Here is a 144179-nt window from a genome sequence, read left to right as displayed (position 1 = left end):
TGCCTTTTTCCGCTAGGATCCGGCGTTCAACCACCATGCCGTCAAACGCAGCCGCGGTAAGTCTTGGAACAGACAGGGTCCCTGTTGCAACAGGTCCTGTCTGAGAGGCAGAGGCCATGGGTCCTCTGTGAGCATTTCTTGCAGTTCCGCGTACCAAGTCCTTCTTGGCCAATCCGGAACAATGAGTATTGTTCTCATTCCTCTTTTTCTTACAATTCTCAGCACCTTGGGTATGAGAGGAAGAGGAGGAAACACATAGACCGACTGGAACACCCACGGTGTCACCAGGGCGTCCACAGCTATCGCCTGAGGGTCTCTTGACCTGGCGCAATACCGTTGTAGCTTTTTGTTAAGACGGGACGCCATCATGTCTACCTGTGGCAGTTCCCATCGATTTGTAATCTGAATGAAGACTTCGTGATGAAGTCCCCACTCTCCCGGGTGAAGGTCGTGCCTGCTGAGGAAGTCTGCTTTCCAGTTGTCCACCCCCGGAATGAACACTGCTGACAGTGCTTGCACGTGATTCTCCGCCCACCGAAGAATCCTGGTGGCTTCTGCCATCGCGACTCTGCTTCTTGTGCCGCCCTGGCGGTTTACATGAGCCACCGCGGTGATGTTGTCTGACTGAATCAGCACCGGTTGGTTGCGAAGCAGGGGCTCCGCTTGACTCAGGGCGTTGAATATGGCCCTTAGTTCCAGGATATTTATGTGCAGACAAGCCTCCTGACTTGACCACAACCCTTGGAAGTTTCTTCCCTGAGTGACTGCCCCCCACCCTCGGAGGCTCGCATCCGTGGTCACCAGGACCCAGTCCTGTATGCCGAACCTGCGGCCCTCGAGAAGTTGAGCACTCTGTAGCCACCACAGAAGAGACACCCTGGCCCTGGGGGACAGGGCGATCAGCCGATGCATCTGAAGATGCGATCCGGACCATTTGTCCAACAGATCCCATTGAAAGATCCTCGCATGGAACCTGCCGAAGGGAATGGCTTCGTACGATGCAACCATCTTTCCCAGGACTCGCGTGCAGTGATGCACCGACACCTGTTTCGGTTTTAAGAGGTCTCTGACTAGAGTCACAAGCTCTTGAGCCTTCTCCGTCGGGAGAAACACCTTCTTCTGGTCTGTGTCCAGAATCATGCCCAGAAAGGGCAGACGCGTCGTAGGAATCAGCTGCGACTTTGGGATATTCAGAATCCAGCCATGTTGTTGCAACACTTCCTGAGAGTGCGCTACGCTGATCTGCAACTGCTCCCTTGACCTCGCCTTTATGAGGAGATCGTCCAAGTATGGGATAACTGACTCATTGCTTTCTCAGGATCACCATCATTTCTGCCATTACCTTGGTAAATATTCTCGGTGCCGTGGAGAGCCCAAACAGCAACGTCTGGAATTGGTAATGACAGTCCTGTACCACAAATCTGAGGTACTCCTGATGATGCGGATAAATGGGGACATGCAAGTAAGCATCCTTGATGTCCAGAGACACCATAAAATCCCCCTCTTCCAGGCTTGCAATGACCGCTCTGAGCGATTCCATTTTGAACTTGAATCTTTTCAGATAAATGTTCAGGGACTTTAAATTTAATATAGGTCTAACCGAACCGTCCGGTTTCGGTACCACAAACATTGTGGAATAGTATCCCTTTCCCTGTTGAAGAAGGGGAACCTTTACCACCACCTGCTGGAGAAATAGCTTGTGAATTGCCGCTACCACTACTTCCCTTTCTATGGGGGAAGGTGGCAGGGCCGATTTTAGGTAACGTTGAGGGGGCATCACCTCGAATTCCAGCTTGTATCCCTGAGACACAATCTGTATAGCCCAGGGATCCACCTGTGAGCGAACCCACTGGTGGCTGAAATGTCGGAGACGCGCCCCCACCGCTCCTGGCTCCACCCGTGGAGCCCCAGCGTCATGCGGTGGATTTAGTGGAAGCCGGGGAGGACTTCTGTTCCTGGGAACTAGCTGTAAGGTGCAGCTTTTTTCCTCTACCCCTGCCTCTAGCAAGAAAAGAAGCACCTCTGACCTTCTTGCTTCTTTGTGCGTGAAAGGACTGCATTTGGTAATACGGTGCTTTCTTAGGTTGTGAGGGAATATATGGCAAAAAGTTTGACTTCCCAGCAGTAGCTGTGGAAACCAGGTCCGAGAGACCGTCCCCAAACAATTCCTCACCCTTGTAAGGTAACACCTCCATGTGTTTTTTGGAGTCGGCATCACCTGTCCACTGCCGAGTCCACAGGACCCTCCTGGCAGAAATTGACATTGCATTAATTCTAGAGCCCAGTAGGCAAATGTCCCTCTGGGCATCCCTCATATATAGGACAGTGTCTTTTATATGCCCCGGGGTCAGCATAATGGTATCCCTGTCCAAGGTATCCATTTCCTCTGACAGATTATCTGTCCACGCTGCTACAGCACTACACATCCACGCCGACGCAATTGCCGGCCTCAGTAGAGTCCCTGAATGTGTATAAACAGATTTCAGGATACTTTCCTGCTTTCTATCTGCAGGATCCTTTAGGGTGGCCGTATCCTGCGACGGCAGGGCCACCTTCTTAGATAAGCGTGTGAGAGCTTTATCTACCCTAGGAGAGGATTCCCAGCGCACCCTGTCCTCTGGCGGGAAAGGGTACGCCATAAGTAACCGTTTGGAAATCAGGACTTTCTTATCTGGGGAATCCCACGCTCTTTCACATAACTCATTTAACTCATGTGAAGGGGGAAAGTCACCTCTTGCTTTTTCTCCCCATACATATAAACCCTCTTGTCAGGGACAGGGTTTACCTCTGATATGTGTAAAACATCCTTCATCGCTATAATCATGTAGCGTATAGCTTTTGTCATTTTCGGTTGCAATTTTGCATCATCGTCGTCGACACTGGAGTCAGAATCCGTGTCGACATCTGTGTCAACCATTTTGGATAGTGGACGCTTTTGAGACCCTGAGGGCCTCTGCGCTGTAGGATCAGGCATGGGTTGAGACCCTGACTGGCCCGAGGTATCAGCATTATCCAACCTTTTATGTAAGGAGTTTACATTATCATTTAACACCTTCCACATATCCATCCAATCAGGTGTCGGCACCGTCGGCGGCGACACGTCAATCAACTGCACTTGCTCTGCCTCCACATAGCCCTCTTCGTCAAACATGTCGACACACGCGTACCGACACACCACACACACAGGAGAAGCTCTAAATGAGGACAGGACCCCCACAAGGCCTTTTGGAGAGACAGAGAGAGAGTATGCCAGCACACACCCCAGCGCTATATAACCCAGGGATTACACAGTACTTTAGTGTTTACCCAGTAGCTGCTGTATTATGAATAATGCGCCTAAATTTATGTGCCCCCCCCCTCTCTTTTTCACCCTTCTACCGTGATTCTGCAGGGGAGAGCCTGGGGAGCTTCCTCTCAGCGGAGCTGTGGCAGGAAAATGGCGCTGGTGAGTGCTGAGGACGAAGGCCCCGCCCCCTCAGCGGCGGGCTTCTGTCCCGCGATTTTCTGTAAAATAAATGGCGGGGGCTCATACATATATCAGTGTCCCACTGTCTATATGCAGTTTTCGCCAGGAGGTATCAATTGCTGCCCAGGGCGCCCCCCCCTGCACCCTGCAGTGACCGGAGTGTGTGGGTTAGTGTGGGCGCAATGGCGCACAGATCAGTGCTGTGCGCTACCTCATGTGAAGACAGGAGTCTTCTGCCGCCGATTGCAATGTCATCTCCGCTTCTGTCTTCTGGCTCTGCGAGGGGGACGGCGGCGCGGCTTCGGGAACGGACGACAAGGTCAGGTCCTGTGTTCGATCCCTCTGGAGCTAATGGTGTCCAGTAGCCTAAGAAGCGCAACCTAGCCGCAGTTAGTAGGTTTGCTTCTCTCCCCTCAGTCCCACGTAGCAGAGAGTCTGTTGCCAGCAGAAGCTCTCTGAAAATAAAAAAACCTAACTAAAATACTTTCTTATTAGCAAGCTCAGGAGAGCTCACTAAAAGCACCCAGCTCTGTCCGGGCACAGATTCTAACTGAGGTCTGGAGGAGGGGCATAGAGGGAGGAGCCAGTGCACACCAGATAGTACTAAATCTTTCTTTAGAGTGCCCAGTCTCCTGCGGAGCCCGCTATTCCCCATGGTCCTTACGGAGTTCCCAGCATCCACTAGGACGTTAGAGAAAGGGGTGCTACTACTGTGGGCATTATGTATATGCGGCACTACTACTGGGGGCATTATGTGTATAAGCAGCACTACTATTTGGAACATTATGTAAAAAAGCGGCACTACTACTGGGGGCATTATATACAAGGGGTGCTACTACTGTGGGCATTATGTAAAAAAGGCTCTATACTGTGGGTATTGTGTATAAGCGGTACTAATACTGGGGGCATTATGTGTATAAGTGGCACTACTATTATGGGCATTATGTATAGGTGGCACTACTAGGGGCATTACGTGCATAAGCGGCACTACTACTGTTGGCATTATGTGTATAAGGGGCACTACTACCATGGGCATTATGTGTATAAGTGGAGCTATACTGGTGGCATTGTGTGTGTAAGTGACACTACTACCGGTGAAATTGTGTATAAGCGCCACTACAGCTGTTGGCATTATGTGTATAAGGGGTGCTACTATTGAGGGCATTATGTTTATAAGCAGCGCCACTACTGTGGGCATTATGTGTACAAGCAGCACTACTACTGTGGGCATTATGTATTAGCGGCGCTTCTACTGTGGGCATTATGTATTAGCGGTGCTGCTTCTGGGGGCATTATGTATAAGGGGAGCTACTACTGTGAGCACTAAGTGTATAAGTGGCACTACTGTGGGTATTATGTGTATAAGCAGTACTACTGTGGGCAATATGAGTATAAGCGGCACTACTACTGTGGACATTATGTGTATAAGGGCCACTACTGTCAATGGCATTATGTGAATAAGCGGCGCTATACTGGGGGCAGTATGTGTATAAGTGACACTACTACTGGTGGCATTATGTGTATAAGCGCCGCTACAGCTGTGGGCATTATGTGTATAAGGGGCACTACTATTGTGGGCATTGTTTATAAGCAGCGCTACTACTGTGGGCATTATGGGGGTAATTCTGAGTTGATCGTAGCAGGATTTTTGTTAGCAGTTGGGCAAAACCATGTGCACTGCAGGGGGGGGGGGCAGATATAACATGTGCAGAGAGAGTTAGATTTGGGTGTGGTGTGTTCAATCTGCAATCTAAATTGCAGTGTAAAAATAAAGCAGCCAGTATTTACCCTGCACAAAAACAAAATAACCCACCCAAATCTAACTCTCTCTGCACATGTTATATCTGCCTCCCCTGCAGTGCACATGGTTTTGCCCAACTGCTAACAAAAATCCTGCTGCGATCAACTCAGAATTACCCCCTATGTGTATAAGCAGCACTACTACTGTACGCATTGTGTATAAGGGGCGCTACTACTGTGGGCATTATGTGTATAAGCGCTGCTACAGCAGTGTGCGTTATGTGTATAAGGGGCACTACTATGGGGGCATTATGTTTACAAGCGGCACTACTACTGTGGGAATTATGTGTATAAGGGGCACTACTACTGGGGGCATTATATTTATAAGCGGCACTACTACTGTGGCCATTATGTGTATAAGCAGCACTACTATTGTGGGCATTTTGTATAAGCAGCGCTACTACTGGGGGCATTATGTACTGTATAAGGAGATCTACTACTGTGAGCATTAATTGTATTAGCGGTACTGTGGATATTATGTGTATAAGCAGCAGTACTACTGTGGGCAATAGGAGTATAAGCGGCACTACTAGTGTGGGCATTGTGATAAGTGGCACTATTTCTGGAGGCATTGTGTATAAGTGGCATTACTGCTGGGGGCATTATGTGTATAAGCAGTGCTACTACGTGAGGTGCAATGTGAATACGATTTGTGCTATGGTGTGGCATAATTTGAAATGGGGGTACTATTGTGTGGTCACGCCCTTTCCTTGTAAGGCCATACACTTTTTTTCCGCGCCTGTTCCTTTGTAAAGTATGGTAGGGTGCAAATTTATAGTTTACAGGGAGGTGCAGAACACTCTAGCACCAGCCCTGCCAGGCTGTTATATTATTGTGTATAGCATGTTTGGCAGTGTGTCTGAAAGTATACAACTGACATTGATGCATATAGTACAGTAGTTGCTAGTATTTCCAAAATTCCAGGAATAGTCACGGTTTTGAAAGATTTAATACTTGGTTTCTGAAAACACCAATATTTGTTTATTTATCTTAGTAACATCAAGTTATAAAACAACAGACTAGGAGGGCAAGGGCAAGAGTAGGACAACTCACTGTATCCTGACCGTTGGAGGTCAATCACATAGAAGGGAAGGAAGTGCAGCACTAGCTGAGCCTGTACCCAACCTATGGGCGAGCATGCAGTTTCAGAATCGCTGAATAGGATATGGAGAGAACATGATGAAGGAAATCCCTGCCCATGACAGCTTGCATACTACAGCATTAACCCTTTGACATCATAGAAAACAGTAAAAAAAATAAAAAAATCAACAAAAACATTTTATTAAATTATATAAATCAATAAACCACATATTTAAAAGAAAAAAAAAAGATTGATATAATAGTTTCTCTGATATAAAATGATTCTAAGTGAACACAAGAGACAATGGGGGAGATGTGTCAAGCAGTGCACTGAGTGGAAAACTGACAAGTGGAAAAGTTTCCCCTTGCAACCAATCAGCTCCTACCTATCACACATGTGAGGGTATACCTGTAACACACATCTAAGACACCAAAGGACATGGGGGTTGAAATTATTTTCCAAAGCAAACATACGCCTGACAAAGGTATGGAGCAAATGTCCTTATGTGATGGGTCCATTCTTGATGACAGAGAACACAATGTTTTTCTTCCTTTGTATTCAATATATCTTGTGAGATCTACAACAGCTGGAAATCCAGTAGACAATCAACTGCTGAGCATATTGGACCTAATTCAGATGCCGGAGGAGCAGCAGTATCCCCTCCACTTCCATCCCTCCAATTTTGTATAACGGGAGTAGTGCCTCTTCAAGTGAGCGTGGATGGATGGTAAGCTGACTGCATCTCCTGGTGCCCCCTCCCTTCATTACAGGCAGCTAGGCTTTGGGGTACTGGGGATCGGGAAAAAGCGGAGCCCCCAAGACAATGCACAGTGCAGACCAAGCAGCGCTCTCCCTCCAGCCGGGCACCCCAAGCAGCAGCTGCATCCAGGTGCCTGGATCAACTCCACACACAGCAGTCAGAAAGAAGTGGCTGGGTAGGCAGACAAACATCCCAAGGTGTACTGTGGACAGCTGAACAGGACCTCACCATCACCTGCACGGGTATGGGTCATTAGGTCGACCACAATTGGTCGACATGCAGTATGTCGACATGGTCAATAGGTCGACATGTACTAGGTCAACATGGAAAAAGGTCGACATGAGGTTTTTTGACTGTTTTTGGTGTAGTTTTCTTCGTAAAGTGACGGGGAACCCCAATTAGTGCACCGTGTCCCCTCGCATGGCTCGCTTTGCTTGGTTAGGCAGGTTACCATCCCAATTGTAGTTCACGTGGATCGTAAAGTATGAAAAAGTAATTTTCTTTTGAAAAACTCACGTCAGCCTTTTTCCATGTCGACCTATTGACCATGTTGACATAATGCATGTCGACCAATAGTGGTCTCCTAATGACTGTCGCCCTAATGACCGTAACCCACCCACACATAGGAGCTACTTCCTGTGGATAAACCCACGTAGTCCTTCACAGACATAACTGCTGCACTCACGGACAAATGATCTACAACACAGGTTCTCAAACTCGGTCCTCAGGACCCCACACAGTGCATGTTTTGCAGGTCTCCTCACAGAATCACAAGTGAAATAATTAGTTCCACCTGTGGACCTTTTAAAACGTGTCAGTGAGTAATTAATACACCTGTGCATCTGCTGGGTTAACTGCAAAACATGTACTGTGTGGGGTCCTGAGGACGAAGTTTGAGAACCTGTGATCTACAGAAATATCACCGGGCGATATATCTATCAGTGTGAACCCAGCGGAACTCATCTGTGCATGGTTAAAGAAAACACATGGCTTGTTGAGGACTGGAGTTGAGAACCCCTGCCATAGTGCTTCTAGCCCAGGACTGTTATTTTCTAGTTGGAACAGCCCATAATTCTTTTGCAGCCCTATCTCCCTATAGAATAAAGCTTGCACTACAAGTTTCCCTGATATATTAGCACCAGAGCTGGCTGACATAGCCTTATAGTGGTGCTAAGATTTTCTGGGGAGAGCCAACATCTAGCTTATTAAGGCACAACAGAAAGATGCACACAGGGCATATCTACTTATCCATGTAATCTTTCCGATTGAGATGAAGGCATCATATTTCCAATTAAAGTGTCTGTGCACACTTGTGACTAACGTGCCATTTAATTGAAAAAACTTGCACGGTCATTTCTGCTGTTAATTGCCACGTTATGTTGGAAAATGGGGAAATCAGTCCCTTAAAAAAACATAAATATTGGATAACATTATAGCTCTCTATTGCTGTGTAAAGACCAGTACTCACGGCCCGATGCGGGAGAGATGTGTGCTGAGCGAACCTCTCAGCACACATCTCTCCCGGCGCTCAGCACAGCGCGATCTGTGCTGAGCGTGCGGGGGGAGACGGGGGGCTGCTCATTTCACCCAGCGGGTGAAGTGAGCAACCCTCTAGATTGGCCTGCATGCAGGCCAATCTAGCACCAGCGATAGCGATGCGTGGGGCTTCACATCGCTACCGCTGTTAGGGCTACACACGGAGCGATCTTGCTGAAAATCTAAGCAATCTAGTCAGATTGCTTAGATTATCGCTCCGTGTGTACCCCCCTTAAGGCCCATTGTGGTACACAGTAATTTTCACTATATAGTGTCTGCTTTTTTTGCAAAGTTAACTTTATACGCTATGAGAAGCAAATTTTTAGGATTTTTTTTTGGAGGCACCGATCCCCACCCAGACTAATATTATATTTAAGAAAAAGTGGCCACTCATACAGGCAGAGGTACAATAACACAACATTACTGACCCCGTATAGCTATGGGCCTAATTCATACCTGATCGTAGCAGCAAATTTGTTAGCAGATGGGCAAAACTATGGGGGTCATTCCTAGTTGATCGCTCACTACCGTTTTTCGCAGCGCAGCGTTCAGGTCACTACTGCGCATGCACCGCAATGCGCACGCGCATTGTACGGGTACAAAGTGGATCGTAGCTGTGCAATGGATTTAACAAAGAATCCATTCGCACAGTCGATCGCAAGGAGATTGACAGGAAGAGGGCGTTTGTCAGTGTCAACTGACCGTTTTCTGGGAGTGTTTGGAAAAACGCAAGCATGTCCAAGCGTTTGCAGGACAGGTGTCGGACGTCAATTCCGGGTCCAAAAAGACTGAAGTGATCGCAAGGGCTGAGTAAGTCCAGAGCTACTCAGAAACGGCAAAAAACGTTTTCATCCCGCTCGTCTGCACAACAAGCGTTCGCACACTTGCAAAGCGAAAATACACTCCCCTATAGGCGGCGACTATCTGATCGTAGCACTGCAAAAAATAGCTAACGAGCGATCAACTCGGAATGAGGGCCCATGTGCACAGCAAGGGGGGGGGGGGCAAATATATCATGTGCAGAGAGTTAGATTTTGGTGGAGTGTGTTCACACTTAAATCTAAATTGCGGGGGGCGTGGCCACGGCAGCAAGACACGTTCTTCTGGAGGTCCCCAGTACCTTATCCTAACTGCCCATCCTGCTTTGTGTCCAGGCTCACATTTGGGCCATATACATCGCCTGTGTCCCTGTGAAGCTGCTGGTGTGCTGTGGGACCGCCGAGTCCCTCCTGCCTGGTGTTACAGCTGCGCTTTGTGGATTGCAGCTTGCGCACTCCGGGAGCCTCAGGAGCTGGGTGGATTTCGCACTGCCTGCGCCCTGCACTTAGCCGTGTGGATTGGGGAGGAGAGGCCTGTGTGTCCGGCAGCCATCTTGAGGGAGTGTGCGTCTCCCTGTCTGCACACCCGGTCTACTACCCTGCTGTGGCTCTCCTGGGGATACAGAGATCCTTGAAGCTCCTATCCGGTATTGTGCTGTACAATCTCAGTGAGTAACCGCTTATTTCTGCCTCCATTCCGGCCCATCTACTATTTTATACTATTCCCTGCCATTGCTGGACTGGTGGACTGTTGCCCTGATTGTAACATCATATTGCTGCACCTTCTTTTGGGAATACCCACATTATTGACCTGGGATTCTACCTGCAAATCTCTGCTATTGGTTAGATTACTTTATTTATGCACTATGGTGAAAGGAGGCTCTGCTGCGGCTAAACTGGAGAAATTTGCCAGACAATCTGCACCTCAGGCTACTGCCTCCCCACCCATACCTGATCAGTCTGCTCATCCTGACCCCCCTCCTGCTGCGGGCCCCAGCTCCTCATCTCTGCCGTCTATCCAACAGGTGCTTGAGGCTATTGCGGGCAGTGAGAAGCGTCTGTCTGACAAAATGGAGAAAGTACAGTGTGATCTCTCCTTACTACGGCAGGATGTGCAACGTATCCAAGAACGAGTTGGGGAGGTCGAGACCCATGTTTCCACACTGGAGGTTATGAGTGGTCCACTAAAACAAAATGTTTCCTCCTTGACTCAGCAAGTTTCCTCAATCCAAACTAAGCTACTGGACATGGAGGGGCGTCTGCGTAGGAATAATGGGGGTCATTCCGAGCTGATCGCTCGCTAGCTAGTTTTAGCAGCTGAGCAAACGCTATGCCGCCGCCCACTGGGGAGTGTATTTTAGCTTAGCAGAAGTGCGAACGCATGTGCAGCCGAGCTCTACAAGAACAGTTTGTGCAGTTTCAGAGTAGCTCTGAACCTACTCAGTGCTTGCGATCACTTCAGCCTATTCGTGTCCGGATTTGACGTCATACACCTGTCCAGCGAATGCCCAGCCACGCCTGCGTTTTTCCAAACATTCTCTGAAAACGGTCAGTTGACACCCAGAAATGCCCCCTTCCTGTCAATCTTTTTGCGGCCGTCAGTGCGACTGAAAACTTCGCTAGAACCTGTGCACAACCACAACGGGCTTTGTACCCGTACGACGAGTGTGCGCATTGAGGCACATACGCATGCGCAGAAATGCCGATTTTTAGCCTGATCGCTGCGCTATGAACGGCAGCTAGCGATCAACTTGGAATGACCCCCAATGTCAGGTTCACTGGCCTACCAGAGAAGGAAGAGGGTTCGCACCCTGAGGAGTTTCTGGAAACCTGGCTTAAATAATTATATAGTGCAGCCTCCTTCACTCCTCAATTTGCAGTTGAACGTGCTCACAGGATCCCTTTCAGGCCTTTACCACCTGGTGCACCTCCGCCCACCTTCATCGCAAAGTTTTTGCATTATAAGGATGGAGACGCAGTCCTTTGCCTTGGGCGTACTAAGGGCCCACTCACCAAGAATGGTGTAAAGATATCCGCATTTCCTGATTTTGCCGGAGATGTCCAAAAACATCGGGCTCAATTCATGCCTATCAAGAGACGCCTTCGAGACCTTAACCTCTCTTACTCCATGCTGTTTCCTTCCAGACTCAGAGTTGTGGCGGAGGGGGAATCTAGGTTCTTTACCACTCCTCGAGAGGCAGCTACTTGGCTTGACCGCTATGCACCGGGTGACCGACAAGTGGCTCTGGGCTGAATATTTGTGTCACATAATTGGTGATCTGTCCTGGACCTATACATATTGATCTGGGGAGCCACCTTGCGTTGGTGGTATTAGTGTTATTGCTTCACTATTTTCAGATATACATTGAATTTCTACTGCTTGCTGTGATTATTTAGCATATACTTCACTTTTTGTATCTTAGATTTGATTTAGGGATTAAAGTATGCCATTGTTCGGGGAGGTATACGGGGTGGGGGGTAGTTGGGTTCTGGGTTTGTTTTTTCATTTATTTTTTTGCTGACTCTCCGCTTGTTCACTGCAAATATATATCTGCCCTGTATTATGATGGAGAGTCTGTGTGTGCTCAACGTACCTTTTTATTTTTTTGAGTTATTGATATCCTTACCCTGTATTTTGCCCTGTGTGCTTCATGTCTGTTTTACAACTTCTAGCATGGAATGGCCGGGGACTAAAAGATAGAGTGATGCGCACCCTAGTCCTCAAAATGGTTAAGAAGTATGACCCGGACATTGCATTCCTTAGTGAGACATATTTAGAGGGTAGCAGTCTGTTATCACTTCGTAGACCTTGGGTTGGGTGGGCGTACCACACCTTGCATTCTTCCTTCTCAAGGGGAGTATCTGTTTCAATAAAAATAAAAAAAACAGTACAATTTGAATTGTTATCCCTACAGACAGATCCTCATGGTAGATTTGTTTTTATAGATTGTAAACTGTACTCGCAACCGACTTTTATAATGGCTGTTTATGTTCCCCCCCCCCCCCCCCCCCCCCTTTTTCATACGTTTTACAAAAGGCAGCCACCTTTATAGCTTCCCTCTCCGTGTACTCCTGTTATCTGCTTGGGTGACTTTAATAACCTCTTAGACTTTTCCCTTGACAAATGGAGATTACCCCCCACCTCTATGACTGGCAGTGACCCCTCAAAATTTGCAGGATATATCGACAGTTTAGGCTGGGTAGACGCACGGAGAACTTGTAACCCGCTGTTACAGCAATTTTCTTGTTTTTCTAGGACGCATTGCTCTTCCTCCAGAATCGACCTGGCCTTAGTATCCCCTTTGATTCTTCCCAGAATTACTGATATCCACTATGAGGCTAGGGGAGTCTCTGACCATTCACCTTTATTGCTGCCACTCAATGTTGAATGCCAAAGGGGTCACTCTTACTGGAAACAACATCCGCCTTGGTTGGCTCAGATAGGTGTTAATGCTGATTTGATGGAATAGTGGGAGGGGTATTTTAACACTAACATTGGTTCTGCCCATGTGACTGTTTGGGATTCATTTAAAGCCTTCTTACGAAGCACGTTTATTAAAAGTATTGCTGCCATTAAATCATCCTGACGGCGCACTGAGAAAGATCTAGAGTCTTGCTTTCGGAAGATGGAGGTGCAGTACCTGAGGAATGGTTCTCCCATTACCAAGGCTCGCTGGCAGTTGGCTCAATTGGCTTGGTTGGCCCACCTGGCAGATAAAAATTCCCGAAGCCTTATGTTCCGTGCAAATTCCATATACATGCATGCTGACAGGCCTAATAGCCCACTTAGTTCATTATGACCGTCCTGGAACTGTTACACAACTGATTGACCCTGCTGGTATTACTCTTACTACAACGCCTGATATTGCCATTTTTTTGTCTTTTTATAAGGAGTATATAGATCCAGGCTGTGTTGCTATGACCAGGAGCTGTCCCAATATCTGGCGACAGTTCCTCTTCCTAAATTGTCAGCTGATGCTTGTGCCTTTCTGGATGTTCCTATCACTATTGAGATTTTTGCTGCCATCAGAGCTATTCCCAATGGCAAAGCTCCAGGCAGTGATATAAGCACTATATGGATATATCTGTCCCAAAACATCATGCTTTATATTTGGAGTTCTTTGCAACAAATAGACTTTCTGCTTCTATGGCGGAGGCCATCATAATAGTACTCCCAAAGCCTGGGAAAGACCCCACATATCCAGATTCCTATAGACCAATTTTCCTTATTCCCCCAGACGCCAAGATCCTGGCAAAGGTTTTAGCGATCAGACTAAATACAGTTATATCTACCATCACACATCCGGACCAATCTGGTTTTATGCCTGGCATGTCTACCTCCATTAATTTTATCCGTATGTATACCTTACTTCAGTTCCCACATGAGTACCCTTCTGACTCAGTACTGGTCTCCCTCGATGCGGCCAAGGCCTTAGATAGTGTGGAGTGGCTGTATCTGCGGGAGGTCATGAGAGCCATGGGTTTTGATCCTAAGTATATTCAATGGATCCAATTGTTATATCAACAACCTAGCGCCAGGATCTCGGTGAACGGGTTTGTTTCACACCAATTTACACTATCTCGTGGCACCAGACAGGGGTGTCTTTTCTCCTACATTGTTTGCGTTGGCCATTGAGCCACTTGCCTGTATGCTTAGGTCTCATCCAGATATAATGGGACTGAGTACAGGTACCAGAACTGACAAGATGGCTCTTTATGCAGACGATCTCCTTTTGTTCTTGCATGACTACGTGCTATCTACGGCCTTGGTTTTGCAAGTTATTGATAACTTTGGTAAATACTCGGGTCTCTGCATAAACAGGAACAAGTCTTATATTATGCCTGTGGTGGGTCCTCGTCCCGCAGGTTTCATTACCTTTGTGCTGGACTAATCAATTTAAATACCTAGGTAGTCAGGTTACAAATAACCCTTCTGAGTTTGTGCCTTTGAACTTAGATCCATTAATGCAAAACATTATACATAAAACTAAGGTTTGGTGTAAATTCCCTTTGACGGTAACCGGCAGGGTCAATCTGGTTAAAATGATACTGTTACCCAAAATTTTGTATATTCTTTTACAGTCTCCAGTATATGTATTTCCTTCCTTTTTTTAGGAAGTTGGGCAGTGTACACTCCTCCTTGGTATGGGCCAATAAAAGACCTAAAATCCAATTGGCTACTCTCACTAGGTCCAGGCTAGATGGGGGATTGGTACTCCCCGGATTTCAATTATTCTATTATGCCGCTCAAATGTCGCATATACGGACATGGTTACAAGATGTTGATGTTCGCTCTTTACTTTATGTGTTTAACCACTGTTATTACCCTGAACTCACTTCACTGCAGGTTTTACTGAGTGGGAATATGTCTACATATTCTCCCCCCATTGTTTTCCAATCTGTGAAAATCTGGCAGGCACTCAGAAAATGTTAAGTTTGCAGATTTAGACCCAGATACCCCACTTTGGCTTTCCCGTGGGCTTCCTGAATTGAACTCTTTTGATGGGTAGGCAGCATGGGCCCCTAAAGCGGTCATAGCCTTCTCTCAGGTGTACTGTAATGGTGTATTGAAATCGTTTCAACAACTTTTTTTTAATCGATACCTCCAACTCAGGCATGCACTACAAATGCAATTTAGGGACTCCCCGCCCCCAATTAGTGTATTTCCTACTAAGACCTTTATTCTCAGCCTTGGGCGTACTAAGACCGTCTCTCTGGCTTATTCCTTTCTTCTTGCTCAGTTTCCCATTAATCCTTTCTCCCATCTCAGAGCGAGCTGGGAGATTGACTTGGGTGTTATGGACGATGAGGAGTGGGATCTCGCTAGAGAATACCCACGTACAGCTACAAAGTCTCTCAGATTTCTGCAGATCCAGTTTTACAAACTTCACAGAACCTACAGTATATGACCCCTGGGAGACTGAGCAGGATTGGAATTGGTCACTCCACATTATACCCTAAATGTAACACTTCCGAGGGAACTTTTTGGCATTTGGTATGGAAATGTAGCGTATTATAAGTATTCTGAATGGGGTCAGGTCGATTCTGGAAAAAGACATGGGTATCCCTTCAGTAGTGCTTACTCCAAAGTTGTGTGTCCTTGGAACGGGTGTCTCTGACTCCCTCTCTATATGGGAGGGATTGTATCTACATAATGTGTGGCTTAGCAAAAGTGTGTATTGCCTGGATGTGGATGGCACATACTGGGTCCACATTATCCACCTTTAAAACGTTGGTTAACGATACTGTATTTAAGGAATGCTATGTTTATATGCAAAATAATGCTAGCACTAGGTATGGGAAAATTTGGTCTTTGTGGCTTGACTCTACACACTCTGCACCAGATTTTCCTCCAGAATTTTATTTTCATAATGTATAGGGATGCTGAATACTATTGTTTGAAGATATGGACAGTTCAGAGCAGTGTTTTTCAACCACTGTGCTGTGGCACACTAGTGTGCCCGGAGCAGGCTCCAGGTATGCCGCCATAGAAGCAGAGCCAGGCACATCAGTGTTTTGCCGCTACTGAGGCCTTAGAACGATCAGTACTGGTGGGTTTAGCGGCTGCAGAGCCAGTTCTAGTGTTGGACTTTTCTGGCTTCTCAGATGTGGCTCAGGCGTTATCTATGGAGAAGCTGCAACATGACATCCTAGGACACATCTGCTAACAAATTTGCTATGATCAGGTCTGAATTAGACTCTAAGACCAGTGCACACATGAAAGGTCTCTCTTGCTCTTTGAGGTGAAACGACATCTAAAAATAAGACATTAATGGGACAGATCTTGAACAGATTTTTTATCAAACATTGGGAAATCTTAAGGATATGCTGACACTAATATTTCTACTGTATTAGTTTACCCTGACAGGGGTAAGCACTTGCTCATTGGTTGTTGTTTTGCTACTGTGGTGGGTGATTACCACACGAGAACTAATCCTAGATTGAAGTGCAGGAGATAAATATTTTCTATGTTAGCAAGTTCCAAGCTGGGCTGCCTCAATTGCAGACCAGACTCTTTCTGATGCTCCATTTAACCAGGCCACTGACTATTATAGTCTGAAATTGGGAAAGCCCAAACCCCCACCCTGCAACCCAACACCTCTGAAGAAATCATGAGACACATGATAAAATGCAAGTTTCTGTATCACACAGTAGTGTGCCAGCTACTACACACTGCAGCTCAGATAGGGGGGAAAGTACGAAGTGTCAGGGAGTAATAAAGTGGAGGCAGATAAAAGAGTAGATGGATGACCAAGCATTATGGGGTAAAGTGACAACAGCACACGTTATGTGCGCTGATACTGCTTCTCCCCCATATATATTACTATGGTGATGTATTATCCGCGATATCTTTAAAGATAGCGTGCCAATATATAAATGGTCAGTGCCAGCTATAGCTATTGTTTCTACAGCTGTCGTTATCCCATTCACAGCCACAGTTTATATATTGCTACTGGTTAAGGAACAAGGTTTTAATATGGGTACACACCAGGACGATTTCGTTCCGATGGTCCCAATTTCGATGTGTCATGCGAGCGCTTGGATGGGAATCTTTGCAGAAATGTACCTTTTCTGCTAACGACTCTGATGCGCGTACCCGCCGCTCACACGTTGGATCAGAGACCTTGACTGCTGCAGTTAAGATCACCCGATCCGATGCATGGTGAATACATGTTACCATGCATTGGTTCGGTATCGGAGTACCCACTCTCTGCTTCCCGTGCACATCGGCAGCGCATCGGGAAGCAGGGAGCTGGCAGGAGGATCGGACCATGCTCAGCTAGTTTGTAGGCACCCTTAAACATGTAAAGGCCCATACACACTGGCCGATATATCGGCCGTTCTCTTGAACGGCCGATATATCGCAGGTCCTTTGGTCAGTGTGTACGGGCGATATGTCTGTGAACTCTGTCGTTCACAGACGTATCGCGTCGGCCCCGCAGCACAGCCGACGGCCAATATATCTACCGATATATTGGCGCGTCGCTGTGTGTACAGGCGGTCGACTGCGACGGCCGGCAGTGATTGACAGCTGAACTGAGCGGGCATGTGTACACGCCCGCCCAGTTCATGACGTCAGTCCCCGACGGATCGGCCAGTGTGTATGCTCAACACACTGCCCGATCCGTCCATAGATATATCTGCCGATCAATTGATCAGCAGATATATCTTCAAGTGTGTACCCACCTTAACAGGGTGTGTGTGCTCCTCTGAAGGAGATATGAAAAGCAGTGTGGACCTACAGCAGATTCATTTCTAGTTTGCCTTATTGGTGCATATAAGAATTGTACCCTGTGTTGTTTAGCAAGCTTGACCCTATTACATGTCTAGGACCTCTGTTCCTCAACAAGCAGAATTAAAGCACTGTACCCTATTCAGTTATATGCATGTTACTATATGTTTATTTTGGTAAAGTCAGTGCACACCCCCTGGAGGGACATTCATCAGTGATTGTGTGGAAAACATCACATATTAATATCTTTAATTACGTTATTACTCTGTCGTCTCTCCAATTACTGATACAATTATATTAGTGACAGAATATTAGGCCTTCAATATTTTCACCATCAGACTCTGAGGGGAAGATGTACTAAGCCTTACACAGCCTGTGACATGGCAGTTAGGAGCTGATTGGCTAGTAGTTTATCACTCTCCCCTTTATCACTTTTTAAGGCTTAGTACATTTGGCCTTTACACTGTCTGCTATATTTTCACCAGGACAAATATGTCTGGTTCTATTAGATTTAGAGGGTATGACAAATGATGACAATTACTGTAGGTCGGTTTCTTTCGCCTAGGCGAAAAAAACTGGACTTTTCGCTATTTTAGGGCAAATGGGGATTCATCCTATTTAATAGCAGGGCCGTTTTTTCGCCTAGGCAAAAAACTCAGCAGGAGCGAAAAACATGTGGATTGGCAAATCCACATGTTTTCTCACCTGCGCCAGAAAAAACGCAGGCCATTTTCGCCGATTGAGGCATTTTTCGCCAATGCCTTTTCACTAATAATAATAATAAAAAAAGGTGAAAATTTCCCTCAACAAATTGGTGAAAAACAGGCCTCAATTGAATAGGCACGGTGGCGAATTCAATAGCTCCGGGATTACTGGAGCTAATTGAATTCCCCCCCAAAGTCTATGACACCCTGCTATTTTAATGAATGTGAAATAAAGAATAGGTTTTAGTGTTACACTCCTTACTTTTAACTGATAATTTTTAAGAGTGCCCAATAAAGGATTTTCTTTCTTGATTAACCACTGCTAATTTAGTTTTTTACCCTCAGACTTCTATACATGCCCACAATCTAATCCATTGTGGCATTGTATTCTGATCATCAATACCAGGAACCTTGTATTTTGCAACTACTGTAAATCACCCATTACCCATTTAGACTTGAAGCTAGTCAGATGTACAGTGCATCCAGAAAGTATTCACAGCACTTCTTTTTCCACATTTTGTTGTTAGACTTATTCCAAAATGAAATAAATTCATTTCCCCCTCAAAATTCTATACACAATACCCCATAATGACAATGTGAAAAAAGTTTTTTTTTACAATTTTTGCTAATTTATTAAAAATTAAAACTAAGAATTCACATGTACATAAGTATTCACAGCCTTTGCCATGAAGCTCAAAATTGAGCTCAGGTGCATCCTGTTTCCACTGATCATCCTTGAACTGTTCCTACAGCTTAATTGGAGTCCACCTGTGTTAAATTCAGTTGATTGGACATGATTTGGAAAGGCACACACCTGTCTATACAAGGTCCCACACTTGACAGGGCATGTCTGAGCACAAACCATGCAAGAAGTCAAAGGAATTATCTGTAGACCTCCTAGACAGGATTGTATCTCGAGGCACAATTTTTGGGAAGGGTACAGAAAATTATCTGCTGCTTTGAAGGTCCCAATGAGCACAGTGACCTCCATCATTCAGAAATGGATGAAGTTTGGAACCACCAGGACTCTTCCTAGAGCTGGCTGGCTGTCTAAACTGAGCGATCGAGGGAGAAGGGCCCTAGTCAGGGAGGTGACCAAGAACCCAATGGTCACTCTCAGAGCTAAAGCTTTCCTCCATGGAGAGAGGAGAAACTTCCAGAAGGACAACATTCTCTGCAGCAATCCACCAAACAGGCCTGTATGATAGAGTGGCCAGACGGAAGCCACTCCTTAGTAAAAAGCACATGGCAGTCCGCCTGGAGTTTGACCAAATGCACCTGAAGGACTCCTAGACCATGAGAAACAAAATTTTCTGAACTCTTTGGCGTGAATGCCAGGCGCATTTGGAGGAAACCAGGCACCGCTCATCACTAGGCCAATACCATTCCTACAGTGAAGCATGGTGGTGGCAGCATCATGTTGTGGGGATGTTTTTCAGTGGCAGGAACTGGGAAACTAGTCAGGATAGAGGGAAAGATGAATGCAGCAATGTACAGAGACATCCTGGATGAAAACATTCTCCAGAGCGCTCTTGACCTCAGACTGGGGCAGCAGTTCATCTTTCAGCAGGACAACGACCCTAAGCACACAGCCAAGATATCCAAGGAGTGGCTTCAGGACAACTCTTTGAATGTCTTTGAGTGGGCCTGCCAGAGCCCAGACTTGAATCCGATTGAACATCTCTGGAGAGATCTGAAAATGGCTGTGCACCGACACTTCCCATCGAACCTGATGGAGCTTGAGAGGTGCTGCAAAGAGGAATGGCCGAAACATAGGTGTGCCAATATTGTGGCATCATATTCAAAAAGACTTGAGGCTGTAATTGCTGCCAAAGGTGCATCAAAGTATTGAGCAAAGGCTGTGAATACTTATGTACATGTGATTTCTTAGTTTTTATTTGTAAGAAATTTGCAAAAATCTGAAAAAAAAACAACTTTTTTTCACATTGTCATTATGGGGTATTGTGTATAGAATTTTGAGGGAAAAAAATAAGAATTTACTTACCGATAATTCTATTTCTCATAGCCCGTAGTGTATGCTGGGAACTCCGTAAGGACCATGGGGAATAGCGGCTCCGCAGGAGACTGGGCACAAATAGAAAGCTTTAGTACTACCTGGTGTGCACTGGCTCCTCCCCCTATGACCCTCCTCCAAGCCTCAGTTAGGATACTGTGCCCGGACGAGCGTACACAATAAAGGAAGGATTTTGAATCCCGGGTAAGACTCATACCAGCCACACCAATCACACCGTATAACTTGTGATCTGAACCCAGTTTACAGTATGATAAACAGAGGAGCCTCTAGAAAAGATGGCTCACTACAACAATAACCCGATTTAGTTAACAATAACTATGTACAAGTATTGCAGACAATCCGCACTTGGGATGGGCGCCCAGCATCCACTACGGACAATGAGAAATAGAATTATCGGTAAGTAAATTCTTATTTTCTCTGACGTCCTAGTGGATGCTGGGAACTCCGTAAGGACCATGGGGATTATACCAGTGGCGGATTTAGGGGGGGGGCACCAAGGCACGTGCCCCCCCTGTCATTTTTAGTGCAGACTGACATGCGGACTAGCGTCCGCATGTCAGTCTGCGGTCTCGTTTCGTCCCCTGCTGTTAGGAGGGACACGGAGGGCACAGTGCGCGCCTCTCCTGTGTCCCTCCTGTGTCTCCGGTGGCCGCTGGTCTCATAAAGGAAGTGCCGTTCGTGAGCACTTCCTTTATTACAGTGACCCGCGGCCGCCGGAGACACATGAGGGACACAGGAGAGGCGCGCACTGTGCCCTCCGTGTCCCTCCCAACAGCAGGGGAGCGGGGGGGGCGGCGGCGGAGGAAGGGACGCACTGGGGGGTTATATCTGGCACTGGGGGCATATTTGGCAGGGAGGGGGGAGGGGGGGGGTGGGAGAACATCTGGCACTGGGGACATATATGGCACTGGGGGGAATATCTGACACTGGGGGCATATCTGGCACTGGGGGCATATCTGGCACTGGGGGGGGGGGGATATCTGGCACTGGGGGCATATTTGGCAGGGGGGGGGGAGAATATCTGGCACTGGGGGCATATCTGGCACGGGGGGGGGATATCTGGCACTGGGGGCATATGTGGCACTGGGGGGGGGGGATATGTGGCACTGGGGGGAATAACTGGCAGGGGAGGGATATCTGGCACTGGGGGCATATGTGGCACTGGGGGGGGGGATATCTGGCACTGGGGCATATGTGGCACTGGGGGCATATAAAGCACTGGGGGGGGGAAGATATCTGGCACTGGGGGCATATGTGGCACTGTCTGGGAATATCTGGCACTGGGGGTATATGTGTACCTGGCACATGGGGGGGGCTATATTTGGCACTGGGGGCATGTGAGTACCTGGCACCGTGGGGGAATATCTGGCACTGGGGACATATGTGGCACTGGGAGCACAGCCTTAGCAACAAGGACTACCTCCTAGCAACGAGCATGACACCCAGTGCATGAAACCCCTGGCAACGAGCATGACACCCAGTGCATGAAACCCCTGGCAACGAGCATGACACCCAGTGCATGAAACCCCTGGCAACGAGCATGACACCCTGAGCATGAAAACCCCTGGCACCGTGCATGGAACCAAGAGCATGAAACCCCTGGCAACGAGCATGACACCCAGTGCATGAAACCCCTGACAACGAGCAGGTATTTGAAAAGTAATTAGAAGCCTTACTGTAGGACTTAATGTGTAATGGGCATTACGGTGTGTGGCATAATGTATCACGGACATTGCGGTGTGTGTCATAATGTGTCACAGGCATTACGGTGTATGGTATACTATATCGCTGGCATTGTGATATGTGGTATAATGTCTCAGGGTCATTGCAGTGTGTGGCATAATGTATCACGGACATTGCGGTGTGTCTCATAATGTGTCAGGCATTACGGTGTGTGGTATACTATATCACGGTCATTGTGGTATGTGGTATAATGTCTCAGGGTCATTGCAGTGTGGCATAATATATAACGGGCATTACGGTGTGTGGCATAGGGTATAACGGGCATTGCGGTATGTGTCACAGGCATTACGGTGTATGGTATACTATATCACGGGCATTGTGGTATAATGTCTCAAGGTCATTGCAGTGTGTGGCATAATGTGTCACAGACATTGTATGTGCTATAATGTATCAGGGGCAGTGCAGTGTGTAGCATAATGTATAACGGGCATTGCGATTCCTGTCATAATGTGTCACAGGCATTACGGTGTGTGGCATAATGTGTCTGGGGCATTACAGTGTGTGCATATTGTGTCATGTGCATTATTGTGTGTGGAATAATGTCTAAGGGCCATTGCAGTATGTGGCATAATGTATACTGGGCATTACTGTAAGGAGGAAAAATGACAAATAATGTAAGGGGCATGAATCAGGATTATTTTTCTTTCCTGTGGTGGCCAACGTCTGGGCGTGCAGGTTGCAAAACTGGGGTATAAGGTAGTCTTTTCCTGCAATACCACGCCCATTCCAACGAAGCCACGCCCATTCCAACGAAGCCACGTCCCTAATGGTGCCCCCCCTGTAATTTTTTTCTGGATCCGCCCCTGGATTATACCAAAGCTCCCAAACGGGCGGGAGAGTGCGGATGACTCTGCAGCACCGAATAAGAGAACTCCAGGTCCTCCTCAGCTAGGGTATCAAATTTGTAGAATTTAGCAAACGTGTTTGCCCCTGACCAAGTAGCTGCTCGGCAAAGTTGTAAAGCCGAGACACCTCGGGCGGCCGCCCAAGATGAGCCCACTTTCCGTGTGGAATGGGCTTTTACAGATTTTGGCTGTGGCAAGCCTGCCACAGAATGTGCAAGCTGAATTGTACTACAAATCCAACGAGCAATAGTCTGCTTAGAAGCAGGAGCACCCAGCTTGTTGGGTGCATACAGGATAAACAGCGAGTCAGATTTTCTGACTCCAGCCGTCCTGGAAACGTATATTTTCAGGGCCCTGACTACGTCCAGCAACTTGGAGTCCTCCAAGTCCCTAGTAGCCGCAGGTACCACAATAGGCTGATTCAGGTGAAACGCTGAAACCACCTTAGGGAGAAACTGAGGACGAGTCCTCAATTCTGCCCTATCCGTATGAAAAATTAGGTAAGGGCTTTTATAGGATAAAGCCGCCAATTCTGACACGCGCCTGGCTGAAGCCAGGGCCAATAGCATTACCACTTTCCATGTGAGATATTTTAAGTCCACAGTGGTGAGTGGTTCAAACCAATGTGATTTTAGGAACCCCAAAACCACATTGAGATCCCAAGGTGCCACTGGAGGCACAAAAGGAGGCTGTATATGCAGCACCCCTTTGACAAACGTCTGAACTTCAGGAACTGAAGCCAGTTCTTTTTGGAAGAAGATCGACAGGGCCGAAATTTGAACCTTAATGGACCCTAATTTTAGGCCCATAGACAGTCCTGTTTGCAGGAAATGCAGGAAACGACCCAGTTGAAATTCCTCTGTAAGGGCCTTCCTGGCCTCGCACCACGCAACATATTTACGCCAAATACGGTGATAATGCTGCACGGTTACATCCTTCCTGGCTTTGATCAGGGTAGGGATGACTTCATCCGGAATGCCTTTTTCCTTCAGGATCCGGCGTTCAACCGCCATGCCGTCAAACGCAGCCGCGGTAAGTCTTGGAACAGACAGGGTCCCTGCTGGAGCAGGTCCCTTCGTAGAGGTAGAGGCCACGGGTCCTCCGTGAGCATCTCTTGAAGTTCCGGGTACCAAGTCCTTCTTGGCCAATCCGGAGCCACGAGTATAGTCCTTACTCCTCTCCTTCTTATGATTCTCAGTACCTTGGGTATGAGAGGCAGAGGAGGGAACACATACACTGACTGGTACACCCACGGTGTTACCAGCGCGTCCACAGCTATTGCCTGAGGGTCCCGTGACCTGGCGCAATACCTGTCTAGTTTTTTGTTGAGGCGTGACGCCATCATGTCCACCTTTGGTTTTTCCCAACGGTTCACAATCATGTGGAAGACTTCTGGGTGAAGTCCCCACTCTCCCGGGTGGAGGTCGTGCCTGCTGAGGAAGTCTGCTTCCCAGTTGTCCACTCCCGGAATGAACACTGCTGACAGTGCTATCACATGATTTTCCGCCCAGCGAAGAATCCTTGCAACTTCTGCCATTGCCCTCCTGCTTCTTGTGCCGCCCTGTCTGTTTACGTGGGCGACTGCCATGATGTTGTCTGACTGAATCAGCACCGGCTGACCTTGAAGCAGAGGTCGTGCTAGGCTTAGAGCATTGTAGATGGCCCTTAGCTCCAGGATATTTATGTGAAGTGATGTCTCCAGGCTTGACCACTTGCTTGACCACAAGCCCTGGAAATTTCTTCCTTGTGTGACTGCTCCCCAGCCTCTCAGGCTGGCATCCGTGGTCACCAGGACCCAGTCCTGAATGCCGAATCTGCGGCCCTCTAGAAGATGAGCACTCTGCAACCACCACAGAAGAGACACCCTTGTCCTTGGGGACAGGGTTATCCGTTGAAGCATCTGAAGATGCGATCCGGACCATTTGTCCAGCAGATCCCACTGGAACGTTCTTGCGTGGAATCTGCCGAATGGAATCGCTTCGTAGGAAGCTACCATCTTTCCCAAGACTCTTGTGCATTGATGCACTGAGACTTGCCCTGGTTTCAGGAGGTTTCTGACCAGTTCGGATAACTCCCTGGCTTTCTCCTCCGGAAGGAACACCTTTTTCTGGACTGTGTCCAGAATCATCCCTAGGAACAGAAGACGTGTTGTCGGAATCAGCTGCGATTTTGGGATATTTAGAATCCAGCCGTGCTGCCGTAGCACTACTTGAGATAGGGCTACTCCGACTACTAACTGTTCTCTGGATCTTGCTCTTATCAGGAGATCGTCCAAGTAAGGGATAATTAAAACGCCTTTTCTTCGAAGAAGAATCATCATTTCGGCCATTACCTTGGTAAAGACCCGAGGTGCCGTGGATAATCCAAACGGCAGCGTCTGAAATTGATAGTGACAGTTTTGTACCACAAACCTGAGGTACCCTTGATGAGAAGGGTAAATGGGGACATGGAGGTAGGCATCTTTGATGTCCAGAGACACCATATAGTCCCCCTCTTCCAGGTTCGCGATCACTGCCCTGAGTGACTCCATCTTGAATTTGAACCTCTGTATGTAAGTGTTCAAAGACTTCAGATTTAAAATTGGTCTCACCGAGCCGTCCGGCTTCGGTACCACAAACAGCGTGGAATAATACCCCTTCCCTTGTTGCAGGAGGGGTACCTTGATTATCACCTGCTGGGAATACAGCTTGTGAACTGCCTCCAATACTGCCTCCCTGTCGGAGGGAGACGTTGGTAAAGCAGACTTCAGGAACCGGCGAGGGGGAGACGTCTCGAACTCCAATTTGTACCCCTGAGATACTACTTGCAGGATCCAGGGGTCCACTTGCGAGTGAGCCCACTGCGCGCTGAAATTCTTGAGACGGGCCCCCACCGTGCCTGAGTCCGCTTGTAAGGCCCCAGCGTCATGCTGAGGACTTGGCAGAAGCGGGGGAGGGCTTTTGTTCCTGGGAAGTGGCTGTCTGTTGCAGTCTTTTTCCCCTTCCTCTGCCCCGGGGCAGAAAAGAGGAACCTTTTGCCCGCTTGCCCTTATGGGGACGAAAGGACTGAGCCGGATAAGACGGCGTCTTTTTATGTTGAGAGGCTACCTGGGGTAACAATGTGGATTTCCCAGCAGTTGCCGTGGCCACCAGGTCCGATAGACCGACCCCAAATAACTCCTCCCCTTTATAAGGCAATATTTCCATATGCCGTTTAGAGTCCGCATCACCTGACCACTGTCGCGTCCATAATCCTCTTCTGACAGAAATGGACAGCGCACTCACTCTTGAAGCCAGAGTGGAAATATCCCTCTGTGCATCTCACATATATAGAAATGCATCTTTTAAATGCTCTATAGTCAACAATATACTGTCCCTATCCAGGGTATCAATATTTTCAGTCAGGGAATCCGACCAAGCCACCCCAGCGCTGCACATCCAGGCTGAGGCGATTGCTGGTCGCAGTATAACACCAGTATGTGTGTATATACTTTTAAGGATATTCTCCAGTTTTCTGTCACCTGGTTCCTTGAGGGCGGCCGTATCAGGAGACGGTAACGCCACTTGTTTTGATAAGCGTGTGAGCGCTTTATCCACTCTAGGGGGTGTTTCCCAACGCGCCCTAACCTCTGGCGGGAAAGGGTATAATGCCAATAACTTTTTAGAAATTATCAGTTTATCGGGGGAAACCCACGCTTCATCACACACCTCATTTAATTCGTCTGATTCAGGAAAAACTACAGGTAGTTTTTTCACACCCCACATAATACCCTTTTTAGTGGTACTTGCAGTATCAGAAATGTTTAACACCTCTCTCATTGCCGTGATCATGTAACGTGTGGCCCTACTGGAAGTCACGTTTGTCTCCTCACCGTCGACACTGGAGTCAGTATCCGTGTCGACGTCAGTATCCACCACCTGAGGTAACGGCCTTTTTAGAGACCCTGATGGTTTTTGAGACGCCTGGACAGGGACTAGCTGATTAGTCGGCTGTCTCATGTCATCAACCGTCTTTTGTGAGGAGCTGACATTGTCACGTAAATCCTTCCATAAAGCCATCCACTCAGGTGTCGACTCCTTAGGGGGTGACATCTCTATTATAGGCAATTGCCCCGCCTCCACATCATTTTCCTCCTCATACATGTCGACACAAACGTACCGACACACAGCACACGCACAGGGAATGCTCTGATAGAGGACAGGACCTCACTAGCCCTTTGGGGAGACAGAGAGAGATTATGCCAGCACACACCAGAGCGCTATATATAGATATAGGGACAACCTTATATAAGTGTTTCTCCCTTATAGCTGCTGTATTGTTAATAACCCGCCAATTAGTGCCCCCCTCTCTTTTTTACCCTGTTTCTGTAGTGCAGGACTGCAGGGGAGAGTCAGGGAGACGTCCTTCCAGCGGAGCTGTGAGGGAAAATGGCGCCTGTGTGCTGAGGAGATAGGCTCCGCCCCCTTCTCGGCGGCCTTTCTCCCGCTTTTTGTGAAAATCTGGCAGGGGTTAAAATTCATCCATATAGCCCAGGAGCTATATGTGATGTATTTTTAGCCAGCCAAGGTGTTTCTATTGCTGCTCAGGGTGCCCCCCCCTAGTGCCCTGCACCCTCAGTGACCGGAGTGTGAAGTGTGCTGAGAAGCAATGGCGCACAGCTGCAGTGCTGTGCGCTACCTTGTGGAAGACAGGATGTCTTCTGCCGCCGATTTGCCGGACTCTTCTTGCTTCTGGCTCTGTAAGGGGGCCGGCGGCGCGGCTCTGGGACCGAGCTCCAAGGCTGGGCCTGTGAGCGGTCCCTCTGGAGCTAATGGTGTCCAGTAGCCAAGAAGCCCAATCCACTCTGCACGCAGGTGAGTTCGCTTCTTCTCCCCTTAGTCCCTCGATGCAGTGAGCCTGTTGCCAGCAGGTCTCACTGAAAATAAAAAACCTAAACTAAAACTTTCACTAAGAAGCTCAGGAGAGCCCCTAGTGTGCACCCTTCTCTCGTTCGGGCACAAAAATCTAACTGAGGCTTGGAGGAGGGTCATAGGGGGAGGAGCCAGTGCACACCAGGTAGTACTAAAGCTTTCTATTTGTGCCCAGTCTCCTGCGGAGCCGCTATTCCCCATGGTCCTTACGGAGTTCCCAGCATCCACTAGGACGTCAGAGAAAATGAATTTATTCCATTCTGGAATAAGGCTGTAACATAACAAAATATGGAATAAGTGAAGTGCTGGAACACTTTCCGGATGCACTGCACCTCCATCGTAATAGTTTTCCTGTTTACTTGTTACTGCTAATTTGTATTGTTTCTTGTGATTGTATTACAGTATGTGCTGAAGGCATTGAATGGCACTATATAGAAGTAGTACATATATAAATCAATGCACTCCTAACTGAACTATAAACACATATGATATCCATATAGTGTGCTGCAATATTAGAAGCAAAATCTGCAAAGGGCTTCTTTGAAATTTTAATAAACTGATTTGCTATGCACAAGAAAATGTAAATGAATTTAGACATGTTAGAGCCTAACAAAAGACTCATACGCTCACTTAAATAGAAGTATGTTAATGCTAGAATTAAAGTTTTTTAGCTTTAAAAATGAGTTTTCCAACTATAGAATAAAAATAGGATTTTAATTACCTACCGGTAAATCCTTTTCTCGTAGTCCATAAGGGATATTGGGGAATCTAGTACGATGGGGTATAGACAGGATCCAAAGGAGCCAGTGCACTTTAAATTTCTTCACTGGGTGTGCTGGCTCCTCCCCTCTATGCCCCCTCCCACAGACAGTTATAGGTAAAAACGTGCCCGAAAGAGAAAGGACATATATGAGAGAAGGAAATAGGATAACAAAGAGTAGTGAGATTTACATACCAGCACACCACTAACATATAACAACCAGCAATGGCTGATGATAACAGCTGAACAGGTAACCACATAGCAAGAACCTGCAGAAAATTCAATGCACTGAGGCGGGTGCCCAATATCCCTTATGGACTATGAGAAAAGGATTTACCGGTAGGTAATTAAAATCCTATTTTCTCTAGCATCCATAAGGGATATTGGGGAATCTAGTACGATCGGGATGTCCCAAAGTTTCCAGAACAGGTGGGAACGTGAGGATGCTGCTGCAGCACCGCCTGCCCAAACTGAGTATCCTCTTTGGCCAGGCTATCAAACTTGTAGAACTTCACAAAAGTGTCCTTCCCCGACCAGGTAGCAGCTTGGCAAAGTTGTAAGGCCGAGACTCCACGGGCTGCCGACCAGGAAGAACCCACTGATCTCGTAGAGTGGGCCTTCAGAGACTTAGGAACAGGTAAGGCTGCCAACACATAGGCCTGTTGAATAGTAAGCCTAATCCAACGAGCAATGGACTGCTTTGAAGCAGGACAACCCTTTTTCTGTGCATCATAGAGCACGAACAAAGAATCCGTCTTTCTGAGCCGAGCCGTTCTCTTGACATAGGTCTTCAAGGCTCGCACAGCATACAATGCCTCCGGAGGAGCAGAAGCGCCAGAACCGTACGGAATCACAATAGGCTGATTCAAGTGAAACGCAGAGACAACCAACGGTAGGAACTGCTGCCTAGTCCGGAGCTCTGCTCTGTCCTCGTAAAAGACCAAGTACGGACTTTTACAGAGACACGACGAGCAGAAGCCAGGGCCAGTAACATCACAGTTTTCCACGTGAGGTACTTGTCTTCTACCGTCATCAGAGGATCAAACCAGGACGACTGTAGAAAATCCAACACTACATTCAGATCCCAAGGTGCCGTAGGCGACACAAAAGGAGGTTGAATGTGGAGTACCCCTTTCAAGAATGTCTGAACTTCTGGCAACACTGCCAATTTCTTTTGGAAGAAAATAGAGAGGGCTGAAATCTGGACCTTAATGAACCCAGACGTAAGCCTTTATCCACACCAGCCTGCAGGAAACCTAAGAAACGTCCCAAGTGAAACTCAGCAGGCAGATACGTGCGCTTCTCGCACCAAGAGACATATCTCCTCGAGATATGATAGTGTTTTGACATCACCGGTTTTCTTGCCTGAACCATGGTAGCAATAACCTTTTTGGAAAGGCCCTTGTGAGCTAGGATATTCTGCTCAACCTCCATACCATCAAATAAAGTCGCTGTAAGATCGCTTGTTAGTGGCAGAGGCCAAGGGTCTTCGACGGACATGTCCAGAAGATCCGTGTACCACGCCCTCCGAGGCCAAGCCGGGGCAATCAGAATTGCCTGGACTCTTGGATTCCTGATTCGCTTTAGTACCCTTGGGAGCAATGAAATCGGAGGAAACAGGTAGACCAGTCGGTAAGGCCAAGGCTATGCCAGTGCATCCACTGCCCTCGCCCGAGGGTCCCTGGTTCGCAAGCAATACCAGGGAAGTTTCTTGTTGAGACGAGAAGCCATCATGTCTATCTGCGGCCAGCCCCACCAGTTGATGACCTGCTGGAACACCTGCTGGTGGAGACCCCACTCCCCCGGGTGGAGATCGTGACAACTCAGGAAGTCCGCTTCCCAGTTATCCACACCCTGAATGAAGATTGCTGACATGGCTCTTGCATTCCTTTCTGCCCAGAGGAGTATCTTGGACACCTCTCGCATGCAGGCTCTGCTTTTTGTCCCTCCTTGTTGATTGATATACGCCACCGCTGTGGCGTTGTCCGACTGTATCTGGATTGCGTGATCCATGAGCAGAGGAGAGGCCTGAAGCAGAGCATTGTAGATCGCCCGAAGTTCCAGAATGTTAATCAAAAGGACGCTTTCATGGGTTGACCACCTGCCCTGGAACAGCGCCCCTTGGGTGACAGCTCCCCATCCCCTTAGATTCGCATCCGTCGTGAGGAGGGTCCAATCCTGAATCCCGAAACTCCGGCCTTCCGGGACATTGGAGGCCTGGGACACAGTATCCAGCACCATCCCCAGTAACAGGAGCCTCTGAGTTGGCTCCAGGTGGGACTTCCGTAAGTTAAGAATCCACCCATGGTGTGACAGAAGTTGGATAGTACAGTCGATATGGAGCAATAAAAGCTCTTCGGATCTTGCTTTTATCAGAAGATCGTCCAGGTAAAGGACAACATTGACCCACTGGACCAGGAGATGGAACATCATCTCTGCCATCACCTTCGTGAATACCACAGGGCTGTAGAAAGGCTGAAGGGCAGTGCCTGGAATTGGAAGGGATTGTCCAGCAGGGCAAACCGCAGGTACGCCTTATGAGGCAGCCAAATCGGAATATGGAGGTAGGCGTCCTTGACATCCAAGGAGACCATGAATTCCTGTTCTTCCAGGCCCCCAATCACTGCTCGCAGGGATTCCATTTTGAACGTTAACACCTTCAAATAAGGATTCAATGATTTCAGAATCAAAATGGGTCTTACCGAACCGTTCAGTTTTGGCAACACAAATAGGTTGGAGTAAAACGCCTTGCCACGTTGCGGTATTGGTACTGGCAGAATGACGTGGGACTGGACCAACTTGTAGATGGCCTGTTGCAATGTAACTTGCATACCCTCCAAAGCTGGTAAGCTTGATTTGAAAAACCGTTGGGGAGGAGAACTGTCGAACTCCAGCTTGTAGCCTTGAGAAAATAGATTTTTGACCCAGGTATCCTTGCAGGAAGTCTCCCAGATGCGACTGAAGCGACGCAGTCAAGCTCCCCTCATGGTGGGTGGGCACCATCATGCTGAGGCCTTAGCTGAAGCAGAAGTGGTGGTCTGTTCCTGAGAGACGGTGCTGGCAGGCTTTCTGGACTTACCCCTGGTGCCTCTAGTCGCATTGGAGGCACCTCTGGCCTTAGATCAAAATATGTGATACCAAAAGGACTGGACAGACAGCCCCGGGTAGGAGCATCTCGCCGGCGGGGCCCCAGAGGGAAAAACGTGGATTTCACAGCCGTAACTTTGGAAATCCAGGTATTCCAATTCAACCCCAAAGAGCCCTTCCCCAGAAAAGGGGAGGGATTCCACACTACGTTTGGATTCTGTGTCCGCAATCCACTGACGCAACCACAAGGCCCTACGCGCCGACACTGCCATGGCAGAAATCCTAGCATTAATGTTCCCCATCTCCTTGAGCGAATCACAGAGGACACGTGTATGTGTTTTAGGAGAGTCACCATAGTGACCAAGGGCATATCCCCCGAGAGGCCCCTCTGAATTTGAGTGGCATGGGTCATCCAGCAACCCGCAATGACCGGCCTTTGTGATACACCGCTGCCATGTAAATGGATTTGAGAGTAGTCTATCTTCCTATCCCCAGGATCCTTCATGGTAAAGGGGCCCGGGGCAGGCAGCACCGCCTTTTTGGGCAGGCGAGAGACAAATACATCAACCCCAAGGGGGTTCTCCTCCCAAAATTTCCTACCTTCAGGAGCAAATGGGAAAGTGCACAAATTTTTTTTTTGCCACTTGGAATTTCTTGTCTGGATTTTTCCAGTCCAGCTTGAATAGGTCATCTTACTCTGTAGAGTCAGGGAAAGTGACATTAGGCTTGTTTTGTGTAAAGAAAAACGACTGCTGTGACGCAGCGTCCTCTAGAAGTAGCTTTAACACATCCCGCATAGCCAGAATTAGGGGTTCAATACCCTGAGCAGAATCGGGTTCCTCACTAACGGGATCCAAGTCATCCCCATCCTCCTATATATATACTCATCTGTATCAGAGAGTAGAGCAGGTAACCCACGCTTCTGTGGACCTGCATGAGAGAGGGGGGCTGTGCTGTATCTGCCCTAGCAGCTAAATCTGCAACAGCTTGTTGTTGTAGCAGAGCCTTCTATAGTTTTAAGAGACCCTAGCCAGTGGGGCTCTGGACCCTCTCTCCCAGCCCCTTCACTGATTTGTGACGATTGGCTGCATTGGTCACAGGAAACAGAATCAGTAGATAATGGAGAGAATCTGGTGTGGTATACACTGCACAGCTTGTGTTTACCCATGTTTCACAGTAAGCACAATAACATACACAGTTATATTGCAAGCCTGCCCTACTGTATGTGAGAGGAGCCACATAGAGAGGAGGACACCAGCACACCCGTAGCTGTACAGCCCCAGTGAGGCTGTCAGCTTACTATATTACAGTAAACACTAACAAATCCTGTCCTAAAGAGGACCCAGACAGTGTACACAAGCGGTTCTCCCCCTTTGCTACATCCTGTACCAGATATCCAGCGTGGCTGATTAATCAGGGAGCGCTGTGTGTGCTGAGACTGGCTGCAGTAAGCAGAGGAAGGTGCCATAATGCCTTCGGTCCCGCTCTGATGTAGCTCTGCCTCCTCCAATTGCGCCGGAGTTACAGAGGTATATTATACTGGCAAAGTCTCCATATAAGTTAAAAACATCACAAGTAGTGCTAGTCAAAGTGTTTTTGTGCCATTCTACATGGGGGATCATGTACGCCGCACTCGTGGTCAGCCGCACAGTGTACCGGGGGACCCCCCTAGCAGGGCCCCCGGTGTGTACTCCCCACCGATGTCACCTTCAGGCAGCGTTAGGGGTGTGCCTCGTGCTGTGGCTGTGACAGCCAAGGCGCAATGCCCTACTGAACAACAACCCCTCAGGTGGTCCTGCAGCGGGGAAGCGGCTCTGCACCTCGGAAGGTCGGTGACCGCCCCCCCTAACTCCCAAGGTGCAGGTATGCTGTTGCCCAAACAGCATACCGAAAATAACAAACATAAAAAAGAAATTGAAGAGAACTCTCTGGAGCTCAGAGATGTGCATCCTCTCCTGAGGGCACTTTTTTCTAAACTGCCGTGGGAGGGGGCATAGAGGGGAGGAGCCAGCACATCCAAATGAAGAAATGGAATGTGCACTGGCTCCTTTGATCCCCCGTCTATACCCCATCGTACTAGATTCCCCAATATCCCTTATGGATACTTGAGAAACAACATTTTTAATGGATTTCTAAAATTAAGTATAATGACTGTTTAATTTTGATTATAACAGTTTATTGCCAGGACTCCAGGAGTAATAAAAGCTTCAGTAAAGCTGTGATACAATTGTACACAAAATAGTTTGTATGTGAAACTGAACAAATCCAAACAACTTGACTCAAAAATGACATACTGTAGGGCAGAATTCAATTAGCCGCGGTGCTATCCAATTAGCCCCCAAGCAAGGAGTTATCAGGGATTATTTATTTTCACCTGCCTCAGCAGGTTGGGGAAAAAAAGCCACGATAACTGGGGGGTTAATGGGTGCCGCGACCCTGTTAACGCACAAATCCGTGAACTTTTAACAAGCTACTTGTGGTTAACCACACGGAGGAAATCGGGAGTGCAACTGAATAGCCTCGAGTGTTAAAGCCTGAGGCTACCTCCCATTTTCACCCACATGATTGAATACCCCCCATCTGCACTAAACTTGTAACATAAGAGTGCCCAACTTCCTTTTATTGTAAACATGACAAATGTTTTAGTGTGTTATAAACAACGTTGTATGTGTGCATTAAAGGAAAAGTATTACAATTTGTTTTTTTAGTAATATAGAATATATGAAAGTAATATCTTTACCTGGTTAATTAATGCAATCATTTGGTGTTGTTTATGCGTTTGTCATTAATGGAAAGATCAATGCATCCAAGAAACACAATGTATAGTTAAATTATTATTATGTTCAGTAGGAAGTGCCAGGCAATTTTCTAAAATATACAAAAACAAAAAAACCCACCTCTCCTTTGCAGCAAACACAAGATTTAACAGTAACAGCAAATCAGTAAATCAGTTTTATAATCAGATTCACATTTTTGCTGACTGTCTCTGTATCCTCAATCATAAAATACAGGTAATTCGGTTACTAAGTGCATAGTACAGCTGGACAATGTTCTAGAAGGGACAACAGGACCAGCCACGTTGGCAATACATCAATGTTCCAGATGAGTCCTCCATCTTGCAGAATGTATTCTTGCTTTATTCAAACACCAAAAAAATCAGTGGCATCCATTTGCAACTTAATATTCATGAGATTATTTCAGTATCATGGCGAGCAAGTGCAGGAGGCAATGTCGTTCCACAAGGTCCCTGGAAATGAAAACTAAACAGATAAAAAAAGAATTAAAAGAGATATTATTTTTCTTCTGTAACTACACCATTATTGACATTTATAACATTTGGATAAGCCCATCTGCATCTTGCGTTTGCTTTATGCTATACATAATGTGTTGCAGTGTGTCATATGTAGATTTGTATGCAATTTATAGGCGTTTCATTTAGAATACATTTCATACATAACATAATAACAAAAACTATTTATTTTCGACTGTGGCATAATAGGAATAACTTAATTTTACAAATATCTTTTAAACTGTTCTTACGTAAATCCCATCGTTGCCGGCGTGCTTTCCATGTTGAACTCCGCAACAGGCACACCTCTAGCAGCTACTTGTGGTGCAAACATGGCAGCAGGATAGACAACAGAAGAAGTCCCAACCTGCGCAGGAATACATATAATGGTCAGTGGAGTACAGATAATGAACAGCAGAGACATAGCACGTTCTACTTGCCATTCTATATAATGAATGGGCATATTCAGTCTGGCACTTCGGACTGTATCTTATGCTGCATCTAAACATACTCCATCTTATATAACTACAAGAACAGTGGGCCCGATTCAGACCTGATCGCTGCTGTGCGTTTTTGTATGGCGATTATCGATAGACTGCGCATGCGTATGCATGCTATGCGCACTCACATCACCAAACAACAGGCATCGGCGAACAGTGACAGGCTGGTGCGGAAATTTCGATCACACAGGCGTTCGCAAGGTGATTATTGACAGGAAGAGGCCATTTGTGGGTGGTAACTGACCGTTTACTGGGTGTGTCCGGAAAAACGCGGGTGTTCACACGCATTTTCAGGGAGGGTGTGTGATGTCAGCTTCGGACCCGATCAGCCTGTTCTTATTGCATTGTAGGAGTAAGTCCTGGGCTGCGCACAGACTGCACACAGTGGTAAAATCATTCGATGGCGAGTGTGGTGCAATCGCACAGTTGAATTTACACTCCCCTTGGGCGGTGACTATCTGAACGCAGGGCAACAAAATTAGCACAGCCATCAGGTCTGAATTACCCCCAATATCAGCATACCTTGGAGAAAATGGATCTATGTAGAAGAAACACCATGCTCAACTAACTAAATAGATGTTATGCAAGCACATATAAATGATGAAGATAAGTGATGTGTGAATACTTTATGTGCCGTAGACACATCTTTGCACGTTGGCAGTTGTGTTTCCAGCATAACACAGCCTCTATTAGATATCCCCACTCACCACCAAACATAGGTCACATATTTCCAATTCTTTTTCCACTTCTGCTAGGAGATTGGAGTCCAAGGTCTCTCCAAACCAGACAACATTAGGTCGGAGGAGACCATTGCAGCCATTTTCTTCACACCTGTGCATAAATACAAGACTGTCTTAGCTTCTAGCATGCACATACAATGGCAAAGTAGGAAACAGTTCTGTATTTCTCCCACTCCTGATCTCTAGACTTTGCACTTACAAAGAGTTTATAGCTATAGATGGTCAATAGCCAGTCTTCTTTTATTACTGTTTGTGCTCAACTGCAAAGTGCTGTGGAGTATACTGGCTCTACCTAAGTAAATGTTCATAGTGATAATGTATCTGGGTAAATGTCACAGAAAAAGTAAACCCTACACAGGAGAATGGAGAGGAGTGACAAGGACAGTAATTTGGAAACCCATGCCTTCCCAAAATACTCACCGCGGAAGGTCTTCTACTGGGATTGCAGCTTCTTGTGCCTCAGGCTCAGGGGCACTAATGAAAACAAAAATGTACTTTATAAATATTTAAAACATCTTTAGCTGGCTAATCTAAATGCAGACATGACCATATTAGAAGAGGTTCAGCAAGTGCCCAGATCACTTCCAGCATGAGCAAGGACTATCACAGTAGTTGGAAGATGACCACTTGCTCTCCCAGGCTGACAGAAATCATCTTTTCACCATCGCCAGACAACTGGGTATGTGTTTCCAGAACAAGAGCTGCGATATCAGGCCAATCTCCCTACTACACGTGGACAGCCATAATGGTGATGACTAGCCAATGCCGTAACATTAAACATAATCCATGCTCAGATACCACATCGGAGAAAACACACAAACCAAACACTGTAAGCAGCTCAGACAAAGAAATGCAATGCAGTTGTGACTAGTGTACATGTTACCCCTTTCCTTCAAGAGCAGGGCAAACTGGGCTCTTGTAGTTTTCTTTTACACTGCCACAAGCTGTACATCGGGTCTTAAACAGGCTACCTAAATAAATAAAAAAAACACGTCCTTAACAAATACAGATTTCATTTATATGGTGTCCACATAGCTTCTAATGCAGTGTGATGTTTGAAATAAGAATATGGACAGTTTTATTGATGAATTAAAAGAAGTTTTAAAGTCGCTAACAAGCCATACCGTATTAGAGTTATACAGGTATACACATATACACACAAAATACCTCCAGTCATTAATGGGTTAAACACAAATGCTTACCATGGATTTCAAACAGATTGCGTGTGCCTGCCTTACGATGCAGCTCATCAATGTTCTGCGTGATCACCACCACTTTTCTCCCCTGTTTACGAAGCCGAGACTCACACTCCGCAATGGCCAAGTGTGCTGGGTTTGGACTTTTTGTTAGCATCACTTCTCTCCGGTAATGATAGAATTCCCACACACGAGAAGGATTCCTGGAAAATGCCTCAGGTGTTGCCAAGTGCTGTATTAAGACACAATGCAAGCGGTGTCATTACTGCTATAGCCGTAAGAAAACATTATCTAAACCACTAGTTTTCAAAAGGCACATGTAAATAACTTCTGTGTATGTATGTCCTGGCGTACTGCCTAGAAGTGTATGGATACTGCAATAAGCAGAAACACTAGCATCAGCCACTAGCCGTACCAGCTACCTTCAAAGGCATCATTGCTTATCAGCATTTACATAATCATCTACTGCAACATTAAAGTAACACGCAAATATTATAAGTTCCTAAAATTATGATTACCACTATGGAGAGCCCTACATACTACATAACCACTCTAGTCATATGTATAATTGCAGCAACTATTACTAATGTATTGGTTCTTACCAACAGAAAACCTTTAAAGTAATGTGGCCATTTCCATGCCTATAGTCAAAACAGTAATTGTATGTTACTGTATATCAGCTTTGCTCATCTCCTATCCATAGCCAGGATGTAGTGCTGTACATGTAATTACCAACTACCTGAATCTAGGACCTAATATTGTACCTGTAATTACCTAGTGTTGGGACCCAGCACTCCAATAACAAACTGTACGTCCTTTAGAATGTAAGCTCTCACGAGCAGGGTCCTCTTCCCTCATGTGCTTTTACGTCTCTTACTTAACTTATCGTCTTTTCAATACTCTCTTTGATGGGACCAAATCTTTCCATTTTCTGCCACCCTGATACTTATTTCAGTGCTGTTTACGGACACAGCTATGTTTATACACCCTGTACTTGTCCTATATTGTATTGAACTGTAAGTCACTGTCTTCATGTTTTGCTTATTTGTTTACTCTGTAATTGGGCGCTGCGGATCGTATGTGGCGCCATATAAATAAAGAATAATAATAATAATAATATTAAGTAGCCAGGACTTAGCACTGTACCTAGACCTAGAACTATAGCCATCAACTGCCTGGAGCCCAAAATTTGCAGAGTGATGTCAAGGAAGAATTTTCTCATCTCGTTGGGCACAGGGTCATCATTACCTTCATTTTCATGTCATTGTAAGTTATATTTGTATCAGGATACTCTAAATAAACAGTAATAATACTAGTACAAGTATTCTGTGTGCAGCAGCAGTGTGAGGCTGCAATGTCAGACACCAGGGGTGGGATGCATCAACCACTGCATCTTGAATATGATACAACCTGCCATTTAGTAATGCAGTATGCTTGCACAATTCTGATTAAAATTGCAAAGGACAACTGTTCCGATAAGAGATGTCCTTTGCAATAAGGAGATTTATGGTAAGAACTTACATATGTTAAATCTCTTTCTGCGAGGTACACTGGATTCCACAGGGAATTACATTGGGGTGTAGAGTTGGATCTTGAGCCGAGGCACCAACAGGCTAAAAGCTTTGACTGTTCCCAGGATGCATAGCGCCGCCTCCTCTATATCCCCGACTCCAGGCACTGGAGCTCAGTTTTGTTAACCAGTGCAATGCAGTAGAAGGTAAGAGAGATGACAATAGTTAGTTGCCACAGACAACCACATTCTCACAACAGGAGACGGTACCAGCGGATAATGCCATACAAACCCAAAGAAGCTAAGTGCATCAGGGTGGGCACCCTGTGGAATCCAGTGTACCTCACAGAAAGATTTAACAACAATAAGTTCTTACCATAAATCTCCTTTTCTGCAGCGGTGTACACTGTGATTCCACATGGAATTACATTGGGGGATGTCCTAAAGCAGTTCCTCATGGGAGGGGACGCACTGTAGTGGGCACAAGAACCCGGCATCCAAAGGAAGCATCCTGGGAGGTGGAAGTATCAAAAGGCATAGAACCTGATGAACATGTTCACTGAGGACCACGTAGTCACCTTGCACAATTGTTCTAGGGACGTGCCACGGCGGGCCGCCCAAGCAGGTCCAACAGACAGAGTAGAATGGGCTTTGATAGTAGCAGGAGCTGGAAGTCCAGCCTGTACATAAGCTTGTGCAATCACCAATCTAATCCATCTGGCAGAGGTCTGCTTATTCGCAGGTCAGCCACGTTTGTGAAAACCAAAAAGGACAAAGGGAGAATCAGATCTCCTAAGAGAGACAGTTCTCTTCACATATATACGGAGAGCCCGTACCACATCCAAAGAGCGTTCTTTGGAGGACAAACCAGGAGATATAAAGGCCGGAACCACAATCTCTTGGTTAAAGTGGAAAGACGACACCACCTTAGGCAGATAACCAGGGCGAGTTCTAAGAACCACACGGTCACGGTGAAAAATCAGAAAAGGTAACAGATAGGATAAGGCACCCAAGTCTGAAACCCTTCTAGCAGAGGCAATAGCCAGCATAAATAAGACCTTAAGTGTAAACCATTTAAGATCCACAGACTGAAGAGGTTCAAACGGAGACTCTTGTAGCGTATCCAGAACAACCGACAAATTCCAAGAAGCCACAGGAGGGACATAGGGAGGTTGAATCCGTAAAACACCCTGAGTGAAAGTATGAACGTCAGGCAGAGTTGCAATTTTTACTGTGAAATCATACCGACAATACTGAAATATGAACCTTGAGGGAGGCCAGACGAAGGCCCAAGTCCAGGCCCTGTTGCAGAAAAGCCAAAAGTTTGGCAGTACTGAACTTGTACGCATCATAATTCTTAGCTGCATACCAGGTGAAATAAGAATTCCAGACCCTATAATAAACCAGAGCCGAAGCCAGTTTACAGGCCTTCAACATCGTTTGAATGACCGCCTCAGAAAATCCCTTGGCCCTCAGAACTGAAGCTTCAAGGGCCACGCCATCAAAGCAAGTCGGGCCAGATCCTGGTATACACAAGGGCCCTGAATGAGGAGGTCTGGGCGTTGCGGAGGTAGAAGAGAACGCTCTATCGAGAGACCCTGCAAGTCTGAGAACCAATGCCGTCTGGGCCACGCTGGAGCGATTAGAAGTCGTAATCCGCCTTCTTGCTTCAACTTCCTTATTACCCTGGGCAGAGTGACACTGGAGGGAACATGTATGGCAGCCGAAAGTTCCATGGAATTGCCAGTGCGTCCATAAACGCTGCTTGAGGATCTTTTGTCCTTGCGCCGAAGACCGGAACCTTGTGATTGTGTCGAGACGCCATCAGGTCTACATCTGGTAGGACCCACTTGTCCACTAGGAGTTGAAAGACTTCCAGATGAAGGATTCACTCTCCGGCGTGTACGTCCCGACGACTGAGGAAGTCCGCTTCCCAGTTGATGACCCCCAGAATGAACACTGCCGATATGGCTGGCAGATGGGGTTCCACCCACAGAAGAATCTTTGACACTTCCCGCATCGCCATGCGGCTTCGAGTGCCGCCTTGATTTATGTATGCAACCGTGATGGCGTTGTCCAACTGTACTTTAACAGGCCTGTTCTGTACCAGAGGCAGGGCCAGTTTCAGAGCATTGAACACTGCCTGCAACTCCAGAATGTTTATCGGGAGGAGAGATTCCTTCCCGGTCCACCGACCTTGAAGACAGTGTTGCTCCAACACCGAGCCCCAACCCCGCAGACTGGCATCCATCTTTAAGAGGACCCAGTTGAAGATCCAGAAGGGACGACCCCCGCTCAATCGTTGGTCCTGTAGCCACCAGCCCATTGACATGCAAACCTCTGGAGTCAAGGAGATCATGCGAGTCTTGATCGGGTGATGCAGGCCGTCCCACTTAAAAAGGATTAACCTCTGCAGAGGGCGGGAATGAAATTGAGCGTACTCTACCATGTCGAAAGCCGCCACCATGAGGCCTAGTACTTGCATTGCAGAGTGTTTCGACACACGTGGGCAATTTAGGAAGCACTTTATCTTGTCCTGAAGTTTCAGGACCTTCTCCGGAGACGAGAACAACCGTTGGTTGTGAGTGTCCAGTAATGCCCCCAGGTGCACCATGCTCTGAGCAGGGACCAGCGAGGATTTCTTCCAGTTGATGAGCCACCCGTGGTCTTGTAGGAATTGGACAGTCAGTTCCAGATGACGGAGCAGAACCTCTGGGGAGTTCGCCAGGATCAACAAGTCATCCAGATACGGCAGGATCCTGATACCCTGACAGCAGTACAGAGCAGTCATGACCTTGGTGAAGATTCTCAGAGCTGTGGTCAGACCAAAAAGTAAGGCCTGGAATTGATAATGTAGGTTGCCAATAGCAAACCGCAGGTATTGCTGATGCGACATAGCAATAGGTATATGTAGCTAAGCATCCTGTATGTCCAGGGATACGATATAGTCCATGGGCTCCAAGGCCAGAACAATAGAGCGAAGAGTTTCCATACGGAATTTGGACACCTTCACAAAATTTGTTCAAAGACCTGAGGTTGAGAATGGGCCAGGAGGAACCATTCGGTTCGGAACTAGGAGCAACGTGGAATAGTACCCTCTGCCTCTCTGAGCCAGAGGCACCGGCACTATCACTCCTGTGTCCAGGAGGGATTGCACCACCAAATGGAGAGTTTTTGCTTTTACCGGATCCGAAGGGATGTTTGTCGAGCAAAACTGTCGAGGGGGACGTTCCTTGAAAGAGATGGCGTATCCGTGAGTGACGACTTCCCTTGCCTAGGCGTCTGAAGTGGTCTGTAACCTACGGTTTGCCCAGGTATGAAGTCGGCCTCCCACCCTGGGGTCCCCCAGGGGGAGGCCCGCCCCGTCATGCAGCAGGCTTGTCTGGTGTGGAAGCAGGCTAACGGGCAGCCCAAGGAACGTTTAGGTTTGGGCTTAGAGATTTTGGAAGTGCGAGCCTGTTTCGGGTACGCCTAACCCTTTGCTTTACTTGGAGGTCGAAAGGTGGTACTCTTTGCCTTCATAGCCGAAGGATTAATACTCGGCAGACATGCAGTTTTAGCAGATGCTAAGTCAGCAACAATCTTGTTCAGATCTTCCCCAAAAAGGATATCTCCCTTAAAGGGGGATCACCTCCAAGGTCTTTTTAAAGTCCAGATCCACAGACTAGGACCGCAACCACAGAATCCAGCGAGCCAGAATGGACGTAGCAGACGCTTTGGCTGCCAAGACACCGGCATCAGAGGCTGCCTCCTGAATGTAATGAGAGACTGTGGTAATATATCAAAGACACTGGGTGTCATTCCGAGTTAATCGCACGCAGCTGATTTTCGCAGTGATCAGGTGAAAAAACGGCAAAACTGCGCATATGTATGCACCGCAATGCGCACGCGCGCCGTACAGGTACAAAAAGCATCATTGCTGTGCAATGCTTCTAGCGACGAATCCATTCGCATAGCCGAATGCAAGGAGATTGACAGGAAGAGAGCGTTTATAGGTGTCAACTGACCATTTTCTGGGAGTGGTAGGGAACGCAGGCGTGACCAGGCATTTGCAGGGCGGGTATCTGACGTCAATTCCGGGACCTCCGACGCTAGAATCATCGCACAGGATAAGTAACTACAGGGCTGGTCTTGTTTTGCACAAAATGTTTTTGTACCGCTCGGCTGCACATGCGATCGCACACTTGCAAAGCGAAAATACACTCCCCCGTGGGCGGCAACTATGCGTTTTCACGGCTGCTAAAAGTAGCTAGCGAGCTATCAACTTGGAATGAGGGCCACTGTCTGGCATTATCGGAAAAATTAGAAGATAGCTCCGTTTCCACTTCTTGAACCCAGGCTTCAATAGCTTTTGCAGCCCAAGAAGCTGCTATAGTAGGTCTATGCACAGCACCCGCAAGAGTGTAAATAGACTTCAAGCAACCCTCCACATGCTTATCCGTCGGTTCCTTCAGAGAGGTGACGGTAGTAACAGGCAGAGTAGATGACACCACCAGACGTGCGAGTCCACCGGCGGTGGTGTTTCCCAAATTTTACTTAACTCTGCAGCAAGAGGATAGCGAGCTAGCATCCTTTTAGACAGGGAGAATTTCTTTCCTGGAGACTCCCAGGATTCCTGACGTATGTCAACTAAATGGTCAGAATGTGGCAAAACGAATTTAGTGACCTTCTGACGCTTGAACTTATCGGGTTTCTTAGACGTATCTGGAGGTTCAGAATCATCATCAAACTGGAGAATCAGTTTGATAGCCTCCAAGAGGTCAGGAACATCCACCTTGTGTAATAGATTCCCCATCAGACGCATCTGCATCAGTGTCTGAGGGGTCAGTATATACGCCATCTTCATCGGATGAAGTATCCGAAATATGCGTGGATTGTGAGGAAGTAATGGCCCGCTTAGATGACCCCTTGGTCCTAAGAGGGCGAGGTATAGGTTTTTGTTTAACCAAAAACTGATTTAATTGCTGCAGCTGAGTGGACAGTGTATCTGCCCATACCGGATTAACTGCAGGGACAATATGTGGCTGCAATGACACAGGAGGTCCCACAGGAGGAGTAAGTCTCATTACTAACGTAGTCAGTAGATTAGAAAAAGCAGCCCAAGGTGGGTCTTGGTGTGCCACAGGTGCTGCAGAATGACTGAGGGGTACAGAACCCCCGGTACCTGGACCCTCAGCTGGAATATTCTCCTCAGATAAATCCGTGGCGTCAGTACTGCATGAGGCAGGATCAGCCACAGATCTCCCGCAGACATTATTTGGAACCATAGCCTTAGGGCGTAACAGTACAATATAGCCAAACAAATCACCTGACAAAAAACCCCTGTGGAGTGTGACTGTAAATGCAGAGCACAAACAGAGGAATTAAGTGGTATATGGTGACTGAAATACACAGAGAAAAATACCAAAGTAGTATATCCTTAGAACCCTGACACACTTGCCCCCTTCAGGGTGCAGAATATAGGGACAACAATATGTGTGAGATACACGAAATAGGAACCACACAGCAGCTATTGGCACACACAGTCACATGTACAATGCAGAAATTATTAGAAATTATTACAAACAATAAAACTGCACTGGACTCGCAATACTAAGTAAATCAATGTATGTATACAGATATAACAATGCACAGTAAATACTGGATGCATATCACAGGATACTTGTACTAAATATACCTGTAGTTATGCACTTTTTCTTAACTAACACTGTCTAAATGACATGTAGAATACTTAAGTGTCCTGTAAATGCACAGCGCTGATGAGGCAGGCGGCTTTACAGAGGAGACTTTGCTCAGCAGTCCCAGGATCAGGCAGCTCTGTGTAATGGCGCCCAAACGCTGACAGGGAGTGAGGGACAGAGATGCAGCTCCAGGGCGGGAACATCTGTTGTAGCTGGCACCTGGGGCTGGGGGAGGGACCACAGGTCAGAGCCTTATCCCCTCTGCTGGACTTCACCACCGGGTACTGCGGGGCCTATATCAAATGGATTTTTAGAACTCCGACCTGTGCCGCTTGCCCTGGTGGCCTAGTGGGATCCCTGCACGGCCACAGTATCCACGCCAGCGGCACGGTCCGTCTCCGGAGACCGCTCCGGATCGCGATTTCAGCGGGTCCCACCTGGGGAACCCTCTTACCTCCTCCCTATGATGCGACCAGGAGAGCAGCGGCGGTGAGTGTGCCTGATGGAACTGGATCGCCTCCGCTGTAAGTACCCGGCAACCAGGGAGCGGGAGTATGCAGCGCCCCTGGGGGAGGTGAGGGAGCCGCAGCACAATATGTCAGACTGACAAAAGCACTTTTAAGTGCCTGTGCTGCGGCCCTTGAAGTCTTCTTTCTACAAAAAAAAAAAAAAATAAGAATTTACTTACCGATAATTCTATTTCTCGTAGTCCGTAGTGGATGCTGGGGACTCCGTCAGGACCATGGGGATTAGCGGCTCCGCAGGAGACAGGGCACAAAAATAAAGCTTTAGTATCAGGTGGTGTGTACTGGCTCCTCCCCCTATGACCCTCCGCCAAGCCTCAGTTAGGATACTGTGCCCGGACGAGCGTACACAATAAGGAAGGATATTGAACCCCGGGTAAGACTCATACCAGCCACACCAATCACACCGTATAACTTGTGATCTGAACCCAGTTAACAGTATGACAAACGTAGGAGCCTCTGAACAGACGGCTCACAACAAATAACAACCCGATTTTTTTGTAACAATAACTATGTACAAGTATTGCAGACAATCCGCACTTGGGATGGGCGCCCAGCATCCACTACGGACTACGAGAAATAGAATTATCGGTAAGTAAATTCTTATTTTCTCTAACGTCCTAAGTGGATGCTGGGGACTCCGTCAGGACCATGGGGATTATACCAAAGCTCCCAAACGGGCGGGAGAGTGCGGATGACTCTGCAGCACCGAATGAGAGAACTCAAGGTCCTCCTCAGCCAGGGTATCAAATTTGTAGAATTTTGCAAACGTATTTGCCCCTGACCAAGTAGCAGCTCGGCAGAGTTGTAATGCCGAGACTCCCCGGGCAGCCGCCCAGGATGAGCCCACTTTCCTTGTGGAATGGGCCTTGACAGATTTAGGTTGTGGCAAGCCTGCCACAGAATGTGCAAGTTGAATTGTGCTACAAATCCAACGAGCAATCGTCTGCTTAGAAGCAGGAGCACCCATCTTGTTGGGTGCATACAATATAAGCAGTGAGTCAGACTTTCTGACTCCCGCCGTTCTTGAAATATATATTTTCAATGCCCGGACCACGTCCAACAACTTGGAATCCTCCAACTCGTTAGTAGCCGCAGGCACCACAATAGGCTGGTTCAGGTGAAACGCTGACACCACCTTAGGCAGAAAATGAGGACGCGTCCGCAGTTCTGCCCTGTCCGTATGGAAAATCAGATATGGGCTCTTATATGATAAAGCCGCCAATTCTGATACTCTCCTGGCTGAAGCCAGGGCCAGTAGCATGGTTACTTTCCATGTGAGATACTTCAGCTCCACCGATTTGAGCGGCTCAAACCAATGGGATTTGAGAAAATCCAAGACTACATTAAGATCCCACGGTGCCACTGGGGGCACAACCGGGGGCTGTATATGTAGTACTTTTTTTACAAAAGTCTGGACTTCAGGAACTGAAGCCAATTCTTTCTGGAAGAAAATCGACAGGGCCGAAATTTGAACCTTAATGGACCCCAATTTGAGGCCCATAGACAATCCTGTTTGCAGGAAATGTAGGAATCGACCCAGTTGAAATTCCTCCGTGGGGGCCTTCCTGGCCTCACACCACGCAACATATTTTCTCCAAATGCGGTGATAATGTTGTGCAGTCACCTCCTTCCTGGCTTTTACCAGTGTAGGAATGACCTCTTCCGGAATGCCTTTTTCCTTTAGAATTCGGCGTTCAACCGCCATGCCGTCAAACGCAGCCGCGGTAAGTCTTGGAATAGACACGGTCCCTGCTGAAGCAGGTCCCGTCTTAGAGGTAGAGGCCACGGATCCTCCGTGAGCATCTCTTGAAGTTCCGGGTACCAAGTTCTTCTTGGCCAATCCGGAGCCACTAGTATCGTTCTTACTCCCTTCTGCCGTATAATTCTCAGTACTTTTGGTATGAGAGGCAGAGGAGGGAACACATACACTGACTGGAACACCCACGGTGTTACCAGAGCGTCCACAGCTATTGCCTGAGGATCTCTTGACCTGGCGCAATCAGTGTGAAGACTTCTGGATGAAGTCCCCACTCTCCCGGGTGTAGATCGTGTCTGCTGAGGAAGTCTGCTTCCCAGTTGTCCACTCCCGGAATGAATACTGCTGACAGTGCTATCACATGATCTTCCGCCCAGCGAAGAATCCTTTCAGCTTCTGCCATTGCTGTCCTGCTTCTTGTGCCGCCCTGTCTGTTTACGTGGGCGACTGCCGTGATGTTGTCCGACTGGATCAACACCGGCTGACCCTGAAGCAGGGGTTTTGCCAGACTTAGAGCATTGTAAATCGCTCTTAGCTCCAGTATATTTATGTGAAGAGACATCTCCAGGCTTGACCATACTCCCTGGAAGTTTCTTCCTTGTGTGACCGCTCCCCAGCCTCTCAGACTGGCATCCGTGGTCACCAGGACCCAGTCCTGTATGCCGAATCTGCGGCCCTCTAACAGATGAGCACTCTGCAACCACCACAGAAGAGACACCCTTGTCCGTGGCGATAAGGTTATCCGCTGATGCATCTGCAGATGCGATCCGGACCATTTGTCCAGCAGATCCCACTGAAAAGTTCGTGCGTGGAATCTGCCGAATGGAATCGCTTCGTAAGAAGCCACCATCTTTCCCAGGACTCTTGTGCATTGATGTACAGACACTGTCCCTGGTTTTAGGAGGTTCCTGACAAGTTCGGATAACTCCCTGGCTTTCTCCTCCGGAAGAAACACCTTTTTCTGAACCGTGTCCAGAATCATTCCCAGGAACAGCAGACGTGTTGTCGGGTTCAACTGAGATTTTGGAAAATTCAGAATCCACCCGTGTTGTTGCAGCACTACTTGGGTTAGTGCTACTCCGTCCTCCAGCTGTTCTCTGGACCTTGCCCTTATCAGGAGATCGTCCAAGTAAGGGATAATTAATACGCCTCTTCTTCGCAGAAGAATCATCATTTCGGCCATTACCTTGGTAAAGACCCGAGGTGCCGTGGACAATCCAAACGGCAGCGTCTGAAACTGATAATGACAGTTTTGCACCACGAACCTGAGGTACCCTTGATGTGAAGGGCAAATTGGGACATGCAGGTAAGCATCCTTTATGTCCAGGGACACCATAAAGTCCCCTTCTTCCAGATTCGCTATCACTGCTCTGAGTGACTCCATCTTGAACTTGAATTTTTGTATGTACAGGTTCAAAGATTTCAGATTTAGAATAGGTCTTACCGAGCCGTCCGGCTTCGGTACCACAAATAGCGTGGAGTAATACCCCTTTCCCTGTTGTAGGAGGGGTACCTTGACTATCACCTGCTGAGCAAACAGCTTGTGAATGGCTTCCAATACCGTCTCCCTGTCTGAGGGAGGCGTTGGCAAAGCAGACTTTAGGAACCGGCGAGGGGGAGACTTCTCGAATTCCAACCTGTAACCCTGAGATACTACCTGCAGAATCCAGGGGTCCACCTGTGAGCAAGCCCACTGTGCGCTGAAATTCTTGAGTCGACCCCCCACCGTTCCTGAGTCCGCTTGTAAGGCCCCAGCGTCATGCTGAGGGCTTTGCAGAACCCTGGGAGGGCTTCTGTTCCTGGGCAGGGGCTGCTTGCTGCCCTCTCTTACCCCTTCCTCTGCCCCTAGGCAGATATGACTGTCCTTTTGTCCGCTTGTTCTTATAGGACCGAAAGGACTGCGGCTGAAAAGACGGTGTCTTTTTCTGTTGGGAGGGGGTCTGAGGTAAAAAGGTGGATTTTCCGGCAGTTGCCGTGGCCACCAGATCCGATAGACCGACGCCAAATAATTCCTCCCCTTTTGTCAAAGTCAGAAAAATATCTCTAGGCACACTACCATATTTGCACCTCACACAGGTCCGTGCTGCGCATGCGTACGCTCTCCCGTACGTGCGCATACTCACAGTCGCGGGCACCCGCAGGCGCATGGTATGCGTATTTACGGTAGAGTTTATGTGGTTGTAGCATGCGACTCAATCGTAACATATTTTCAGTAATAATGTATTTTGTAGATCATGGTCCCTTTGATAGATTCTGAAAGTTTGGTTAATATAGAATGTTTATGAACAGAGGAATCCCTCTTTGTTTGATACGAAGGGTCAGACAGGAGTAATACAGTGGTGTTTAGTATCCATCGGAAGAATATTTAATTAGAAATATTCCGGTGTTGGTTTGAAGCATATCAATCGCTCGTGCGAATAGTTATGGACATAAGAAGTTTATGAACATTTACTTTATTTGCACTTTATTACCCATGCGGCGGGAAACCCAGTTTCCCTCCCACCTGAGCAGTTGGAAATAGTCACAGCCCACCTGTATGAATCAACCTATGACCTTTTGTTATAATGCAGAGCCGAATTCCTGTGTCCAATGAACAATGAGATTGTAGGGACCATTGAATTGTATTGTGTGTGGGGCATAAATAGCGGGCCGACCATATCCAACTTCACTCTCTTCAACGGTTCTCATTGCTGATAATCGGGAGCTGGATATCGAGGCGCATGCGATCGTTTCCCCTTGTGCGTAAGTTCTCTCCGTAATCATATTGTCTTACTGTGAGCCATTTCTCTCTCTCCCTCTCTTCTCTTTCTCTCGTATTTTCCCTTGATTAGACTTAATTGTATTGTATTGTATTTCCTGTATAGTTATCTGGTTAGTTGGTTTATGTTATATTGTAGTGTATGCTTTGTACTGTGATTCTTTTTTTGCAAGTATAATAGTCAAAATACATATAATAGGTTTCGGACCCTAAGCCCAGGTATCTGTGTATTCTTTTTAGTGTTAAGTATTCCCTGAGCGTCGGTGACGCTCAAGCAGCTTTGTAGTTAATCAGGTTACACAAGGTTGCACTTACACTTTGTCTCTACACTTAGGTTTGCTGTGTATTTCATTGCCAAAGGTATAGATATAAAGGTTTAACGTTGTGAGCGTCTGCATCGCTGGTGATCTCCTCGTGGTCCCGAGCGCCGCTACGCTATAGCGAATCATTACGATAGTCAACAGCCAATAGCGTGCCTGCCTGTGATCACTTGGCCGTGAGTGAACGTGACGCCTGAGCGTCTCGATCACGGCTAAGCGATCGATACGCAACTTGCGTACCCTTACGGTACTTCTTACGTAGATAGCGTACAGTGTTCTAAGACCTCATATTGGGTTATATATATGATAAATATTTAGCTTTATCAATTGGCGGCTCGTCCTGTCCTTCACATATCTGCACTAGGTAGATCAGCAGAAATTATCCCTCAGCAAAGGGCGGGAGGTTGTCTCGTAGTGCTGACGGGATAAGCGTCTGCTTCGCTTAGATAAAAGAGTGCTGAAGGAATCCGGGAACCGGAGGTAAGAACAAAACGCTAGTGTCTTTTAAAACTGTTTATTTTTTTCTGTCTTGCGTACACACGCACGCACATATATATATATCTGCATTTCTTTTTCTTTTTTTCATTTTCGTATATCACTCTCCTGTCTGCCAGTTTTTATAGTTGATAGAAGTGATAAAAGAGATTTGCCGTTATTTCATAGTTTAAGAGTAATATAGTTAAAAGATAGACAAACACACAGTTTTGCCTGGGAGATAAGGCGAAGTCAGTGTGTTTGTGTGGTAGATGATCAAGGATCATCTACATTGATAAAAGTATAAATTGTGTTACGGTGGATCTTTGCTTTGCGTATACGTGTCTCTAACAAAGACTTGCGTACGCAATCCAAAGGCCGACGCACGCAGCGTACATTACGCAACGGAGCGTCCGGTTACGCCCACGTAGCTCAAGTCACGATAAGTTGATTTTTTAACGCAACTCGATAAGTAACGCAAAGCGGTAAATAGCGCCACAGGCGATAAATAACGCAAGTCTATTTTTGGAAATCTGAAATTTAAATTAACAGATCCTGCTTCTAATTGGTAACACAGCTGGGCTAAAGAAAAATTTCTGCGCAGAAATAGAAATAGAAGCAAAAGTGTACATGTGATGAGTGAGTGTTTTTGTATTACATAAGTTTATATAACTTAGAGGTTGAACCAAAAAGAAAAGTCGAGTACTCGTGAGAGACATACGTGTAAGTGACGTGCACGGTGGCTAGGGAGGCATCTCTGGTTAAATATACAATTTTGAGCATTAGAGTATAGCGGACCAGTATAGAACAAGACCAGGAGGTCAGACCAGGAGGTCGTACAGAACAAGACCAGGAGGTCATAGTAGACCAGCAGGTCCAGGTACAGTAAACAGGGAAGTCCGCTATACAGTTCAGAGGCACAACACCAAAGGAAGGGTTGGTGCAAGACCCATATAGGCCGTACAAGCTCTGGCTGAAGGAATTCGCAGTCGTAAGTTTCGATTCCATTGGTCTTTCCGTACATAAGCTTAGTTGTTTGTGTACTGAACGACTGGACCGCACGTAATTGTGTACAGTAGTTAGTAATCTGACCTAGTACCATTAGAGTAAAGGGGTCACAAACGCTATTTGTACATTCTGACGTGATTTGTGTAATTTTTTATTTTTTCAAGAAGGGAAGTTCGCTGGTCACTCAGGAACTATCTGACAACCTCACCTTTACTGGAAAGAGTAAGTGTTCTGCGGATAACCCTCGCATGTTCCAGTAAACAAAGGTTTTTATAGGTGCCCTGGGTCGAGTGCGCCAGCACCATATCGGTGTGATCAGGTCGCATTGGTCGGCGTGGGCGAGTGAGTGGGGTACTCGGTAAACCGCCACCGTCAGCCTATTGTGAACAATCTGGTTTTCTGTAAGGGTTCGCTGAAGACCTTGATATAGAGATCAGAGGTAGAGCAAGCAACGCCTGCAGAGTTACGGGGGCCAGTTGTTCAGGTAGGGGGCGATCAACCTCGGTTCGGGTTGATCCTGTAAACCGTCCAGTAGGATCGGCCAGGTACGTAATGTGTGAGAAATATGGAAGTCACACAGAGGTTTTATGTGATGAATGGGAGAGAATGACGGTACAAGACCGGGAGAAATTCCCAAGAATAGGTAGCTTCAGCCCAGAGGTGTTACAAAATTTAAGGAGGAGGATATGTCTCATAAAATCAACAAAGAGACGAATCCAGCATTATGATTATTTACAGTTGTGGCAACAGGAAGGTGAGATACAGAGAGGTTTGGCTCAGGCGGCGGGATCTGGCTCTAACAGAAAACTGATTGCCACGGCCCCGCCGCCACCATACATATCAGGAGAGAAGTTGATTGCGGAGAAAGACGCACTAAGGTGTAACACAAAATCACTTAGTAACTGTGTAAATGTTAATGATAATGTTAACCCATTAACCCATGCAAGTATTAACCCGTGCAAGTTGTACCCTGTTTTGAACTTTCCTCAGGAGTGTGATCAAGAGGACGAATCGGCAACGATTTCAGCGCTCTCTCTAGCAGCCACCATAGCAGAGACCACAGTAGGCACAGCTCCACCCACGAGATTAGTAAAGGCCCCTAGCGGAGGGATAGGTGAGGTCGTATCAACTGGTAAGTACGGCACCATGCATTATGCTGAAACTATTTCACCACAGCCTGTAGAATCTACACAGAATGAGGTTGTTAGAATCACACCTGTTAGAGTAATAGCAGTGCCAAATGGGAAAACAGACGCATCAGGAGCCACTCCCATAAGGAACATTGCCATGTACAGCCCATTTTCCCGAATGGAATTAAGGACCATAGTGTCTGAATTCCCTGACCCTAGAAAAGATTTAGTTGCCAGCCAAAAATACATCACAGACTTAGGAAACACTTTAGAGCCCAATAATAAAGATTGGCAGATATTGCTAAGAGCTTGTTTACCCTCCAATGTCGACTCAGCTCAATTTTTAGCTGATTGTGGACTAGATCTGGATGTACCTCTTACAGATGTGTACAACAAAGATAACGTAAAAAGAATAAACTTACAGTTAAAGGAGCATTTCCCAGCAGTTGTTAAATGGAACAAAATATTTTCCATTAAACAAAAAGAGTCAGAAACAGTTGCAGAATATTTTCACCGGGCACTATTAGAAATGGCAAAGTACACTGGTATAGAGGACATTAGGACAAATCCAAACCATCAAGAAGTAGCAGTATCTGTACTAATGGATGGTTTGAAGGAAACATTAAAGGCAAGGGTACAGACCACGCAACCATGTTGGCGAGGTCTGTCAGTGTCCACTTTGAGAGAGGCTGCTATTGATCACGACCGAAACATCACCAGACACAGGGAGTCGCAGAGTGATAAGCTAATGTCGGTAAGTATACAGGCCTTGACCACAAAGCAGCCTGCGTATGTACCACCAAACCCTGTGGGTAAGTCAACTATGGTAACATGTTATTCTTGTCAAAGACAGGGACACTATGCACGAGATTGTAGAGTAAAGAATCCACGAAACTCATACCAAACCCCTAGACAACGACACGACACACGACATTGGGAGCAAGGTCCGCAGAAACGGAGTTATGAGCCACATACAGGGGAAACAAAAAGATATCCCCCAAACAGAGACTGGCATGCCTCTGGTAGTTCCCAACTATCTCCCTCACAAGTAGTTGCTGCCAGCGGGATTCAGGGAGGTCACCATACCCAATAGGGGTGTGGCCATACCTGTAATCTGCAGCCAGTAAAATTAATTGCCAATCTTGGAAGTGAACCCGAGATCGCAATTAATGTAGCTGGTAAAACTTTAAACTTTCTTGTAGACACAGGGGCGGCCAAGTCAGTGATAAATTCGACAGTGGGCATGAGAACCACTGGTAGGACAATTCCAGCCATGGGAGTAACAGGAGTAGTCCAGCACTACCCTGTTAGCAAACCAGCCGAGATTACAATAGGACCTTTGCATACCAAGCATTCCTTTTTGCTGGCTGCATCGGTACCAACCAATCTCCTGGGAAGAGACTTACTGTGTAAAATGGGGTGCGTCATTTATTGTACTCCTGAAGGTGTATTCTTGGACATACCTGAGAAACACGCTCAGGAAGTGCGAGACATGTTAGACTCCCCATCAAAATTAATGTCACATACCATTATGACAAATAGGAATCCATCCCAAATAGAAGAGATGACATCTCAGATACCAGAGTCACTTTGGACAAAAGACGGACAGGACACTGGATTAATGGCAAACGTAGCTCCAGTAGTTGTACAAGTAAAAGATGGTAGGATAGCTCCAAAAATCCCACAGTATCCTCTGAAGCCAGAGGTGGAGTTAGGAGTTTACCCAGTAATAGAGCGCTTGCTACAACAGGGCATTCTGGTAAGAACGTCCAGCACTGCCAATAGTCCCATCTTCCCTGTTAAAAAGAGTGGGGGGAGGGGTTACAGACTAGTGCAGGATCTAAGGGGGATTAACAAAATAGTTGAGAGTCAGTTCCCCGTAGTGCCAAATCCAGCTGTCATCCTAATGCAAATCCCTCCCACTGCCAAATTTTTCACTGTTATTGACCTCTGCTCCGCTTTCTTTTCGGTACCTCTGCACCCTGACAGCCAATATTTGTTTGCATTCACATACAGAGGAGTCCAATACACGTGGACTCGATTACCCCAAGGTTTCATAGATAGTCCAAGTATATTTTCCCAGGCTTTGCATGATTGTTTACAGTCTTTCCAACCAGACAGTGGATCAGTATTGATACAGTATGTGGACGATTTATTACTGTGTTCAGATTCACTGGAAGCATCTCTGAAGGATACGAAACAGCTCCTGTTTCATCTTTCAGACACCGGACACAAGTTGCAATTATGCCAAACTAAGGTAAAATATTTGGGACACTGTCTAACACAAGGACTGAGACACCTGACCGCTGATAGAATCCAAGCAATTAGAGACATGACTCTGCCACAAACCCAGCAACAGATCAGAACGTTTTTAGGAATGTGTGGGTATTGCCGTAATTGGATCCCAGGGTTTTCCATTTTAGCGTTACCTTTGCAGGAAATGGTCTCCTCAAACAAACCTGATAGGATTTCGCATACAGACGAGTCCGAAACAGCATTTGAGAGACTCAAACAGTGCCTAACGCAGGCACCAGCACTAGGTATGCCAGACTATGGGAAACCCTTTGAACTATACGGAACAGAAAATGCTGGTTGCGCGGCAGGAGTACTAACCCAAAAACACGGTGATGCCAGCAGGCCAGTTGCATACTACAGCGCTCAGCTAGACACGGTAGCGCGATCCCTCCCCACATGCTTGCGAAGCGTTGCTGCGATAGCATTGCTAGTGACAAAAAGCGAAGATGTCGTGCTAGGCCACAACCTCACAATCCATACGCCACATGCAGTGTCAGCCTTATTGAATTCTGCCCAAACCAGACACGTCTCATCAGCGAGATTTACAAGATGGGAATTGGCACTAATGGCCCCCGTAAACATCACCATAAGGAGATGCAGTGCATTAAATCCTGCAACATATCTCACAGGTGTGCCTGGTCAGGCACAAAGGGTGGAAGGTGAGAGTGATGGGGAAGGAGGATTTAATACAAAGGAAGATACACATGATTGTATGGAATATTTGACCCAAAATTTTACCGCAAGGCCTGACATCAGTGACAACCCACTGGAAGATGCAGAACTCACGTTCTACACGGACGGTAGTTGTCATAGACAGTCAGACTCGGGAGACTTGTGTACTGGATACGCAGTCGTAGATGACCAAGACACCATAGAAGCGGAACCGCTAGGCCCACCTCACTCCGCCCAGGTTGCTGAACTGGTCGCCCTAACCAGAGCATGTGAATTGGCTAAGGGTAAGTCAGCCAATATCTACACCGATTCTAGATACGCATTCGGGGTAGTCCATGATTTCGGAGCCCTATGGCGTCTCAGAAATTTCATGACGGCAGCTGGTACACCGGTAGCACATGCAGCTCACATAAAAAGGCTTCTAACAGCGATACAGGAACCCGACAGAGTGGCTGTTATCAAATGTAAAGCACACACATATAGCCAAGACCCGGTATCACTTGGTAACAGCCGAGCAGACGAAGCTGCTAAGTTAGCAGCTGCTACCCCCATACAGACAGACACCACACAATTGATGGTATTTAATACCATTAACACACAGAAGTTGTGTGAAATGCAAAATTTGTGTTCCACACAGGAAAAGGCAGTCTGGAAGGCAAAGGGATGTGGCCAGGAGTCCTCAGGACTCTGGACGGATGGACATGGTAAACCAGTGGCCCCCAGAGCATATCTTCCATGTCTGGCTGAAGCAGCTCACGGGCTGACTCATCTAGGCAAGGAGGGAATGTGCAAATTGGTAAGAGCCTACTGGTGCGCCCCAGGATTCTCCTCTCATGCAGGTAAAAGAGCAATGTCATGCCTTACCTGTTTGAGAAAGAATATTGGAAAGGCAATACCTACAGAACCATCCCATATCCCACCTGCCGGCGGCCCTTTCCAGGTAATACAAATTGATTTTATACAATTACCCCCTTGTCGGAATTTGAAATATGTACTTGTTTGTATAGATGTTTTCTCGAATTGGGTCGAAGCATTTCCTGCAGCTACAAATACCGCTATGTTTACAGCTAAGAAAATTGTGCAGGAATTTGTATGTAGATATGGTATCCCTAGAATAATCGAAAGTGATAGGGGTACCCATTTTACAGGTGATGTCTTTCAAGGAATGTGTAAGTTGATGGGAATTGATAGCAAGCTGCACACTCCGTACCGTCCACAGGCGAGTGCGAAGGTCGAAAGAGTGAACAGCACTATTAAAAATAAATTGAGTAAAGTGATGGCAGAGACAGGATTGACATGGCCAGAAGCTTTACCCATTGTACTGTACAGTATCAGAACCACTCCCAGGTCCCCTCTTAATCTGTCCCCCTTTGAAATCTTATTTGGTCGACAACCGCATGTCATGATTAACCCTCAGGATGATTTGAAATGTAACAATGAAGTAACTGTAAAGTACTTGATTAACATGAGTAAACAGTTAAGGAATCAAAATGATAATCTAAAGTTGGTGATTCCTGATCTACCTGATAGTAATTGTCATGACATTAAACCTGGGGATTATGTAATGATACGGAATTTTCTACGCTCAGGTTGCCTTATTGACAGATGGGAAGGACCATACCAGGTCTTATTGACTAGCACTACGGCATTGAAGGTTGCTGAGAGAGAGACTTGGGTCCATTCATCCCACTGCAAGAAGGTTGCTGATCCAGAGAAGTCCCGTGATAAGGAACAGACGGTAGAGGTTGTATCACTGGAGTGTCTGTTCCAGGAGGACTGAGGCGGCACCTGAGCCTTGAAGACCGAAAGCTGTTGTCAACTCCCCACTCCCTTTTATTGTTTTCTCCACTTCCCATCCCCTCTCCCTCAAATTTATTTTTCCTCCTTCTCATTCTTCTCCGTTTCCTCCTATAAGATGGACTTGCCCCAAGAGACTGTGATCCGAATTTTCCTGTTGACCATGATGTTGACCAGAACAGTCTGTTCCGGCGAGAGTACCATGGAGGTCGATAGAGGTTCTGGAATGGGTTCTGATGATAAAGATGGAGGCGTAGTTTTCCAAGATCAACCTAACCAACAAGCAAAGGCGAGTATCAGAAAACGATCCGATAGCATTGATCATAGAAGAAATTGTGACGGATTGTTAGCTGAAGAAAACTGTATCTGTAGGCTCTGTAACAATGTCATTGAGGATGGGTGCATAAAGAAATGCCAATCCAGTTTTAATATCCATATGGACCGGCATCCATTGAGTGATTATCACTCCTTAGTGGGTAATGTATTAAACAAAACAGATTGTTGGGTATGCTCTCAAGTACCTCAAGGTCATAGCAAATCAGGGCTAGTGCCATTTCCTTTAACGATAGGGGAGGTACTTGAGTTAAATGGTGGGAGACCGGTGGACAGGAGGTTTAATATCTCCAGCCCTCCTAGTTTGAAGCTCCACCAATACCACGTGGATAGGTCCCTATTATGTTTTAACATCTCCAATCCCAGAAAGCCGGGAAATTGGGAAGTGTCATGGAGTAACCACACCATGACCTTTTCACATAGAGCAGATAGAATGCCTACAGATACAGAGCTTGTACGCCACATAGCCAGTAGAGGAAAATCTTTCCGGTATAGATACACCTTAGGAAATAGGATTACTAGAGTTGGAGAAGTATCACCAGGATACTGTGCACATATCGTACAACCTGATACGTGCATTAAGCAGATGGAAGAATTAGGGTTAGGAGATTTCACCTGGAAGGTGTGTAATATGGTTATGTCCTTCTCCGTCCCATATGTTCTCCCCGATGATGCATATTTCATATGCGGGAGAAAGGCGTACAAGTGGCTTGCCCCAAACTCTGAAGGATTGTGTTATATTGGAAAAGTATTGCCTGAAGTAATGACTGTAACACATGACAAAATGAAAGACATACACCGTGGTGCCCAAGCTCCTTATACTCACACCCATTACGAGCACGTTGTTAAAAGGCACCTGATAGAGAAGACAGAGCATCCGGCCTCTGATCTGATAAGTGAATCCACCGGGATTCAATTATTAATCGCGTTAGATTTCACCCGCACCGCTAGAGGAGTGCTAAATTATAAATACATATCGGCGCTCGCAAATTTGTTAGATAATATCACTGAAATGTATGATGACACGTTTAGATATACGGGAAGGGAACTTCAAGCTTATAAAACAGAACTGGTGCAGCATAGAATGGTTCTTAATTACCTCACAGCAGTGACAGGCGGATATTGTGTTACATTAGCAACACAGTACGGCGTGAAGTGTTGCACGTATATCACGAATAGCACCGAGGATCCGGTCGAGGTCATAGACCAAAAGATGGACGATATTCTCCAATTGAAGTGGGAATTTCGCCGAAAACACAATCTCACTCTTGCTGCTGTAGGTAATGAGCTGACTGGTTGGGTGTCATGGTTGAACCCGCGAAATTGGTTCTCCGGTTTGGGAGACTGGGCTCAAGGAGTCATAATGGATGTTGGGAAGTTTCTACTATGTATCTTAGGTGTCGTTATATCGATTGGATTGATATTTAGATGCGGGCAGGCTTTAATGAGGTGCAAACAAAGTACCAGAGTGATGAGTTTGAGGAGTGAGGAAACTGTAATTAACCTGGATTTGATTTATGACCCAATGATAGAAACAATGATGTGATGAAAATGCGATTTCTACGGTCCGTTTCTTTCACCTGTTTTTCTGCTTTTCTCCAAGATAAAAAGACCCCCTTGGACGAGGAAGTCGACGAGACGCTATACAGACAACAGATAGACCAAAGAAGAAGTTTTGACCACTTGAGATATGGACACTTGATGAACTTTGCCATGGATCCCCAGTTTCCCTAGAATTCTTAAACTTACGCTAGCCCAACATTTTTTGTAAATCTTATGGCATTGACAAAGCTTATTGCTCACGCCTAATGAGCAAAACAGCGCAAAGAAGACGACTTTCAACTGATACCGAACAAAACTTCAACCGACAGATGTACATTAACCTGACATAGAATACCACCGCATTTACCGTAATTATGTCTTTTCTTCATTTCTACAACCCTCAGGTAATGACACACATAGTATAGGGAATACAGGCACAGATATCAGCAATCACATATTCCCCCATTCATGTATCATCAACTAAAATGTGCTCCCCATTTTGTTCAAAATCCGAAAAGAGCTCGGTAAAGTTTGACAGCCCATCCACAGACCCGTACCACGGGATAAGAAGGAATTCAAATGTATACTTCGCAATACCTCGAAGCTTGATTTACAACACGTACGGCACGATGATACATGACCCCCCAAACACGGATTCATACACACATGCTTCTGCTATCTCACTAGGTCATACCCTCTTCACACCTACTCCTCTCTCCTCCCTTACCCAACCATGGAAATGAATTAACCCCTAACATATATTTTTTCTCCTTTTGAAATGTTTTCAGGAAGTGGCAGTTATTATTGACTGCCAAAGGGTGGACTGTCAAAGTCCGAAAAATATCTCTAGGCACACTACCATATTTGCACCTCACACAGGTCCGTGCTGCGCATGCGTACGCTCTCCCGTACGTGCGCATACTCACAGTCGCGGGCACCCGCAGGCGCATGGTATGCGTATTTACGGTAGAGTTTATGTGGTTGTAGCATGCGACTCAATCGTAACATATTTTCAGTAATAATGTATTTTGTAGATCATGGTCCCTTTGATAGATTCTGAAAGTTTGGTTAATATAGAATGTTTATGAACAGAGGAATCCCTCTTTGTTTGATACGAAGGGTCAGACAGGAGTAATACAGTGGTGTTTAGTATCCATCGGAAGAATATTTAATTAGAAATATTCCGGTGTTGGTTTGAAGCAGATCAATCGCTCGTGCGAATAGTTATGGACATAAGAAGTTTATGAACATTTACTTTATTTGCACTTTATTACCCATGCGGCGGGAAACCCAGTTTCCCTCCCACCTGAGCAGTTGGAAATAGTCACAGCCCACCTGTATGAATCAACCTATGACCTTTTGTTATAATGCAGAGCCGAATTCCTGTGTCCAATGAACAATGAGATTGTAGGGACCATTGAATTGTATTGTGTGTGGGGCATAAATAGCGGGCCGACCATATCCAACTTCACTCTCTTCAACGGTTCTCATTGCTGATAATCGGGAGCTGGATATCGAGGCGCATGCGATCGTTTCCCCTTGTGCGTAAGTTCTCTCCGTAATCATATTGTCTTACTGTGAGCCATTTCTCTCTCTCCCTCTCTTCTCTTTCTCTCGTATTTTCCCTTGATTAGACTTAATTGTATTGTATTGTATTTCCTGTATAGTTATCTGGTTAGTTGGTTTATGTTATATTGTAGTGTATGCTTTGTACTGTGATTCTTTTTTTGCAAGTATAATAGTCATAATACATATAATAGGTTTCGGACCCTAAGCCCAGGTATCTGTGTATTCTTTTTAGTGTTAAGTATTCCCTGAGCGTCGGTGACGCTCAAGCAGCTTTGTAGTTAATCAGGTTACACAAGGTTGCACTTACACTTTGTCTCTACACTTAGGTTTGCTGTGTATTTCATTGCCAAAGGTATAGATATAAAGGTTTAACGTTGTGAGCGTCTGCATCGCTGGTGATCTCCTCGTGGTCCCGAGCGCCGCTACGCTATAGCGAATCATTACGATAGTCAACAGCCAATAGCGTGCCTGCCTGTGATCACTTGGCCGTGAGTGAACGTGACGCCTGAGCGTCTCGATCACGGCTAAGCGATCGATACGCAACTTGCGTACCCTTACGGTACTTCTTACGTAGATAGCGTACAGTGTTCTAAGACCTCATATTGGGTTATATATATGATAAATATTTAGCTTTATCACTTTATACGGCAATACTTCCATATGTCGTTTGGAATCCGCATCACCTGACCACTGTCGCGTCCATAAACTCCTTCTGGCAGATATGGACATCGCATTTACTCTCGATGCCAGAGTGCAAATATCTCTCTGCGCATCTCGCATATAAAGGAAAGCATCCTTTAATTGCTCTATAGTCAATAAAATACTGTCCCTATCCAGGGTATCAATATTTTCAGTCAGGGAATCCAACCAGACGACCCCAGCACTGCACATCCAGGCTGAGGCGATGGCTCGTCGCAGTATAACACCAGTATGTGTGTATATACTTTTTAGGGTAGTTTCCAGTCTCCTATCTGCTGGATCCTTGAGGGCGGCCGTATCCGGAGACGGTAACGCCACTTGTTTTGATAAGCGTGTGAGCGCCTTATCCACCCTAGGGGGTGTTTCCCAGCGCGCCCTAACCTCTGGCGGGAAAGGGTATAATGCTAATAACTTTTTTGAAATTAGCATTTTTCTATCTGGGTTAAACCACGCTTCATCACATACATCATTTAATTCCTCTGATTCAGGAAAAACTACAGGTAGTTTTTTCACCCCCCACATAATACCCCTTTTTGTGGTACTTGCAGCATCAGAGATATGCAAAGCCTCCTTCATTGCCGTGATCATATAACGTGTGGCCCTACTTGAAAATACGTTTGTTTCATCACCGTCGACACTAGATTCAGTGTCTGTGTCTGGGTCTGTGTCGACCGACTGAGGTAAAGGGCGCTTTACAGCCCCTGACGGTGTCTGAGACGCCTGGGCAGGTACTAACTGGTTTGCCGGCCGTCTCATGTCGTCAACTGATTTTTGTAATGTGCTGACATGATCACGTAATTCCATAAACAAAGCCATCCATTCCGGTGTCGACTCCCTGGGGGGTGACATCACCATTATCGGCAATTGCTCTGCCTCCACGCCAACATCGTCCTCATACATGTCGACACACACGTACCGACACACAGCAGACACACAGGGAATGCTCTTATCGAAGACAGGACCCCACTAGCCCTTTGGGGAGACAGAGGGAGAGTTTGCCAGCACACACCCAAGCGCTATAATATATATGGGAACAACCTTATATAAGTGTTGTTCCTTATAGCAGCTTAAATATATCCAGTATATCGCCAAAAAATGCCCCCCCTCTCTGTTTTACCCTGTTTCTGTAGTGCAGTGCAGGGGAGAGTCCTGGGAGCCTTCCTCACAGCGGAGCTGAGCAGGAAAATGGCGCTGTGTGCTGAGGAGAATAAGCCCCGCCCCCTATTTCGGCGGGCTTTCCTCCCGTGGATTTAGATAAGTGGCATGGGTTAAATACATACATATAGCCTTAATGGCTATATGTGATGTATTCTTTTGCCTTAAGGTAATAAAATATTGCTGCCCAGGGCGCCCCCAGCAGCGCCCTGCACCCTCCGTGACCGCTTGGTGTGAAGTGTGTGACAACAATGGCGCACAGCTGCAGTGCTGTGCGCTACCTTCATGAAGACTGAAAAGCCTTCTGCCGCCTGTTTCCGGACCTTCAATCTTCAGCATCTGTAAGGGGGGTCGGCGGCGCGGCTCCGGGACGAACCCCAGGGCGAGACCTGTGTTCCGACTCCCTCTGGAGCTAATGGTGTCCAGTAGCCTAAGAATCCAATCCATCCTGCACGCAGGTGAGTTGAAATTCTCTCCCCTAAGTCCCTCGATGCAGTGAGCCTGTTGCCAGCAGGACTCACTGAAAATAAAAAACCTAAAAAACTTTTTCTAAGCAGCTCTTTAAGAGAGCCACCTAGATTGCACCCTGCTCGGACGGGCACAAAAACCTAACTGAGGCTTGGAGGAGGGTCATAGGGGGAGGAGCCAGTACACACCACCTGATCCTAAAGCTTTATTTTTGTGCCCTGTCTCCTGCGGAGCCGCTAATCCCCATGGTCCTGACGGAGTCCCCAGCATCCACTTAGGACGTTAGAGAAAAGCTCTTTTCAGGGCTGCCTAGCGCAGCCCTTCCTGTATTGCAGGCACCAACTTACAAACTGAGCTCCAGTGCCCGGGAGACGGGGATATAGAGGAGGCGGCGCTATGTATCCTGGGAGCAGTCAAAGCTTTTAGCCTATTGGTGCCTTGGCTCAAACTCCAACTCTACACCCCAATGTAATTCCCTGTGGAATCACAGGGTACCCTGCTGCAGAAAAGAGGATTTCCGGGTTTATGACCCAGAAGTCTTTCTGCGCATGAGCAGCCATCGGCCAGCATATGACCAAGCCACACGTAGACGCTGGGATAGATCCTAAGGGAATTATGATGAAAGAAGACCATAAGCTTCTATTAGGTAACTCACAATCAGGTGTACACAAGTTCCAGAAAGTTTCACTTTCCGGAGCATGCAACATGGGGCAGCGCGGACAGTGTAGTGGTTCGCATTACTGCCTCACAGCACTGAGGTCATGGGTTAGATTACCATCATGGACTTAACTGTGTTGAGTTTGTATATTCTCACCATGCTTGCGTGGGTTTCCTCCAGTTTCATCCCACAATCCACTAAAATATACTGGTAGGTTAACTGGCTCCAAACAAAAATTAACCATAGCGTGAATGTACGTGTGCATGTGGTAGGAAATATAGACTGTAAACTCCACTGGGGCAGGTAATTGTGCAAATATTCTCTGTAAAGTGATGCAGAATGTGTGTGTGCGCTATATAAATAACTGTTAATAAATAAATAATAAATATGGGGAATGCTGTAAAATCTCCAAAAACTTAATTTTTTCATAGTTTTGACCACATATTGCTATTCATACATCCCGCCCTAGGACATTTACTACAGGGTAGAGAGCTTCCCCTGAAACATTTATAGCACTCCCAGACACTTCCCTATATCACTCTCTTGTATCTCTTTCCATATAAGTCTATCATAATCTTGCAAAAAGAAAAGATTAACGGCATTAGGAGACAGCCAACAAAGTGTTAAACAACTTCTAAGCAGGTCCCTCTTACCTCTTAGGGGTCTATTCAATTGATGTCAATTGAGGCAAAATCCGACAGGTTTTGGCCGTTTCCGACAATGTCAATCCAACTTTTTTTAATGTCTGATTGACATTGTCAAAAACCTTAAATGTGGTAAATGACCCGCGCTAAAAAAGTGTGGAGCTGCTCCTTTAAATTCGTAATAACAGTAAATAGATAAAAACAGGAGCGCTCCTGTTTTTATCTATTTATTGTCAAAAACCTGTCAGATTTGGACGCAAATCCGACAAAACACGTGGATCCGCGGCTAATCTGCCGATCCACGTGTTTTCCAACAAGTCGGAATTAACGACAAGTTGGAAAGGTCGAATCATGATTCGACCTAAAAAGTCGGAAATTGACGTCTTTTTGACTAGACGCCAGTTCCGCCTAGAATTGAATAGACCCCTTAGTGTCTGTTATTACCCAGTCTTGTTTTAATAGAATGCATGTAAAATATACATTTGCCATTTATGCAGATGGGTAGTAGTAAAATAAAGGAATCTAAGTCAAAGGCTTAGTGTGCAGACTCCACAAGCCTGATAGTAACTGCAATGGGTGACCAATTATAGTTGTGATTACTGTAGTAAGCAGTGGATATGCTGCTGAAGTTTTGAAAGCTAACCACTTAGCTCTACTAACAAAGCATTACGAAACACACATTTGGGTGTAGAACCTCCCTACCTAACATGGTGCTAATAAGTTTGAAGTCAAATTGTAGAACCCCTACAATGAAGCAGTCAGAGAGCCCTTCCCCATCTCTCCTTATCATGATGGTTACTTAGATATGTACATATTTCTAGATGTAACCATGCAAGCTTAAGCAAGAAAAATTCAAAAACCTGTACCTAAAAAACGAGATTTATGGTAAGAACTTACCGTTGTTAAATCTCTTTCTGCGAGGTACACTGGGCTCCACAACGATTAACATCGGGGTATAGGAGTAGGATCTTGATCCGAGGCACCAACAGGCTCAAAGCTTTGACTGTTCCCAAGATGCACAGCGCGGCCTCCTCTATAACCCCGCCTCCGTGCACAGGAGCTCAGTTTCGTTAACCAGCCCAATGCAGTAGCAGGTACCAGAGACGACAATAGCTCGCAGCCAATTACACCACACACTCACCACAGGAGAGGGTGTCAGCGGCTATGCCATACCAACCCAAAGAAGCTAAGTGCGTCAGGGTGGGCGCCTTGTGGAGCCCAGTGTACCTCGCAGTTAGAGATTTAACAACTGTAAGCTCTTACCATAAACCTCGTTTTCTGCTGTGGGGTACACTGGGCTCCACAAGGTTTAACATCGGGGGTGTCCTAAAGCAGTTCCTTATGGAAGGTGACGCACTGTAGCAGGCACAAGAACCCGGCGTCCAAAGGAAGCATCCTGGGAGGCGGAAGTATCAAAGGCATAGAACCTTCTAAACGTGTTCCCTGAGGACCACGTAGCCACCTTGCACAATTGTTCAAGGGTCGCACCACGGTGGGCTGCCCGAGAAGGTCCTGCCGACTGAGTAGAATGGGCTTTAATGGTAACAGGAACCGGACGACCAGCCTGTACATAAGCATGTGCAATCACCATTCTAATCCATATGGCCAGAGTCTGCTTGGAAGCAGGCCAGCCACGTTTGTGAAAACCAAACAGTAAAAAATAAGATTTTACTCACCGGTAAATCTATTTCTCGTAGTCCGTAGTGGATGCTGGGAACTCCGTAAGGACCATGGGGAATAGCGGCTCCGCAGGAGACTGGGCACAACTAAAAGAAAGCTTTTAGACTACCTGGTGTGCACTGGCTCCTCCCACCATGACCCTCCTCCAAGCCTCAGTTAGGATACTGTGCCCGGAAGAGCTGACACAATAAGGAAGGATTTTGAATCCCGGGTAAGACTCATACCAGCCACACCAATAACACCGTATAACTTGTGATACTATACCCAGTTAACAGTATGAAATATAACTGAGCCTCTCAACAGATGGATCAACAATAACCCTTAGTTAGGCAATAACTACATACAAGTATTGCAGACAATCCGCACTTGGGATGGGCGCCCAGCATCCACTACGGACTACGAGAAATAGATTTACCGGTGAGTAAAATCTTATTTTCTCTGACGTCCTAGTGGATGCTGGGAACTCCATAAGGACCATGGGGATTATACCAAAGCTTCCAAACGGGCGGGAGAGTGCGGATGACTCTGCAGCACCGAATGAGAGAACTCAAGGTCCTCCTCAGCCAGGGTATCAAATTTGTAGAATTTTGCAAACGTGTTTGCCCCTGACCAAGTTGCAGCTCGGCAAAGTTATAAAGCCGAGACCCCTCGGGCAGTCGCCCAAGATGAGCCCACTTTCCTCGTGGAATGGGCTTTTACTGATTTAGGATGCGGCAATCCAGCCGCAGAATGCTCCAGCTGAATTGTGCTACAAATTCAGCGAGCAATAGCCTGCTTAGAAGCAGGAGCACCTATTTTGTTGGGTGCCTACAGGATAAAAAGCGAGTCAGTTTTCCTGACTCCAGCCGTCCTGGAAATATAAATTTTTAAGGCCCTGACTACGTCCAGTAACTTGGAATCTTCCAAGTCCCTAGTAGCCGCAGGCACTACAATAGGTTGGTTTAAGTGAAAAGCTGATACCACCTTAGGGAGAAACTGGAGACGAGTCCTCAATTCTGCCCTATCCATATGGAAAATCAGATAAGGGCTTTTACATGACAAAGCCGCCAATTCTGACACACGCCTGGCCGAAGCCAAGGCCAATAACATGACCACTTTCCACGTGAGATATTTCAAATCCACAGTTTTAAGTGGCTCAAACCAATGTGATTTTAGGAAACTCAACACCACGTTGAGATCCCAAGGTGCCACAGGAGGCACAAAAGGGGGCTGAATATGTAGCACTCCCTTTACAAATGTCTGAACTCCAGGCAGTGAAGCCAGTTCTTTCTGGAAGAAAATCGACAGAGCCGAAATCTGGACCTTAATGGAACCCAAGTTTAGGCCCATAGTCACTCCTGACTGTAGGAAGTGCAGAAAACGACCCAGCTGAAATTCCTCTGTTGGGGCCTTCCTGGCCTCACACCACGCAACATATTTTCGCCAAATACGGTGATAATGGTTTGCGGTTACTTCTTTCCTGGCTTTTATCAGCGTAGGAATGACTTCCTCCGGAATGTCTTTTTCCTTTAGGATCCGGAATTCAACCGCCATGCCGTCAAACGCAGCCGCGGTAAGTCTTGGAACAGACAGGGCCCCTGCTGTAGCAGATCCTGTCTGAGCGGTAGAGGCCATGGGTCCTCTGATATCATTACTTGAAGTTCTGGGTACCAAGCTCTTCTTGGCCCATCCGGAACCACGAGTATCGTTCTTACTCCTCGTTTTCTTATTATTCTCAGTACCTTTGGTATGAGAGGCAGAGGAGGGAATACATAAACCGACTGGTACACCCACGGTGTCACTAGAGCGTCCACAGCTATTGCCTGAGGGTCCCTTGACCTGGCGCAATATCTAGTTTTTTGTTTAGGCGGGACGCCATCATGTCCACCTGTGGCCTTTCCCAACGGTTTACCAACAGTTGGAAGACTTCTGGATGAAGTCCCCACTCTCCCGGGTGTAGGTCGTGTCTGCGGAAGTCTGCTTCCCAGTTGTCCACTCCCGGAATGAACACTGCTGACAGTGCTAAGACGTGATTCTCCGCCCATCGGAGAATCCTTGTGGCTTCTGCCATCGCCATCCTGCTTCTTGTGCCGCCCTGTCGGTTTACAAGGGCGACTGCCGTGATGTTGTCTGATTGGATCAGTACCGGCTTGTTTTGAAGCAGAGGCCTTGCCAGACTTAGGGCATTGTAAATGGCCCTCAGTTCCAGAATATTTATGTGTAGGGACGACTCCTGACTTGACCAAAGTCCTTGGAAATTTCTTCCCTGTGTGACTGCCCCCCAGCCTCGAAGGCTGGCATCCGTGGTTACCAGGACCCAGTTCTGTATGCCGAATCTGCGGCCCTCTTGAAGATGAGCACTCTGCAGCCACCACAGTAGAGATACCCTGGTCCTTGGAGACAGGGTTATCAGCCGATGCATCTGAAGATGCGATCCCGACCACTTGTCCAAGAGGTCCCACTGAAAATTTCTTGCATGGAACCTGCCGAATGGAATTTTGCTTCGTAAGAAGCTACCATTTTTCCCAGGACTCGTGTGCAGTGATGCACCGATACCTGTTTTGGTTTCAGGAGGTCTCTGACTAGAGATGACAGCTCCTTGGCTTTCTCCTGCGGGAGAAACACTTTTTTCTGTTCTGTGTCCAGAACCATCCCCAGGAACAGTAGGCGTGTGGTAGGAACCAGCTGTGACTTTGGAATGTATAGAATCCATCCGTGCTGTTGTAGCACTTCCCGAGATAGTGCTACTCCGACCAACAACTGCTCCTTGGACCTCGCCTTCATAAGGAGATCGTCCAAGTACGGGATAATTAAAACTCCCTTTTTTCGAAGGAGTATCATCATTTCTGCCATTACCTTGGTAAAGACCCTCGGTGCCGTGGACAGTCCAAACGGCAGTGTTTGGAATTGGTAATGGCAATCCTGTACCACAAATCTGAGGTACTCCTGGTGAGGATGGTAAATGGGGACATGTAGGTAAGCATCCTTGATGTCCAGGGATACCATGTAATCCCCCTCCTCCAGGCTTGCAATAACCGCCCTGAGCGATTCCATCTTGAACTTGAATTTTTTTATGTATGTGTTCAAGGATTTCAAATTTAAAATGGGTCTCACCGAACCGTCCGGTTTCGGTACCACAAACAGTGTGGAATAGTAACCCCGTCCTTGTTGAAGTAGGGGCACCTTGACTATCACCTGCTGGGAATACAGCTTGTGAATTGCCTCTAGCACAGCCTCCCTGCCTGAGGGAGTTGTCGGCAAGGCAGATTTGAGGAAACGGCGGGGGAGAGACGCCTCGAATTCCAGCTTGTACCCCTGAGATACTACTTGAAGGATCCAGGGATCCACCTGTGAGCGAGCCCACTGATCGCTGAAATTTTTGAGGCGGCCCCCCACCGTACCTGGCTACGCCTGTGGAGCCCCCGCGGTGGACTCAGAGGAAGCGGGGGAAGAATTTTGATTCTGGGAACTGGCTGACTGGTGCAGCTTTTTCCCTCTTCCCTCGTCTGTGCAGAAAGGAAGCGCCTTTGACCCGCTTGCTTTTCTGAAGCCGAAAGGACTGTACCTGATAATACAGTGCTTTCTTAGGCTGTGAGGAAACCGGAGGTAAAAAAATTTCTTCCCAGCTGTTGCTGTGGATACGAGGTCCCAGAGACCATCCCCAAACAATTCCTCACCCTTATAAGGCTCTATGTGCCTTTTAAAGTCAGCATCACCTGTCCAGTGTCGGGTCTCTAATACCCTCCTGACAGAATGGACATTGCATTAATTCTGGATGCCAGCCGGCAAAATATCCCTCTGTGCATCCCTCATATATAAGACGACGTCTTTAATATGCTCTTATCGCAAAATAGTATCCCTGTTTGACAGGGTCACAGACCACGCTGCAGCAGCACTATCTGCAGGTCTCAGTCTAGTACCTGAGTGTGTAAATACAGACTTCAGGATAGCCTCCTGCTTTTTATCAGCAGGTACCTTCAAAGTGGCCGTATCCTAAGACGGCAGTGCCACCTTTTTTGACAAACGTGTGAGCGCCTTATCCACCCTAGGGGATATCTCCCAGCGTAACTTATCCTCTGGCGGGAAAGGGTACGCCATCAGTAACTTTTTAGAAATTACCAGTTTCTTATCGGGAGAACCCACGCTTTTTCACACTTCATTCACTCATTTGATGGGGGAACAAAACACTGCCTGCTATTTCTCCCCAAACATAAAACCCTTTTTTAGTGGTACTTGGGTTAATGTCAGAAATGTGTAACACATTTTTTATTGCCGGGATCATGTAACGGATGTTCCTAGTGGATTGTGTATATGTCTCAACCTCGTCGACACTGGAGTCAGACTCCGTGTCGACATCTGTGTCTGCCATCTGAGGGAGCGGGCGTTTTTGAGCCCCTGATGGCCTTTGAGACGCCTGGGCAGGCGCGGGCTGAGAAGCCGGCTGTCCCATAGCTGTTACGTCATCCAGCCTTTTATGTAAGGAGTTGACACTGTCTGTTTATAACTTCCACCTATCCATCCACTCTGGTGCCGGCCCCACAGGGGGCGACATCACATTTATCGGCATCTGCTCTGCCATTACATAAGCCTCCTCATCAAACGTGTCGACACAGCCGTACCGACACACCGCACACACACAGGGAATGCTCTGACTGAGGACAGGACCCCACACAGCCCTTTGGGGAGACAGAGAGAGAGTATGCCAGCACACACCAGAGCGCTATATAATTTAGGGATTAAAACTATATTGAGTGAATTTTTCCCAATAGCTGCTTGTATATACAATATTGCGCCTAAATTTAGTGCCCCCCCTCTCTTTTTAACCCTTTGAGCCTGCAAACTACAGGGGAGAGCCTGTGCTGAGGGAGATAGCTCCGCCCCTTTTTCGCGGACTTTTCTCCCGCTTTTTTATGGATTCTGGCAGGGGTATTTATCACATATATAGCCTCTGGGTGATATATTTGCCAGCCAAGGTGTTTTTATTGCTGCTCAGGGCGCCCCCCCCCCAGCGCCCTGCACCCTCAGTGACTGGAGTGTGAAGTGTGCATGAGGAGCAATGGCGCACAGCTGCAGTGCTGTGCGCTACCTTGGTGAAGACTGATGTCTTCTGCCGCCGATTTTCCAGACCTCTTCTTGCTTCTGGCTCTGTAAGGGGGACGGCGGCGCGGCTCCGGGAACGAACACCAAGGCCAGCTCCATGCGGTCGATCCCTCTGGAGCTAATGGTGTCCAGTAGCCCAAGAAGCCCAAGCTAGCTGCAAGCAGGTAGGTTCGCTTCTTCTCCCCTTAGGCCTTGCTAAACTTGAAAACATCATGATTGTGAGAGACGCACACCAAGTAACAGTAAGCATTCCAGACCCTATGGTAAATCCGAGCAGAAGCTGGTTTACGGGCCTTCAACATAGTTTGAACGACCGCCTCAGAAAAACCATTGGGCCTCAGGACGGAAGCTTCAAGAGCCATGCCATCAAAGCCAGATGGGCCAAGTCCTGGTAAACACAAGGGCCCTGAACAAGGAGATCTGGTCATTGTGGAAGTAGAAGGAGACGATTCAACGAGAGGCCCTGTAGATCGGAGAACCAGTGCCGCCTGGGCCACGCCGGAGCGATCAGAAGTAGGTTTCCTCCTTCTTGCTTGAACTTCCGTATTACTCTGGGCAGGAGTGACACCGGAGGGAACACATACGGCAGCCGAGAGGTCCATGAAATTGACAGAGCATCCACGAACGCTGCTTGAGGATCCTTGAAGACCAGAACCTTGTGATTTTGTCGAGACGCCATCAGGTCCACATCTGGAAGGCCCCACTTTTCCACGAGAAGTTGAACACCTCTGGATGGAGGCTCCATTCTCCGGCGTGTACGTCCTGACGACTGAGGAAGTCTGCTTCCCAGTTTAGGACCCCCTAAATGAACACTGCGGATATGTCCGGCAGATGGCGTTCTGCCCACTGAAGAATCCGTGATACTTCCCTCATTGCCATGCGGCTTCGAGTGCCGCCTTGATGATTTATGTACGCCACCGTGGTGGCGTTGTCCGATTGTACTTGAACAGGTCTGTTCTGTATTAGATGCTGGGCCATTGTCAACGCATTGAACACTGCCCACAGTTCCAGAATATTTATCGGGAGTAGAGACTCCTCCTTGGTCCACCGACCCTGAAGAGAGTGTTGTTCCAATACCGCATCCCAACCTCTCAGACTGGCATCCGTCGTCAGAAGGACCCAGTTGGATATCCAGAAGGGACGGACCCTGCTCAATCGTTGGTCCTGAAGCCATCAGCTCAGTGACAGGCGGACCTCCGGAGGCAAAGAGATCATGTGGGATCTGATCCGGTGAGGCAGGCCGACCCACTTGGTCAGAAATAACTTCTGCAGAGGGCGAGAATGTTATTGAGCATACGCCACTATGTCGAAATCCGACACCATGAGACCTAGCACTTGCATTGCCGAAAGTATCGACACTTGCGGACGAGATAGGAAGCATCGAATCCTGTCCTGAAGCTTTCTCCTGAGACAAGAACAACCGTTGGTTGCGAGTGTCCAATACCGCTCCCAGATGTAACATGCTCCAAGCAGGAACCAGGGAGGATTTCTTCCAGTTGATCAGCCACCCCTGGGCTTTCATGCACTGGACCGTCAGATCGAGATGATACAGGAGAAGTTCTGGGGAATTTGCCAGGATCAACAAATCGTCCAAGTACGGTAGGAATCTGACTCCTTGACGGCGGAGTGTAGCCGTCATGACCGCCATAAAACTTTGGTGAAAACTCGGAGAGCCGTTGTCAAACCAAAGGGTAACGCCCGAAATTGGTAATGAAGGTTGCCCACCGCAAACGTCAGGTACTGCTGATGACACTGCAATAGGAATATCAGGTAGGCATCCTGTATGTCCAGGGAGACCATAAAGTCCCCAGGCTCCAAGGCCAGAACAATAGAGCGCAGAGTTTACATTCGAAACTTGGAGACCCGCACATGCTTGTTCAAGGACTTCAGATTGAGAATGGGCCGAGAGGACCCGTTCGGTTTCGGGACTACAAACAGCGGTGAATAGTACCCCTTGCCTCTCTGAGTCAGAGGTACCTGTACTACCACTCCTGTGGTCAGGAGGGAATGTACCACCGAATGCAGAGTGTTTGCTTTTGTCAGGTCCAGAGGAATAGCTGTCAGGCAAAATTGATGAGGGGGACGATTCTTGAAGGGTACGGCGTAACCTCGAGTGACGACTTCCCTTACCCAGGCATCGGAAGTGGTCTTCACCCATTCCTGGGCAAAACCTATAAGTCGACCTCCCCACTCTGGGATCCCCCAGAGGGAGGCCCGCACCGTCATGCGGCAGGCTTGTCAGTTTTGGAAGCAGGCTGACGGGCAACCCAGTCTCGTTTCAGTCTAGGCTTGGCAGGTCTGGAAGCACGAACTTGCTTTGGGTACGCCTGACCTTTTGCTTTACCTGGAGGACGAAAGGGCCGATGTAAAGTACTTTTAGCCTTCTGCGTGGAAGGAGCCATACGAGGCAGGCAAGCTGTTTTAGCAGTAGCCAGATCAGCCACAATCTTATTGAGGTCTTCTCCACAGAGAATGTCTCCCTTCAAAGAAAGCACCTCCAGGGTTTTCTTGGAATCCCTATCCACCGACCAGGATCTCAACCAAAGGATACGTCTGGCTAAGACGGACGTAGTAGCAGCTTTGGCCGCGAGCACCCCGGCATCGGATGCTGCCTCATTAAGGTACAGAGAAGCCGTGGTAATATTTGACAGACACTGTCGAGCATGCTCAGATGCATTAGAAGGCAGTTCCGCCTCTAGCTCCTGAGCCCACGCCTCAACAGCTTCAGCAGCCCATGTTGCTGCAATGGTTGGCCTATGCACAGCCCTCCTTAGGGTGTAAATCGCTTTCAAACAGCCCTCCACACGTCTATCCATTGGTTCCTTCAGAGAGGTGACGGTAGTTATTGGCATTGCAGAGGAAACTACCATGCGCGCCACATGTGAATCTACAGGCGGAGAAGTTTCCCAATTCTTACACATCTCCGCAGAGAGAGGATAGAGAGCCAACAGTCTCTTATTTGGTGTGAATTTTGTCCCCAGATTTTCCCAGGATTCCGGACGTATGTCAACCAGGTGGTCAGAATGGGGTAAAACTTGTTTAACCACCTTCTTACGTTTAAACCTATCCGGCTTTTTAGAGACAGCCTCAGGCTCAGGATCATCAGACACCTGAAGAATGAGCAAAATTGCCTCAATCAGATCAGGGACATCCACCAATGACTTCCCTTCCCCATCAGAAACATCTGAGTCAGTGTCTGTGGGATCAGTATATGCACCATCCTCCTCAGAGGATATGTCCGGGATAACAGTGGATTGGGAGGAGGTAATGGCCCATTTAGAAGTCGACTTACTCTTAGGCGGGCGAGAGCGACACTTAGATTTAGTCAGTGACCGGTTCAAATGCTGTAACTGAGTAGAGATTTGATCTGCCCATGGCGGATTAATAGCAGGGACCATAAACTGCTGCAATGGCACAGGTGGTCCCACAGGGGGCGCCAATTTATCCCCTCCAGGGTACCCCGGCCAGGGGTGACTAGTTGCGGATTTAATGTCACGGCTGCAGGGACCGGTATAAAAGTGTCCCCCCGCTGTGGCATTATCTCTCTGTCTAGTGTAGCCCGGTGCTGGTGTTAAAAATACGGGGGACCCCTACGTCTTTTGTCCCCCGTATTTTTTGCACCAGGACCAGGCGCAGAGCCCGGTGCTGGTTGTTAAAATACGGGGGAACCCCTGTCATTTCCCCCCCCGTATTTTTACAACCAGTACCAGCTCAAAGAGCCCGAGGCTGGTTATGCTTAGGAGGGGGGACCCCACGCAATTTTTTTCAGGATTTTTAACCATTTCACACCGCTTCCAACTGAAAAACATGCACTAATCTCTCCATATTATTGTAGTCAGTAAAAAAAAAAAATATATTCTTTAAAAAATCTATTAAAATACTTGTGGCTCATAAAAATAGACAAACCAAATAGACAATCCCTTCAAATATAAATAGATATGCTATTAGCAATCAAAAAAAGCACCAAAAAACAACAACATGTTTTTAAAAATGTTTATTAGATCACGACAGAAAAATGAGGCGGAATGAAATTGACGAAATGACTGTCGAAAAGTACTGTTGTCGAATCGACATTCTTCAATTGAATATACTTTTGTCGAAAAGCCGCATTTTTAACATTGCAGACATGTCGAATTGCAAAAATTTCGAATTGCAAAAAGTCGAAAATGAAACGGCAGGTTTTTGTCGAAAAGTACTGTATTGAATTGTCGAATCCAATTCGACAGGTTTTTTGTTCGAAAATGACCCGTTTTTCGACAATTGCGGCAACTCGACCGCAATTAAATATAGCTATAAATGGGCTATAAAGCTATAAATGGGCTGCAAGAGGCCTGTTGATTGCCGGCTTACTGCATGGCACCAACTTACAAACTGAGCTCCTGTGCACGGAGGCGGGGTTATAGAGGAGGCGGCACTGTGCATCTTGGGAACAGTCAAAGCTTTGAGCTTGTTGGTGCCTCGGATCAAGATCCTACTCTACACCCCGATGTTAATCCTTGTGGAGCCCAGTGTACCCCGCAGCAGAAACTCAGAATTCTAATTACAATGTTATATTGAATGAACAGCTCATGATTAAGAAAAATAAGATTTTACTTACCGGCAAATCTATTTCTCGTAGTCCGTAGTGGATACTGGGGACTCCGTAAGGACCATGGGGAATAGACGGGCTCCGCAGGAGACAGGGCACTTTAAGAAAGAATTTGGATTCTGGTGTGTTCTGGCTCCTCCCTCTATGTCCCTCCTCCAGACCTTAGTTAAGGAAACTGTGCCCGGAAGAGCTGACAGTACAAGGAAAGGATTTTGGAATCCAGGGCAAGACTCATACCAGTCACACCAATCATACCGTATCACTCGTGATAAATTTACCCAGTTAACAGTATGAACAACAACGGAGCATCAGATCAACCCTGATGCAACCAAACATAACCCTTATTTAAGCAATAACTATATACAAGCATTGCAGAAGAAGTCCGCACTTGGGACGGGCGCCCAGCATCCACTACGGACTACGAGAAATAGATTTACCGGTAAGTAAAATCTTATTTTCTCTAACGTCCTAGTGGATGCTGGGGACTCCGTAAGGACCATGGGGATTATACCAAAGCTCCCAAACGGGCGGGAGAGTGCGGATGACTCTGCAGCACCGAATGAGCAAACACAAGGTCCTCTTCAGCCAGGGTATCAAACTTGTAGAACTTTGCAAAAGTGTTTGAACCTGACCAAGTAGCCGCTCGGCAAAGCTGTAATGCCGAGACCCCTCGGGCAGCCGCCCAAGAAGAGCCCACCTTCCTTGTGGAGTGGGCTTTTACTGATTTTGAAAGCGGCAATCCAGCCGCAGAATGAGCCTGCTGAATCGTGTTACAGATCCAGCGAGCAATAGTTTGCTTTGAAGCAGGAGCACCCAGCTTGTTGGATGCATACAGGATAAACAGCGACTCAGTTTTCCTGACTCTAGCCGTTCTGGCTACATAAACCTTCAAAGCCCTGACCACATCTAGTAACTCGGAATCCTCCAAGTCCCGAGTAGCCACAGGCACCACAATAGGTTGGTTCCTATGAAAAGATGACACCACTTTTGGCAGAAATTGTGGACGGGTCCGCAATTCTGCCCTGTCCATATGGAAAACCAGATAGGGGCTTTTATGTGACAAAGCCGCTAATTCTGACACACGCCTAGCCGAAGCCAAGGCTAATAGCATGACCACCTTCCACGTGAGATATTTTAACTCCACCGTTTTGAGTGGCTCAAAGCAGTGTGACTTCAGGAAACTCAACACCACGTTAAGATCCCAAGGTGCCACTGGAGGCACAAAAGGGGGCTGAATATGCAGCACTCCCTTTACAAACGTCTGAACTTCATGAAGAGAAGCCAGTTCTTTTTGAAAGAAAATGGATACGGCTGAAATCTGGACCTTAATGGAACCCAATTTCAGGCCCAAAGTCACTCCCGACTGTAGGAAGTGAAGGAAACGGCCCAGCTGGAATTCCTCCGTAAGGGCATTCCTGGCCAACACACCAAGCAACATATTTTCGCCATATACGGTGATAATGTTTAGCAGTCACGTCCTTCCTAGCCGTTATCAGCGTAGGAATGACCTCATCCGGAATGCCTTTTTCTGCTAGGATCCGGCGTTCAACCGCCATGCCGTCAATCGCAGCCGCGGTAAGTCTTGGAACAGACAGGGCCCCTGTTGCAACAAGTCCTGTCTTAGAGGCAGAGGCCACGGGTCCTCTGTGAGCATTTCTTGCAGATCTGGATACCAAGTCCTTCTTGGCCAATCCGGAACAATGAGTATTGTTCTCACTCCTCTTTTTCTTATGATTCTCAGCACCTTGGGTATGAGAGGAAGAGGAGGGAATACATAGACCGACTGGAACACCCACGGTGTCACTAGTGCGTCTACAGCTATCGCCTGAGGGTCTCTTGACCTGGCGCAATACCTCTGTAGCTTTTTTGTTGAGGCGGGATGCCATCATGTCCACCTGTGGCAGTTCCCACCGACTTGCAATCTGCCTGAAGACTTCTTGATGAAGTCCCCACTCTCCCGGGTGGAGGTCGTGCCTGCTGAGGAAGTCTGCTTCCCAGTTGTCCACTCCCGGAATGAACACTGCTGACAGTGCTCTTACGTGATTCTCCGCCCAGTGAAGAATTCTGGTGGCTTCCGCCATCGCCACCCTGCTCCTTGTGCCGCCTTGGCGGTTTACATGAGCCACTGCGGTGATGTTGTCTGACTGAATCAGCATCGGTTGGTCGCGAAGCAGGGTCTCCGCCTGACGTAGGGCGTTGTATATGGCCCTTAGTTCCAGGATATTGATGTGAAGGCAAGTCTCCTGACTTGACCACAGCCCTTGGAAGTTTTTTCCCTGTGTGACTGCCCCCCACCCTCGGAGGCTTGCATCCGTGGTCACCAGGACCCAGTCCTGAATGCCGATTCTGCGGCCCTCGAGAAGGTGAGCACTCTGCAGCCACCACAGGAGAGACACCCTGGCCCTGGGGGATAGGGTGATCAGCCGATGCATCTGTAGATGTGATCTGGACCACTTGTCCAGTAAGTCCCATTGAAAGGTCCTCGCATGGAACCTGCCAAAAGGAATGGCCTCGTATGATGCCACCATCTTTCCCAAGACTTGCGTGCAGTGATGCACCGACACCTGTTTTTGTTTTAATAGGTCTCTGACCAGTGTCATGAGCTCCTGAGCCTTCTCCATCGGGAGATAAACCCTCTTCTGGTCTGTGTCCAGAATCATGCCCAGGAAGGGCAGACGAGTCGTAGGAATCAGCTGCGACTTTGGAATATTTAGAATCCAGCCGTGCTGTTGTAACACCTCCCGAGAGCGTGCTACGCTGATCAGCAACTGCTCTCTGGACCTCGCCTTTATGAGGAGATCGTCCAAGTAAGGGATAATTGTGACCCCTTGCTTCCGCAGGAGCACCATCATCTCCGCCATTACCTTGGTAAATATTCTCGGTGCCATGGAGAGACCAAACGGCAACGTCTGGAATTGGTAATGACAATCCTGTACCACAAATCTGAGGTACGCCTGATGAGGTGGATAAATGGGGACATGAAGGTAAGCATCCTTTATGTCCAGAGACACCATAAAATCCCCCCCTTCCAGGCTTGCGATGACCGCTCTGAGCGATTCCATCTTGAACTTGAACCTTTTCAGGTATATGTTGAGGGATTTTAAATTCAATATGGGTCTGACCGAACCATCCGGTTTCGGTACCACAAACATGGTCGAATAGTAACCCCTTCCCTGTTGAAGGAGGGGAACCTTTACCACCACCTGTTGAAGATACAATTTGTGAATTGCAGCTAACACTATTTCCCTCTCTAAGGGGGAAGCTGGCAGGGCTGATTTGAGGTAACGGTGAGGGAGCATCTCTTCGAATTCCAGCTTGTATCCCTGAGACACAATCTCTATAGCCCAGGGATCCACCTGGGAGTGAACCCACTTGTGGCTGAAATTTCGGAGACGTGCCCCCACCGGGCCTAGCTCCCCAGCGTCATGCAGTGGATTTAGTGGAAGCCGGGGAGGACTTCTGTTCCTGGGAACTAGCTGTATTGTGCAGCTTCTTTCCTCTACCCCTGCCAAGAAAGGACGCACCTCGTGCTTTCTTGCCTTTTTGTGATCGAAAGGACTGCATTTGATAATACGGTGCCTTCCTAGGTTGTGAGGGAATATATGGCAAATAATTTGACTTTCCAGCCGTAGCTGTGGATACCAGGTCCGAGAGACCGTCCCCAAACAATTCCTCACCCTTGTAAGGTAAAACCTCCATGTGCCTTTTTGAGTCGGCATCGCCTGTCCATTGCAGAGTCCACAGGACCCTTCTGGCAGAAATCGACATTGCATTTATTTTAGAGCCCAGTAGGCTAATGTCTCTTTGAGCATCTCTCATATATAGGACAGCGTCTTTTATATGCCCCAGGGTCAGCACTATAGTATCCTTGTCCAAGGTATCAAGTTCCTCAGATAAGGTATCTGTCCATGCTGCTACAGCACTACACATCCAGGCCGACGCAATCGCCAGCCTTAGTAGGGTACCTGAATGTGTACAAATGGACTTCAGGATACCCTCCTGCTTTCTATCCGCAGCATCTTTTAGGGTGGCCGTATCCTGTGACGGTAGGGCTACCCTCTTGGATAAGCGTGTTAAAGCTTTGTCTACCCTAGGGGAGGATTTCCAGCGTAACCTGTCCGTTGGCGGGAAAGGATACGCCATAAGCATCCGTTTGGAAATCTGCAGTTTTCTATCTGGAGATTCCCAAGCCTTTTCACATAACTCATTTAATTCATGTGAAGGGGGAAAGGTCACCTCTTGCCTTTTTTCCCCATACATATAAACCCTCTTGTCAGGGACTGGGGTTTCCTCTGTGATGTGCAACACATCCTTCATTGCTATAATCATGTAACGGATGGCTTTAGCCATTTTAGGCTGTAACTTTGCATCATCGCCATCGACACTGGAGTCAGAATCCGTGTCGACATCTGTGTCAATAATTTGGGATAGTGGGCGCTTCTGAGACCCTGACGACCTCTGCGACATAGGATCAGGCATGGGCTGAGACCCCGGCTGTCCCAAGGCTTCAGCTTTATCCAACCTTTTATGCAAGGAAGTAACATTATCATTTAAAACCTTCCACATATCCATCCAATCGGGTGTCGGCGCCGACCCCACATTCATTTGCTCCCGCTCTGCTTCCACAGAGCCTTCCTCGTCAAACATGCCGACACAAGCGTACCGACACACCACACACACAGGGGAAGCTCCTTTTGAAGACAGTTCCCCCACAAGGCCTTCTGGAGAGACAGAGAGAGAGTATGCCAGCACACACCCCAGCGCTATATGTCCCAGGAGTCACACAGTAACTTAGTGTTAACCCAGTAGCTGCTGTATATATTGTTTTTGCGCCAAATTTATGTGCCCCCCCCCCCCCCCCCCCTCTCTTTTTACTCTCTTCTACCGTGATTCTGCAGGGGAGAGCCTGGGTAGCTTCCTCTCAGCGGAGCTGTGGAGAGAAAATGGCGCTGGTGAGTGCTGAGGAAGAAGCCCTGCCCCCTCAGCGGCGGGCTTCTGTCCCGCGTTTGTGTGTAAAATAATGGCGGGGGCTCATGCATATATACAGTGCCCAACTGTATATATGCTACTTTTTGCCAAGAGGTTCCTAATTGCTGCCCAGGGCGCCCCCCCCTGCGCCCTGCACCCTACAGTGACCGGAGTATGTGGGTTTAGTGTGGGAGCAATGGTGCACAGCTGCAGTGCTGTGCGCTACCTCATATGAAGACTGGAGTCTTCTGCCGCCGATTTCGACGTCTTCTTGCTTCTGACACCGGCTTCTGTCTTTTGGCTCTGCGAGGGGGACGGCGGCGCGGCTCCGGGATCGGACGACCAAGGGTGCGATCCTGTGTACGATCCCGCTGGAGCTAATGGTGTCCAGTAGCCTAAGAAGCAGGACCTATCTTCAGTGAGTAGGGCTGCTTCTCTCCCCTCAGTCCCATGTAGCAGAGAGCCTGTTGCCAGCAGATCTCTTTGAAAATAAAAAACCTAACAAAATACTTTCTTTTTAGCAAGCTCAGGAGAGCTCACTAAGTAGCACCCAGCTCGTCCGGGCACAGATTCAAACTGAGGTCTGGAGGAGGAACATAGAGGGAGGAGCCAGAGCACACCAGAATCCAAATTAATTTCTTAAAGTGCCCTGTCTCCTGCGGAGCCCGTCTATTCCCCATGGTCCTTACGGAGTCCCCAGCATCCACTAGGACGTTAGAGAAATATAATTATGGGTAACACTGCAAATACTCCCACCCACAGGGCTTCTAGTGGCCTCAGAGCAGATGAAGTGCGGCTTACCTGGGCTTGCCATTTCCTCCAGTATCCTCCAGCTCCCCTGAAGGTGGGGACTCCGCTCTCTGCACTGACGCCGGCTCCTGTAATCACTGCTATATGATTTGCTTTAGCAAAGGCTTCTCGAAAATCCGCCAAATCTGATAGATGAGAAATTATGTAGTGTTGAGACAAAATCATTTTACCACAATGCTCTACGTCAAGTACCCAAGATGCCACAGAATCTTTTGGTACCTGTCATGTAATATTGAATGTTTTACTTGCTAGTCCGCCTTCATGCCAAGCCATCTTCACATAATTAATAAACTAACTAATGTGCATCTGTGAAATAGATTACTGCAAATACTGCTATGTTATGGCAGAAAACAGAGCAACACACAAATGTTTCTATGTTTACAATGTGAAGCCAGCCCTGGTACCAACTGTATTAGGAGTCGTTTGAATGATGGTTGGAGGACACCGAGAATCTCCCCTCTGGCTGGAAAAGCCTATTGCTGTTTGACATAAACTCAGGGGGGACCCTTGATTTAGAGGTAAACTGCATGAGGCTGAAAGTGCTAATGACGGTTAAAAATTTGGGGGGGATCCTCACACATTTTTATTTATACATTATAAATCTTTCTACTAAAAAAAAAAAAAATCAATACTCCAGCACTGGATTCATCCCAACCCTCTAAGCTTTACTTTATTTCACAAGAAAAAATATTTTTTTCTTTTCCAAATGGATTGGCTGGATGCCTCACTCCAGTGTACAGAATTTTTTTGAATTATGGGAAAGCTATGTGACTACTCTGCCTGCTTCTACACGGGTGCAGGTTAAATCTTGTTTCCAGCATATGGGTTGATATGAAATCAGAATTGTGTTGGAGGACAAGCAAATACAGGTATAATCTATATGGTTGTTACCAGCGGTAACTGCTGCGCCTTCCACAGTGTGCAGAGGAGAGCTGGCCAGGACATATGGGGCGGGCTACATGACGACTGACAGGCTGAGTAGTGTGTGGCATGCTGCAGCACCTGCTGATTCCTGGGGAAGGAAGCCAGGACATATATTACATACAACATCACATGTATGTAATATGTCCCGGCCAGCTCCCACCTGCGCACTGTGGATGGCGCTGCAGCCACCGTTGGTTGTTACCGCTAACATGTAAATTAAGAGCCACTCCCTTGGAGGACTGTCTCCCCTCCACCCTTCTTTTCTACCTTTATTGTGTTACTTCTTTTTTCTCTCTCAGTTTATAGTAATGAAGGCCAGGATCTAATGAAATCCGAGTTCGCTGGCCATGCGGGATGTCAGACGAACTCAAACTTTTTTTAAAGGAGCAATCATTTACAAGGTATGGTTTAGTCATGTAAACGATTGCCCCTTTTTAAAGAAAACTTCAGAGTTCAGCCGGCATTCCACATGGTTGCCAAACTTGGACTTCACTATGATTGCCCCTTTAAAAAAAAGTCAGTTCGACCGGTATCCTGCACAGCCACCGAACTCGGACTTCATTACATCTCACCCCATATGTTTACTTTACTGTTAAAAAGCTCATTTTTATGCTAGCACTTTAGAGTGCAGATTATGCTATTTTGCACATGGTTACCACATTCATCTACACCTTATTCTGTTACCATTGCAATATACAGACATGATGTCCATTCTCTTTTCACTAACAGTAGTTGTACTCTTGTATTTACATAGAATTTGACAGTAGATAAGAACCACTTGGCCCATCTAGTCTGCCCTAAATGCATGTACACACACGCACATTCACACTAGGGTTAATTTTTTGTCAGGAGCCAATTCACCTACCAGTATATTTTTGGATTATGGGAGGAAACCGGAGTACCCTTAAGCAAAGGGAGAAAACTTCACACAGGGCCATGTTGGGAACCCATGACCTCAGTGCTAGCCATTGCACTATTTCACAATATGCTAAATAAAAACATGTTTACAACTAGATCTCTATACTCCTGATAGGGGTGTAGTTTAAAAAGGTGATATTCAGAATGTCGACAGGTTCTGAACATCGATATGGATGTTAGGAAAGTGTCAACACTTTAACAACAACATGGTTCACATTTACCATGCTGACACCAGAATGTCAACATACAGTGTTGTGCTCATTTTAGCCTAACCCTAACAAAAGCACAAAAATGTATTGTTGACATTCTGATGTTGACATGTTTAATGTAGACATTATGAACTTGTCAACATTTTTACTATGCCAACATTTGCGACTGTTGACCTAACGTCCATATCAATATTTTGACTGTCAATAAGAACCTGTCAACAAACTTACTGGCATAGAGCATTTAACATATGCCCACCTACAATGGTGACATTTTCATTGTACAAATAGTGTCCATACACAAACAATTTTACTGATTATCTATTGGTTTGGCCAATTATCGTTACTCCACACACAGTGAACAATCATTTTACCTTCTGATCTGAACGATAGTCATTCAGTGTATGCTTAGCTTAACCCACTGTTGGAGCACACAGCAGAGAGTATAGAGCACAGAATTATATTGTACAGGGAGAAAAGGAAATTGGATTTAGATGGGTGCACACTGTCCATCTTTGTTACTGTGCACCCATCTAAATCCAATTCCTTTTTCACCCTGTACAATGTTAATATATTTGATAATTGGAGGTTAGCACCCAATATAAACAAATATAGAGACACATTTGTCCTGATAGAAAGACCACTATTCCCTGAGATAATATATGTACAATCTGGTGCGGAAAAACTCTCTCTCTCTCTCCTGTAGCACAGATTTACTGTCATTGGGGTCGATTCAATTCGGCAATTTATGAATAGCGCCGGGAATTAAAGTTCTCGCCGACTTAACAGGTAGTTTTGTCGGGAGAACGGGCATTCTCCGACTTAACTACCCGCGGCGATGCGGATTCCCGACGGCAGCACTTTTGTCGGTTTTCTTCTCTCACCCCCCGGGGATGAGAGAAGAATTCCCGACAATTGCGGGTAACTAGCAGCTGAATTGAATAGCGTCGGGAGCTAATTCCCGGCGCTATTCATAAGCTGCCGAATTGAATCGACCCCATTTTCTGCTACTTAGGTAATCAAGCGACCAAACATTTTAGAGTTCCTTCTAGAGATGAGCGGATTCGGTTTTACTCGGATGTACTCGGTTCTCAAAACGGCATTTGATTGGCTATCCAAAACACGTGACATCCGTGAGCCAATAAGATGCTGTTTTGAGAACCGAGTAAAACCGAATCCGCTCATCTCTAGTTCCTACTAGGATGCCGGCGGGGCACCGAGGAGTTAGCTGCATGCGGCAAAGGTGCGTGCACTACTGAAAAAGGGGTGTGGCCTGCTGGGAAGGGGGCACACTCCCATTACTGTCACTCTTGAAGGCGTGCAGAGCACTTACGGGCATGCTGGGCTGCCCCAAGCCTTCCCCTCACTGTGAATAGATGCTGTGCGCATGTGCACGCCATGTATTCTCCGGCGAAAACGGCAACTTTTCCCACCCGCAGGACACTGCGGCCCGTGGGTGGGGAAGGCACGGGGCAGGCTGCTTCAGCAGGGCGCTGCTGTAAGGGCAGGGCGTGGCACCCTGCAAAAACAGCCTAGCGTAACCACTACATTTAGTTATCAATAAGAATAAAGCTGCAGTTAAAGCTAGAGTTTTTCCCTTTCTGGATAATTGATACAAATACTGAGTATGCAATATAGACTATACTACCAATCAAAAGTATTAGAACACCCCCAGTTTACACAGTTTAATGTTTTAATGTACTCTGAAATGAAACCATGGAACAAATAAAAAATTGGAGGTAAAAAAGAAAATTATGGAATCATTTTGAATCCAATTTTTTGTACTCAAAGTAGGCACTTTTTGCAGTCACTACCCACTTTACTGATGGTTAGTGGTTACCAATGCTGCTTCAGTGAAGTCATAAGTCCAATTCTCAGTCGTGGTCCATCTGTGTGATGTTTGTATGTACTCCTTATATTACTGTGAGTTTCCACTATGAGCTCCGATTTCCTCACACTGCACACTCACATTCAACAACTCCCAGGCATACCAGAATAGATTCTATTATTATTTTCACAGTAAAAGTGTGAATTTGAAAGATTCCTGGCAACAAAAGTCCATATACATTGTAGACTAGACAGTATCGCATGGCACTGCACAATACTATGAAAGACCTCTTAGTCCAAGGTACCAGCCATTCTGTACAAACTGTCCTCTCAGGATCCAACAAAAGAGCCCCTAGCCATCACACTTCCTCCTGCATGTTTTGGTATCACAGGAGTTTACTTACTTATCGTCAGCTTGTAAAAGTCGCCACTTTCCTGCAGTTTAAGCACAAAATTTAAATGGGCAATAATTTTGCTATTAAAAGAATTGCCCTTTTAAATTTAGGGTCTGAACACATCGTGAATCAGCAGGAGGCACTGATGAAACTTTCCCCTACTCAAGGGTAGGGGTGTATCTAGGGGCACAAGCGACCCTGGCAAACTAAGACACAGAGAGGGCGTTACAAAGAGGGTGAGGGCAGGGACAATGAGTTGCAAGGAGGCTGACATCAGGGATACGGAGAGGTAATTAGAGCGAGGGTGCTTGCAGGGACACTGAGGGAGAATTACAGTGAGGTTGAGGGAGGGACACTGAGGAGGAATTACAGGGAGTCTGATGGGGATATACAGTACACACACACACAAACAGTTTAGAACCTTACCAAAGCAGACTAAAAACACATTTTCAAGGTCTCTCGCTGTGATGGCACTACAAGTCCCAACACATCCAGTTGACAAGGTGTGCTGGGACTTGTAGTGTCAACACAGCTAGACAGGCAGTCAGGGCTCTTGTCACCCATATTTCTGTCAGACTTCTTACCTCTTCATACAGAGCTCTTTGTAATCTCTAATCCAGACTACTAGATGAGACTGTGCAATACAGTGCAGCTACCACAGGACACGTATGGTGAATGTAGTGGCTTGCCAGGTTTGGCAGACATGACTGCGCAGGACCACTGGGCAGGGGATTGGATGAGGAAGACAAGGTGCCTCACTCTCTCCCCATACCTGAAAGCTCCCTGGCTAAATGCACCATTGTGAACGTGGTCACAGTGAGTGCAATAGGTTTCAGAGAGTCTGGGCCAGATTAGATTGTGGGCATGTATAGAAGTCTCAGAGAAAATAAATTAAATTAGCAGTGCCTAATCAAGCGAGAAAATCCTTTTTTGGGGCACTCTTAACAATTATCAGTTAAATGTAATGATTGTAACGTTAAAACATTCTTTATTTCACATTCATTAATAACATAGCACAGTGTCTTATAGGTTTATTCAATTCCTGTTGGAACCTTTCCGACAGAAAGGATCCAACAGGTCAGTATTCAATGACCAAACTCGACAGGTTTTGGCCATTCCGACAATGTCAACCCGACTTTTTTTAAAAGTCAGATTGGCATTGTCGGAAACCGGGCTAAAACCTGTCGAGTTTGCCACGCTTCTGACAGCCCATGTGATTCCCGACTTGTCAGAAAAAAAGAGCAGGCATTGAATACCTAAACAGTTGGAAACTGCCGACAAGACGGCAGTTTCAGACAGGAATTGAATACACCCCATAGACTTAGTCATCATTTGTCATACCCACTAAATCTAAAAACAACCATAACAGACATATTTGTCCTGGAGAAAATATAGTCGACAGAGTAAGGGCCAGATGTACTAAGCCTTGAAAAGTGATAAAGTGGAGAATGATAAACTACCAGCAAACCAGATTCTGACATTTTTCAAATAGGACCTGTGACATGGCAGCTAGGAGCTGATTGGCTGGCACTTTATCATTTTTTAAGGCTTAGTACATCTGGCCCTCTGACTGGCATTGCTCGGAAGGAAACGGCAGTGGATGTCGGATGAGTACTGCTTAGGGATCGTCCTTGGTTTCGGATATGTGATTCTACCACATGGTGCAGGAGGCACCCCCCTCTTGACCAGCGCCCCTGGCAAGTGCCATCCTGGCCAATGGGTAGATCAACAGCATACAAAAACACACATGGATCAAATATTTAATATTTTAATTCTTTGGTCTATAAAGAGTGAAGTCATCAGTAGCTAACGGGCAGTGATTCATTGCAGAACAGCTGTAAGGTCTTAACCATTACTGGTTCCATAAAAGAAGGCCTTTTATGAAAATCTGAAATCTATATTATTTAACAGGTTGTTGTTTTTTTCTAAACTAAACTTCTTTTTTGGTACCAATTCAGATTAGTCACAGGACTTAATTTTCAATAAAAAAATAAAAATAAAAAAAATGGATGTATTCTAAAACTTTTGACTGGTAGTGTACATAATTCATACTTACCTACTCTCCTGGAAGCTGCGGGAGGCTCCCGTTTTTTGGGGTAGCCCCCGGAAAAGTGGGCAGGTCTCCCGCATCCTGCTCGCAACCTAGTGATGCGGGCAGGATGGAGAGAATCTCCTGTATTCGCGGGTCCGTTGGGTGGGGAAGGGGTTAAAATGATGACCCGCGAATCGAGGCATTTTCCGATGTGGGGCAGGGCTTGGTGATGTCACAGTCCGGCCCCGCCTTCCGAAGACTCCTGCAGCGTCTCCTCTCCAGGCTTCTCCCGGAGAGGAGAAATATCATGTAAGCAAGTAAAGACATAATGAATACTTCTCTACTGCACAAATCTATAGCTCCTTCTTTTGGCTGCCTGTACCATGGACATTGGTACTTACTAGAGCTCGGACGTGAAATATCCATATTAATGCCCTTCTGACGGGATCCTGGCTTCAATCCACAGTAAAGCTGAGTTACCAGTCTCCGGGTATGTAACGGAAGAAAAATCATTAGGACTAGTTAGGACTCCTATAAAAACAAAAACACATTGAAATATGCTTTAAAAGTTTTAAAGAAGAGAAATATAAATAGCACAAATTGTGAATGTATGTCAGCACACTGAAACACTAATAAATTATATAACATGTAATAATATCATGAAGTGGACTGCCAGATGATTTACAGGTGAGGCTGGGGTGATCAGGAAGCAGATGTACTCTATAGCACAGGTTCTCAAACTCGGTCCTCGTGGGCCCACACAGTGCATGTTTTGCAGGTCTCCTCACAGAATCGCAAGTGAAATAATTGGCTCCACCTGTGGACCTTTTAAAATGTGTCAGTGAATAATGAATACACCTGTGCACTTGCTGGGTTACCTGCAAAACATGCACTGTGTGGGGTCCTGAGGACCGAGTTTGAGAACCACTGCTCTATAGGTTAGAAGCAGAGGGAACTCAGTATGCTCACTTCTCAGTGCCTGATAATACAAAACAATGGTGAACTAAAGCGACTAGAATTGTTCAAACCTTTTTTTCTCACAAAGCATCTTACCATGATATAGCGGCAGCACTGGGAGAAATCCTGACCAGCACAGCCCCTGAATCAAATCCAGTATAAAGGAGACGTACAATTCCAGGCGTCAGACTCTCTATATTAAGTGCTACGTGAGCAGAGTATTGCATCTGAAAACAGCTGACAATAGAGCTCCCCTCTGACTGGCCAACTTCCTGCAGAGCTTAGTTAGCACAGAACCCGCACCCTGTAGAATTATTTTGATTTTCCTGGTGTATATAAAAGACTACCTCTTCATGTAACAGTTGTTAAGGGAAATCAGTTTAACAGTGAATCAGACAAATAAAAACAGGCAACGCCTAAGTTTAATGCTAGGTTGCCGTGGAACATAGAAGAGAAAGAATTCTTATTTCAACAGCAATCAGTTCACAGTTATGGAAAAATAGCAGAACATATAGATTAATGTGCATAAAATAGCAAATTAAACAATTCAAATAAGAACAAAGGGGGTAATTCCAAGTTGATCGCAGCAGGATTTTTGATAGCAATTGGGCAAAACCATGTGCACTGCAGGGGAGGCAGATATAACATGTGCAGAGAGAGTTAGATTTGGGTGGGGTGTGTTCAATCTGCAATCTAAATTGCAGTGTAAAAATAAAGCAGCCACTATTTACCCTGCACAGAAATAAAATAACCCACCCAAATCTAACTCTTTCTGCACATGTTATATCTGCCTCCCCTGCAGTGCACATGGTTTTGCCCAATTGCTATCAAAAATCCTGCTGCGATCGACTTGGAATTACCCCCAAAATGTCAATACCCCTTTGAAATGGACACTAAAATCACAAACAACAAGTACTGTTTTTTGTTTGCTAAAAATAGGATTTTAACAACCTACCGGTAAATCCTTTTCTCGTAGTCCGTAGAGGATGCTGGGGTCCATTTTAGTACCATGGGGTATATACGGTTCCGCAGGAGCCTTTGGCACTTTAAGACTTTTTAACAGTGTGAACTGGCTCCTCCCTCTATGCCCCTCATCCAGACCTCAGTATAGGAACTGTGCCCGAGGAGACGGACAACTTCGAGAGAAGAATTTACATTAAACTAGTGGCGAGATTCACACCAGCTCACACCATACAAAACATGCCGCCTAACATGGCCTTTATATAACCCATGCTAACGTGCATACATAACGTAACAGCAACTGCTATAAAACATCTTAACACATGAGAACCTGTGTAAAAAGACAAAATGTAACGTGCAGGAAAAATGAGCACTGGACGGGCGCCCAGCATCCTCTATGGACTACGAGAAAGGGATTTACCGGTAAATTATTAAAATCCCATTTTCTCTTACGTCCTAGAGGATGCTGGGGTCCATTTTAGTACCATGGGGATGTACCAAAGCTCCCAGTACGGCCGGGAAAGTGCTAATGTTCCTGCAGAATTGACTGACCAATTTTAAAGGTTGTCCGCAGCCAAGGTGTCAAACTTGTAAAACTTAGCAAACGTGTTTGCCCCTGACCAAGTAACAGCTCAGCAAATCTGCAATGCCGAGACACCCCGGGCAGCCACCCAGGACGACCCCACTTTCCTTGTAGAGTGGGCTTTTACCGAACTCAGTAACGGCAATCCTGCCGTGTAGTGAGCGTACTGAATGGTACCTCTGATCCAGCGTGCAATAATCTGCATAGAAGCAGGAGCCCCACTCTTGTTGGGGTCATATAGGACAAACAAAGATTCTGTTCTCCTTATCCGAGTCGTTCTTGCAACATAAGTCCTCAGCGCTCTGACAGCATCCAAGGACTTTGAGACGGCTGAGGTGTCAGAAGCCACTGGCACAACCACAGGTTGGTCAATATGGAAAGAAGACACAACCTTCGGAAGAAAGTGCTGCATTGTTCTTAGTTCAGCCCTATCTTCATGAAAGATTAAGGAAGGACTCTTGTGAGACAGAGCTCCTAACTTAGACACTCGTCTGTCTGATGCCAAGGCCAACAGCATGACCACTTCCCAAGTGAGAAACTTCAACTCCACCTCTTGCAGAGGCTCAAACCAGTCCGATTTAATGGAACTGCAACACCACATTAAGATCCCATGGTGCCGCAGAAGGCACAAAGGGAGGTTGGATGCGCAGAACTCCCTTCACGAACGTCTGAACCTCAGGAAGGGAAGCCAACTGTTTCTGAAAGAAAATGGACAAGGCCGAAATTTGGACCTTGATAGACCCTAATCTCAAGCCAGCATCTACACCCGCCTGTAGAAATAGGATTAGACGTCCAATTGAAACTCCACCACAGGGGACTTCTTGGATTCACACCAAAAGACATATTTTCACCAAATACGATGGTAATGCTTGGACGTTACCCCTTTCCTGGCCAGAATAAGTGTGGGTATTACTTCATTGGAAATACCCTTATGGGCTAGGATCTGGCGCTCAACAGCCATGCCGTCAAACGCAGCAAGTCTTGATACACAAATGGCCCCTGCTGAAGCAGGTCCTCGCGTAGAGGAAGAGGCCAAAGATCTTCCAGCAGTAACTTCTGAAGATCTGGATACCAAGCCCTCCTTGGCCAGTCTGGGGCAATGAGAATTGTCCGAACCCTTGTTCTCCTGATGATCTTGAGAATTTTTGGTATTAGTGGAAGTGGAGGGAACAGATACATCGACTGAAACAGCCACTGGGTCACCAGTGCATCCACTGCTATTGCTTGTTGGTCTCTTGACCTGGAACAATATTTCTGAAGCTTCTTGTTGAGACATGATGCCATCATATCTACTTGAGGAACGCCCCAACAACTTGCTACCTCCGCAAAGACCTCTGGGTGGAGGCCCCATTCTCCTGGATGGAGATCGTCTCTGCTGAGGAAGTCCGCTTCCCAGTTGTCCACTCCCGGAATGAAAATTGCCGACAGAGCTTTTGCATCTCTCTCTTCCCAGAGGTGTATTTTTTGGTCACCTCTGCCATTTTTGTTCCGCCTTGACGGTTTATGTAAGCTACTGCCGTTACATTGTCTGACTGGATCTGTACGGGACGACCTTGAAGAAGGTGTGCCGCTTGATGAAGGCTGTTGTACACAGCTCTCAATTCCAGAATGTTTATGTGAAGGAGTACTTCTTGACATGACCATCTTCCTTGGAAGCATTCCCCTTGCGTGACTGCTCCCCAACCTCGGAGACTTGTATCTGTGGTCACCAGGATCCAGGCCTGAATCCCAAAGCTGCGTCCCTCTAGGAGGTGAGAACTATGTAGCCACAACAGGAGTGAAATTCTGGATTTCTTCGACAGGATTATCCTCTAATGCATGTGTAGATGCGATCCAGACCACTTGTCCAGAAGGTCCCACTGGAATCGGCCATATTTTCTGGATTTCCAGAACCCTTTCCACCGTTAGAAATACTTTCTGTACTCCGGTGTCCAGTATCATTCTCAGAAATGATAACCTCATCGTCGGTTCCAATTGTGATTTTGGAAGGTTTATGATCCAGCCGTGCCGTTGAAGAACAGTCAGGAACAGTGCACTGTTCTGCACTAACGTCTCCCTGGAACTCGCTTTTATCAGGAGTTCTTCCAGGTAAGGAATTAAATTGACTTTTTTCTTGCAAAGGAGAACAATCATCTCCGCCATCACCTTGGCGAATATCCTCGGAGACGTGGAGAGCCCAAAAGGCAAGGTCTGGAACTGGTAGTGGCAGTTCAGAACCGCAAACCTCAGATATGTTTGTGGAAGGTAAATGGGAACATGCAAATGAGCATCCTTGATGTCCACCTACACTGTAATTTCCTTCTCCTCCGCACTGGAGATTACTGCTCTCAGGGACTCCATTGTGAATTTTAACCTTTTCAGGTAAAGACTCAACGACTGTAGGTTTAAAATTGGTCTGACTGAGCCGTCTGGCTTCGGCACTACAAACAGGCTTGAATAGAACCCTGTTTCTTGTAGAAGTACAAGGACTAAGGAAAAGCCCTCGTCTTGACATAATGGCCCTCATTCCGAGTTGTTCGCTCGTTCTTTTTCATCGCATCGCAGTGAAAATCCGCTTAGTACGCATGCGCAATGTTCGCACTGCGACTGCGCCAAGTAACTTTACTATGAAGAAAGTATTTTTACTCACGGCTTTTTCTTCGCTCCGGCGATCGTAATGTGATTGACAGGAAATGGGTGTTACTGGGCGGAAACACGGCGTTTCAGGGGCGTGTGGCTGAAAACGCTACCGTTTCCGGAAAAAACGCAGGAGTGGCCGGGGAAACGGTGGGAGTGCCTGGGCGAACGCTGGGTGTGTTTGTGACGTCAACCAGGAACGACAAGCACTGAACTGATCGCACAGGCAGAGTAAGTCTGGAGCTACTCTGAAACTGCTAAGTAGTTAGTAATCGCAATATTGCGAATACATCGGTCGCAATTTTAAGAAGCTAAGATTCACTCCCAGTAGGCGGCGGCTTAGCGTGTGTAACTCTGCTAAATTCGCCTTGCGACCGATCAACTCGGAATGAGGGCCAATGTCTGTATTGCGTCCAGCACTGTTGTTCTGTCCTGAACAGAAACTGGTAAGGCAGATTTGAAAAATCGGCATGGGGAAAGATTTGAAATTCCAACTTGTAACTGTAATATACAAGGATCTAGAGATCTGAGTAAACCCAGATCTGGTTGAAGAATAGTGGACGAGCCCTCACCCGATCGTACTCCCGCAGGGGAGCCCCAGCGTCATGCTGTGGTTTTAGCAAAAGCAGCTGTGGGTTTCTGCTCTTGGGAACCTGATGTGTTGTAGGTTTCTTACCTTTTCCCCGCCCCCCGTCCTGCGAAGAAAGGGGTACCTTTTGCTTTCTTTATTGGACAGAAAGGATTGCATTGTATGAAAATGAAATCCTTTCCTAGCCGGAGCAGCTGCAGAAGGCAGAAATTCTGACTTGTGTAGTCATGTAGTCTTTGAAATCATGGCATCCAGCTTGTCTCCAAAGAGGGCCTCACTATTATAAGGGAGCGGCTCAATATTTCTCTTTGATACTGCATCAGTATTCCATTGGCGGATCCCTAGATCCCTGAGCTGAAATCGCCATAGCGGAGAATCTTGAACCAATCAAACCAACATCCCTCCTCATAGCCTCAATTAAGTAACCTGCAGTATTTTATAATATGACCGAGAGTTAGGACTAGGTCAACCTTATCAACTGTGTCTATATTAACTAGCAAGTTGTCTGACCATTTTTCTACAGCATTCCCCACCCATGCACAAGCAATGGTGGGCCTAAGCAACATGCAGTTACCCATATAAATATATTTTTTTAAATTCTAATTTACGCTCAGCAGGATCTTTTAATGAGGCTGACCCTGGGGCAGGCAACATGATTTTCTTAGACAGCCTAGTAACTAAGGTGTCTACCATATGGGGTGATTCCCTTTTGTGCCTATCGTCCTCAGGGAAAGGGTACACTACACCACGTGTCCTTCTAGGAATAGTAAATTTCTTTCTGGGCTGGCCCAGGATTTTTCAAAGTATGCATTCAAGTCCCTTGAAGAAGGAAAAGGCACCACCTGCTGTATAATAAGAATTTACTTACCGATAATTCTATTTCTCGGAGTCCGTAGTGGATGCTGGGGTTCCTGAAAGGACCATGGGGAATAGCGGCTCCGCAGGAGACAGGGCACAAAAAGTAAAGCTTTAGGATCAGGTGGTGTGCACTGGCTCCTCCCCCTATGACCCTCCTCCAAGCCAGTTAGGTACTGTGCCCGGACGAGCGTACACAATAAGGGAGGAATTTTGAATCCCGGGTAAGACTCATACCAGCCACACCAATCACACCGTACAACTTGTGATCTAAACCCAGTTAACAGTACGATAACAGCGGAGCCTCTGAAAAGATGGCTCACAACAATAATAACCCGATTTTTGTAACTATGTACAAGTATTGCAGATAATCCGCACTTGGGATGGGCGCCCAGCATCCACTACGGACTCCGAGAAATAGAATTATCGGTAAGTAAATTCTTATTTTCTCTATCGTCCTAGTGGATGCTGGGGTTCCTGAAAGGACCATGGGGATTATACCAAAGCTCCCAAACGGGCGGGAGAGTGCGGATGACTCTGCAGCACCGAATGAGAGAACTCCAGGTCCTCTTTTGCCAGGATATCAAATTTGTAGAATTTTACAAACGTGTTCTCCCCTGACCACGTAGCTGCTCAGCAGAGTTGTAATGCCGAGACCTCTCGGGCAGCCGCCCAAGATGAGCCCACCTTCCTTGTGGAATGGGCCTTAACCGATTTAGACTGTGGCAGGCCTGCCTCAGAATGTGCAAGTTGAATTGTGTTACAAATCCAACGAGCAATCGACTGCTTAGAAGCAGGCGCACCCAACTTGTTGGGTGCATACAGTATAAACAGCGAGTCAGATTTTCTGACTCCAGCTGTCCTGGAATATATTTTCAGGGCCCTGACAACTTCTAGCAACTTGGAGTCCTCCAAGTCCCTAGTAGGTGCAAGGCACCACAATAAGCTGGTTCAGGTGAAACACTGACACCACCTTAGGGAGAGAACTGGGGACGAGTCCGCAGCTCTGCCCTGTCCGAATGGACAAACAGATATGGGCTTTTTTGAGAAAAAACCACCAATTTGACACTCGCCTGGTCCAGGCCAGGGCCAAGAGCATGGTCACTTTTTATGTGAGATGCTGCAAATCCACATATTTGACTGGTTTTAAACCAATGTGATTTGAGAAATCCCAGAACTACGTTGAGATCCCACAGTGCCACTGGAGGCACAAAAAAGGGGTTTGTATATGCAATACTCCCTTGACAAACTTCTGGACTTCAGGAACTGAAGCCAATTCTTTCTGGAAGAAAATTTACAGGGCCGAATTTGAACCTTAATGGACCCCAATTTGAGGCCCATAGACACTCCTGTTTGCAGGAAATGCAGGAAACGACCGAGTTGAAATTTCTTTGTGGGGCCTTCCTGGCCTCACACCACGCAACAAATTTTCGCCACACGTGGTGATAATGTTGTGCGGTCACCTCCTTTCTGGCTTTGACCAGGGTAGGAATGACCTCTTCCGGAATGCCTTTTTTCCCTTAGGATCCGGCTTTCCATCGCCATGCCGACAAACGCAGCTGCGGTAAGTCTTGGAACAGACATGGTACTTGCTGAAGCAAGTCCCTTCTTAGCGGCAGAGGCCATAAGACCTCTGTAAGCATCTCTTGAAGTTCCGGGTACCAAGTCCTTCTTGGCCAATCCGGAGCCATGAGTATAGTTCTTACTCCTCTACGTCTTATAATTCTCAGCACCTTAGGTATGAGAAGCAGAGGAGGGAACACATACACCGACTGGTACACCCACGGTGTTACCAGAACGTCCACATCTATTGCCTGAGGGTCCCTTGACCTGGCGCAATACCTGTCCCGTTTTTTGTTCAGACGGGACGCCATCATGTCCACCTTTGGTATTTCCCAACGGTTTACAATCATGTGGAAAAAACTTCTCAATGAAGTTTCCACTCTCCCGGGTGGAGGTCGTGCTGAGGAAGTCTGCTTCCCAGTTTCCATTCCCGGGATGAAAAACTGCTGACAGTGTTATCACATGATTTTCCGCCCAGCGAAAAGTCCTTGCAGTTTCTGCCATTGCCCTCCTGCTTCTTGTGTCGCCCTGTCTGTTTACGTGGGCGACTGCCGTGATGTTTTTCCCACTGGATCAATACCGGCTGACCTTGAAGCAGAGGTCTTGCTAAGCTTAGAGCATTATAAATTTACCCTTAGCTCCAGTATATTTATGTGGAGAAAAGTCTCCATACTTGATCACACTCCCTGGAAATTTTTCCCTTGTGTGACTGCTCCCCAGCCTCTCAGGCTGGGCTCCGTGGTTACCAGCATCCAATCCTGAATGCCGAATCTGCGGCCCTCTAGAAGATGAGCACTCTATAACCACCACAGGAGAGACACCCTTGTCCTTGGATATTGGGTTATCCGCTGATGCATCTGAAGATGCGATCCGGACCATTTGTCCAGCAGATCCCACTGAAAAGTTCTTACGTGAAATCTGCCGAATGGAATTGCTTCGTAGGAAGCCACCATTTTTACCAGGACCCTTGTGCAATGATGCACTGTTTTTAGGAGGTTCCTGACTTGCTCGGATAACTCCCTGGCTTTCTCTTCCGGGAGAAACACCTTTTTCTGGACTGTGTCCAGAATCATCCCTAGGCACAGCAGACGTGTCGTCGGGATCAGCTGCGATTTTGGAATATTTAGAATCCACCCGTGCTGATTGTAGCAGTATCCGAGATAGTGCTACTCCGACCTCCAACTGTTCCCTGGACTATGCCCCTATCAGGAGATCGTCCAAGTAAGGGATAATTAAGACGCCTTTTCTTCGAAGAAGAATCATCAATTCGGCCATTACCTTGGTAAAGACCCCGGGGTGCCGTGGACAATCCAAACGGCAGCGTCTGAAACTGATAGTGACAGTTCTGCACCACGAACCTGAGGTACCCTTAGTGAGAAGGGCAAATTTGGGACATAGAGGTAAGCATCCCTGATGTCCCGGGACACTATATAGTCCCCTTCTTCCTGGTTCGTTATCACTGCTCTGAGTGACTTCATCTTAATTTGAACCTTTGTAAGTGTTCAAAAAATTTTTTTTAGAATAAGTCTCACCTAGCCTTCTGGCTTCAGTACCACAATATAGTGTGGAATAATACCCCTTTTCTGTAGTAGGAGGGGTAATTTAATTGTCACCTGCTGGGAACACAGCTTGTGAATTTTTTCCCATACTACCTCCTTGTCGGAGGGAGACTTGGTAAAGCAGACTTCAGGAGCCTGCGAAGGGGAAACGTCTCGACATTCCCATCTGTACCCCCGGGATACTACATGTAGGATCCAGGGGTCCTGTACGGTCTCAGCGCCATGCTGAGAACTTGTCAGACGCGGTGGAACGCTTCTGTTCCTGGGAATAGGCTGCCTGTTGCAGTCTTCTTCCCTTTCCTCTATCCCTGGGCAGATATGATCTTATAGGGACGAGAGGACTGAGGCTGAAAAGACGGTGTCTTTTTCTGCAGAGATGTGACTTAGGGTAAAAAACGGTGGATTTTCCAGCAGTTGCCGTGACCACCAGGTCCGATGGACCGACCCCAAACAAGTCCTCTTCCTTTATACGGCCATACTGTGCCGTTTGGAATCTGCATCACCTGACCACTGTCGTGTCCATAACATCTTCTGGCAGTTATGGACATCGCGTTTATTCATGATGCCAGAGTGCAAATATCCCTCTGTGCATCTCGCATATATAGAAATGCTCTATAGTCAATAAAATACTGTCCCTGTCAAGGGTATCAATATTTTTAGTCAGGGAATCCGACCAAGCCACCCTAGCTCTGCACATCCAGGCTGAGGCGATCGCTGGCCGCAGTATAACACCAGTATGTGTGTATATACTTTTTATTATATTTTCCAGCCTTGTCAGCTGGTCCTTGAGGACGGCCCTATCTATAGACGGTACCGCCACTTGTTTTGATAAGCGTGTGAGCGCCTTATCCACCTTAAGGGGTGTTTCCCCACGCGCCCTAACTTCTGGCGGGAAAGGGTATACCGCCCATAATTTTCTATCGGGGGGAACCCACGCATCATCACACACTTTATTTAATTTATCTGATTCAGGAAAAACTATGGTAGTTTTTTCACATCCCACATAATACCCTCTTTTGTGGTACTTGTAGTATCAGAAATACGTAACACCTCCTTCATTGCCTTTAACGTGTGGCCCTAATAAGGAATACGTTTGTTTATTCACCGTCGACACTGGATTCAGTGTCCCTGTCTGTGTCTGTGTCGACCGACTAAAGTAAACGGGCGTTTTAAAACCCTTGACGGTGTTTTTGAGACGTCTGGACCGTACTAATTGTTTGTCGGCCGTCTCATGTCGTCAACCGACCTTGCAGCGTGTTGACATTATCACGTAATTTCCTAAATAAGCCATCCATTCCGGTGTCGACTCCCTAGAGAGTGACATCACCATTACAGGCAATTGCTCCGCCTCCTCACCAACATCGTCCTCCTACCTGTCGACACACACGTACCGACACACAGCACACACACAGGGAATGCTCTGATAGAGGACAGGACCCACTAGCCCTTTGGAGAGACAGAGGGAGAGTTTGCCAGCACACACCAAAAACGCTATAATTATATAGGGACAACCTTATATAAGTGTTTTCCCTTATAGCATCTTAATATATATATAAGCATATCGCCAAATTAGTGCCCCCCCTCTCTGTTTTAACCCTGTTTCTGTAGTGCAGTGCAGGGGAGAGCCTGGGAGCCTTCCCTCCAGCCTTTCTGTGAGGGAAAATGGCGCTGTGTGCTGAGGAGATAGGCCCCGCCCCTTTTTCGGCGGCCTCGTCTCCCGCTCTTAACGGATTCTGGCAGGGGTTAAATATCTCCATATAGCCTCCGGAGGCTATATGTGAGGTATTTTTAGCCAAAATAGGTATTCATTTGCCTCCCAGGGCGCCCCCCTCCCAGCGCCCTGCACCCTCAGTGACTGCCGTGTGAAGTGTGCTGAGAGGAAAATGGCGCACAGCTGCAGTGCTGTGCGCTACCTTTAGAAGACTGAGGAGTCTTCTGCCGCCGATTCTGGACCTCTTCTTACTTCAGCATCTGCAAGGGGGCCGGCGGCAAGGCTCCGGTGACCATCCAGGCTGTACCTGTGATCGTCCCTCTGGAGCTGATGTCCAGTAGCCAAGAAGCCAATCCATCCTGCACGCAGGTGAGTTCACTTCTTCTCCCCTAAGTCCCTCGTTGCAGTGATCCTGTTGCCAGCAGGACTCACTGTAAAATAAAAAACCTAAGCTAAACTTTCCTAAGCAGCTCTTTAGGAGAGCCACCTAGATTGCACCCTTCTCGGCCGGGCACAAAATCTAACTGGCTTGGAGGAGGGTCATAGGGGGAGGAGCCAGTGCACACCACCTGATCCTAAAGCTTTACTTTTTGTGCCCTGTCTCCTGCGGAGCCGCTATTCCCCATGGTCCTTTCAGGAACCCCAGCATCCACTAGGACGATAGAGAAATTTAATTTAAAATAATCTTTTCCTGCAGGTACCGGTGTGGTATCTAAACTCCAACACCTCTTTAATAGTGACTATCATACCTTGAATGCTTTTGGCTAATCGGGGGCTACCCCTCTCAAATCCTCAGTATCGACCTCAGTGTCAGAATCTGTGCCAGTGTCCCCTTGCATGATCTGTATCAGGTCTGGGAACTGGAGGTGTCCTGAGTGGATGACGTGGAATGATCAGCAACGCATCTTCCACAGACTGTCTGTTGTACCTTTGCAAGCTTTGACAATATACTTTGCCACTCTCTCACCCATACTGGCTCCTTCTGATGGAAGGGCCATCTCCTTACCCTCTTGTGTATTCAAAACAGTTACCTCTGAGGAAGAGCTCTCTCCTGACATGTTACACACGTGTACACACTATCACACAAGGGAGCTATCGGGGACAGACTCACACTAATGTCTGTCAGAGAAACACAGAGGGATTCGCCAGTCCACACACTGCGCCCATATGTAAACTGTATAAGTACTACACAATTACAGCGCTATTTCAATGTTATTTCCGCTGACCTAAAGTAATAAACACTCCTTTCCCCCTTTATAACACCATGGTACCTGTATCAGCGTTGTCATGAGGAGAAACATCATTCAGGAGCTTCACACTGGCGTTTCTGCAGGAGAAAAATGGCGCCCAGTGAGTGTTCTGGCAAGTCTGAAGAGAAATCCCGCCGCCCTGTAATGGCGCGATTAAGCCTCAGTAATGTAATATTTATACTGGCCGGGGATTTAATACACCAGCGGCTAACATGTGTGTACTTTTTAGCCAGTGAGAGTAAGGTTTCTTCCATGCCGCTCAGAGCGCGTCCCCCCCGCGCGCTCTGCACCCTTGTGCTGAGAGACATGGCGCGCAGCTTCCCGCCGCTGCACTGGTACCTTTATGCAGCCACGATGACCGGAGGACCCCTCTCTGCTGGACTCCGGTAAATACTCACCAGCCTTCTGACTTCTGGCTCTGTTAGGGGGTGGCGGCAGTGCTGTGGGAGTGAGCAGCAGCCAGGCATGGGCTGTGTCCAGTACCCTTCATGAGCTAATGGTGTCCTGTCAGCGGAAACAGAGCCATTGAACTAATTGAGAAGTTGGTTCCTACTTCCCCCCCCTAAGTCCCACGAAGCAGGGAAGCCGTTGCCAGCAGCTTCCCTGTGAAATAAAAAACCTAACAGTCTTTTCCAGCAGAACTCTGTAGAGCTCCACTGGTGTGCATCCAGTCTCCCGGGCACATTTTCTAAACTGAGGTCTGGAGGAGGGGCATAGAGGGAGGAGCCAGTTCACACTGTTGAAAAGTCTTAAAGTGCCAAAGGCTCCTGCGGAACAGTCTATACCCCATGGTACTAAAATGAACCTCAGCATTCTCTAGGACGTAAGAGAAAGCCCATTATTTTCTCCAATGAAGTTATGATGACAAACATAACATTTCTATTGCAAGAGTTCTCACAAGTGTCACAAAAGTATCAGCCAAAAAGGGCTGCCCCACTCCATATAAATAACTTTACACTCTTATTTTGCCCTTTGAGGAGAAGATTTGTTTCCTCATTTTACTAAGCAAGGTTGAGCTGGGGGAGATTCAAATGTTTGAAAAGTCAGTTGGGAGTCTGTTTTTTCCTATCTAATTCACAGGAAAAAATAGACACCCAACTGACTTTTCAAACATTTGAATTCCATCCTACACGCAGTTTATTTTTATGTCAGGCTGCACAATTTAAATTTCCAAACAACTGGATCAGCATTCTGAGGGTAAGCAGGCATAGATAAAAACCAGGGTCGAAGTCCCAGAAATGCACCATTGTGACTGCGGTCACCGTGAGTGCAATATGGTTGACCCTTTCACACAGAAAAAGTACCTGTGTTGATCCACAAATTACCGGGTAACAGTGCGCTACCCGGTAATTTGATCTTCTGTGCAAAAGGGGTATAAATAAGAATTTACTCACCGGTAATTCTATTTCTCGTAGTCCGTAGTGGATGCTGGGAACTCCGTAAGGACCATGGGGAATAGCGGCTCCACAGGAGTCTGGGCACAACTAAAAGAAAGCTTTTAGACTACCTGGTGTGCACTGGCTCCTCCCACTATGACCCTCCTCCAAGCCTCAGTTAGGATACTGTGCCCGGAAGAGCTGACACAATAAGGAAGGATTTTGAATCCCGGGTAAGACTCATACCAGCCACACCAATCACACCGTATAACTCGTGATACCATATCCAGTTAACAGTATGAAATTTAACTGAGCTCTCACAGATGGCTCATAACAATAACCCTTTTGTGAACAACAACTATGTACAAGTATTGCAGACAATCCGCACTTGGGACGGGCGCCCAGCATCCACTACGGACTACGAGAAATAGAATTACCGGTGAGTAAATTCTTATTTTCTCTGACGTCCTAGTGGATGCTGGGAACTCCGTAAGGACCATGGGGATTATACCAAAGCTCCCAAACGGGTGGGAGAGTGCGGATAACTCTGCAGCACCAAATGAGAGAACTCAAGGTCCTCCTCAGCCAGGGTATCAAATTTGTAGAATTTTGCAAACGTGTTTGCCCCTGACCAAGTAGCAGCTCGGCAAAGTTGTAAAGCCGAGACCCCTCGGGCAGCCGCCCAAGATGAGCCCACCTTCCTTGTAGAATGGGCTTTTACTGATTTAGGATGCGGCAGTCCAGCCGCAGAATGCGCCAGCTGAATTGTGCTACAAATCCAGCGAGCAATAGTCTGCTTAGAAGCAGGAGCACCCAGTTTGTTGGGTGCATACAGGATAAATAGCGAGTCAGTTTTCCTGACTCCAGCCGTCCTGAAAACATCAATTTTCAAGGCCCTGACTACGTCCAGTAACTTGGAATCCTCCAAGTCGCTAGTAGCCGCAGGCCCTACAATAGGTTGGTTCAAGTGAAAAGCAGATACCACCTTAGGGAGAAACTGGGGACGAGTCCTCAATTCTGCCCTATCCATATGGAAAATCAGATAAGGACTTTTAAATGACAAAGCCGCCAATTCTGATACACGCCTGGCCGAAGCCAAGGCCAATAACATGACCACTTTCCACGTGAGATCTTTTAGATCCACGGTCTTTAGTATCTCAAACCAATGTGATTTTAGGAAATTCAACACCACGTTGAGATCCCAGGGTGCCACTGGAGGCACAAAGGGCGGCTGAATATGCAGCACTCCCTTTACAAATGTCTGAACTTCAGGTAGTGAAGCTAGTTCTTTTTGGAAAAAAAATCGACAGAGCCGATATCTGTACCTTAATGGAGCCTAATTTTAGGCCCATAGTCACTCCTGCCTGTAGGAAGTGCAGAAATCGACCCAGCTGAAATTCCTCTGTTGGGGCCTTATGGCCTCACACCAAGCAACATATTTCCGCCATATGCGGTGATAATGTTTTACCGTTACATCTTTCCTGGCTTTAATCAGCGTAGGAATGACATCCTCCGGAATGCCCTTTTCCTTTAGGATCCGGCGTTCAACCGCCATGCCGTCAAACGCAGCCGCGGTAAGTCTTGGAACAGACAGGGCCCCTGCTGCAACAGGTCCTGTCTGAGCGGCAGAGGCCATGGGTCCTCTGAGATCATCTCTTGAAGTTCCGGGTACCAAGCTCTTCTTGGCCAATCCGGAACCACGAGTATTGTCCTTACTCCTCGTTTTCTTATTATTCTCAGTACCTTTGGTATGAGAGGCAGAGGAGGGAACACATAACCGACTGGTACACCCACGGTGTCACTAGAGCGTCCACCGCTATCGCCTGAGGGTCCCTTGACCTGGCGCAATATCTCTCCAGTTTTTTGTTTAGGCGGGACGCCATCATGTCCACCTGTGGCCGTTCCCAACGATTTACAATCAGTGTGAAGACTTCTGGATGAAGTCCCCACTCTCCCGGGTGGAGGTCGTGCCTGCTGAGGAAGTCTGCTTCCCAGTTGTCCACTCCCGGAATGAACACTGCTGACAGTGCTAGCACGTGATTTTCCACCCATCGGAGAATCCTTGTGGCTTCTGCCATTGCCGTCCTGCTTCTTGTGCCGCCCTGTCTGTTTACATGGGCGACCGCCGTGATGTTGTCTGACTGGATCAGTACCGGCTTGTTTTGAAGCAGGGGTTTTGCCTGACTTAGGGCATTGTAAATGGCCCTTAGTTCTAGAATATTTATGTGCAAGGAAGTCTCCTGACTCGACCATAGTCCTTGGAAGTTTCTTCCCTGTGTGACTGCCCCCCAGCCTCGAAGGCTGGCATCCGTGGTCACCAGGACCCAGTCCTGTATGCCGAATCTGCGGCCCTCTAGGAGATGAGCACTCTACAGCCACCACAGCAGAGACACCCTGGTTCTTGGAGACAGGGTTATTAGCCGATGCATCTGAAGATGCGATCCGGACCATTGATCCAACAGGTCCCACTGAAAGATTCTGGCATGGAACCTGCCGAAAGGAATTGCTTCGTAAGAAGCCACCATCTTTCCCAGGACTCGCGTGCAGTGATGCACCTACACCTGTTTTGGTTTCAGGAGGTCTCTGACTAGAGATGACAGCTCCTTGGCTTTCTCCTCCGGGAGAAACACTTTTTTCTGGACTGTGTCCAAAATCATTCCCAGGAACAGTAGACGTGTCGTCGGAACCAGCTGTGACTTTGGAATATTTAGAATCCAACCGTGCTGGTGTAGCACCTCCTGAGATAGTGCTACTCCTACCAACAACTGCTCCCTGGATCTCGCCTTTATTAGGAGATCGTCCAAGTACGGGATAATTAAAACTCCCTTTTTTCGAAGGAGTATCATCATTTCCGCCATTACCTTGGTAAACACCCTCGGTGCCGTGGACAGTCCAAACGGCAGCGTCTGGTAATTTTGTACCGCAAATCTGAGGTACTCCTGGTGAGGATGATAAATGGGGACATGCAGGTAAGCATCCTTGATGTCCAGGGATACCATGTAATCCCCCTCGTCCAGGCTTGCAATAACCGCCCTGAGCGATTCCATTTTGAACTTTAACTTTTTTATGTTTAGGATTTTAAATTTAAAATGGGTCTCACCGAACCGTCCGGTTTCGGTACCACTAACAGTGTGGAATAGTAACCCCGTCCTTGTTGAAGTAGGGGCACCTTGACTATCACCTGCTGGGAATACAGCTTGTGAATTGCCTCTAGCACAGCCTCCCTGCCTGAGGGAGTCGTTGGCAAGGCAGATTTGAGGAAACGGCGGGGGGAAGACGCCTCGAATTCCAGTTTGTACCCCTGAGATACTACTTGCAAGATCCAGGGATCCACCTGTGAGCGAGCCCACTGATCGCTGAAATTTTTGAGGCGGCCCCCCACCGTACCTGGCTCCGCCTGTGGAGCCCCACCGTCATGCGGCGGACTTGGAAGAAGCGGGGGGAGGACTTTTGCTCCTGGGAACCTGCTGTTTGTTGCAGCCTTTTTCCCCTACCTCTGCCTCTGGACAGAAAGGACCCGCCTTTTCCTCGCCTGTTTCTCTGGGTCCGAAAGGACTGTACTTGATAAAACGGCGCTTTTTTTAGGCTGTGAGGGAACCTGGGGTAAAAATGCTGATTTCCCAGCTGTCGCTGTGGAAACTAGGTCTGAGAGACCATCCCCGAATAACTTCACACCCTTATAAGGCAAAACTTCCATGTGCCTTTTGGAATCTGCATCCCCTGTCCACTGCCGAGTCCATAAGCCTCTCCTAGCAGAAATGGACAATGCACTTATTTTAGATGCCAGCCGGCAGATCTCCCTCTGTGCATCTCTCATGTATAAGACTGAGTCTTTTATATGCTCTATGGTTAGGAGAATAGTGTCCCTGTCTAGGGTGTCAATATTTTCTGACAGGGAATCTGACCATGCAGCGGCAGCACTGCACATCCATGCTGACGCAATAGCTGGTCTAAGTATAATGCCTGAGTGTGTATATATACAGACTTCAGGATCGCCTCCTGCTTTCTATCCGCAGGCTCCTTTAGGGCGGCCGTATCCGGAGACGGAAGTGACACCTTTTTAGACAAACGTGTGAGCGCTTTATCCACCCTAGGAGGTGTTTCCCAACGTGCCCTATCCTCTGGTGGGAAAGGGAACGCCATTAGTAATTTTTTAGGGATTACCAATCTTTTATCGGGGAAAGCCCACGCTTCTTCACACACTTCATTTAATTCTTCAGATGGGGGAAAAACTACGGGTAGTTTTTTCTCCCCAAACATAATACCCTTTTTAGTGGTACCTGGGTTTATATCCGAAATGTGTAATACCTCCTTCATTGCCTCAATCATGCAACGAATGGCCCTAGTGGACATTAGATTTGACTCATCGTCGTCGACACTGGTATCAGTATCCGTGTCGACATCTGCGTCTGCCATCTGAGGTAGCGGGCGTTTTAGAGCCCCTGATGGCCTTTGAGACACCTGGGCAGGCACGAGCTGAGAAGCCGGCTGTCCCGCATTTGGCATGTCGTCAAATTTTTGGTGTAAGGAGTCGACACTTGCACGTAATTCCTTCCATAAAACCATCCACTCAGGTGTCTGCCCCGCAGGGGGTGACATCACTTCTATGGGCATCTGCTCCGCCTCCACATAATTTTCCTCATCAAACATGTCGACACACCGGGAATGCTCTAATAGAGGACAGGACCCCACAGAAGCCCCCTTTGGGGAGACAGAGAGAGAGTATGCCAGCACACACCAGAGCGCTATATAATGCAGGGACTAACTGAATTATGTCCCCTATAGCTGCTATAATATTTACTGTGCCTAAATTTAGTGCCCCCCCCCCTCTCTTTTTTACCCTTTTCTGTAGTGTAGACTGCAGGGGAGAGCCAGGGAGCTTCCTTCCAGCGTAACGGTGAGGGAGAAATGGCGCCAGTGTGCTGAGAGAGATAGCTCCGCCCCTTTTTCGCTGACTTTTCTCCCGCTTTTTTAAGGATTCTGGCAGGGGTAATTATCACATATATAGCCTCTGAGGCTATATATTGTGATTGTTTTGCCAGCCAAGGTGTTTTTATTGCTGCTCAGGGCGCCCCCCCCCCCAGCGCCCTACACCCTCAGTGACCGGAGTGTGAAGTGTGTATGAGGAGCAATGGCGCACAGCTGCAGTGCTGTGCGCTACCTTGGTGAAGACAGAAGTCTTCATGCCGCCGATTTTCCGGACTTCTTCTTGCTTCTGGCTCTGTAAGGGGGGCGGCGGCGCGGCTCCGGGACCGAACACCAAGGCCAGTTCCATGCGGTCAATCCCTCTGGAGCTAATGGTGTCCAGTAGCCTAAGAAGCCCAAGCTAGCTGCAAGCAGGTAGGTTCGCTTCTTCTCCCCTTAGTCCCTCGTTGCAGTGAGCCTGTTGCCAGCAGGTCTCACTGTAAAATAAAAAAACTAAATTATACTTTCTTTCTAAGAGCTCAGGAGAGCCCCTAGTGTGCATCCAGCTCGGCCGGGCACAAAAATCTAACTGAGGCTTGGAGGAGGGTCATAGTGGGAGGAGCCAGTGCACACCAGGTAGTCTAAAAGCTTTCTTTTAGTTGTGCCCAGACTCCTGCGGAGCCGCTATTCCCCATGGTCCTTACGGAGTTCCCAGCATCCACTAGGACATCAGAGAAAGGGGGATATTAATGAAAGCGTGGCAAGAGAAAATTGTGAGTGATATAAAGTACCAACCAATCAGCTCCTGTCATTTTTGAAACACAGCCTGTAATGTGTAAATTAGTAGCTGACTGATTAGGACTTTATCTCTCACTATTTTATCTCTCTCCAAGCTTAGATAAATAGTCCCCTAGGAGAGATATCTGGACAGGAAAATCTTATTTTTGCTAGTGCCCTAAAGAGGCACAAGACTGTGATCTGCACCAACAGAACCTCACAGCTGGCTGAATTTGGCCTGAACACGCGTCAAACGTTAAAGTGATTCTGGGGTGTTTGCAACCAAGGGGTATATGCAATTGCGGTCGAATTCCCGAAAATGTCGAAAAACGGGACATTTTCGCCCCAAAAAAATATTCGACAATGCAATACAGCACTTTTCGCCAAAAAAACGGCCATTCCAAATTCGACTTTTTGAAATTCGACATTTGTCAAATTCAACATTTCTGCAATGGTACAAATGCGGCATTTCGACAAAAGTATATTCAATTGAAGATTGTAAATTCGACTACAGTGCTTTTTGACAGTAAATTCGTCATTTTCAATCCGCCACACTTTGCTGGCGGAATCTAATAAAAAAAATTAAAAACATGTTTTTTTGTGTTTTTTTTATTGGTAATAGCATATCTATTTATATTAGAAGGGATTAGGTACTTGGTTTGTTTATTTTGGAGGCACAAGTATTATTTATATATATTTAAAAAAAAAAAAAATAATAATAATATTATATATACAGGTTGAGTATCCCATATCCAAATATTCCGAAATACGGAATATTCCGAAATACGGACTTTTTTGAGTGAGATAGTGAAACCTTTGTTTTCTGATGGCTCAATGTACACAAACTTTGTTTAATACACAAAGTTATTAAAAATATTATATTAAATGACCTTCAGGCTGTGTGTATAAGGTGTATATGAAACAAATTAATTGTGTGAATGTAAACACACTTTGTTTAATGCACAAAGTTATAAAAATATTGGCTAAAATTACCTTCAGGCTGTGTGTATAAGGTGTATATGAAACGTAAATGCATTCTGTGCTTAGATTTAGGTCCCATCACCATGATATCTCATTATGGTATGCAATTATTCCAAAATACGGAAAAATCCCATATCCAAAATACCCCTGGTCCCGAGCATTTGGATAAGGGAGACTCAACCTGTATGTATGTATATATATATATATATATATATATATATATATATATATATATTTTTTTTTATGGAATGGTAAAAATCTGGAAAAAAAAAAATGCGTGGGGTCCCCCCTCCTAAGCATAACCAGCAACGGGCTCTTTGAGCCGGTCCTGGTTGCCAAAATACGGGAAATAAAATGACAGGGTATCCCCCGTATTTTAACAACCAGCACCGGGCTCTGCGCCTGGTGCAAAAAATACGGGGGACAAAAAGAGTAGGGGTCCCCCGTATTTTTTGTACCAGTACCGGGCTCCACTAGCTGTACAGATAATGCCACAGCCGGGGGTCACTTTTATACAGCGCCCTGCGGCCGTGGCATTAAATATCCAACTAGTCACCCCTGGCCGGGGTACCCTGGAGGAGTGGGGGCCCCTTCAATCAAGGGGTCCCCCCCCAAGCCACCCAAGGGCCAGGGGTGAAGCCCGAGGTTGTCCCCCCCATCCAAGGGCTGCGGATGGGGGGCTGATTGCCTTGAGTAAAATGTAAGAATATTGTTTTTGCAGAAGAACTACAAGTCCCAGCAAGCCTCCCCCGCAAGCCGGTACTTGGAGAACCACAAGTACCAGCATGTGGGGGGGAAACGGGCCCGCTGGTACCTGTAGTTCTACTGCAAAAAAAATACCCAAATAAAAACAGGAGAGACACACCGTGAAAGTAAAAATAGGATTTTGGTACTTACCAGGTAAATCCTTTTCTTTGAATCCATAGGGGGCACTGGAGTACTCTTGGGATATGGACGGGCGTAGCCGAACAAAGGCACTGAATATTCAAATTTAGGACTCTCCCCCCCTCCATATCCCCAAGTACCTCAGTGTACTTTGCCAGTGTTTTTTACTGAGCGAACAGGATATAGAGAGGTTGACAATGGAGAATACCTATAACATAACGGACAACAACAAAGTTGACCTATAACCTTACTGTCAACTAAACAGTTGACCCCATAACCGATAGAACTTTATAATTTGAACCAATCGGTGAAAATGTGTTATTATAAGCTCCTCTGAGCTTAATATCAATGAAGTAAACTTGTTACCCTAAGCTCCCTTGAGCTTAAAACAACCCAGGTAAAACTGCTCTGGGTGGGCGTCCAGTGCCCCCTATGGATTCAAAGAAAAGGATTTACCTGGTAAGTACCAAAATCCTATTTTCTTTATCATCCACTAGGGGTCACTGGAGTACTCTTGGGACGTACCAAAGCTTCCCTCGTGGGCGGGAGAGCTGTTTGATACTTGTAACAGTAGGCAGCCAAAGCTAGATGCTGACGGCGCCACCATTCATAACGTGTAAAAGTGCACAAACGTGGTGCACTGAAGGCTATGTAGCCGCGTCGTAGACGCTCCACGACCCGCTGGGTCTGACATTCCCACAGAACCTGTGGGATGAACTATTACTGACGTAGGCGATTGTAACTTAGCCTTAAAGTAAGCCTGACTTGTAGTCATTATTATCCAACTGGATAATGTCTGCTGAGAAACTGGCTAACCCCAGTTCGCAGTATCATATAGAACAAACAACGTATTCATATCACGTACTGTAGACGTTCGGTACATATATAAACGCGTAATGCGTGTACCACATTCAGAATTCTAGAATGTGCTGTCCCCACAGGGACCACTATTGGTATATTGATGTGAAGAATACGAAAGCGGATTTCGTCCGAAGATCTGCTTTGTCATGAGAAACTCAAATACGGTGGCTTGGAATACAAGGCACCCAAATATGAAAACAAAACCCTTGCCGAAGCACCCTTGCCGACGACAAGGCTAGAAGAAAAATGTTTTCCAAAGTGAGAAACTTAATTCTCATTTGTTGTAAGGGTTCAAAAAATATGAAACTTAATTCCCATTTGTTGAAAGGGTTCCAAAATATGAAAACTGTAATAAATCTGAACCCAACCTCAAATCGCCTGGCGCTGTAGGTGGGATAAATAGAGTCTGAACTTTGGTGACACCTTGTAGAAAGATGTTTACAGACGCAAATAGAGGCAAACGTCTTTGAAAATACGTTTACCACACAGATACCTGCACACTTAGTGCAGATGAACGCAGTTTTCCATCCCACCCTGTTTAACAGAATACGGGTAACTTGAAGTATGATGTTGGAAACTTCCGAGGTTTACAACCTATGTAAACACACTAAATTTTTTTAATAATGAGCTGCCTTAAGCGGCTTACTATTTCGTAACATGGTTGGTATAACCGATACCGTAATGCTCTATTTTTTAAGAGGGCGGTCTGAACCCTCACCCCGTCAACCGCAGCTGCGGTACATAGATAATAAGTATATAGATAAGTATGGGTAAAAGAACGTTCCCTGATGTAACAGGTTGGACGTATTATGAGCGGGCCAAGATCGTGTGCAAGTATTCCTTGAAAATTCGAGAAGCAAACTTCTACGAAATCCATGAGATACCACCAGTATGACTGTGACGAACTGTCTTCTGATCCGTTTTGGCAACGGAGAGAGAAACGGAAAATGGCGGAGCCAGATACACGATGCTGAATGACCCCATGAATGTGAGAGACTTCACCGCCACTGCCCTTGTGATCTGTTTTGTACACATACTGAGCTTTTGTAATTGTGGCGAGATGCCATCATGTATACTTGAGGGTAACCTCCTTCTGTGGACTCAGATATGAAACACCTCTGGATTTAATGTCCAGTTTTGAAGATCCAAATGCTGACGGGTGAGATCATCTGTCTAACAGATGTCCACTCACGGATTGATCTCTTGACATTTTCACATAATGGCGTTCTGAGCCATTGAAGATTTGAGTTACCTGCCGCATTGCCATGCGGCTTCTTGGTTCTCACTGGTTGTTGTGTATGCAACTGCCGTTGCTTCGTTTGACTGCTTAAGGCCAGCGTGAGCCAGGCATGAAAAAACAAAATTACATGAAACTCACGGTTGTTTCTCTCCACGAAAATCTTTAGTAAAAAGCGAAAGATTTATTCGTTCTGAAGAGAAACCAGAGTCTATCCCTGGTCAGACTGAAAGTGAATCATTTATTGCATTGTAAAATGCACAGAGTTCTAGGACATTTATCGACAGCAATCTGTCGTGTTTTAGAACCTTTGCGTTGATTTTAACTACAAATCCTGACTCTCTGTGACTGTCGTCCAGAGTATATGCACCCTTGTCCCTCTGTGGGTACGCGAGTGAAGGGTGGCGAACTAAATTGAAAACACATCTTTATTCTTAATAGATGAATACACCAATGTACCGCTAGTGTGCGTGTACTTTTGTTCTTGCTGGTGTAGTAGGTAAAAGTATTTGATTTACCGTATTCATAATGTTACCTAGGAATTGACATCGTTTAGACAGACTTAGATGCGATTGTTTTCGAACTTGATCTGCTACCGCAGTATACCTTAGTAGCGCAAGCTAGAGGAACTTTGTTGATACATAGTTTTTATGTGAGATGAGCTATCATCCCAACATCACTTTGGTAAATACCGGGAGCGATAAGCAACGGTAGAAATGAAATGGTTAATGGTTGTGGCGATTTGCAAACGCTAGAACCTGTGATGAAGAAACCGGACTGGGTAAATACGCATTGTGAAGATCAAATGCAATTATACAATTTTGTGGCTCCAATAAGCAAAAACTAACTGCAGAAAATCCATTTTCTAACTGTAGTAAATGACTTGCTGATTGATATTGCAACGGAGCTGTTTGGTTTTGCCCAAACAGAGGAGAATAAGTAACTCTGACTGTGTTGGCGTACTATTGCCTGGTTTATAACCCAGCAAAGACTAAATGACAACCTGCCAAACCGTTCGACAGAAGCAGTTTTGTACTCTAAGCTGTAAATAGCTGAGACATATATGAGTTGAAGTCCTGAAACCTCGCAAATGTAACATGAAAAGACGCGCTTCCACAATTGTAAAAGAGGTCATCAAACCACTGGCTTGCTGACTGTAACGTCATGTCGTTACAAAGCGTGACTGTTTCGTATAAAGGTATAAAACGCCGTTACAAGTATACTGTATGCGCTAATGGCTGAATATCCTAAAGGGATAAAATGCCGTTACAAGTATATCAAATGTAGGAGCAAACCAGCTCTGGCCTTGTCGCGCTTAACTAGCGACCATGAAAATAACCGGCGTTAGCAGAAGCTTTACAGATATACTCTGCAGCTTCTTTTAACAGTGATCGGCATGGTTTCATACATAGATTCTAGTGACCCAATGGGGTTTTTATAATGTTTGACAGAAACGCATATACCAATGGCGGATCGCGTCCTTTTGGAAACGATTATGTATGGTTGTCCAAAACCCCGCACTATCTGCGTGCTGGACTAATGTACCCTTCTCACTCGTAGTTATCTGTGTGAGATTTGACATAGAATCGTGCATTAAATTATAAGACCAGTGAAATAAACACTCTGGTACCCAAAGGAAAATTGGCCCTTTGGAAAGACTGTCTTTTGTTAGCGCTGGCGGAGTCATTCCGAGACTCCGATTACCGCTGTTTTAATTTGAATTGCCAATGTTAACAATTTTAGTCTGCACTAGAGCCTTATCCGCTATGTAGACAGACATCATAATAGGCAACAAACAGACACTTGCACGACTTAATAAAGTTATTATATGGCATATATATCTATATATATATGTTATTGCTGAACAGCATATTTATTAGGAAACTAAAATGTTCTTTATGTGAAAAGCAGTTCACATGGGCATGAAACCCGAACCAAATTCCTACCAACACCCCTGCGCCTTCTGGTGGCTTAAAGATGTAGGGCAGGAATGTTCTAGAATAATCCTGAACTAAAAATTCCCACTAACACCCCTGCGCCTCCTTGTGGAGTAGAGGTGTATGGGCGGAATGTTCTGGAATTATAAGCTGGAAAAACAGCAATGATTAAAATGGCCCTCATGCCATGCTTTCACAGAAAATCACAGTACAGGTTACCTGCTGCAGTGTTAATATAGGCTGAACAGCCTATTATACAGTTATTATAGGCTTAATAGCCTATTATACAGTGATAACACAGGTGTAGGATACAGTAAAATACATGCATTTAGTTAGCCTTCATTAATATGAACACTGCCTGCAGTGCTATTATCTTACAGCCTTAACAGAAAATATGGTTAAACCTGCAATAGGCTATGCCAGTGATAGCCTATTGCCAGCCAAAGCCTCATATATATATTATATATATCAAATGTGCTTAAACATATAATCACAGGTCATACTGATATCATGCCAGCAAAAAGCTTCATTATATATCATCTATATAAAAATGTGCTGAAACATATATAATATACATAGTCTACAGTGTTATAACCCATGACACTGTTTAAAACGCTGCGCTGCTTGTGAGGTAGCTGAGCAGCCTATTTAGTAACCCATGCAGCCTTTTGCTGCTGCTATGGCCATTACTTCCCCTCCCCCCCCCCCCCTGCATCCCCATGCAACGTACGGGGATCGGGTGCAGGGAGCAGGAGAGCGCTGTATATAGCGTCCGGGGATCGAGTGCAGGGAGCAGGAGAGCGCTGTATATAGCCGGGAACCGTCCGGAATAGCGGGCAGCGCCTTCCTACAACAGTACACAGTCCTGTGTCCGGCATCAGCGGCGTGCGGTGTTCCTGGCAGAGCGGGCGGCTTTGTTACCACACGGAGCCCTTCCCCTGTCTCGGCGGCGCCTCTGTAGTGGTGCCGGGCAATCAGCGCTGTGAGAGCGGCCGGCGTCTGAGTGACGTGCGGCCGCTCTGCGCGTAGTTCAGTGGGACCCTCAGCGGCGGCTTCAGCGGCGGCTCCAGCACACTTTACACACAGCAGGGCGGCAGCGTGAGCTGACCGCCCTAACATACCTTGTTCCATGTGACGGCTTTTCTCCTGGCTGTGACGGGGCTTCTCTCTGCAAGCTCCGTTTCAGCCTCCAGCTTCACATGTTGGCTGTCACTGGGCTTCTCTCTGCAAGCTCTGTTTCAGCCTCCAGCTTCTCCTTTCAGCTCTCTGTCTCATCCTGGCTGTGACGGAGCTTCTTCCTGTAAGCTCCGTTCAGTTTGCAGGAGACAGTGGCTGCCTGTGGCTGTGAGGGTGCTCTTTGTGAGGACCGACACGCCATGCGCTGCCTTATAGCGCCTGTGGCTGTGAGGGTGCTCTTTGTGAGGACCGACACGCCATGCGCTGCCTTATAGCGCCTGTGGCTGTGAGGGTGCTCTTTGTGAGGACCGACACGCCATACGCTGCCTTGCAGCGGCACCATCCCGGACCCATGTTTTTCAGAAACTGGGACGGGAAGTGTAAAAATTAAAAAGAAAAAGAAAAAATTAATAAAATCTTCTGAAATGTGGGCTCATTCCCACAAGCCGATGTTCATCTGTGAGCACCGAAAAAACACTGGCAAAGTACACTGAGGTACTTGGGGATATGGAGGGGGGGAGAGTCCTAAATTTGAATATTCAGTGCCTTTGTTCGGCTACGCCCGTCCATATCCCAAGAGTACTCCAGTGACCCCTAGTGGATGATAAAGAAAGTTTATTTCATACATGCCGACACATACATACTTACCTATGTTGACCCGCTGACTGCCACATCTCCAATGTCGCCGAAGATCCAGGGTACCTGTGAATAAAATTATACTCCCCTCAATCCAGTGTACTGTGATTTGTAATCCCCCTGGATGGGGGGGGGGGGGGACAGCCTCGGGCTTCACCCCTGGCCCTTGGGTGGCTGAGTGGGGGACCCCTTGATTGAAGGGGTCCCCACTCCTCCAGGGTACCCCGGCCAGGGGTGACTAGTTGGGTATTTAATGCCACGGCCGCAGGGCGCTGTATAAAAGTGACCCCCGGCTGTGGCATTATCTATCCAACTAGTGGAGCCCGGTGCTGGTACAAAAAATACGGGGGACCCCTACTCTTTTTGTCCCCCGTATTTTTTGCACCAGGACCAGGCGCAGAGCCCGGTGCTGGTTGTTAAAATACGGGGGATCCCCTGTCATTTTTCCCCCCGCATTTTGGCAACCAGGACCGGCTCAAAGAGCCCGAGGCTGGTTATGCTTAGGAGGGGGGACCCCACGCAATTTTCTTTCGGGTTTTTTACCGTTTTTTTTAACATTTTTAAAAATCTAATCAAAATCCGTCAAATCGGCCGTTTTTCGACAGCAGGACTGTCGAATTCGTTTTTTATTGAATATGTCAAATTCCGGCACCCACCTGCCGGAATTCGACGGTCGAATTGTGTCGAATTAAAAAACGGGCGAAAAATTGCCGCAATTCGGCCGGAATTGCATATACCCCCAAGCCTGCTAAAGGGCAAACGTAGACCCCTTTCTAAATGGAGAAATTACAGGTGGATTTAAAAAAAAAAAAAAAAAAATTGCAACATTTGTATTACTTTTTTTTTATTTTTTCCCAACTGGCAGACTAAATTTACTATGCTGCACTTATAAAAGCCGTAGCATCTTCAGTGGTTCTGGACGCTGGACTTAAAGGGGCAATTATATTCAATTTATAACATGCTAGTTTATAGAAGTTTCTCTAAAAATTCAGCGTCCAAAAACACAGAGGCTTTGAAAAATAAGAATTTACTTACCGATAATTCTATTTCTCGGAGTCCGTAGTGGATGCTGGGGTTCCTGAAAGGACCATGGGGAATAGCGGCTCCGCAGGAGACAGGGCACAAAAAGTAAAGCTTTTACAGGTCAGGTGGTGTGTACTGGCTCCTCCCCCTATGACCCTCCTCCAGACTCCAGTTAGGTACTGTGCCCGGACGAGCGTACACAATAAGGGAGGATTTTGAATCCCGGGTAAGACTCATACCAGCCACACCAATCACACCGTACAACTTGTGATCTAAACCCAGTTAACAGTATGATAACAGAGGAGCCTCTGAAAGATGGCTTCCTAAACAATAACCCGAATTAGTTAACAATAACTATGTACAAGTATTGCAGATAATCCGCACTTGGGATGGGCGCCCAGCATCCACTACGGACTCCGAGAAATAGAATTATCGGTAAGTAAATTCTTATTTTCTCTATCGTCCTAAGTGGATGCTGGGGTTCCTGAAAGGACCATGGGGATTATACCAAAGCTCCCAAACGGGCGGGAGAGTGCGGATGACTCTGCAGCACCGAATGAGAGAACTCCAGGTCCTCCTTTGCCAGGGTATCAAATTTGTAAAAATTTACAAACGTGTTCTCCCCTGACCACGTAGCTGCTCGGCAGAGTTGTAATGCCGAGGCCCCTCGGGCAGCCGCCCAAGATGAGCCCACCTTCCTTGCGGAATGGGCCTTAACAGATTTAGGCTGTGGCAGGCCTGCCACAGAATGTACAAGTTGAATTTTGTTACAAATCCAACGAGCAATCGACTGCTTAGAAGCAGGTGCACCCAACTTGTTGGGTGCATACAGTATAAACAGCGAGTCAGATTTTCTGACTCCAGCCGTCCTTTAAATGTATATTTTTAAGGCTCTGACAACGTCCAACAACTTGGAGTCCTTCAAGTCGTCTGTAGCCGCAGGCACTACAATAGGCTGGTTCAGGTGAAACGCTGATACCACCGTAGGGAGAAAATGCGGACGCGTCCGCAGCTCTGCCCTATGTCGAATGGAAAATTAAATAAGGGCTTTTATAAAACAAAGCCGCCAGTTCAGATACTCTCCCGGCCGAAGCCAGGGCCAGTAACATAGTCACTTTCCATGTGAGATATTTCAAATCCACATTCTTTAGTGGTTCAAACCAATTGGATTTGAGGAAATCTAAAACTACATTTAGATCCCACGGTGCCACCTTAGGCACCACAGGAGGCTGTATATGCAGTACTCCTTTGATAAAATTCTGGACCTCAGGGACTGAGGCCAATTCTTTTTGGAAGAATATTGATAGGGCCGAAATTTGAACCTTAATAGATCCCAATTTGAGACCCATAGACAATCCTGATTGCAGGAAATGTAGGAAAACGACCCAGTTGAAATACCTCCATCGGAGCACTCCGCTGCTCGCACCACGCAACATATTTTCGCCAAATACGGCGATAATGCTTCGCGGTGACTTCCTTCCTTGCCTTTATCAAGGTAGGAATGACTTCTTCTGGAATGCCTTTTCCTTTTAGGATCTGGCATTCAAACGCCATGCCGTCAAACGCAGCCGCGGTAATTCTTGAAAAAGACAAGTACCCTGCTGAAGCAGGTCCCTTCTCAGAAGTAGAGGCCACGGATCGTCCGTGACCATCTCTTGAAGTTCCGGGTACCAAGTCCTTCTTGGCCAATCCGGAGCCACTAGTCTTACTCCTCTTTGCCGTATAATCCTCAATACCTTTGGTATGAGAGGCAGAGGAGGAAACACATATACCGACTGGTACACCCAAGGTGTTACCAGCGCGTCCACAGCTATTGCCTGCGGATCTCTTGACCTGGCGCAATACCTGTCCAGTGTTTTGTTGAGGCGAGACGCCATCATGTCCACCATTGGTTTTACCCAACGGTTTAATAGCATGTGGAAAACTTCTGGATGAAGTCCCCCCTCTCCCGGGCGAAGGTCGTGTCTGCTGAGGAAGTCTGCCTCCCAGTTGTCCACGCCCGGGACGAACACCGCCGACAGTGCTATCACGTGATTCTCCGCCCAGCGAAGGATCCTGGCAGCTTCTGCCATTGCCCTCTTGCTTCTTGCGCCGCCCTGTCTGTTTACATGGGCGACTGCCGTGATGTTGTCCGACTGGATCAACACCGGTCTTCCTTGAAGGAGAGGTTCCGCCTGGCTTAGAGCATTGTAGATTGCTCTTAGTTCCAGAACGCTTATGTGAAGAGACTTTTTCAGGCTCGACCACACTCCCTGGAAATTTCTTCCCTGTGTGACTGCTCCCCAGCCTCTCAGGCTGGCCTCCGTGGTCACCAGGATCCAATCCTGCATGCCGAATCTGCGGCCCTCCAATAGATGAGCCTCCTGCAACCACCACAGAAGGGATACCCTTGTCCTCGGCGACAGGGTTATCCGCAGGTGCATCTGAAGATGCGACCCTGACCATTTGTCCAACAGATCCCTTTGCATGGAATCTGCCGAAAGGGATTGCTTCGTAAGAAGCTACCATTTTTTCCCAGGACTCTTGTGCATTGATGTACAGACACCTTTCCTGGTTTTAGGAGGTTCCTGACCAGGTCAGATAACTCCTTGGCTTTTTCTTCGGGAAGATAAACCTTTTTCTGAACTGTGTCCAGAATCATCCCCAGGAACAGCAGACGAGTTGTCGGCATTTATTGGGATTTTGGAATATTCAGAATCCATCCGTGCTGCTTTAGCACCTCTTGAGATAGTGCTAAACCCATCTCTAGCTGTTCTCTGGACCTTGCCCTTATTAGGAGATCGTCCAAGTATGGGATAATTAATACGCCTTTTCTTCGAAGAAGAAATATTATCTCGGCCATTACCTTTGTAAAGACCCGAGGTGCCGTGGACAAACCAAACGGCAGCGTCTGAAACTGATAGTGACAGTTTTGTACAACGAACCCGAGGTACCCCTGGTGTGAGGGGTAATTGGAACGTGGAGATACGCATCCTTGATGTCCAAGGATACCATAAAGTCCCCTTCTTCCAGGTTCGCTATCACTGCTCTGAGTGACTCCATCTTGAACTTGGACTTCTTTATGTACAGGTTCAAGGACTTCAGATTTAGAATAGGCCTTACCGAGCCATCCGGCTTCGGTACCACAAAAAGAGTGGAATAATACCCCTTCCCTTGTTGTAGAAGAGGTACCTTGACTATCACCTGCTGAGAATACAGCTTGTGAATGGCTTCCAAAACCGTCTCCCTTTCTGAGGGGGACGTTGGTAAAGCAGACTTCAGGAAACGGCGAGGTGGCTCTGTCTCTAATTTCAACCTGCACCCCTGAGATATTATCTGCAGGATCCAGGGATTTACCTGCGAGTGAGCCCACTGCGCGCTGTAATTCTTGAGACGACCGCCTACCGCCCCCGAGTCCGCTTGCGAAGCCCCAGCGTCATGCTGAGGCTTTTGTAGAAGCCGGGGAGGGCTTCTGTTCCTGGGAAGGAGCTGCCTGTTGCTGTCTCTTCCCTCGTCCTCTGCCTCGTGGCAGATATGAATAGCCCTTTGCTCTTATTTTTAAAGGAACGAAAGGGCTGCGTTGAAAGGTCGGTGCCTTTTTCAGTTGGGGAGTGACTTGAGGTAGAAAGGTGGATTTCCCGGCCGTAGCCGTGGCCACCAAATCCGATAGACCGACCCCAAATAACTCCTCTACGCATCGCCTGTCCACTGTCGTGTCCATAAAGCTCTTCTGGCCGAAATGGACATAGCACTTACCCGTGATGCCAGTGTGCAGATATCTCTCTGTGCATCACGCATATAAAGAAATGCATCCTTTATTTGTTCTAACGACAGTAAAATATTGTCCCTGTCCAGGGTATCAATATTTTCGATCAGGGACTCTGACCAAACTACCCCAGCACTGCACATCCAGGCAGTCGCAATAGCTGGTCGTAGTATAACACCTGCATGTGTGTATATACCTTTTTGGATATTTTCCATCCTCCTATCTGATGGATCTTTAAGTGCGGCCGTCTCAGGAGAGGGTAACGCCACTTGTTTTGATGAGCGTGTTAGCGCTTTGTCCACCCTAGGAGGTGTTTCCCAGCGCTCCCTAACCTCTGGCGGGAAAGGGTATAAAGCCAATAACTTCTTTGAAATTAGCAGTTTTTTTATCGGGGCACCCCACGCTTCATCACACACGTCATTTAATTCTTCTGATTCGGTAAAAACTACTGGTAGTTTTTTCACACCCCACATAATACCCTGTTTAGTGGTACCTGTAGTATCAGCTAAATGTAACATCTCCTTTATTGCCAAAATCATATAACGTGTGGCCCTACTGGAAAATACGGTTGATTCGTCACCTTCACCACCGGAATCAGTGCCTGTGTCTTGGTCTGTGTCGACCGACTGAGGCAAGGGGCGTTTTACAGCCCCTGACGGTGTTTGAGGCGCCTGGACAGGCACTAATTGAGTGTCCGGCCGCCTCATGTCGGCAAACGACTGCTTAAGCGAGTTGACGCTATCCCGTAATTCCACAAATAAAGGCATCCATTCTGGTGTCGACCCCCTAGAAGGTGACATCCTCATATTTGGCAATTGCTCCGCCTCCACACCAATAACGTCCTCATACATGTCGACACACACGTACCGACACACAGCAGACACACAGGGAATGCTCTATACGAAGACAGGACCCACTAGCCCTTTGGGGAGACAGAGGGAGAGTCTGCCAGCACACACCAAAAAGCGCTATATATGACAGGGATAGCCTTATGATTAAGTGCTCCCTTATAGCTGCTTTTATATTAATATATTGCCATTTATTTTGCCCCCCCTCTCTGTTATACCCTGTTTCTGTAGTGCAGTGCAGGGGAGAGACCTGGGAGCCTTCCTGACCAGCGGAGCTGTGACAGAAAATGGCGCCGTGTGCTGAGGAGATAGGCCCCGCCCCTTTTCCGGCGGGCTCGTCTCCCGCTATTTAGTACATTTAGGCAGGGGTAAATATCTCCATATAGCCTCTGGGGCTATATGTGAGGTATTTTTAGCCTTTTTAAAGGTTTTCATTTGCCTCCCAGGGCGCCCCCCCCCCAGCGCCCTGCACCCTCAGTGACTGCCGTGTGAAGTGTGCTGAGAGGAAAATGGCGCACAGCTGCAGTGCTGTGCGCTACCTTAAGAAGACTGCAGGAGTCTTCAGCCGCCGATTCTGGACCTCTTCTTGCTTCAGCATCTGTGAGGGGGCCGGCGGCGTGGCTCCGGTGACCATCCAGGCTGTACCTGTGATCGTCCCTCTGGAGCTTCATGTCCAGTAGCCAAGAAGCCAATCCATCCTGCACGCAGGTGAGTTCACTTCTTCTCCCCTCTGTCCCTCGTTGCAGTGATCCTGTTGCCAGCAGGACTCACTGTAAAATAAAAAACCTAAGCTAAACTTTCTCTAAGCAGCTCTTTATGAGAGCCACCTAGAATTGCACCCTTCTCGGCCGGGCACAAAAATCTAACTGGAGTCTGGAGGAGGGTCATAGGGGGAGGAGCCAGTACACACCACCTGACCTGTAAAAGCTTTACTTTTTGTGCCCTGTCTCCTGCGGAGCCGCTATTCCCCATGGTCCTTTCAGGAACCCCAGCATCCACTTAGGACGATAGAGAAAGTACAACACAGTAAATATCTCTACATCCTGAACCCAATTTATTATATATTTTATTTAAAATAAAGGTGAGCACCGACTAATGGAGTTTCTAGGGAGAGCTGTCACTTTAGTAGTTACTTCTATATAATTATGGGGGACTGGTTGTTAACACAAACCCGTGAGAACCCCACCACTAAATCAATCTGCTGTGTCAGCTATGGAGCTGCTACAGTATTTCTCTTAGTTTTTGTCAGCATCTACAGGCTATTTGGACAGAGAAGCCGCCGTAGCTCTGTCCCTTCGTCATATCAGCTACTGTTTAATACTGTCATTACTGTGATTATATCTTTGGCGCTGCATGTGCACATATAAGTGCATTGTGAAACAGTCTCTACACAAAAGGAAATAGGATTCATAGTGACACTAGAACCACCTTGCAGCCTCCTCACTGTATGGCCAAAGTCAAACTATCCTTCAGCAACGCAGCCATTACTGGAAGTCATAGAGGAGGAGCCAGAGGATTGTAGGTATCAGGAAGAACATGCAGAAATAACACAAGAAGAAACAATTAGTGTTGCCTGGCAATGCCATAAAACATTTCATTAAATAGGATTTTATTACATATCAAGGATTTTGTCATGGCTGGAGCTTCAAACTGGCATCTTTATGGAAACCACATTCCAAATGACTTACCATAGGGAGCCCTCTTAAGGGTCATATAACAAAACAAACGATAAAGGGCTGTGCTGACGCCAAATAACAGCATACAACAAGAACCAGAAGGGATCGGCAGCACAGTGGGATATTTTCTGTGCTCTATTCAGGAATGCATCTTGGAAAACACCAATGTCTCCATCAGTATACAGCTGCAGATACTCTCCATGTAGAAAGGTGTGTGGAAGCCCTTTTTTGCATCCCCCCATCTGTGCCTCATATTTGTAGAAGGTTATACTGGCTATCTGGTTGCATGCGTACTGGATTGCACTGGCTATATGGCATATGCAAAGCTATTTTTGGAGTCATATGAAGGGAAAGTTTAATCTGATGTACATGGCATTTTCTGCAATGCTAAATCCATTTATATTTTTGCTGTATTAAAATCAAAAATTCTATTTTTACTTTTTTAATTTTAAAGTTATATTTTTACACTAGTGTGCACGTTCGGTATTCACAATTACACTAAAGGCGGGTACACACTACCCGATGGCGGAATGGCAGCGATGGACGGCTATATTGTTGAATGGTATAGCAAAACTAAAGCAAAAATAAAGTGCATACACGCTAAACATTATCGTTCAATGATAGCGTTCAGTGACGTCATCGCCGCCATTCCCGACATTGATGGGTTGAGCTGCATGTGACTATATAGTCAAAATCGTAAGAACAAATCTCACTGTGTGTACACACCATTAGGCTCAGTTGTGTGGTGAGGGAGAAGATTTGCTTCTGTATGTCCCCATATTTTATGAGTGACAGCCACCAGCACTGGTTTTGCCTATTACATTGACCATAAATAATTAGAATTGGTCCTGGACCACCAATCCAAGGCACCCCTGCAAGTATTCTGAGTCCCCCCAGGGAGCCACGGCGCACAGTTTCAGCACCATTGTTCTAGTGCAGGCATGTCCAAACTGCGGCCCTCCAGCTGTTGTGAAACTACATATCCCAGCATGCCATGACACAGTTTTGCTGTCAGAGAAAGCTAAAGATGTGTCAGGGCATGCTGGGATATGTAGTTTCTCAACAGCTGGAGGGCCGCAGTTTGGACATGCCTGTTCTAGTGTAATAAGTTTCACACTACATACTTGCCAACTTGACCGTTAACAGTGATAGAATATCTCGTTTGCAGTTATGACTGCGATATCCTGGTCTAAATTAATGGCAATAAAAAATACTTTATTATGACCAATAGATGAGTTCAGCTGGGACAGGGGTATGTAAATAAGCAGCACAGGCACAGTGAGGAGACAGGTTGGCTGACAATGACATACATGTAGCAAGGAAGGCCAGCAGCTGCAGTGCTGTCTTGTGTCTGGGACCTGGGGCCATACATGACAAGGAGGAGTATGGCTTCTATGCTTGACACGAGCATGTGTACAGCAAGTCAGTCATTGGTGTGAGATACACAGTGCTGTATATTTTATATCAGTGCAAGAGGTGATTACATGTGAGGTGACAGTATAACTACTAAAGTGCATTATCCCCATGGCAGACAGTAGCTACACACACCAGCTAATACAGGGAGGGGGGAAGGACATGCTGTCAGAAACAGGAAGCACGTGTACTACATAGACAACCAATATACCATTGCATCGTTCCCAAAGAGGCCTGCACCGCCCGGCACACTAATAATACGCAATTTAAGTTGCACCTACAATTTAGTTGCTGAATAATAACTAGAATGCAGCAACCTGGTGCAGGCGACCTCCATACAGCGCAAGGCTGATCAGCAGACACGACTGTGTATAATGGTACTGCACCTGTCCGCAACGCATCCAGTGTGTCAGAACTCCCGTGCCGTGCGTGTGTGACAGCCTAGCGCAGCAGGAAACCCCGTCCTAGCAGGCTCTGACCATTACCTGCCGAGCGTGCTGCTAGGCCCGCAGCTGCTACCTTGCAATAATACTGACACACGCAGCCTACAGCGCCACCTGCTGTCCAGTCCGGATCCTCCCGCCAAACCCACTGTACAAGTAGTGCACTACTTACAGCAACTGTCCGGATACGGAATACAGTAGGAGGATATTATACTGTTACATTTGTTGAAAATTATGTTGGGAAATCACCGGTCTTTGAGCAGCTGCTATGGAGGTCAGGGATCCACCTTCCCTGTTACAGTAATATTGGCTGAAATAGTATCAGTGCTTGATCGCTGACCACAATTTTAAAAAAAATTATATAAAAATAGTGATACAAATATGTATGCATTTTATTTAATCAAAATGGATTTAGGTTTTTTTTATCACAGCTTGGAGAAAGACAAAGTTGTGAGAGATAAAGTACTCGCCGCACAGCTTAAGCCTCACATTTTACAGGCTGTGTTTAAAAAATAGGAGCTGTCTGGTTGACACTTCTCTCCAATAGTGCAAGTAGAAAAAAATTCTTAGTGGTACTGTGGGTGCGCACGCGTGCCAAAATACAGGTGTGCCCACATGGGTCGTGGCCAATGAAAATGGGGGCGTGATACACATATGCCCCCAATAGTGCAGTGCCAGATACACATATGCTTAAACAGTGCCAGATATCCCCCACAGTGCCAGATACAAATATGCCCCCACAGTGCCAGATACACATATGCTCCCAGTAGTGTAGTGCCAGATACACATATTCCCCCCAATAGTGCCAGATACACATATGCCCCCAGCAGTGCAACTCACTGCTGCTGCTGCTGCCTGGGGCCGGCTCTGCAGTGTCACTGTGTCAGGGAGAGGAGAGCGCAGCATGCGCCTCGCCTGCCCTCAGTCCGGTCTCCTGCAGCAGCGGCGGCGTGTACCTTAGATCAGGCACCAGTCCATGAGCCAATCAGAGCTCGCAGTCCGAGCTCCTGATTGGCTACTGGTCTGCCAGCTCTGATTGGTTCATGAACCGGCGCCTGATTATGATACATGCCGCTGCCGCCGGAGGGAGACCGGACTGACTGGGCAGGAGAGGAGAGGCGCATGCTGCGCTCTCCACTCCCGACACAGTGGCTTCAAGGTATATATATATATATATATATATATATACAACACAGAAATATCCTTATCTTGCGCTCACAGAAACAGCAGCACTACAGGTGAGATCTCCGTTGCCAAATCTCAAAATTACATAAGATATAAAAATAAATCCTGAGCGCGCTCTGTTAAGTGTATAGATTTGACGGAAGTCCTTCCAAGTGGATATATCTTATACAATGGGAAACAAAATTTCTTGGGTTCCTGCAGTGGATAACCCCTCACCAGAAAGTCACCCAAACAAATGGCCCAAGGCCAATTAGAATAAAACTATTTAATGCAAAGATATTCATAAAAGAGTCTTTAACATAAGAACTTGCAAAATGTTATACATAAGAGTTAATTTTTTAGTAGCTCTGACAATGAAGAAATCCAGTAAGTAGATGTATGAACTCCCTCACCTTAACAAGGTGTGAGCTTGACAAAGGGAGTATTTTCACCAACTGGATCACTGACTAATGACTGATAAACCCAACGCGTTTCGTCTGTTTGACTTCATCAGGGTTCTATGGTCCCAAACAAGCTACCCCTGATGAAGTCAAACAGACGAAACGCGTATATGCGTCCCTGACACGGGGAAGTGAGCCGCAAAGATCCCCAGCACAAGTGTAGCAGCCAAACGCTACATGGGACGGAGACGGGTGTCTGGTGTGAAGTGCAGCTGTGGACTGGACGGGTGAGATCAGCCGTGTTTACAGCTTCATTACGGCTTATACTAACCCCAATGATGCAGCACGCTGTGTATTAGGAATTCAACTGCTCATGTTATATAGTGATTAGACTAGGACGCCCGTCAGAACTTCTTCTGTAACCGATTTTGAGATTTCTCGGACAGGAGATCTTAACAGCAGCAGTGTGTGTTCAATCAAATCAGTATAGCGTGTTTTCCAAGGGACACTGATATCAATTATATTACGCCAAAACTGTTCCAGCGGAAGGATTAAAACAGCTATGGTCCATTAACGAGGATTATTGTGACCACATTTCCTTCAGATATGTCTGGGACCTTGAATTATCAGTGAATTTTTATTATTCATTCTAGGAGGATATTTAACGAGTGATAAGTGCTTTACTACTGTGGAGTAATGTGTATGATTGGAAAGACACATTTGTTTCAATAGAGTGTGTCCATTCATTGAAAGTGTATCCACTGTGCACATCTGTGATTTATTAAATAGCAGGGCTATTTGGAATGCTTAGATGTCTATTTGAGAGAATCAATTTGTATCTTTTAGAGAAATATATGTATTGATAATTTTCAGATGGTTTTATGTAAACTGATATTATTAAATTTTTAATAAAATTCTCTTTACTGTGGACAGCGCTTTCTACCTTGTCTTTAGTTTGCTAATTAATAAGACAGACACACAAAAGACAGACAAAGCATATATATATAAACAGTTAAAAGTCCGACAGGACATATGTCAGATATGAACAAGACCGACACACATTCATTGCCAAAATATAATATTACACATAACAGACAGTTATTAGACAAGTATTCTTACTCAGAAACAGGGCCATATCTTCAGTCCTGAGACTTGTAGTTCTGCTAACCACCCCTGTACACTCAGTCACGGTGTCGCGTCCATACCTGGACGCAACGCTCTCAATAGCTATTGCGGGTGGACGGGACTCATAGCGTCTCATCCTGGACAGCCCGCTAGCGCCTGCAATATCTACGGAGGGGTGCCGGGGGGGCCTTGCGCATATGACTTTAGCCTGTATGAGTTGGGCTTGCTAGTTAGAACGCTGACAGGTCTGGCTGGGACCTGTAGTTCCACGGATGAGGGTAGCGCCAGGGGTAACGATATTAACATAGGTGTGTCTTAGCTTAGACAGCATACCGTTGCTGGGGTGACGATGGAGGCGTCCAGGACAGGGTGCCCAGAAATAACGGGGAGACGGACGGGAGAGGGGTGACTGAGGGGAAGGGGTGTGCTGCAGGGACTGGGGGAGGTGTGGGGGGGTGGCCTTGCGCTTATGTCTTTAGCCTGTATGAGTTGGGCTTGCTAGTTAGAAAGCTGACAGGTCTCTTTGGGACCTGTAGTTCCACGGATGAGGGTAGCACCTGGGGTAACGCTATTAGCGTGGGCGCTTCTTAACTTAGACGGCATGCCATTGCTGGGGTGACGATGGAGGCGTCCAGGACAGGGCGCCCAGAAATAGCAGGGGGACGGACAGGAGAGGGGTGACTGAGGGGAAGGGGTGTGCTGCAGGGACTGGGAGAGGTGTGGGGGGTACTTGCACGTATGTCTTTAGCCTGTATGAGTTGGGCTTGCTAGTTAGAAAGCTGACAGGTCTGGCTGGGACCTGTAGTTCCACAAATGAGGGTAGCGCCAGGGGTAACGATATTAACATAGGTGTGTCTTAGCTTAGACAGCATACCGTTGCTGGGGTGACGATGGAGGCGTCCAGGACAGGGTGCCCAGAAATAGCGGGGAGACGGACGGGAGAGGGGTGACTGAGGGGAAGGGGTGTGCTGCAGGGACTGGGGGAGGTGTGGGGGGGGGTGGCCTTGCGCTTATGTCTTTAGCCTGTATGAGTTGGGCTTGCTAGTTAGAAAGCTGACAGGTCTGGCTGGGACCTGTAGTTCCACAAATGAGGGTAGCGCCGGGGGTAATGCTATTAGCGTAGGCGTGTCTTAGCTTAGACGACATGCCGTTGCTGGTGTGACGATGGAGGCGTCCAGGACAGGGCGCCCAGAAATAGCGGGGGGACGGACGGGAGAGGGGTGACTGAGGGGAAGGGGTGCGCTGCAGGGACTGGGGGAGGTGTGGGGGGGCCTTGCGCGCATGACTTTAGCCTGTATGAGTTGTGCTTGCTAGTTAGTTATATGTATGTATTGTCGGTCATTTATCTGTCTAGGTATGGGCTGTCGGTCTTTTATGTGTCGGTATTATTGGGGTCTGTTTTATGAATTGTCTGTCTCTTTTACTGTCTATGTATGCGTTGTCGTTTTTTTTGCGTGTCGGTCTAATGCACGTCTGACTTGTGTTTTGTTGGTCTTCTGTGTGTCTGTGCATATACTGTCGGTCTGTTGTGGTTCGGTATCATTGGTGTCTGATGGAGGACGTGTCGGTCTGTTTTGTTGTCGATGTATGCGCTGTCAGTTTTGGGGCTGTCGATGTGACTGTTGTATGACTTCTGAACTGTCGGTCTTTGTTCTGTCGGGCTGTTGGCCTTGTCGGTGTTTCCCTTGTCTATATGTTACCTTTGTCTGAGTTTTATCTGTCGGTGCTTCACCACTGTCTGACTGGTGTCTGGCTGTCTTCTGTTGTCGGTCTTTTCGCTGTCTGCATTCTTCCGGTCGGGTCCTCTGCGCAGGAGTGTGATTACGTCACAGTCACGCTCCCAGCAGACCGGGAAGTGGGGGCAGCTCTCAGCGGCGGAGTTTGCACTAATAGCCACTAAACAGACTAAAAGAGAATATATCAGTACACACAGAGACAAAATTAGCGGCTGCTGCAACCTGGAAACGGCAGTGGCGGTGTGTATCACAGCAGTCTTGAAGAACCTGGGACTACTTTGTAGTCCTCCTTTAGGAGAATAGGTGGGTAGTGAATGAGGGGGTGATACACTTATGGAGAATTAGGATGCCCAGAACAAGCTTGCAAAACACATGCACGGTATCCGATTAGGATCCATATGGCCGGGATCCCTTCTGTCAAAATACCGAAGCCGTGATCCGGGCACAGCTAAGAAGACCATTGCTGGAATCCTGAATTGGATCAGAATCCCAAATGGGATCAGAACCCCTGCGCCGAAATACCTACTCCTGGATTTTCGATCATTCCAGTCCTGGCACGCAGAACAAGTAAGCCGCAGGGGGGAGGTCAGGGTTAGGCTACGGGGTAGGGGGTGTTAGGGATAGGCTGCGGGAAGGGGGGTTAGGTTTAGGCTGCGGGGAAGGGGAGTTAGGGTTAGGCACCCCTGGGGTGGGTTAGGCTGCAGGTGAGGGTTAGGAGGAGGGAAGGGGGATTATGGTTAGGCACCCCCACGGAGGAGGCTGGGGAGTAGAGGTAGGGAGGGATAGGTTGAGGCTGCAGGAGGGAAGGGTTAGGAGAACATTGAGGGAAGGTAAGTATCATTACCTTTCCCCTGTCGGGATTCTCACTGTCGGGATGCCATAGTCGGTATTCTGACCACCAGCATAACAAACTCAACCCACATGCACATATGTTCCAAAAGTTTGTTTGCTCCAAAATGAGTGGTCTCTTTGTCTTAGTACTGGAGTACCTACTCATAGCATGCAGCAGTCATTTTCACAAAGTCAAATCAAATGTATGGGGTTGCTCATGAATTTTAGCTTACCCTTCCATGCTGCAGTGATATCCCTTGTTGCCGCATAACACATCATATGCCGTGCCCGGGTGATGATGTTGGTGGTGTGAGGTAGCCCGCAGTCATTACTCACCACTTCTGTGCTGGGATAATGGTTCCTATTGTTGCACTGCATAGAACTCCCAGAGGTCGGACACTGTAGTTGAGAGTGGATGCACCTATGTCAGGCATGTCCAAACTGCGGCCCTCCAGCTGTTGAGAAACTACACATCCCAGCATGCCCTGACACAGCTTTAGCATTCTCTGACAGCTGGAGGGCCGCAGTTTGGACATGCCTGTCCTATGTGGAGTAGCATCTGCTCGATGCACTGCGATCTAAGCGTTTCGCCTGTTCATCAGGACTACAAACTATTAATTTTATTCTATTTATTTTATGTTACATGTTTGTATTGTAAGTGTCTGTTTGTGTATACCGGTATTAGATACGTTTTTTTTTTTGTTTTGTTTTTTTAACAAAAATAGTGATATTAAATCCTTTTTTAATAAAATAAAATACATACATATTTTTACTACTGTTGTTCTATGAGTTACCTTTTTTTTCATTGTGGTCAGCGAGCAAGGGCTGGGAGAAAATATTTGAACCCATATTTATATAACAGTGACTGAGACTGACTGCTATTCACATGCTCCAAAATGTACATACAGATGTAGTCACACTTATCGTAGCTACATGGTGGGACCGTGCGCATGAGAAGTGCCCAATTCGCAGTGAATGGGGCGGCTAAATACGCAGCTCGGCTAGCCACGCCAGAGTGCCCACCCACGGCAGACGTAGCCACAATGAAGGGAGTGTGTAACTGAGTGTGGCTACCAGAAGCACTGCCTGTCCACACTATCTGACCCCCGGGACTCACTGCCACCTCGGCTATAGTGTCTGTTGCAGCTCCAAGAAAGCGTGAGTGGTGAACAGGCAGGCTAGACAGGGGAGTTACAGCGGGATGCAGCCGCACCTCACCCGCCAGAGCCCCATGTTCCAGTATACCTTAATGCCGGTGTCCCGGCTGTAGTCATGCACAGTTCATATAGTGAGGGGGAAATACTGGAATAGTTACCCTCAGATTGATGTGAGCTCTCTTACTGTCATTTCCCTTCCATTACTCTGTTCCTCACCACCCCGGGTAGTTTTAGCGTCAGTGCACGGAGTGCTCCGTAGGAATGGAGCAACGGGTCCCTGCAGTGTTCTTACTCGCCTTGGCCGTGGGAGTGCTTCCCGTGTGGTGCAAGGCCAGGTGATCCACGCTGCCCAGATGTCACAGCAGCGGGAGTGCAGCACAGTGGGGCAGATTTATTAAGCCTGGTGAAGTGATAAAGTGGAAGGTGATAACGCACCAGCCAATCAGCTCCTAACTTCCATGTTACAGGCTGGGTTTGCAAAATGACAGTTAGGAGCTGATTGGCTGGTGCGTTATCACCTTCCACTTTATCACTTCACCAGGCTTAATAAATCTGCCCCAGTGTCTCTAATGGCTGCAGCGGCGGAACCGTGGTGAGTATTCTAGGCGGCTGGGTCTCACAGTCACTCGTCTTGAGGAAGTCCCAAGGCATTGCGGGACGAAACGCATTGACACACACTCACGGGAACAACTTCACTGTACCACTGACACTGTGAGACCCAGCCGCCTAGAATACTCACCACGGTTTTGCCGCTGCAGCCATTAGAGACACTGTGCTGCACTCCCGCTGCTGTGACATCTGGGCAGCGTGGATCACCTGGCCTTGCACCACACGGGAAGCACTCCCACGACCAAGGTAAGTGAGAGCATTGTGGGGACCCGTTGCTCCATTCCTACCGAGCACTCCGTGCACTGACGCCAAAACTACCCGGGGCGGTGACAGCCTCACCACCGGGAACAGAGTAACGTAAGGGAAACGACGGCAAGAGAGCTCACATCAATCTGAGGGTAACTATTCCAGCATTTCCCCCTCACTATATGAACTGTGCATGACTACAGCCGGGACGCAGGCATTAAGGTATACCAGTACAACTGTTCTTAGACGTGGATACAGTGAAGCAGCTATCAGCAACAATTGTTTCAAATTGGTTTCAAAAGGACACAATAGTAACAGCTGCACATTTAGTATTTTATCATCCACGAATTTGTGGAAATACTAAGGATTATACCAACCATCCAATATTAAATATATGGGACATTTAGGGACCAGTCCCAATCAGTTAATTTAGCCATTTCCTTTTAAGATTGTTTTATTTTTTTGTTGTTTTATGTGTGTATAATTTCAAATTTATGTGTATTTTTTTTATATATAATTGAAGTCTCCCAAGCTTTTTCTGACAAGTGCACAGCCGATATATATACACCAATATATTTATATCTAAGTATTTCATAGCTTGAAGCGCAATGTTTTAATATATATCTGGCAAGCTGTCAAAGCCAGGTGCCCATGATAACTATAAAGGTCTCAGTATTTCTCGGCAAACTAGGCCGCAGTTTGCTGCCAGCCAGATCCAGAGTTCTGCTGTCCCAATCACCTGACCAGTCTAGCCAATCGTTAGTCACCCTGAGCAGACCTGCATCACCTGATGCTGCTCATCATATCTTAGTTAAGCCCTGGGTATTTATTCCATCAGCTGACTCACAGAAGACGTCTGTACAGTGTGTAGCCTAGTCATTACTCGGTGAAGCTAACAGTGCTCCTGCTGTTTATTCCCTGTGTATCCTGCCAGTGCAGTTTTGCCATTATCAGCTATAGTGACCTCCTGATCTGCTTACCATCAGTGCAGGTCATTCCTCAGGTTGCACAGTCGGTTGCTACGGACTATCTGCTTGCCTCACTCATTCCTGCTACCAACCAATCCAGGGTTCGGTTTTCCTGTGCAAATCCATCTGGGTGCTCCCAGTTCCTGGATTACAATACAACCCAGTAGAAAAATACAGTGATACAGTGCTATATTGATGTCCTAAACCAGTACATCCATTAAAGGGGGCATATGACATTTATGATATCCGGATCACTTCATGTCAGTTGATTTCCATCTCTGCCCCCCATTTGGTACGGCTGGTTGTCTATTTATGTTTCAATTGTATATTTTAATAAAAGGAGGGTTCTTTTGGCCCTAATTGGCTTCCATCTTTCTTTTTTAATTGCATACTCACCATATGAGTGATATTCATACTCAATATACGGTGTCACAGAGGGGGGAAAAAAAAAACCCTTACGGAAAAGAAACCTTTATGTGCTTTCTATCCTCCATTTTCAAGTAAGCATACACGTAAGGATCTATTACCGTATCTTCACGGCATCACTTTGGGTGACCCTATCAGAAGGTGGACGGCTCATTTCTCTTTTGGGACCATCTTCATCACCTAGTTCTCCCTTAACACAGTGGAAAGAACTTCTATGCTCATACAGGATTACACTATTATATTTTTTTGTCTCTTTTTCATGAACAATATGACATGAGGATCGTTTAAAACAAGGGGACATTTGGAGCGCAGAAAGTGAGACTGTATTTTTCTGTTTCATACAATACAACCCAGTATCAAGCCTGGTAAATCCATTGTCCAGTTCTGTCACTTTAGCATTTCTGGATTACTACATTTACTAGAGAGTGTCCCATACCATTCACAGCAACTACCCAGTATCCAGCCTAGTTAGACTGCAGTTATACTCATTCTCTCTACAGAAACCACTCATCTACCAACACCGAAGTCCCTGATGGTCCAGTGGCAGGATCTGGCACTCTCTGCCAAGGCCCGGGTTCGATTCCCGGTCGGGGAGGTTTACTGACTCTATTTTGCATTACATATCGGGTGGTATCCTCAAGCCAGCCAGTTTCACATATTCTCCAGACACTTACACTGACAAATATCCAGACCCGTGTTCACAAACAAATACAAGCGTGACAGAATCAGAGGCCGCCATTGCAGAACACTGGTTGGTGTCTAGGATATACAGTTGGTTGCTCCGGGTTGCTGAAGCAATTACAGTGCCTTTTTCATATTTCACCATACATTTGCCCTTTGCACACTGGACTCTCTAAGCCTTTTTCTCCAAGATGCTTATAGCAATGAGATTGCTTCCCAATTCTGGCATGAACAAGACGTCTTGGATGTCTGTAATAACTGTTTCACCTTAAATTATTAGATGCACTGTGATTGTCCCAAATTTTGAAGCAGTAAGGACTTTGTCTCTAACCCTTTTACTGTAATGGGTTCACATGCTGTAAGTGAATTGAACCATTCCTGATTACAACTGAAATGCCTAGTGGCACCCGAGTTCATGAACCAGCACTCCTTCTTGTGACTATCTGCTACATTTAATGCTGACTGTCACGAACCAATCACTCACCACTGCGGGTTCTTGGGTCCGTCCGTTGCCGGCGTGGTTGCTTGCGGTACTGTGCGGCCGTGTGGGGACGCGGCTTGGTCAGCGGCAGAGGTGATGCAGGTTCTGGGAGCCGGGAGTGCGGGCACCGAATGGCCGAAGATGCCGCTGTGTGTCTGCAGTATAGGAGGTGGCCGTGTTGGAGACCAAAGGAGCATCTGAGAGCACTTGTGAAACACCTGTGGGTAAGTGCAAGCCAATCCCGTGCTTGTGCTGCCTTTAAGTAGGCTGGGATTATGTTACTCAGTGCTTTGTTGTTTTTACTCTATGCCCTAGCTCTGTGCTCTCTCCGTGATATCTTGTGTAGTTCCAGTGGTCCTGATATCGCCTCCGCTCCCAGGGGTCCGCCTGCAGCCTTCACCACAAGAGGTCCACCAGCTCCCTGCTGTGCTGTCAGTTAATCGCTCTCCAAGTGGCAACAAGTGGAATCCCCGGAATCCTGTATGAGGTTTCTCTGTTCAGTTACTGCCTGCTATAATCACAGTCTGTGGAAGTTTCCACTTCATCCTGGTTCTCGTTCTCTCATCATCCAGTTTAACTCATTCTTCACCATTGTCGTCTGCTGCAGTATCACAGTGCTTCAAGTGTTATCTTCATAACTTGCAAGTATTCCATTCAGTATTGTGTTTTCATTATTGCTGCAATCAAGGACAATTCTTCACAGCCTTGCAGTTTAACCTTTAAGTTTCAGTACAAGTCTCTACAGTTATTAATTTATGTCTACGATATCCAAGTAACACTCCTTACAGTTTGGCACCATTCATTGCTTCATTTGGACAATTCTTCTTTCATTCACAAGCCTGTTTAAACTCATTTGTATGAACATTTCTTCAATGCATCTTTAAGACTGCTCCTGCTTATCATTATACCATTCATTGCAATATGTCAGTATACAGATGGTGACTAAATAACTGTCATTTAACTTATTACTGGAATTGTTGCCTTTAATAAATATATGAAAGGGAACTTTCTTCGTCATCCCTGTTTTCATCATACCCCAGCACCTACACCTTCGGTTGGTCCAGGGTTAACGGATTCGCAAAAACACTCGGCTCTGACAGTAAGCACTGGCCCCATGGATCCATCGGGTGACCAATTCACAGGAGGCGGTGCTACGGCAAACATCCTTTCCCGTCTGGAAAATCAGGAGTCCATAAAGACACAAATAGTTCAGTTTATGCAAACTATGGCAGATCGTTTGGAGGCTCTTCATACGGCTATAAAGACACCACAAGTTCAAGTTCCAGCTCCGGTTGTCTCGGCTTCCGCAACAGTTTCTCCAGTGATGGTGCCTATGCCTCGTCTGCAGTTGATTTAACCCCAAAGCTTTGCAGAGGATTTCTGAACCGATGCAAGATCCAGTTCAAACTGTTGTGTGCTAGTTTTCCATCAGCCCGTTCTAAGATCACATATATTATTGCCCTCCTGTCTGGCCAGGCCTTGGCGTGGGCGTCGCCACTGTGGGAGAGGGGAGATCCTATTCTCTCTAATTATAAAGAGTTCATATCATCCTTCCAGAAAATCTTCGATGAACCAGGTAGAACCACCTCTGCATCTTTGGAGAGTCTCCGTCTACGTCTAGGTTTACGTCCTGTTAGTCAATATATTATTCAGTTTTGCACGTTGTTTTCAGAGTTAAATTGAAATGAGGAAGCCCTGGTCGCAGCATTTTTGAATGGACTCTCTGGAAGAATCAAGGACGATTTAACCATTTGTGATGTGCCAACTAAGCTGGATGAATTAATATCCATCTGCAATAAACTTGATCTGCACTACAGAGAGCGATGTGTAGAGAAATCCAAGGCAGAGCGATCTAGTCCGCGCTATCGTCTCAGACCTCGACAAGATTATTTTTCATCTCAGTCTACTGTAACGACAGAAGAGCCTATGCAGATCGGGCACTCTCGCCTTACGGAGGAGAAACGAATTTGTCGTTGACAGGGTAACCTCTGCATGTACTGCGGGTCCTCCAAAAATGTCATTAAGTCTTGCAAACTCCGGTCGGGAAACTCTTGCTCCTAGCTTTTTCAAGAGAGTTTAAGCTAGGAGTTACTTTGGAATCACGTTCCGGGGAGGAGCCAACTTTGCCTATTCGTTTTGAAGTTCCGGGTTCTACAGTTAAAGTTTCTGCTCTCCTAGATTCCGGTGCAGCCGATAACTTCATCACCTCAGCCTTTGTCATACAATCTAAAGTTCAAACCGTGCCTTTGGAAGTAGCAGTTGCTGTTACAGCAGTGGATGGAAGTAAAATTCCAGACGGCATAATTACTCATCGAGCTGTATGTCTCAAGACGAAAGTTGGTGTGCTCCATTCTGAATATATTTCCTTCCTTGTGATTCCCAAAGCCTCTCATGATGTGATACTTGGATTACCTTGGCTGCAGAAACATAATCCACAATTCAACTGGCAAACCATGGAAATTCTTTTGTGGGGAGAATCTTGTGCCAAGGACTGTTTAGCTTCAGTTAAACCCCTCCGGTCAGTCGGTCTTCCCGAGTTATCTTCAGTCTATCAATGTTTTGTAGATGTCTTCAGTAAACAAGCGCCTGACTCCTAACCCCCCCCCCCCCCCCATTGTGAATGGGACTGCCCAATCGATTTGGTGCCGGGCAAAATACCTCCTAGGGGGCAAATTTATCTGCTGTCCATCCCGGAGACTCAAGCTATGTCTGAGTATATACAAGAGAATTTATCCAAAGGATTTATTAGATCATCTTCTTCACCTGCAGGAGCCGGATTCTTCTTTGTTAAGAAGAAGGATGGTGGTTTACGACCATGCATAGATTATCGCGGACTTTATGAGATCACTGTGAAGAACAAGTACCCATTGCCGTTAATTCCATGTCACGATCCGGGTATCTGGACGCCATTTCTTACCCATCAGATGCCTCCTAAGGCTGGCTCAGCGCTCCAGGACCGGATCCCATCTGTTATCCTGATGTGCATATTCCCGCATCCTCTCCTGTCTCTCTGGACGCTGTCACAGTAACGCCTTATACATCTGGCATGGCGTCTCCCGCGGCCTCCGCCGCCGTTCCTGAGCTTCTGCATTCAGAGTGGCGATTACGTCAGCCGCGACCTCCGCTGTGTCCGCGTGGTTGGATGTGCACCTGTCAGCCTGGCGTCTCCTGTCTCCGGTGGCCGGCGCCGCCATTACTGTTTTCCAGACCACATGGATTACAAACCAAACTTCCCTCCAAGTGTCTGCATGGGCGCAGCCATCTTGGATTCTGTCATCTGATCATATTCACCAATCTGCTGTCTGTATTATTAATTTGCATAATTGCCTAGCCAATGCCTTCCTTGCTGCAGGTATAAATAGGTTGTGCCTGAGCAAGGAAGGCGTCAGTGCTTTGGTTGTCAAACCTAGTTCCAGTTTGTCTCTCTCCTGTGAATGTCTTCCAGGTTCCAGCTCCTGTCTCCAGACTTCTGCTATAGAGACCCGCACCAGCATTCCATCTGCGGTGTAGCCTGACTCTCCGATCCATTCTGGACTCACCTGTTTCCAGCTACAACATCACCTGCTTCCAGCTCAGCTTCCAGCAGTGTACAGCTTCTCTTAAAGGGCCGGTGTCCTTTCTGCAGTTTACCACTCTCCACCGGTATTATTATTTCTCCGCTCTCAAATTCTACATTTCATCTATATTGCATCGCTCTCAAGCTTTATTTATTATTTAACTGGTTCCAGCCAGTATCCACTCCGTGCCAACACCTGTCTGGTTCTAACCAGTACCCACAGCAGCATTTTATCTACAGCAGTCCAGCTTTCCCTGGAACACCAGCTGGTACGACCCTGGGCTTTCCTCATTGCTACAGTTGAGCCTGGTAAGGACTTTCCAACTTGCAGATAATAAGAACTGTCTCATACCACCAGAGCTCTGTGGCCCCTGCCACCCTGTAGTACCCAGGAACTGTATTATTATTTCTCTGCTGATTTTTATGTTTCTTTTTACTGCTACTGTGATGCATGGAGTTTGTCATAAATAAATATCATTGACTTTTACTCAAGTTGTCGTGGTCACGCCTTCGGGCGGTTTCTCTTCATGTTACTTACATGTCCAGGGGTCTGATACAACCTCCCAGGTTCCGGTACATCTCAGCCCCTACAACTGAGGCTGCCTTCCGTCAGCTCAGGCCCTCAGTTGTGACAGTAAGCACTGATCAAATGAATCCAGCCGGAGACCAGGATCAAGCGGCCAGGCCGATGCAAGAACTGGCAGCCCGACTTGAACATCAGGAGGCTGCACAGGGCCACATCATCCGCTGTCTCCAGGATCTCTCTACTCGGCTGGATGGGATTCAGACAACTCTCTGTGGATCAGACGCGTCCGGTGCGTCAACCACAGTGACTCCAGCTATAACCCCACCCACCTTACCCGTTTCTGCTCCACGTCTTCATCTTCCAATGCCAGCAAAATTTGACGGTTCTCCAAGATTCTGCAGGGGATTTCTCAACCAGTGTGAGATTCAGTTTGAGCTACAACCTGGCAATTTTCCCAGTGACCGTACAAAAATTGCCTACATCATCTCTCTTCTCAGTGGCTCAGCCCTTGATTGGGCATCACCGTTATGGGAGAGGTCCGACACCCTGCTATCTTCTTACACTGCATTCGTGTCAACATTCAGGCGCATCTTCGATGAGCCAGGCCGGGTAACTTCAGCTTCGTCTGAGATTCTCCGTTTACGCCAGGGATCACGTACTGTAGGACAATATCTTATACAGTTCCAGATCCTGGCATCTGAACTGGCATGGAACGACGAGGCCCTGTATGCTGCATTCTGGCATGGTTTATCTGAGTGTATTAAAGACGAGTTAGCTACCAGAGACTTACCCTCCAAGTTAGATGAGCTAATCTCACTTTGTACAAAAGTTGACTTACGTTTCAGAGAGAGAGCAACTGAGCGTGGAAGATCATCTGCTCCAAAATCTTCTGCTCCTCCTCCTCGCCAACTGTCACCAACTAAAGATGAGTCCATGCAAATTGGCCGTTCCCGTTTAACTCCTGCTGAGCGCCGAAGACGTCTCTCCGAGTCTCTCTGTCTTTATTGTGCAGCTCCGTCTCACACCATTAATGCTTGTCCCAAACGTCCGGGACTCCAGACCCTAGCTCGCCAAGGAGAGGGCCGGCTAGGAGTAATGATCTCCTCTCCATCCCCTCAAGATTGTAATCTCCCAGTCTCGCTTCAAGTTGCTCAACGTTATCAGAACGTCATTGCCCTCCTTGATTCCGGAGCAGCTGGGAACTTTATTACCGAAGCCTATGTTAAACGGTGGTCCCTACCCACCGAGAGACTTCCTTCCTCCTTTTCCTTAACTGCCGTGGATGGCAGTAAAATTTTTGATACAGTTATTGCTCTAAGGACTCTACCAGTTCGTCTGAGAGTGGGAGTTCTTCATTCCGAACTTATTTCACTTTTAGTGATTCCAAGAGCCACACATCCTGTGGTCCTGGGCCTTCCATGGCTCCGTCTTCACAATCCTACAATTGATTGGACGACTACGCAAATCCTGGCATGGGGTCCCTCCTGTGCTGAGACATGTTTGTTTAAAGTGTTGCCTGTCTGTTCTTCCTCCCCCAGGTCGTCTGATGTTCCACCTCCTCCATATCAAGATTTCACGGATGTGTTCAGTAAGGCTTCTGCTGATATCCTTCCTCCTCATAGAGAATGGGACTGCCCGATTGATCTCGTTCCAGGGAAGGTTCCACCTCGAGGCCGAACTTATCCGTTGTCTCTGCCCGAGACGCATTCTATGGAGGAATACATTAAAGAGAACCTAGCAAAGGGGTTCATTCGACCTTCTTCTTCTCCAGCCGGCGCAGGCTTCTTTTTTGTAAAAAAGAAAGATGGTGGTCTGCGGCCGTGCATCGACTACAGAGGTTTGAATGACATTACCATCAAGAACCGCTATCCTTTACCCCTGATTACTGAGCTCTTTGACAGAGTTAGCGGAGCTACCATCTTTACAAAGCTGGACTTGAGAGGTGCATACAATCTCATCCGGATCCGTGAGGGTGACGAGTGGAAGACCGCATTTAACACCCGTGACGGACATTATGAGTACCTCGTCATGCCCTTCGGATTGACCAATGCTCCAGCTGTCTTCCAGCATTTCGTCAATGAGATCTTCAGAGACATTCTATACCGTCATGTCGTGGTCTATCTAGATGATATCCTCATTTTTGCCAACAATTTAGAGGAACATCGTTTTTGGGTAAAGGAGGTTCTGTCCCGTCTCCGTGTCAATCATCTCTATTGCAAATTAGAGAAATGCGTCTTTGAAGTCAAGTCCATTCCGTTTCTAGGGTACATTGTGTCCGGTTCCGGACTAGAGATGGATCCTGAGAAACTACAAGCAATCCAGAATTGGCCGGTACCCTTAACCCTCAAAGGGGTCCAGAGGTTCTTAGGGTTCGCCAATTATTACCGAAAGTTTATACGAGACTTTTCCACCATTGTGGCGCCTATTACTGCTTTCACCAAGAAGGGTGCTAACCCGTCCAAGTGGTCTGAAGAAGCCATGCAAGCTTTTCATCTGTTAAAACAGAGGTTCATCTCTGCGCCTGTCCTGAAACAGCCTGACATCGACTCTCCTTTCATCTTAGAGGTGGATGCCTCCTCCGTTGGAGTAGGAGCGGTGTTATCTCAGAGGGCTAAAGATGGCCATTTACATCCTTGCAGTTTCTTCTCACGGAAGTTCTCCCCAGCGGAACGCAACTATGCCATTGGCGACCAGGAGTTGCTAGCCATCAAGCTCGCTCTAGAGGAGTGGAGATATCTGTTGGAGGGAGCTTCTCATTCAATCACCATCCTTACAGACCACAAGAACCTTCTATATCTGAAAGGCGCACAATGTCTCAACCCTCGTCAGGCCAGATGGGCACTTTTCTTTTCCAGGTTCGACTTTAAACTCCAGTTCTGTCCGGGCTCTCAGAATCGCAAGGCCGATGCCCTTTCCCGCTCATGGGAGCAAGAAAATGAGTCAGAGTCTTCAGACAAGCATCCTATTATAAATCCGTTGGCATTCTCCACGGTAGGGATGGACTCTACGCCCCCATCAGGGAAAAGTTTTGTGAAGCCGACACTAAGGAAGAAGCTCATGCATTGGGCCCATGCTTCCCGCTTTGCCGGACATACAGGTATCCAAAAAACCCTGGAGTTTATCTCTAGGTCATATTGGTGGCCAACTCTGAAAAAGGACGTTTTGGAGTTTATTGCATCTTGCCCAAAGTGTGCTCAACATAAAGTATCCCGCCAGTCGCCTGCGGGGCAACTGGTTCCATTATCTGTTCCCCGTCGACCATGGACCCATTTGTCGATGGATTTTATTACAGATTTGCCCATGTGCAACAAGTTCAATACCATCTGGGTGGTAGTTGACCGGTTCACCAAGATGGCACACTTCATTCCTCTCACCGGTCTTCCGTCAGCTTCCAAGTTGGCTCAAGTATTCATACAAGAGATCTTCCGACTCCACGGTCTTCCAGAAGAAATTATCTCAGATCGAGGAGTTCAATTCACAGCCAAATTCTGGCGAAGTTTATGTCAAGTCCTCCAAGTCAAGCTAAAGTTTTCCACGGCTTACCATCCTCAGACCAATGGTCAAACTGAGAGGGTGAATCAGGACTTGGAGTCCTTCCTCCGCATCTATGTGTCCTCCTCTCAAGATGACTGGGTTCAATTACTTCCCTGGGCCGAGTTCTGTCATAACAACCAGTATCATTCTTCATCTTCTTCAACACCATTCTTCACCAACTTTGGATTCCACCCTAAAGTCCCTGAGTTCCAACCGCTTCCAGCAACTTCTGTTCCCGCAGTGGATATCACCTTGCATCAGTTTGCCAATATCTGGAAGAGCGTACGATCAGCTCTGCTCAAGGCATCGTTCAGGTACAAGAAGTTAGCGGATAAGAAGCGTCGAGCAGTTCCTGCTCTCAAGGTGGGTGATCGGGTATGGTTATCCACGAAGAATTTGAGGTTGAGAGTTCCCAGTATGAAGTTTGCACCTCGCTTCATCGGTCCTTTTAAAATTGATCAAGTCATCAATCCTGTTGCTTACAGACTCCAGTTACCTCCTTTCTTAAAAATACCCAGGACATTCCATGTTTCCCTGTTGAAACCGTTAATCTTGAATCGGTTTCATTCCTCACTTCCTCCAACTCCGAAAGTCCAAACTCAACGAGGCGTTGAGTATGAAGTGGCCAAGATCCTGGACTCACGTCACCGTTACGGTCAACTTCAGTATCTTATTGACTGGAAGGGTTATGGCCCTGAGGAACGTTCATGGACCAATGCTTCTGATGTCCATGCTCCTGCCTTGGTCCGGAGATTTCATTCCAAGTTTCCTCGAAAGCCAAAGAAGTGTCCTGGGGCCACTCCTAAAGGGGGGGGTGCTGTCACGATCCGGGTATCTGGACGCCATTTCTTACCCATCAGATGCCTCCTAAGGCTGGCTCAGCGCTCCAGGACCGGATCCCATCTGTTATCCTGATGTGCATATTCCCGCATCCTCTCCTGTCTCTCTGGACGCTGTCACAGTAACGCCTTATACATCTGGCATGGCGTCTCCCGCGGCCTCCGCCGCCGTTCCTGAGCTTCTGCATTCAGAGTGGCGATTACGTCAGCCGCGACCTCCGCTGTGTCCGCGTGGTTGGATGTGCACCTGTCAGCCTGGCGTCTCCTGTCTCCGGTGGCCGGCGCCGCCATTACTGTTTTCCAGACCACATGGATTACAAACCAAACTTCCCTCCAAGTGTCTGCATGGGCGCAGCCATCTTGGATTCTGTCATCTGATCATATTCACCAATCTGCTGTCTGTATTATTAATTTGCATAATTGCCTAGCCAATGCCTTCCTTGCTGCAGGTATAAATAGGTTGTGCCTGAGCAAGGAAGGCGTCAGTGCTTTGGTTGTCAAACCTAGTTCCAGTTTGTCTCTCTCCTGTGAATGTCTTCCAGGTTCCAGCTCCTGTCTCCAGACTTCTGCTATAGAGACCCGCACCAGCATTCCATCTGCGGTGTAGCCTGACTCTCCGATCCATTCTGGACTCACCTGTTTCCAGCTACAACATCACCTGCTTCCAGCTCAGCTTCCAGCAGTGTACAGCTTCTCTTAAAGGGCCGGTGTCCTTTCTGCAGTTTACCACTCTCCACCGGTATTATTATTTCTCTGCTCTCAAATTCTACATTTCATCTATATTGCATCGCTCTCAAGCTTTATTTATTATTTAACTGGTTCCAGCCAGTATCCACTCCGTGCCAACACCTGTCTGGTTCTAACCAGTACCCACAGCAGCATTTTATCTACAGCAGTCCAGCTTTCCCTGGAACACCAGCTGGTACGACCCTGGGCTTTCCTCATTGCTACAGTTGAGCCTGGTAAGGACTTTCCAACTTGCAGATAATAAGAACTGTCTCATACCACCAGAGCTCTGTGGCCCCTGCCACCCTGTAGTACCCAGGAACTGTATTATTATTTCTCTGCTGATTTTTATGTTTCTTTTTACTGCTACTGTGATGCATGGAGTTTGTCATAAATAAATATCATTGACTTTTACTCAAGTTGTCGTGGTCACGCCTTCGGGCGGTTTCTCTTCATGTTACTTACATGTCCAGGGGTCTGATACAACCTCCCAGGTTCCGGTACATCTCAGCCCCTACAACTGTGGCTGCCTTCCGTCAGCTCAGGCCCTCAGTTGTGACATTCCAGAGTTATTTGACCGGGTAAAGGGAGCTACAGTGTTTACAAAATTAGATCTTCGTGGAGCCTACAATTTCACTTGTATCCATACAGGGGACGAATGAAAGACTGCCTTTAATACCCGGGATGGGCATTACGAATACCTTGT

The 144179-nt window shown here is 47.0% G+C and overlaps 1 protein-coding gene and 2 non-coding genes across 7 annotated transcripts; 1 reads left to right on the top strand and 2 right to left on the bottom strand.

The window, feature by feature from the left end:
• Positions 1-33911: 33911 nt before the first annotated feature.
• On the bottom strand, positions 33912-124595 carry SIRT5 (sirtuin 5). Of its 5 annotated transcripts, none has more exons than XM_063923191.1 (9): positions 124510-124595; positions 88307-88436; positions 81595-81728; positions 37489-37714; positions 37170-37257; positions 36707-36760; positions 36254-36377; positions 35298-35413; positions 33912-35017 (listed from the first exon to the last, which is right to left on the bottom strand). In XM_063923191.1, exons 2-9 carry the CDS (start codon positions 88416-88418, stop codon positions 34942-34944), a joined length of 930 nt encoding a protein of 309 aa, XP_063779261.1. In that variant the 5' UTR covers positions 88419-88436; positions 124510-124595; the 3' UTR covers positions 33912-34941. The 5 variants fall into 5 exon arrangements, with proteins under 5 accessions (XP_063779261.1, XP_063779259.1, XP_063779260.1 ...); XM_063923189.1 differs by having other exon boundaries at positions 124411-124569; XM_063923190.1 differs by lacking the exon at positions 124510-124595 and adding an exon at positions 124306-124395.
• LOC134931276 (U5 spliceosomal RNA) lies at positions 111664-111783 on the bottom strand. Its single transcript, XR_010179070.1, has one exon. It is a non-coding gene; the product is annotated as a U5 spliceosomal RNA (small nuclear RNA).
• Positions 124596-133656: 9061 nt separating the features above from the next.
• TRNAR-UCU (transfer RNA arginine (anticodon UCU)) lies at positions 133657-133725 on the top strand. Its single transcript has one exon. It is a non-coding gene; the product is annotated as a tRNA-Arg (tRNA).
• The last annotated feature ends 10454 nt before the right edge of the window (positions 133726-144179 follow it).

Source organism: Pseudophryne corroboree, chromosome 5, assembly GCF_028390025.1.
Source record: "Pseudophryne corroboree isolate aPseCor3 chromosome 5, aPseCor3.hap2, whole genome shotgun sequence".
In the NCBI taxonomy this organism is placed as follows: Eukaryota; Metazoa; Chordata; class Amphibia; order Anura; family Myobatrachidae; genus Pseudophryne; species Pseudophryne corroboree.
Note: the sequence above shows the minus strand (reverse complement) of the source record. Positions and strands in the feature narration are given on the sequence as shown.

Excerpts from the sequence above, each read along its gene's own strand:
- SIRT5 (XM_063923191.1), bottom strand. The coding sequence starts at position 88,418 with ATGATTTTTCTTCCGTTACATACCCGGAGACTGGTAACTCAGCTTTAC. Across the intron at positions 81,729-88,306 it reads TATTTCACGTCCGAGCTCTA|ATTTGGCGGATTTTCGAGAA; the intron begins GTAAGTACCAAT and ends CTCATCTATCAG. Across the intron at positions 36,761-37,169 it reads CCTGCTCTTGAAGGAAAGGG|TGCCCCTGAGCCTGAGGCAC; the intron begins GTAACATGTACA and ends TGTTTTCATTAG.